Below are 143,714 nucleotides of genomic sequence, written 5' to 3'. Positions count from 1 at the left end.
TTGGCGTAAAAGCAACACAGCTCATCACCCTGAACACACCATCCCCACTGTCAAACATGGTGGTGGCAGCATCATGGTTTGGGCCTGCTTTTCTTCAGCAGGGACAGGGAAGATGGTTAAAATTGATGGGAAGATGGATGGAGCCAAATACAGGACCATTCTGGAAGAAAACCTGATGGAGTCTGCAAAAGACCTGAGACTGGGACGGAGATTTGTCTTCCAACAAGACAATGATCCAAAACATAAAGCAAAATCTACAATAGAATGGTTCAAAAATAAACATATCCAGGTGTTAGAATGGCCAAGTCAAAGTCCAGACCTGAATCCAAACGAGAATCTGTGGAAAGAACTGAAAACTGCTGTTCACAAATGCTCTCCATCCAACCTCACTGAGCTCGAGCTGTTTTGCAAGGAGGAATGGGAAAAGAATTCAGTCTCTCGATGTGCAAAACTGATAGAGACATACCCCAAGCGACTTACAGCTGTAATCGCAGCAAAATGTGGCACTACAAAGTATTAACTTAAGGGGGCTGAATAATTTTGCAGGCCCAATTTTTCCGTTTTTGATTTGTTAAAAAAGTTTGAAATATCCAATAAATGTCGTTCCACTTCATGATTGTGTCCCACTTGTTGATTCTTCACAAAAAATACAGTTTTATATCTTTATGTTTGAAGCCTGAAATGTGGCAAAAGGTCGCAAAGTTCAAGGGGGCCGAATACTTTCACAAGGCACTGTATTTGATGTTATTATAATGGACCAAAAATGTGCTTTTCTTTAAAAAACAAGGACATTTCTAAGTGACCCCAAACTTTTGAACGTTTGTGTACATACTTAGTGTAGGGTCTATGTATAGTTGTGTATGTCGGTGGCATGTTTAGCATATAGAGAATCTCCTCTATGTTCATCCGCCCTCCTCACATGATCCCTCCTTTATCTTCCTCTCCTGCTGCTGTGTGTGTGTGTGTGTGTGTGTGTGTGTGTGTGTGTGTGTGTGTGTGTGTGTGTGTGTGTGTGTGTGTGTGTGTGTGTGTGTGTGTGTGTGTGTGTGTGTGTGTGTGTGTGTGTGTGTGTGTGTGTGTGTGTGTGTGTGTGTGTGTGTGTGAGATTGACTGCTGCGTTCATGTGTATAAGCAGTATATTTGCATTTGCGTGGTTGGTGTGTGTGTGTGTGTGTGTGTGTGTGTGTGTGTGTGTGTGTGTGTGTGTGTGTGTGTGTGTGTGTGTGTGTGTGTGTGTGTGTGTGTGTGTGTGTGTGTGTGTGTGTGTGTGTGTGTGTGTGTGTGTGTGTGTGTGTGTGTGTGTGTGTGTGAGATTGACTGCTGCGTTCATGTGTATAAGCAGTATATTTGCATTTGCGTGGTTGTGTGTGTGTGTGTGTGTGTGTGTGTGTGTGTGTGTGTGTGTGTGTGTGTGTGTGTGTGTGTGTGTGTGTGTGTGTGTGTGTGTGTGTGTGTGTGTGTGTGTGTGTGTGTGTGTGTGTGTGTGTGTGTGTGTGTGTGTGCAGCACATATGGAAGGCATAAATCCTCCCAGCATTCCTTGGGCCCGGACCGTCAGAGCAGAAAGGGGATAACATGCACATGAGCTTGGGCTGAGGCTGATATGAAATTGACCTGTTGATTGATTGAAACAATTAATTATTTTTTGCACCTCTATGCTTTTATTGCCGGGCCTAACAATCATTATTTCTCCTCACAAGGCAAGTGAAGACAGGAGATTGTTTTATAATATATCTACTAAACCCAACGAAGCTTATGCTAAAGCTAAAGATTGCAAACACTTATGTTTCTCAATGTAGGACATTTTCAGCTGGCTCAAATTGGCTGTTTTGTAGTCAGTCAGTCACAACACTGTAAGGGGTCAATGTGCAGAATACAGCGGCTTGCTTAGGACGTCTTCCCAACAATGAAAAATATAAGTTAAATATTAACACGAGGAATGAAATACACAAGAATGGAACTATACAGGGAGTGCTTAGAAAGGACTTGCCAGTAGATTGTCGACTCGATTCATGATGATGACTGCTAGCTAAGATTTTGCAAGTATGATGTTAACATGATCAGTCCAATCAAAGCTACTGTACATATAACTTGATTTCACATCATTGTATCTGTCTGTGACCAATGACCTTCAGCCTTTTTGGATGGGCACTTCTAATGTAACTCTATTGCAGGACCCATGGGGCTAGAATTTTTTAAGTCTACCATTAGACTTGGTTGTGACGTAGCGTCCCCATGAGTGACAGAACACTGAGCCAATCACGGCGCAACACTCCGTATGTTCTTCTGGCTTTCCCCACCACAGAAAGCACTGAGCGAAGCTGAATAACCTGCATTTTGGAGCTGCCTTACTCAAGAAAACAAAAAAAGTCCATGTTTGTATGCAGCTTTATTAACTCAATGATATTTATATATTTTTTACATTGTTTGTAAACTGATATGTGACACGTATTAATGCCAAAATAACAGGCAAAAGAGGCAAGCCCCAACTTTTGGGCAAAAACTGTGGGGCCCAAAACAGGTGGAGCTGCCCTGAATGACGGGTGACCACTGCACGTGTTAATGGCAAAATAACATGCAAAACAGGCAAGAAATGTGGGGCTCTGCCCTGAATGACGGGTGACCACTGCACGTGTTAATGGCAAAATAACATGCAAAACAGGCAAGAAATGTGGGGCTCTGCCCTGAATGACGGGTGACCACTGCACGTGTTAATGGCAAAATAACATGCAAAACAGGCAAAACATGCAAGAAATGTGGGGCTCTGCCCTGAATGACGGGTGACCACTGCTCATTGATCTATGCAATCCCATTTGTCTTGTCCCTATTTGCACACAACAATATGCAGCCATCATGACAGATCAGCGTAAGAAGGCAGACAGAGCAGGTGTCTATAGGGCGATTATTTTCTCTCTTTAAACATGACAGATGGATCTAGGCTACTAGCCTCTATCAAATCCAAATGATTACCCATCATTAGCCTACAGCGAAGGCCTACTGCTATTTGCTGTTTGTTGGTGGGGAGGTGCTGGGTCTGACCATAAAAAATGTAGTTTCTACTGAAGATAAATGTATCTACTTCCTGTCAGTCCGTGAACTGCACAGCATTTCTACTGAGGAGTTTCATCATTCATATTTTGTAATCCATTATTTTGGTGCTGGTCTGTTTGTGACACGTTGTTTTGTTGATGGGGTATTCTCTGCTGCTTGGTTCCTAATGTACTGGACCAGAGTTCATTAGGTCTCTGCTGCTTGGTTCCTAATGTACTGGACCAGAGTTCATTAGGTCTCTGCTGCTTAGTTCCTAATGTACTGGACCAGATTTCAAAAGGGCTCTGCTGCTTGGTTCTTAATGTACTGGACCAGAGTTCATTAGGTCTCTGCTGCTTGGTTCCTAATGTACTGGACCAGAGTTCATTAGGTCTCTGCTGCTTGGTTCCTAATGTACTGGACCAGAGTTCATTAGGTCTCTGCTGCTTGGTTCCTAATGTACTGGACCAGAGTTCATTAGGTCTCTGCTGCTTAGTTCCTAATGTACTGGACCAGAGTTCATTAGGTCTCTGCTGCTTAGTTCCTAATGTACTGGACAAGATTTCAAAAGGGCTCTGCTGCTTGGTTCTTAATGTACTGGACCAGAGTTCATTAGGTCTCTGCTGCTTGGTTCCTAATGTACTGGACCAGAGTTCATTAGGTCTCTGCTGCTTGGTTCCTAATGTACTGGACCAGAGTTCATTAGGTCTCTGCTGCTTGGTTCCTAATGTACTGGACCAGAGTTCATTAGGTCTCTGCTGCTTGGTTCCTAATGTACTGGACCAGAGTTCATTAGGTCTCTGCTGCTTGGTTCCTAATGTACTGGACCAGAGTTCATTAGGTCTCTGCTGCTTGGTTCCTAATGTACTGGACCAGAGTTCATTAGGTCTCTGCTGCTTGGTTCCTAATGTACTGGACCAGAGTTCATTAGGTCTCTGCTGCTTGGTTCCTAATGTACTGTACCAGAGTTCATTAGGTCTATGCTGCTTGGTTCCTAATGTACTGGACTAGAGTTCTATTGTCGTTCTTTTAACGCAACGTAACGTAATCAACACTGCTAGCTAGCCAGCTAGCCCCCGAATAGCAGCACTGTAGAAACTATTACACTCAACGGAACAACTTGATTAGTGTAGTGTCAACAACGCAGCCACTGCCAGCTAGCCTACAAAGTCAACAACGCAGCCACTGCCAGCTAGCCTACTTCAGCAGTACTGTATCATTTTAATAATTTTAGTCAATAAGATTCTTGCTACGTAAGCTTAACTTTCTGAACATTCGAGATGTGTAGTCCACTTGTCATTCCAATCTCCTTTGCATTAGCGTAGCCTCTTCTGTAGCCTGTCAACTATGTGTCTGTCTATCCCTGTTCTCTCCTCTCTGCACAGACCATACAAACGCTCCACACCGCGTGGCCGCGGCCACACTAATCTGGTGGTCCCAGCACGCACGACCCACGTGGAGTTCCAGGTCTCCGGTAGCCTCTGGAACTGCCGATCTGCGGCCAAGAAGTCAGAGTTCATCTCAGCCTATGCCTCCCTCCAGTCCCTCGACTTCTTGGCACTGACGGAAACATGGATCACCACAGACAACACTGCTACTCCTACTGCTCTCTCTTCGTCCGCCCACGTGTTCTCGCACACCCCGAGAGCTTCTGGTCAGCGGGGTGGTGGCACCGGGATCCTCATCTCTCCCAAGTGGTCATTCTCTCTTTCTCCCCTTACCCATCTGTCTATCGCCTCCTTTGAATTCCATGCTGTCACAGTTACCAGCCCTTTCAAGCTTTACATCCTTATCATTTATCGCCCTCCAGGTTCCCTCGGAGAGTTCATCAATGAGCTTGATGCCTTGATAAGCTCCTTTCCTGAGGACGGCTCACCTCTCACAGTTCTGGGCGACTTTAACCTCCCCACGTCTATCTTTGACTCATTCCTCTCTGCCTCCTTCTTTCCACTCCTCTCCTCTTTTGACCTCACCCTCTCACCTTCCCCCCCTACTCACAAGGCAGGCAATATGCTCGACCTCATCTTTACTAGATGCTGTTCTTCCACTAACCTCATTGCAACTCCCCTCCAAGTCTCCGACCACTACCTTGTATCCTTTTCCCTCTCGCTCTCATCCAACACTTCCCACACTGCCCCTACTCGGATGGTATCGCGCCGTCCCAACCTTCGCTCTCTCTCCCCCGCTACTCTCTCCTCTTCCATCCTATCATCTCTTCCCTCTGCTCAAACCTTCTCCAACCTATCTCCTGATTCTGCCTCCTCAACCCTCCTCTCCTCCCTTTCTGCATCCTTTGACTCTCTATGTCCCCTATCCTCCAGGCCGGCTCGGTCCTCCCCTCCCGCTCCGTGGCTCGTCGACTCATTGCGAGCTCACAGAACAAGGCTCCGGGCAGCCGAGCGGAAATGGAGGAAAACTCGCCTCCCTGCGGACCTGGCATCCTTTCACTCCCTCCTCTCTACATTTTCCTCCTCTGTCTCTGCTGCTAAAGCCACTTTCTACCACTCTATATTCCAAGCATCTGCCTCTAACCCTAGGAAGCTCTTTGCAACATTCTCCTCCCTCCTGAATCCTCCTCCCCCCCTCCTCCCTCTCTGCAGATGACTTCGTCAACCATTTTGAAAAGAAGGTCGACGACATCCGATCCTCGTTTGCTAAGTCAAACGACACTGCTGGTTCTGCTCACACTGCCCTACCCTGTGCTCTGACCTCTTTCTCCCCTCTCTCTCCAGATGAAATCTCGCGTCTTGTGACGGCCGGCCGCCCAACAACCTGCCCGCTTGACCCTATCCCCTACTCTCTTCTCCAGACCATTTCCGGAGACCTTCTCCCTTACCTCACCTCGCTCATCAACTCATCCCTGACCACTGGCTACGTCCCTTCCGTCTTCAAGAGAGCGAGAGTTGCACCCCTTCTGAAAAAACCTACACTCGATCCCTCCGATGTCAACAACTACAGACCAGTATCCCTTCTTTCTTTTCTCTCCAAAACTCTTGAACGTGCCGTCCTTGGCCAGCTCTCCCGCTATCTCTCTCAGAATGACCTTCTTGATCCAAATCAGTCAGGTTTCAAGACTAGTCATTCAACTGAGACTGCTCTTCTCTGTATCACGGAGGCGCTCCGCACTGCTAAAGCTAACTCTCTCTCCTCTGCTCTCATCCTTCTAGACCTATCGGCTGCCTTCGATACTGTGAACCATCAGATCCTCCTCTCCACCCTCTCCGAGTTGGGCATCTCCGGCGCGGCCCACGCTTGGATTGCGTCCTACCTGACAGGTCGCTCCTACCAGGTGGCGTGGCGAGAATCTGTCTCCTCACCACGCGCTCTCACCACTGGTGTCCCCCAGGGCTCTGTTCTAGGCCCTCTCCTATTTTCGCTATACACCAAGTCACTTGGCTCTGTCATAACCTCACATAGTCTCTCCTATCATTGCTATGCAGACGACACACAATTAATCTTCTCCTTTCCCCCTTCTGATGACCAGGTGGCGAATCGCATCTCTGCATGTCTGGCAGACATATCAGTGTGGATGACGGATCATCACCTCAAGCTGAACCTCGGCAAGACGGAGCTGCTCTTCCTCCCAGGGAAGGACTGCCCGTTCCATGATCTCGCCATCACGGTTGACAACTCCATTGTGTCCTCCTCCCAGAGCGCTAAGAACCTTGGCGTGATCCTGGACAACACCCTGTCGTTCTCAACTAACATCAAGGCGGTGGCCCGTTCCTGTAGGTTCATGCTCTACAACATTCGCAGAGTACGACCCTGTCTCACACAGGAAGCGGCGCAGGTCCTAATCCAGGCACTTGTCATCTCCCGTCTGGATTACTGCAACTCGCTGTTGGCTGGGCTCCCTGCCTGTGCCATTAAACCCTACAACTCATCCAGAACGCCGCAGCCCGTCTGGTGTTCAACCTTCCCAAGTTCTCTCACGTCACCCCGCTCCTCCGCTCTCTCCACTGGCTTCCAGTTGAAGCTCGCATCCGCTACAAGACCATGGTGCTTGCCTACGGAGCTGTGAGGGGAACGGCACCTCAGTACCTCCAGGCTCTGATCAGGCCCTACACCCAAACAAGGGCACTGTGTTCATCCACCTCTGGCCTGCTCGCCTCCCTACCACTGAGGAAGTACAGTTCCCGCTCAGCCCAGTCAAAACTGTTCGCTGCTCTGGCCCCCCAATGGTGGAACAAACTCCCTCACGACGCCAGGACAGCGGAGTCAATCACCACCTTCCGGAGACACCTGAAACCCCACCTCTTTAAGGAATACCTAGGATAGGATAAAGTAATCCTTCTCACCCCCCCCTTAAAAGATTTAGATGCACTATTGTAAAGTGGCTGTTCCACTGGATGTCATAAGGTGAATGCACCAATTTGTAAGTCGCTCTGGATAAGAGCGTCTGCTAAATGACTTAAATGTAAATGTAAATGTAATGTAGAGTTCATTAGGTCTATGCTGCTTGGTTCCTAATGTACTGGACTAGAGTTCATTAGGTCTATGCTGCCTCCAGCGAAAACATTCATGTCCTGTCTTCATTTTCTCTCATTTCATTTGGCCTGTGTTACAAGGCTCCCGAGTGGTGAAGCGGTCTAAGGTACAGCATCTCAGTGGAAGAGGCGTCACTGCAGTACCTGGTTCGAATCCGGGCTGCATAACACCTGGCCGTGATTGGGATTCCCAAAGGGCGGTTCACATTTGGCTGGCCCTCATTGTCAATAACAATTTTTTCTTGCCTAGGTAAATATCCTTTTCTTTTTAAAAGGACATCATTGTCACCATGTATAAAATAAAGCCAAGTGCTTTCTCTCCTCATGGTGAGTGAGCCCTGAGGCGACACCTTGTGGGAAAAACAGGGAACTACCACAACACTGACTTATAAGCATTTCCAGTGGAAGATCCAATAAAGACTGAAACGTATTGAAACAAACTCTACCAGAGACAGTCTCCACCATGAAAGATCAACCACCCAGAACAGAGTTAGATGAAGATGCACTGCTAAGGCTCCACTGAAGGAGTATAAAGGAAAATTGAAAAAGTGATCACGTTATGACAAGTTATTACATTATGACAAGGTATTACATTATGACAAATTATTACGTTATGACAAGTTATTACATTATGACAAATTATTACGTTATGACAAGTTATAACATTATGACAAATTATAACATTATGACAAATGATTACGTTATGACAAATTATTACATTATGACAAGTTATTACATTATGACAAGTTATTACATTATGACAAATTATTACATTATGACAAGTTATTACATTATGACAAATGATTACGTTATGACAAATTATTACATTATGACAAGTTATTACATTATAACAAGTTATTACATTATGACAAATTATTACATTATGAGAAGTTATTACATTATGACAAATGATTACGTTATGACAAATTATTACATTATGACAAGTTATTACAAGTTATTACATGAACTTTGTTACTTTGTAACATTGTTACTGTAGTCAAGTCAAGAACCATTAGATTCAGTGTAACCGAGACAGGATGGCATGACCACAAACTGACTAACCCTAAAAGACACCTGCAACAAGTATTTTTGGTATCTAGGTGGTAGGAGAAGGAGTGTCCAGGTGATGATTCTTCAAATTCTTTTGAGAGTGACTTAATCGGAGGGTGTGTGTTTGTGTATGTCTCCGTGAATGCGTTCTGTGTGTGTGTGTCCCCATGTGCCAACTTGCTTGTGTGTGATCTGTCTGTGTGTTTTGTGAGAGTGAAATGAAATGCAATGTGGACATTGACAGATCACAGGGGATTGTACAATTGCAGGTTGCTGCATCCTGCTGTCACTGGGCTCATCTGTCACTGAGGTAGGACTAGCTGGGAGGCAGGAGGCTTCTCCTCCTCCTGCTCCTTGTGTGTGTGCGTGTGTGTGTGTGTGTGTGTGTGTGTGTGTGTGTGTGTGTGTGTGTGTGTGTGTGTGTGTGTGTGTGTGTGTGTGTGTGTGTGTGTGTGTGTGTGTGTGTGTGTGTGTGTGTGTGTGTGTGTGTGTGTGTGTGTGTGTGTGTGTGTGTGTGTGTGTGTGTGTGTGTGTGTGTGTGTGTGTGTGTTCTTGCTCCTGTGGCCCTTTGGAATTCTTATCTTTCTCAGTCATGTCCTCAGTGGAATAATACTGTATCAGATGTGCCAGGTAAAGTACACACCATATACATTGTATTGGCTTGGCCAATGTGTTGTTGTGACTGGGGGATTTATCAGGAGCTGAACTTGGCAACAACATGAAACTGTGACAGACAGACTGTTGGATCATCTTCAGACTACTGCTGTACCACAAAGTTTATCCTGCTGCACCTCCATCTATCAATACAGACACTCCCTAGAAACACCACCAGCACCTCCATCTATCAATACAGACACTCCCTAGAAACACCACCAGCACCTCCATCTATCAATACAGACACTCCCTAGAAACACCACCTGCACCTCCATCTATCAATACAGACACTCCCTAGAAACACCACCAGCACCTCCATCTATCAATACAGACACTCCCTAGAAACACCACCTGCACCTCCATCTATCAATACAGACACTCCCTAGAAACACCACCTGCACCTCCATCTATCAATACAGACACTCCCTAGAAACACCACCTGCACCTCCATCTATCAATACAGACACTCCCTAGAAACACCACCTGCACCTCCATCTATCAATACAGACACTCCCTAGAAACACCACCTGCACCTCCATCTATCAATACAGACACTCCCTAGAAACACCACCAGCACCTCCATCTATCAATACAGACACTCCCTAGAAACACCACCTGCATCTATCAATACAGACACTCCCTAGAAACACCACCTGCACCTCCATATATCAATACAGACACTCCCTAGAAACACCACAAACTAATTAGTGAAATAATTAGCAATGTAATAAAAAAAGAAATCCCTCACTCCCTATGCCTCCCCCCTTCTCTTTTATTCACGCCCTGGCTTGTCGACTTCTGCAGTTAGCGCCAAGAATTGTTGATCAGATGTGGATACAAAACAGGAAAAGTCAATTAAACCAGACGCAGTAATTCATCTGTCACAGTCTGACAGGAACACAGCACTGTTAAATACAAGACACAACATCATCAATCAAAGCAAGTCACTATAGCCTGTCACTTGTTATGAGTAATTACAAGTGTCAAAGAAAAGCATTTGAGCATCTGGAAAGCACAAGATAACTTCAATTGAATTGTTTTTATCACTTTGACTAATTTAAAGCTCAGAAATATATATGACAAAACTTGAAACATGAAAAATGATATTTTTAATAATTTGCCTTTTGTCACACAAGATTCAACTACATCATTGTATGTTTGAAGAAAGAACTCAATTTATTCTTATGAAAGGTTTTTATAAAAAGTCAACTGTACAAAAAGACTGTATTCTCTCTAGACTAGCAGCAGCACCACAGAGCTCCAATGCTGATGTTTTATGACAGGCAATTCAGCCTCGGCTGTTATCTGAGCTGTTATCTGAGCCATCTCAGGAATGGACACTAGAATCAAGTGCAATAAACAAGATTGTCTGGACAGCCATTCACAAAGGGAAGAGTGTGGGGGGGGGGAGTTCCCCTATGGACCTTCACACAGAAACTCTCTATCTCACACACACACACACTACAAACACATCAAAGAGAGAGACAAACTAAACACAATCTACCCACACAGGCAAACATGAGCAGAGAGCGAGAGATAACTTTGCTCCCAGGCTCCAGGCTAGACAGAGATAACTTTGCTCCCAGGCTCCAGGCTAGACAGAGAGAACTTTGCTCCCAGGCTCCAGGCTAGACAGAGCAGCCTGTTCCTCCTGTTTGTTTTCACAGCAGTCTCTAAACAAGGTTCAGGTCTGCTCTTTCTGGGATCTCCCTGTGTGTGTGTGTGTGTGTGTGTGTGTGTGTGTGTGTGTGTGTGTGTGTGTGTGTGTGTGTGTGTGTGTGTGTGTGTGTGTGTGTGTGTGTGTGTGTGTGTGTGTGTGTGTGTGCGTGCGTGTGTGCGTGTGTGTGTGTGTGTGTGTGTGTGTGTGTGTGCGTGCGTGCGTGCGTGTGTGTGTGCTTGCTGAGCATTTGGCCTTCTCCTCTGCCCTGGCTGCTTTGTTGAGTCTGCTGAGCTCTGAGCTGGGCCCCAGGATATCTCCAGAGACAGGGGGTCGTAATTTACACCCTTCTCCCCTGAGAGAGCCTGGGAGAGAGGACAGGGAGGGGGACAGCGAGAGAAAGGAGGACAGAGAGGGAGAGAGAGGCGCAGAGGATAAGAAGGAGATAGAGAGCGAGAGAAAGGAGGACAGAGAGGGAGAGAGAGAGGAGATGGAGGGTCCAAGTGAACAGAGAAAATAACAGGAGGATGAGACACAGAGAGGGGAGATATAAGGAGGGATAAATGAGAGATATGGCCAAGATTTACGGATATAGAACAGAATAGGTGATATTGGTGGGATGTGGAATCCAACATGGCTGCTGTATTGTTCAAAATATTAAAATATTACAAAAGGTACACACTCTCTCTTTCCCTTTCTGACCTCCTTTCTCCCATCTCTCTCTTTCTCTCTCTGTCCCCCCCCCCCTCTCTCTCCACAAAGACATGTCATAAATGTGCCAGTGGAAGCTGCTGGGACAGAGACACCTCAGCCCCCAGACAGACAGCCCAGCGCTCTGCTGTGTTTGGGGGCTGATGTGCCACCATTACCAGCCTCCAGCCCAACAGACCAGGACCAAGGGCCCCCTCTCACTCTCGTTCTCTCGCTCTGTCCTTTCTTTTCTTCTCCCATCACATCTCATCTATCTCTTTCCCTCACTAAGGGCCCACCACTCACCCACTTAAAGGAACAAAACAATACACCAGAGTCCCACTCATTGTTAAGCAGAGACAGGACAGAGACAGGACAGAGACAGGACAGAGACAGGACTGAGACAGGACCGAGACAGGACCGAGACAGGACAGAGACAGGACCGAGACAGGACAGAGACAGGACCGAGACAGGACCGAGACAGGACCGAGACAGGACAGAGACAGGACCGAGACAGGACAGAGACAGGACCGAGACAGGACCGAGACAGGACCGAGACAGGACAGCGACAAGACCGAGACAGGACCGAGACAGGACCGAGACAGGACCGAGACAGGACCGAGACAGGACAGCGACAGGACAGAGACAGGACAGAGACAGGACCGAGACAGGACAGAGACAGGACCGAGACAGGACAGAGACAGGACCGAGACAGGACAGAGACAGGACCGAGACAGGACAGAGACAGGACCGAGACAGGACAGCGACAGGACCGAGACAGGACAGCGACAGGACCGAGACAGGACCGAGACAGGACCGAGACAGGACAGCGACAGGACCGAGACAGGACAGCGACAGGACCGAGACAGGACAGCGACAGGACCGAGACAGGACAGCGACAGGACCGAGACAGGACAGCGACAGGACCGAGACAGGACAGCGACAGGACAGCGACAGGACCGAGACAGGACAGCGACAGGACCGAGACAGGACAGCGACAGGACTGAGACAGGACAGCGACAGGACCGAGACAGGACAGAGACAGGACCGAGACAGGACCGAGACAGAACAGAGACAGGACCGAGACAGGACAGCGACAGGACCGAGACAGGACAGCGACAGGACCGAAACAGGACAGTGACAGGACAGAGACAGGACAGAGACAGGACCGAGACAGGACAACGACAGGACCGAAACAGGACAGTGACAGGACAGAGACAGGACAGAGACAGGACCGAGACAGGACAGCGACAGGACAGAGACAGGACCGAGACAGGACAGCGACAGGACAGAGACAGAACAGAGACAGGACCGAGACAGGACAGAGACAGGACCGGGACAGGACAGAGACAGGACAGCGACAGGACCGAGACAGAACAGAGACAGGACCGGGACAGGACAGCGACAGGACCGAGACAGGACAGCGACAGGACCGAGACAGGACAGAGACAGGACCGGGACAGGACAGCGACAGGACCGAGACAGGACAGCGACAGGACCGGGACAGGACAGCGACAGGACCGAGACAGGACAGCGACAGGACCGGGACAGGGCAGCGACAGGACAGAGACAGGACAGAGACAGAACAGAGACAGGACCGAGACAGGACCGAAACAGGACAGCGACAGGACAGAAACAGGACAGAGACAGGACCGAGACAGGACAGCGACAGGGCCGGGACAGGGCAGCGACAGGACAGAGACAGGACAGAGACAGAACAGAGACAGGACCGAGACAGGACCGAGACAGCTGCACATCTCACTCCAACACCTAAACACCTGACAGGTTACCCATAAATAAAGCTTATCCAGAGCCTGCTGCATGGGTCATTTACACCAGCGCTATCTCTTAAACTAACATGTTACAGATCTCCTCTCCATATGTTATCACCCAGGAGAGAGCACTTGGAGGAGGGAAGATGAACAAGTGCAAAGTTGGAGACATGAGGGTGGGGTGAGGGGTTGGAGGGGAACTTCAAAGTTTCACGGCCCAGAGAGCAGGCTGAGGCTTTGGGGTGTGGGGGTGTTGGCTCCTCCCAGGGGGGCGGGCAGGGTGGTTCTCTTCAGGAAGCTGGGAGCCAGTGGTATGGTCCAGGCCCGGGCTCGTGCCTAGCCTTTGGCCACAGCCATGTACAGACAAACACTCCTGGCCACAGAAGCAGGAAGCAGCACAACACGTGGCAGGAGAGGATCTAGGGAGGACCACGGCCTGAAGCTGCTCTCCTCTTCTCCCTTCATCTTCTCTCTTTCACTGGGTGAAAACGTATCCTCTTCGTTAACCCCTTACACTCGTGGAAACTGGCCTTTCTGGACAGGGCCAAACATAAATGTTTCTAATGGAAACACTATAAAAAGCATATGCATAAGCATGGTAGCATTTGAAAGGGAACAGTTTGGAGATTTTGGGGAAATGATCAGACCAAAGTTGAGGACACAACAGTTCACCTGACAGGAGACTGAATCCAAACATTACACTGTTGATTTTATTTCACATTTACTGTACTTTCACCTCATTTGTCAATGAGGAAATCTGAACAGACTCTGGATACATTCAGTACATAATAAGAATATTCATTTAAATTTGAGTAGGCGCAAGATAAGAATAAACAATTACAATTGTTTGAGTGGGAGCTCTGACTCCTCCAAGCAGCTACACACCTCTCCAAACTGGACACGGGTTCCTAAGTCATTTCAATGTACTTTTATAACTCAGGGAAAGAGCCTTGAAATATCATCTGCTCCAATGAGGAACTGAAGCAAGCACACTTGTTCTTTTTTGTTTGGAACCTTTCAGTTACTAGTCCAAAGCTCTAACCACTAGGTTACCTGCACCCCAACACAACATGACAAATATAGGGTCATTGTGTTCATGAAAACCCAAGGTATAACGCATGTAATCATTGTAACTGTGGATGTAACATAGCTATCATAAACGTTGACACTGTAAATGACATGGGTTTTCAAACGAGGAAATGTTAAATGCACATTTGGTATCACGGATTTGTGGTTTGCTTGTATGACGTCAAAGCAATATACATTATAATCCTCAATGCCTCATCTTTCAGAACACATCGACTCTCTTTACATTATTCCCTCACCCAGACAACAAATGTGAAAAAGTTGCCTAATTCGTGAGAGGGATGGGGGCATCTTGTCTCGCACGGTGCTCGAGTATATAACCAATGTCAGTCAAAACCTACCTGCGCTGTGAAGTGGAGAACCTGAGCTCTGACATGTATAGCATTACAGTCATTGCGTTCCAATTTAGGAGTTTATCAATTTCAAAATCTGCTGTTTTCAACCCGGGATGACAGGGTCTGTGAGAGGAAAGGGCTACTAGGGATGGATCTGAGGAGCTCGGCATTGTAAGAGTCTCTGGGGTTACAGGTCCCTCAGATACTAAAGGGAAACAACCTCCAAGAATATTGAGTATAAAATCCTAAAAATAGCACCGGTACCTATTTCAGTTCACTTCAAGCACTGCCTCCACAGAGAGCAGGAGCTATAAATAGCCTACACGTTTGTCTTCTCTGCCTCAAATCAGCTGTCATTCTAATCAAAATAGAAAACAAATGTCAAATTCAAATGATTTGGCTTTGACTACTTGTAACATTTACATAGCTTGTGGCTTCATAATCATTTACATAACCTTGGCTTTATGTTTCCAACTGTAAATATAGTATCACAAGAAGGAGATTTAATATCCCAGTCTAATAATGGATTTGACAGCATCTTGCTCCCTCTGGTGGGCATTTCTGGAACATTCTACCTGAATGAAAATAGTTTCAGATGGGATCATGTTTCCCAATAACTAACTGCTTCCATGCAGCTACAGAATATCTCATTTGATCATAACATATTTCTGATTTCGAGTCTTGTGGTAAATTCTGGTAACAGTTTGTAAATGTGATTTAGTAGCTCGCTAAGGGGCAAATTCAGTAACCTACAGTAACTACACTTGTCCTGCCTGGAAAATGCATTTTGAAGACACACTATAAAACAAACACATAATCAACATTATGTCAGACAATTCCTTTATTGGAGAAGAATTGTAAATGCTAAGTGTGCAGTACTGTAGAAAGCTGATATGTTAGAACTGAAGGGGAGAACGTAGTCTGGCAGAAGGAGTGACAGTTCCTTTGTACATGTTACAACATATACCTGAGTAGGCTACAACATCTGGAGTAGGAGTGTGTGTGTGTGTGTGTGCGTGTGTGTGTGCTTGAGCGCGCACATGTGTGTGTGCTTGTGTGTGCATGTGCATGCGAGCGTGTTGTAATGGGCTGGTGCAGCTGATCAAGGTGCTGTGAGTGAAGGAGATTAATGGCTCCGCTTGTAGCATGACACTCAAACGAGAACACCAGTGCGTTGTGGTCTGGTGCTCACAGTAATCAATCATGACTGAGGATTGTCGAGGAATGTGCTCCAACACAGTCCACTGAGGGCTGATGCCCTCTGGTGGTGATATCATGATATGACAATGACCAGAGACATCATTCATTGCAGGCAGAGCTAATTCTTTGTATTCTTTGGACAGTTGAAAGGTGAACCATCAGCATTGAGTCAATACCCACTTCAGCCTGAACCAAAACAACTTGCATAAATGATAAATGTGTATCTGCGTCAGTGGACACATGATCACGTACGTACATTACATGTATGGCCTCAAATATGGAAGGGAGGCGAGATCAGGTGGGACCATTCTAGCCAATGAGAGGGCAGATAAGCGTGCGAACAACAGGCCATAATGATATATTTCTTTGTATCGCCATTATAGCGTCTGTGACCAAATGGCAGCACCATTGAGGCCATCTCCATTTTAAAGTAGTACATTTTCTTGTTCCTCATTGGCTGATTTGCTCCCAATACATAGGAACACCCAACCAAACTGCAGCAGCCATGCTGCTGCTCCAGTTTCAACTGTTCTGCCTGCAGCTATGGAACCCTGACCTGTTCACCGGACGTGCTACCTGTCCCAGACCTGCTGTTTTCAACTCTCTAGACAGCAGGAGCGGTAGAGGTACTCTGAATGATCGGCTATGAAAATCCAACTGACATTTACTCCTGAGGTGCTGACCTGTTGCACACTCGACAACCACTGTGATTATTATTATTTGACCCTGCTGGTCATCTATGAACATTTGAACATCTTGGCCATGTTCTGTTATAAAAAACCACCTGGCACAGCCAGAAGAGGACTGGCCACCCCTCGTAGTCTGGTTCCTCTCTAGGTTTCTTCCAAGGTTCGGGCCTTTCAAGGGAGTTTTTCCTAGCCACTGGGCTTCTACACCTGCATTGCTTGCTGTTTGGGGTTTTAGGCTGGGTTTTTATACAGCACTTTGAGATATCAGCTGATGTAAGAAGGGCTTTATACATAAATTTGATTTGATTTGAACCAGTTGACTACTTTAAAATGGTGGAAGACGTCAATGGCAAGGTCCATGCTAAAACCGGATATATCCATGAGTCCTCTATCTCTATGAAAACAGGCATATTGCTGATATAAAGTCGTTGCCGAAATGCCACGAGTCCACTTATATCAGTGCATTCATAACAATCTAACCATTACGAAACTTCTATCCAATAAAATAAGCCTCATGTAGCAAATTAGCAATTACATTTTTTAGTTGACAAAATTAGACACTCATTGACCTACAAACAAAAATGTCTCACTTGGTGGGCTTATTTTCATGGACCGATTTTGGGTGGAGTAAAACCTCTCGCTTCACCTCTTCCTGTCTGGTTCATTCACACATGCATGTGTCCAGTTCACCTATGGCTTCATTGCACCCGTTCTGTGCTCCACCCACAGGTCAGTAAAAGCACATAAAGCCTGGTAAATTGTAGGAGGGTCATTTGGATGATGGAAACACAAGAAACATCAGAGGATAATAAAACAGCCTTAAATGCCAACAGTACATTCATCCATCAACAGAGAGGACCATAGGAGAGGTTAGATGGTAGAGCAGAGAGGGCCGGAGGAGAGGGTAGAGGGTAGTGCAGAGAGGGCCGTAGGAGAGGGTAGAGGGTAGTGCAGAGAGGGCCGTAGGAGAGGGTAGTGCAGAGAGGGCCGTAGGAGAGGGTAGAGGGTAGAGCAGAGAGGGCCGTAGGAGAGGGTAGATGGTAGTGCAGAGAGGGCCGTAGGAGAGGGTAGATGGTAGTGCAGAGAGGGCCCGGAGGAGAGGGTAGAGGGTAGAGCAGAGAGGGCTGTAGGAGAGGGTAGAGGGTAGTGCAGAGAGGGCCGTAGGAGAGGGTAGATGGTAGTGCAGAGAGGGCTGGAGGAGAGGGTAGAGGGTAGTGCAGAGAGGGACGAGAGGAGAGGGTAGATGGTAGTGCAGAGAGGGCCGTAGGAGAGGGTAGATGGTAGTGCAGAGAGGGCCGGAGGAGAGGGTAGAGGGTAGAGCAGAGAGGCCCGTAGGAGAGGGTAGAGGTTAGAGCAGAGAGGGCCGTAGGAGAGGGTAGATGGTAGTGCAGAGAGGGCCGGAGGAGAGGGTAGAGGGTAGTGCAGAGAGGGCCGAGGAGAGGGTAGAGGGTAGAGCAGAGAGGGCCGGAGGAGAGGGTAGAGGGTAGAGGGTAGTGCAGAGAGGGCCGTAGGAGAGGGTAGAGGGTAGTGCAGAGAGGGCCGGAGGAGAGGGTAGATAGTAGTGCAGAGGTGGCCGTAGGAGAGGGTAGGAGAGGGTAGAGGGTAGTGCAGAGAGGGCCGGAGGAGAGGGTAGAGGGTAGTGCAGAGAGAGCCGTAGGAGAGGGTAGATGGTAGTGCAGAGAGGGCCGGAGGAGAGGGTAGAGGGTAGTGCAGAGAGGGCCGTAGGAGAGGGTAGATGGTAGTGCAGAGAGGGCCGTAGGAGAGGGTAGATGGTAGTGCAGAGAGGGCCGTAGGAGAGGGTAGAGGGTAGTGCAGAGAGGGCCGTAGGAGAGGGTAGTGCAGAGAGGGCTGTAGGAGAAGGTAGAGGGTAGTGCAGAGAGGGCCGTAGGACAGGGTAGATGGGAGTGCAGAGAGGGCCGTAGGAGAGGGTAGAGGGTAGTGCAGAGAGGGCCGTAGGAGAGGGTAGTGCAGAGAGGGCCGTAGGAGAGGGTAGAGGGTAGTGTAGAGAGGGCCGTAGGAGAGGGTAGATGGTAGTGCAGAGAGGGCCGTAGGAGAGGGTAGATGGTAGTGCAGAGAGGGCCGTAGGAGAGGGTAGTGCAGAGAGGGCTGTAGGAGAGGGTAGAGGGTAGTGCAGAGAGGGCCGTAGGACAGGGTAGATGGACAGGGTAGATGGTAGTGCAGAGAGGGCCGGAGGAGAGGGTAGTGCAGAGAGGGCCGTAGGAGAGGGTAGAGGGTAGTGCAGAGAGGGCCGGAGGAGAGGGTAGTGCAGAGAGGGCCGTAGGAGAGGGTAGTGCAGAGACGGCCGGAGGAGAGGGTAGAGGGTAGTGCAGAGAGGGCCGTAGTAGAGGGTAGATGGTATTGCAGAGAGGGCCGTAGGAGAGAGTAGAGGGTAGTGCAGAGAGGGCCGTAGGAGAGGGTAGTGCAGAGACGGCCGTAGGAGAGGGTAGTGCAGAGAGGGCCGTAGGAGAGGGTAGAGGGTAATGCAGAGAGGGCCGTAGGAGAGGGTAGTGCAGATAGGGCCGTAGGAGAGGGTAGAGGGTAGTGCAGAGAAGGCCGTAGGAGAGGGTAGAGGGTAGTGCAGAGAGGGCCGCAGGAGAGGGTAGAGGGTAGTGCAGAGAGGGCCGTAGGAGAGGGTAGAGGGTAGTGCAGAGAGGGCCGTAGGAGAGGGTAGTGCAGAGAGGGCCGTAGGAGAGGGTAGAGGGTAGAGCAGAGAGGGCCGTAGGAGAGGGTAGATGGTAGTGCAGAGAGGGCCGTAGGAGAGGGTAGATGGTAGTGCAGAGAGGGCCGGAGGAGAGGGTAGAGGGTAGAGCAGAGAGGGCTGTAGGAGAGGGTAGAGGGTAGTGCAGAGAGGGCCGTAGGAGAGGGTAGATGGTAGTGCAGAGAGGGCTGGAGGAGAGGGTAGAGGGTAGTGCAGAGAGGGACGTAGGAGAGGGTAGATGGTAGTGCAGAGAGGGCCGTAGGAGAGGGTAGATGGTAGTGCAGAGAGGGCCGGAGGAGAGGGTAGAGGGTAGAGCAGAGAGGCCCGTAGGAGAGGGTAGAGGTTAGAGCAGAGAGGGCCGTAGGAGAGGGTAGATGGTAGTGCAGAGAGGGCCGGAGGAGAGGGTAGAGGGTAGTGCAGAGAGGGCCGTAGGAGAGGGTAGAGGGTAGAGCAGAGAGGGCCGGAGGAGAGGGTAGAGGGTAGAGGGTAGTGCAGAGAGGGCCGTAGGAGAGGGTAGAGGGTAGTGCAGAGAGGGCCGGAGGAGAGGGTAGATAGTAGTGCAGAGGTGGCCGTAGGAGAGGGTAGAGGGTAGTGCAGAGAGGGCCGGAGGAGAGGGTAGAGGGTAGTGCAGAGAGAGCCGTAGGAGAGGGTAGATGGTAGTGCAGAGAGGGCCGGAGGAGAGGGTAGAGGGTAGTGCAGAGAGGGCCGTAGGAGAGGGTAGATGGTAGTGCAGAGAGGGCCGTAGGAGAGGGTAGATGGTAGTGCAGAGAGGGCCGTAGGAGAGGGTAGAGGGTAGTGCAGAGAGGGCCGTAGGAGAGGGTAGTGCAGAGAGGGCTGTAGGAGAAGGTAGAGGGTAGTGCAGAGAGGGCCGTAGGACAGGGTAGATGGTAGTGCAGAGAGGGCCGTAGGAGAGGGTAGAGGGTAGTGCAGAGAGGGCCGTAGGAGAGGGTAGTGCAGAGAGGGCCGTAGGAGAGGGTAGAGGGTAGTGCAGAGAGGGCCGTAGGAGAGGGTAGATGGTAGTGCAGAGAGGGCCGTAGGAGAGGGTAGATGGTAGTGCAGAGAGGGCCGTAGGAGAGGGTAGTGCAGAGAGGGCTGTAGGAGAGGGTAGAGGGTAGTGCAGAGAGGGCCGTAGGACAGGGTAGATGGTAGTGCAGAGAGGGCCGGAGGAGAGGGTAGTGCAGAGAGGGCCGTAGGAGAGGGTAGAGGGTAGTGCAGAGAGGGCCGGAGGAGAGGGTAGAGGGTAGTGCAGAGAGGGCCGTAGGAGAGGGTAGAGGGTAGTGCAGAGAGGGCCGGAGGAGAGGGTAGAGGGTAGTGCAGAGAGGGCCGTAGGAGAGGGTAGAGGGTAGTGCAGAGAGGGCCAGAGAGGGGAGGAGAGGGTAGATGGTAGTGCAGAGAGGGCCGGAGGAGAGGGTAGATGGTAGTAGATGGTAGAGGGTGCAGAGAGGGCCGGAGGAGAGGGTAGATGGTAGTGCAGAGAGGGCCGGAGGAGAGGGTAGATGGTAGTGCAGAGAGGGCCGGAGGAGAGGGTAGATGGTAGTGCAGAGAGGGCCGTAGGAGAGGGTAGATGGTAGTGCAGAGAGGGCCGGAGGAGAGGGTAGAGGGTAGTGCAGAGAGGGCCGTAGGAGAGGGTAGAGGGTAGAGCAGAGAGGGCCGGAGGAGAGGGTAGAGGGTAGAGGGTAGTGCAGAGAGGGCCGTAGGAGAGGGTAGAGGGTAGTGCAGAGAGGGCCGGAGGAGAGGGTAGATAGTAGTGCAGAGGTGGCCGTAGGAGAGGGTAGAGGGTAGTGCAGAGAGGGCCGGAGGAGAGGGTAGAGGGTAGTGCAGAGAGAGCCGTAGGAGAGGGTAGATGGTAGTGCAGAGAGGGCCGGAGGAGAGGGTAGAGGGTAGTGCAGAGAGGGCCGGAGGAGAGGGTAGAGGGTAGTGCAGAGAGGGCCGTAGGAGAGGGTAGATGGTAGTGCAGAGAGGGCCGTAGGAGAGGGTAGAGGGTAGTGCAGAGAGGGCCGTAGGAGAGGGTAGTGCAGAGAGGGCTGTAGGAGAGGGTAGAGGGTAGTGCAGAGAGGGCCGTAGGACAGGGTAGATGGTAGTGCAGAGAGGGCCGTAGGAGAGGGTAGAGGGTAGTGCAGAGAGGGCCGTAGGAGAGGGTAGTGCAGAGAGGGCCGTAGGAGAGGGTAGAGGGTAGTGCAGAGAGGGCCGTAGGAGAGGGTAGATGGTAGTGCAGAGAGGGCCGTAGGAGAGGGTAGATGGTAGTGCAGAGAGGGCCGTAGGAGAGGGTAGTGCAGAGAGGGCTGTAGGAGAGGGTAGAGGGTAGTGCAGAGAGGGCCGTAGGACAGGGTAGATGGTAGTGCAGAGAGGGCCGGAGGAGAGGGTAGTGCAGAGAGGGCCGTAGGAGAGGGTAGAGGGTAGTGCAGAGAGGGCCGGAGGAGAGGGTAGAGGGTAGTGCAGAGAGGGCCGTAGGAGAGGGTAGAGGGTAGTGCAGAGAGGGCCGGAGGAGAGGGTAGAGGGTAGTGCAGAGAGGGCCGTAGGAGAGGGTAGAGGGTAGTGCAGAGAGGGCCGGAGGAGAGGGTAGATGGTAGTGCAGAGAGGGCCGGAGGAGAGGGTAGATGGTAGTGCAGAGAGGGCCGGAGGAGAGGGTAGATGGTAGTGCAGAGAGGGCCGGAGGAGAGGGTAGATGGTAGTGCAGAGAGGGCCGGAGGAGATGGTAGATGGTAGTGCAGAGAGGGCCGTAGGAGAGGGTAGATGGTAGTGCAGAGAGGGCCGGAGGAGAGGGTAGAGGGTAGTGCAGAGAGGGCCGTAGGAGAGGGTAGATGGTAGTGTAGAGAGGGCCGGAGGAGAGGGTAAATGGTAGTGCAGAGAGGGCCGGAGGAGAGGGTAGAGGGTAGAGCAGAGAGGCCCGCAGGAGAGGGTAGAGGGTAGAGCAGAGAGGGCCGTAGGAGAGGGTAGAGGGTAGAGCAGAGAGGGCCGGAGGAGAGGGTAAATGGTAGTGCAGAGAGGGCCGGAGGAGAGGGTAGAGGGTAGAGCAGAGAGGCCCGCAGGAGAGGGTAGAGGGTAGAGCAGAGAGGGCCGTAGGAGAGGGTAGAGGGTAGAGCAGAGAGGGCCGTAGGAGAGGGTAGAGGGTAGTGCAGAGAGGGCCGGAGGAGAGGGTAGAGGGTAGAGGGTAGAGCAGAGAGGGCCGTAGGAGAGGGTAGAGGGTAGTGCAGAGAGGGCCGTAGGAGAGGGTAGAGGGTAGTGCAGGGAGGGCCGGAGGAGAGGGTAGAGGGTAGTGCAGAGAGGGCCGGAGGAGAGGGTAGAGGGTAGAGCAGAGAGGGCCGTAGGAGAGGGTAGAGGGTAGTGCAGAGAGGGCCGGAGGAGAGGGTAGATGGTAGTGCAGAGAGGGCCGGAGGAGAGGGTAGAGGGTAGTGCAGAGAGGGCCGGAGGAGAGGGTAGAGGGTAGAGCAGAGAGGGCCGTAGGAGAGGGTAGAGGGTAGTGCAGAGAGGGCCGTAGGAGAGGGTAGATGGTAGTGCAGAGAGGGCCGTAGGAAAGGGTAGAGGGTAGAGCAGAGAGGGCCGGAGGAGAGGGTAGAGGGTAGAGCAGAGAGGGCCGGAGGAGAAGGTAGATGGTAGTGCAGAGAGGGCCGTAGTAGAGGGTAGATGGTATTGCAGAGAGGGCCATAGGAGAGGGTAGAGGGTAGTGCAGAGAGGGCCGTAGGAGAGGGTAGAGGGTAGTGCAGAGAGGGCCGGAGGAGAGGCTAGAGGGTAGTGCAGAGAGGGCCGGAGGAGAGGGTAGTGCAGAGAGGGCCGTAGGAGAGGGTAGTGCAGAGACGGCCGGAGGAGAGGGTAGAGGGTAGTGCAGAGAGGGCCGTAGTAGAGGGTAGATGGTATTGCAGAGAGGGCCGTAGGAGAGAGTAGAGGGTAGTGCAGAGAGGGCCGTAGGAGAGGGTAGTGCAGAGACGGCCGTAGGAGAGGGTAGTGCAGAGAGGGCCGTAGGAGAGGGTAGAGGGTAATGCAGAGAGGGCCGTAGGAGAGGGTAGTGCAGATAGGGCCGTAGGAGAGGGTAGAGGGTAGTGCAGAGAAGGCCGTAGGAGAGGGTAGAGGGTAGTGCAGAGAGGGCCGCAGGAGAGGGTAGTGCAGAGACGGCCGAAGGAGAGGGTAGTGCAGAGAGGGCCGGAGGAGAGGGTAGTGCAGAGAGGGACGGAGGAGAGGGTAAAGGGTAGTGCAGAGAGGGCCGTAGGAGAGGGTAGAGGGTAGTGCACATATCCTATAGACTACACCTCTAGCCTACACCTATTATATAGCCTACACATATCCAATAGTCTGCACCTGTAACCTACACCTATCCTATAGCCTACACCTATCCTATAGACTAGACATATCCTATAGTCTACACCTATCCTATAGCCTACACCTATCCTATAGACTACACATATCCTATAGACTAGACATATCCTATAGTCTAATATAATAATAATAATAATAATATATGCCATTTAGCAGACGCTTTTATCCAAAGCGACTTACAGTCATGTGTGCATACATTCTACGTATGGGTGGTCCCGGGGATCGAACCCACTACCCTGGCGTTACAAGCGCCATGCTCTACCAACTGAGCTACAGAAGAACCACCTATCCTATAGCCTACACCTACCCTATAGACTACACATATCCTATAGACTACACCTATCCTATAGCTTACACCTATCCTATAGACTACACCTATCCTATAGCCTACACCTAGCTTATGAACTACACCTCGAGCCTACACCTATCCTATAGCCTACAACTATCCTATAGCCTACACCTATCCTATAGCCTATACCTATCCTATAGCCTACACCTATCCTATAGCCTACACCTATCCTATAGCCTACACCTAACCTAAAGCCTACACCTACCCTATAGACTACACATATCCTATAGCCTACACCTACCCTATAGACTACACATATCCTATAGCCTACACCTATCCTATAGCCTACACCTAACCTAAAGCCTACACCTACCCTATAGACTACACATATCCTATAGCCTACACCTACCCTATAGACTACACATATCCTATAGCCTACACCTATCCTACACCTATCCTATAGCCTACACCTAACCTAAAGCCTACACCTACCCTATAGACTACACCTATCCTATAGCCTACACCTAACCTAAAGCCTACACCTACCCTATAGACTACACATATCCTATAGCCTACACCTATCCTATAGCCTATACCTATCCTATAGCCTACACCTATCCTATAGCCTACACCTATCCTATAGCCTACACATATCCTATAGCCTACACATATCCTATAGCCTACACCTATCCTATAGCCTACACCTATCCTATAGCCTACACCTATCCTATAGCCTACACCTACCCTATAGACTACACATATCCTATAGCCTACACCTATCCTATAGCCTACACCTACCCTATAGACTACACATATCCTATAGACTACACCTACCCTATAGACTACACCTATCCTATAGCTTACACCTATCCTATAGACTACACATATCCTATAGCCTACACCTATCCTATATTCTACACATATCCTATAGCCTACACCTATCCTATAGCCTACACCTATCCTGTTGGATAGATGTAGGCTAGACTACACCTCTAGCCTACATTTTACATCTAGAATGAGGCTGAGCTCCAGGATCCGGTCTCCTGTCTCCCTCCTCCAGCCTCCCTCTAGCCAGCCTCCAGCCTTTCTCCTTCTGTATCCCTCCTCCAGCCTTCCTTCAATCAGCCTCCTTCCCTCTTCCCACCTCCCTCCTAATCCAGCCTGTCAGCTGTCTCCCTCTCCCTCCCTCCTGTCTCCCTCCCTCTCTCTTTGTCTTTCTCCCTCTTTCCTAGCCAATAGGAAACAGATGAGCTATTTATTCCGCGATAGCCCTCCATTGCCCTTCCTGTCGTCATGGCAACACATCTGACATACATTTTCACGTAGTTTGGAAGTCTCCTTTTTAGAGCTGATCGTTTTGAAGTAACACATTCCTGGGGAGGAAGTCTTCAAGTCAAAAATGACATGTTTATTTATTACAATCGGATTAGGATTACGTTCTTGAAACTAGATATACTGTTCAGTAGCAAACTTTATTCACTCAATATGGATTGAAGAGCTTTTGGATGTGAACATGGTGTAAATTTCCCACCTTTTCACCTGGATCAATACTTAAAAGCCTAAGACATCCATGATGTATTACTGACCAGATTAAAGACGAAACCCTAGGCTGGTGCCATCTTGGATGAACGATAGTCCCGATCATTATGAGATGATGATAACACGTTAGAAGGGGTAATAGGCCTAAATGCTATGACAAGTCTTACATAATGCATCATACATGCAAGCTTTAAGTTTCACAGATAAATGAAATGTTTCTTATTCTACTCTAATTTTAAAATATCTCTTCCTAAATTGTATGCAATACGCCATCAGTCTTTTTACAACAAACCAGGTGGGGACATGCCATAGTGGAGAGTTCAGAAACACAAACATTGTCATGTATTGTCCCTGTGCTTTCTCTTCTCTTCGTTTCCCCCTGCTGGTCGTATTAGGTTTCTTTCTCTCTCTCTATCTCTCTCTCTCTCTATCGTTCCGTTCCTGCTCCCAGCTGTTCCTCATTCTCCTAACGACCTCGTTTACTCTCTCACACCTGTCCCCTCTTTTGCCTCTGATTAAGTCTCTATTTCTCTCTCTGTTTCTGCTTCTGTCCTTGTCGGATTCTTGTTTGCTTTGCCCTTGTTCCGTCCTGTCGTGTTCTGCCTCTTCATCAGATGCTGCGTGTGAGCAGGTGTCTCTGTCCTCTACGGCCCGCGCCTACCCGAAGGGACAGCAGTCTGTTGCCGCTAGTCCTGCAATTCTCCTCTACAACTAGAGGATTTATGTTTTCCCTGTTTGGACATCTCCTGTAAAGATTGAGGATTTATGTTTTCCCTGTTTGGACATTAATAAACTCTGTTTCTGTTAAGTCGCTTTTGGGTCCTCACTCACCTGCATAACAAACATGATGCTGTCTCTCCTCTCTTGGCTCTTATCATGTCTTGTAGTTGGTCAAATGCTACGTGGTAAAACAGAACATCAACCTCACAGTATCACTTATGTAATATATGTCAGGCTGTATCAGCTCACAGACTTGAAACCAGGTTCACAGTACTAGATACAGAGGGTAGAGAGACAGAGAGAGTGAGACAGACAGACAGACAGACAGACAGACAGACAGACAGACAGACAGACAGACAGACAGACAGACAGACAGACAGACAGACGAGAGAGAGCGATAGAGAGAGACAGAAAGAGAGAGAGAGTGGGTGGTGAGAGATCGCGAGAGACACGGAGAGAAAGAGAGAGAGTGTGTGGTGAGAGATAGCAAGAGAGAGACAGACAGAGAGAGAAAGAGAGAGAGTGTGTGGTGAGAGAGAGAGAGACAAAGAGAGAGAGTGTGTGGTGAGAGATAGCGAGAGAGACAGAGAGAGAGAAAGAGAGAGTGTGTGGTGAGAGATAGAGAGAGAGACAGAGAGAGAGACAAAGAGAGAGAGAGTGTGGTGAGAGATAGTGAGAGAGAGACAGACAGAGAGAGAAAGAGAGAGAGAGTGTGAGGTGAGAGATAGCGAGAGAGAGACAGACAGAGAGAGAAAGAGAGAGAGTGTGGTGAGAGATAGCGAGAGAGAGAGACGGAGAGAGAAAGAGAGAGAGTGTGTGGTGAGAGATAGCGAGAGAGAGACAGACAGAGAGAAAGAGAGAGAGAGAGTGTGTGGTGAGAGATAGCGAGAGAGAGACAGACAGAGAGAGAAAGAGAGAGAGTGTGTGGTGAGAGATAGCGAGAGAGAGACAGACAGAGAGAGAAAGAGAGAGAGAGTGTGTGGTGAGAGATAGCGAGAGAGAGACAGACAGAGAGAGAAAGAGAGAGAGTGTGTGGTGAGAGATAGCGAGAGAGAGAGAAAGAGAGTGTGTGGTGAGAGATAGCAAGAGAGAGAGACAGAGAGAGAAAGAGAGAGAGTGTGTGGTGAGAGATAGTGAGAGAGACAGACAGAGAGAGAAAGAGAGAGAATGTGTGGTGAGAGATAGCGAGAGAGAGACAAACAGAGAGAGAAAGAGAGAGTGTGTGGTGAGAGATAGCGAGAGAGAGAGAAAGAGAGAGAGTGTGGTGAGATAGCGAGAGAGAGAGACGGAGAGAGAAAGAGAGAGAGTGTGTGGTGAGAGATAGCGAGAGAGAGACAGAGAGAGAAAGAGAGTGTGTGTGGTGAGAGATAGTGAGAGAGACAGACAGAGAGAGAAAGAGAGAGAATATGTGGTGAGAGATAGCGAGAGAGAGACAGACAGAGAGAGAAAGAGAGAGTGTGTGGTGAGAGCTAGCGAGAGAGAGACAGACAGACAGAGAGAGAAAGAGAGAGAGAGTGTGTGGTGAGAGATAGCGAGAGAGAGACAGACAGAGAGAAAGAGAGAGAGAGAGAGAGAGAGAGAGAGAGAGAGAGAGAGAGTGTGTGGTGAGAGATAGCGAGAGAGAGAGACAGAGAGAGAAAGAGAGAGAGTGTGTGGTGAGAGATAGCGAGAGAGAGAGAAAGAGAGTGTGTGGTGAGAGATAGCGAGAGAGACAGACAGAGAGAGAAAGAGAGAGAATGTGTGGTGAGAGATAGCGAGAGAGAGACAAACAGAGAGAGAAAGAGAGAGTGTGTGGTGAGAGCTAGCGAGAGAGAGACAGACAGAGAGAGAAAGAGAGAGTGTGTGGTGAGAGATAGCGAGAGAGAGACAGACAGAGAGAGAAAGAGAGAGAGTGTGTGGTGAGAGATAGCGAGAGAGAGACAGACAGAGAGAGAGAAAGAGAGTGTGTGGTGAGAGATAGCGAGAGAGAGACAGACAGAGAGAGAAAGAGAGAAAGTGTGTGGTGAGAGATAGCGAGAGAGAGACAGAGAGAGAAATAGTTTTTCTTTTTTATTATATTATCTAATTGTTTGATGTATTGTATTGCTTTGGCAACATCTGATAGGGTGTACTGGCATGGCAGGAAGTATTTGAATTAGAGAGAGACAGAAGGTAAAGTTAGAGTGAGGAAAGAGGATAAGAAGGGACTGAAGTGGGAGGTATCTGGTGGTGGATAGACCCTCTGTTCGGTCTGCACCCCAAATTATCTCACGTTTCCTGGATTTCTGCCATGGTACTCAGGGAAAAATGGGTTTATTTCTGGCAGAAGAGAGGAGAGGAGATGGAGTCCATGGTCAGACATGAAATGTTTGAATGAGGGTCACATCACTTGTGACCCGTCTTCTCAATCACTAGAAATTATCTGACATACTGTCTATGAGCAATGGCACGCTGTCTATGAGCAATGATATGATGACACGCTGTCTATGAGCAATGACACGCTGTCTATGAGCAATGACACGCTGTCTATGAGCAATGATATGATGACACGCTGTCTATGATCGATGACACGCTGTCTATGATCGATGACACACTGTCTATGATCGATGATCTGATGAGACACTGTCTATGAGCAATGATATGATGACACGCTGTCTATGATCGATGATCTGATGACACGCTGTCTATGATCGATGACACACTGTCTATGATCTGATGACACGCTGTCTATGATCGATGACACACCGGCTATGATCTGATGACACGCTGTCTATGATCGATGACATGCTGTCTATGATCGATGACACACTGTCTATGATCGATGATCTGATGACACGCTGTCTATGATCGATGAGCTGATGACACGCTGTCTATGATATGATGACACACTGTCTATGATCGATGATCTGAGGTCACACTGTCTGTAAGCAATGATCTGATGACACGCTGTCTATGAGCAATGATATGATGACACGCTGTCTATGATCGATGACACGCTGTCTGTGATCGATGAGCTGATGACACATTGTCTATGAGCAATGATATTATGACATGCTGTCTATGAGCAATGATCTGATGACACGCTGTCTATGAGCAATGATATGATGACACGCTGTCTATGATCGATGATCTGATGACACACTGCCTATGACCAATGAGCTGATGACACACTGTCTATGAGCAATGATATTATGACACGCTGTCTATGACCAATGATCTGATGACACGCTGTCTATGACCAATGATCTGATGACATGCTGTCTGTTTATGACCAATGATCTGATGACACGCTGCCTATGATCGATGAGCTGATGACACACTGTCTATGATCGATGATCTGATGACACGCTGTCTATGATCGATGATCTGATGACACGCTGTCTGTTTATGATCAATGATCTGATGACACGCTGTCTATGACCAATGATCTGATGACACTCTGTCTGTTTATCATCAATGATCTGATGACACGCTGTCTATGACCAATGATCTGATGACACGCTGTCTGTGACCAATGATCTGATGACACGCTGTCTATGACCAATGATCTGATGACATGCTGTCTGTTTATGACCAATGATCTGATGACACGCTGTCTATGACCAATGATCTGATGACACGCTGTCTATGACCAATGATCTGATGACATGCTGTCTGTTTATGACCAATGATCTGATGACACGCTGCCTATGATCGATGAGCTGATGACACACTGTCTATGATCGATGATCTGATGACACGCTGTCTATGATCGATGATCTGATGACACGCTGTCTGTTTATGATCAATGATCTGATGACACGCTGTCTATGACCAATGATCTGATGACACTCTGTCTGTTTATCATCAATGAGCTGATGACACGCTGTCTATGATCAATGATCTGATGACACGCTGTCTATGATCGATGATCTGATGACACTCTGTCTGTCTATGACCAATGATCTGATGACACGCTGTCTATGATCAATGATCTGATGACACGCTGTCTATGATCAAATACTGTACATTCTCAAAGTAATCAAATATACTTCCTACTTCTGATCTGTGTAAAGGCTTGGGACTGTTGTGAATGCATGCACTGCCGTGGCGGCAGCGTAGCCTAGTGGTTAGAGCGTTGGACTAGTAACCGGAAGGTTGCGAGTTCAAACCCCCGAGCTGACAAGGTACAAATCTGTCGTACTGCCCCTGAACAGGCAGTTAACCCACTGTTCCCAGGCCGTCATTGAAAATAAGAATATGTTCTTAACTGACTTGCCTGGTTAAATAAAGGTCAAAAATTTTTTTTTAAATCTGGTGAATGCAGATATCCAGAGGAAGAGAGATTGGTAATCTACACCACACTAATCCTATGACCATCAGAAATCCACTGTGCTTTTTAAACCTGTTTCCTCTTGTGGAAAGCAATCTATTGAGTCAAAGGCACTGAAAGTAATGCACTTGAACTTTTGGCTGGATCCAAATCCTTGCGGATCAATTAATATGGGCTCCACATTTCCTGATGAAATAAATATCTCAGTTGGAAGTCCAGAGGATTTCACGGGCTCTCAGAACCTTAAACCCTCCTAGAAAAAGCATGGCCATTTCAGTTATGTCCTGACCATTTCCAATTGAAATGTATGATGTGGAGACAGAGCCAACCTGGTTCAACGTCTGTATGATGTGGAGACAGAGCCAACCTGGTTCAAAGCCTGTATGATGTGGAGACAGAGCCAACCTGGTTCAACGTCTGTATGATGTGGAGACAGAGCCAACCTGGTTCAACGTCTGTATGATGTGGAGACAGAGCCAACCTGGTTCAACGTCTGTATGATGTGGAGACAGAGCCAACCTGGTTCAACGTCTGTATGATGTGGAGACAGAGCCAACCTGGTTCAAAGCCTGTATGATGTGGAGACAGAGCCAACCTGGTTCAACGTCTGTATGATGTGGAGACAGAGCCAACCTGGTTCAACGTCTGTATGATGTGGAGACAGAGCCAACCTGGTTCAAAGCCTGTATGATGTGGAGACAGAGCCAACCTGGTTCAACGTCTGTATGATGTGGAGACAGAGCCAACCTGGTTCAAAGCCTGTATGATGTGGAGACAGAGCCAACCTGGTTCAAAGCCTGTATGATGTGGAGACAGAGCCAACCTGGTTCAACGTCTGTATGATGTGGAGACAGAGCCAACCTGGTTCAACGTCTGTATGATGTGGAGACAGAGCCAACCTGGTTCAACGTCTGTATGATGTGGAGACAGTGCCAACCTGGTTCAACGTCTGTATGATGTGGAGACAGAGCCAACCTGGTTCTTCAAAGTCTGTATGATGTGGAGACAGAGCCAACCTGTTTCAAAGCCTGTATGATGTGGAGACAGAGCCAGCCTGGTTCAACGTCTGTATGATGTGGAGACAGAGCCAACCTGGTTCAACGTCTGTATGATGTGGAGACAGAGCCAGCCTGGTTCAACGTCTGTATGATGTGGAGACAGAGCCAACCTGGTTCAAGCTGTATGATGTGGAGACAGAGCCAACCTGGTTCAAAGCCTGTATGATGTGGAGACAGAGCCAACCTGGTTCAACGTCTGTATGATGTGGAGACAGAGCCAACCTGGTTCAAAGCCTGTATGATGTGGAGACAGAGCCAACCTGGTTCAACGTCTGTATGATGTGGAGACAGAGCCAACCTGGTTCAACGTCTGTATGATGTGGAGACAGAGCCAACCTGGTTCAACGTCTGTATGATGTGGAGACAGAGCCAACCTGGTTCAACGTCTGTATGATGTGGAGACAGAGCCAACCTGGTTCAAAGCCTGTATGATGTGGAGACAGAGCCAACCTGGTTCTGTATGATTGGAGACAGAGCCAACCTGGTTCAACGTCTGTATGATGTGGAGACAGAGCCAACCTGGTTCAAAGCCTGTATGATGTGGAGACAGAGCCAACCTGGTTCAACGTCTGTATGATGTGGAGACAGAGCCAACCTGGTTCAAAGCCTGTATGATGTGGAGACAGAGCCAACCTGGTTCAAAGCCTGTATGATGTGGAGACAGAGCCAACCTGGTTCAACGTCTGTATGATGTGGAGACAGAGCCAACCTGGTTCAACGTCTGTATGATGTGGAGACAGAGCCAACCTGGTTCAACGTCTGTATGATGTGGAGACAGTGCCAACCTGGTTCAACGTCTGTATGATGTGGAGACAGAGCCAACCTGGTTCTTCAAAGTCTGTATGATGTGGAGACAGAGCCAACCTGTTTCAAAGCCTGTATGATGTGGAGACAGAGCCAGCCTGGTTCAACGTCTGTATGATGTGGAGACAGAGCCAACCTGGTTCAACGTCTGTATGATGTGGAGACAGAGCCAGCCTGGTTCAACGTCTGTATGATGTGGAGACAGAGCCAACCTGGTTCAACGTCTGTATGATGTGGAGACAGAGCCAACCTGGTTCAAAGCCTGTATGATGTGGAGACAGAGCCAACCTGGTTCAACGTCTGTATGATGTGGAGACAGAGCCAACCTGGTTCAAAGCCTGTATGATGTGGAGACAGAGCCAACCTGGTTCAACGTCTGTATGATGTGGAGACAGAGCCAACCTGGTTCAAAGCCTGTATGATGTGGAGACAGAGCCAACCTGGTTCAAAGCCTGTAGGATGTGGAGACAAAGCCAACCTGGTTCAAAGCCTGTAGGATGTGGAGACAAAGCCAACCTGGTTCAAAGCCTGTATGATGTGCAGCCTGAGCCAACCTGGTTCAAAGCGTGTTTGAATTTTTTTTCAAATATGTGAGCGTTTGATTGAGCCTGCCTTGGGATCCAGCTGGGCGGGGTTTTCATTCCATTGGTTCCATTGCACCAGGTAAGCTCAATCAAGCATAGCTAAAGTATTTGAAAGACATCGAATCCTATTTGAACCGAGGTCCGGTGCATAGTTTAACATTCGACAGATGTTGCTTCTCACGTCTACAGTCACAGCTGAGTCGTCATCTAAAATCTCAACAGTATAATACCACACATTCACTAACAGCGTAACATTAGATACTTTATGGTACAACCTTATACTCGGGTAAACAGATATAGCGATACGTTCTCTTGCTCTAGAATGCCTTGGTCAGTGATCGGTGGTGGACATGCAGCACCTGGCCAGGGCTTTGGGCAGGGCTGACAACCAGATATCCAGCGGCAGAACGTGTCTGGGCTGAATGTGAGCGGATTAACGCTCACCACACATGTCCCCTCTAGGAAACTCAAGCCGACTTTTCAACGTAAAAGGGCGCCAATAAGTCTCTGTGGTAAAATGCAGGGACACATGCTATCTGAAACGACCCAATAGTCATGCAGCCGTGATTCCTCTGGGTCAAGGGAGGGCAGGGAAGGAGGGGCTGATGGAGGACAGGATAGGGCCAGGGAGCAAGTGACTACCTTTGGCTGACCTTCCCCTTTTCTTTCCAGCCTCAGAATATCTATTCTAACTACACTGCCTGCCTGCCTGCCCGCCCCCACCCGTGAGTGAGTGAGTGAGTGAGTGAGTGAGTGAGTGAGTGAGTGAGTGAGTGAGTGAGTGAGTGAGTGAGTGAGTGAGTGAGTGAGTGCTCACCAGTGAGGATATCATGTGAAGCAGGTGTCTGTTCTGTTTCCCACCTAGATCTACTGGTCACTGACTGCATGTCTATCTTCACTCTGGCTGACGCTCTGTTCCAATATCCACACTAGCATCCTACGTAGAATGAAGCTATGCATTAAGCATCTATTCTAAAGTGCTATGCTAGGGTAGATTTTGGACAATTCAACCTCGTAAAGGATCACGTTTAAATGGCTGATGTACAGTACCAGTCAAATGTTTGGACACACCTACTCATTCCAGGGTTTTTCTTTATTTTTACTATTTTCTACATTGTAGAATAATAGTGAAGACATCAAAACTATGAAATAACACATATTGAAGAATCGCAAATACAAAATATATTTTGTTTTGTTTAATACTTTTTTGGTTACTGCATGATTCCATATGTGTTATTTCATAGTTTTGATGTCTTCACTATTATTCTACAATGTAGAAAATCGTAAAAATATCCCTTGAATGATTAGGTGTGTTCAAACTGTAACTGGTACTGTACATTATAGCCTATGTCTGTGGTGCTTCAAAGTCAGTCCCTGCTGAGAGTGCATTTTCTACCACAAGAGAAGATCCTTCTCTTCTTTAATCAGAATCTGAATCACATTGTGCAGTCGCAGGGTAACTTAGGTTATCTAATGGGAATTTACACATGGCAAAGAGAGCGTCATCCCAAATTAATGTCTAATACAGCATTAACTGTTGTTATAATGTTAACACTGTCCACAGTCCCAATCTCCACGTGTAATTTACCAACAGGGACGACCACTGGGATAATCTTGGTAGTAGTCACATGAATAGATTTATTTGAACATAGTGCATATAGACTTGAATGGCAATTCCCGTTGTAGTAATTGTCTATCTATGGTGGTAGTCCCACTCTGAAATCAATTAGAATGAATGTGTTTTAAAGCTCTCCACTTAACTGCTGTGCTGTAAATAAGGAGGACCTGGATCGTATTCATTAGGTTACAACAGAATACAAAAAATGAATATTTCTTATTGGACAAGTTCATGTAACGTTAGTCCCTCCCGGTTTGTGTCTATTTTCTTCTGTTTTAGAGCCTGATAAACACAACCCATGGTTCAGTCATTGTACTGAGGTCAAGAAGAATGCACTAGAAAACAAATTGGTCAATCCATAGTATGTTAGTCTAAAGAGTCACACTGTTTAATATTGTATATCCCATACTTTGTCTTCTAACATTGCAAAATGTTCTTACAATGTACTTTTTTATATAACAATGTAATACCAATTGTTGTAACAATGAGCTAACTTCAATAATTTGTGCCTCTTATTAGCTACTCACGAAATGACACGTATCATCTTTAAAACATGCAGGAATAGACACTGGTTGTATTGGAATCAAAGGATTCTGTTCTGAAATTGATTACAACATTGTGTGTGTAGGACTGTTGGTTCATCATGCATTGGCCGTACTAATGCTATCAATATTTTCTCTCTCTCCCTTTCGTTTCTGCAAATGAATGAATGATGTAATTACAGGACACGCCGGTGTTACGAAGGAACACAAATCATCGTCCTTACCAGTCGGCAGAGAAACGAGAGGGATCATTAAAAGTGAGAAGTGGATCAACATTTAGAAAACCAAGGTTACACAGACTATGACGTGGAATCATCATGCATTATACCCACGCGGAGACAAGGAGTCTTTGATTCTTTGCTGGTGAATGGAGGAGAACTATTATTGTTCCACCACATGTGGGTCACTCAACAACATACTGTGACATAACAAAACTAATGGGTGTAGCCTATGTTTAGGAATCTGGTGATGCTATTATTTCCATGAATTGAATTTCCTTCCTCTCCTCCCTTTTCCCTCTCCTCTATTCTCTGCTGGATGCCCCCTTTCAGGCGTGGCCTAAACGTCACCCCCACCCCGTCCCCAGGCGCCACCCTCCTCTAGCATGTAAGTCCAGCTAGCCTGTTTAAGCATTTGCATTTACATTTTATTGGAAGCATTGAGATTTAGAGCGAGGGATCTATCAGCTCTGAGCAGACAGGATGAGTTAACAATGCATTACCTGCCTTTTATGCAAGCTATAACTCTCTGCCCTGGTCACTACAAGATATTAATGGAGGGAGGAACGGAAGGATCGAGGAGGGAAGTGAAGGTTGGTCGCATTCCCGCCAAGGGAGAGGCAGGGGGGACTATAGGCCCTGGTGAAAAGTAATGCACGTAATAGGGAAGAGGGTGCCATTTGGGACGCAGGTTAGATATGGAGATGCTGGGTCTCTCTGTTGCCTTCTTTACTGCACATTAAACATGATAGTGAGTCAAAATGAAAGAATCACTTCGCAATCACCTTCATACGGATCAGTGATCTACGCGCCGTTGTGCTGTGAGACGCTAATGCCAGAGCTGGATTAAAATACCATTTAAAATATTTCACACTTTTTGAACGCTTGCTCTAAACTGCCTGGCGTGACATATTCGCCAGGTGTGCCTTTTGGACTATTCAGTTGGTCCATTAAGCCAGGAAAGATCAGTCAAGCACAGTCTGCACAGATAAGGTATTTTACATTATTTCAAATAGTAATTGAACCCAGCTCTGGGTCTGCGCTGTGAGAGGCTGAGGCAGAAGCCATCACTGCAGTCAAGGTATTTCCATAATGTCTGTGCAGCAATAACACAGAACAGCTGGAGGACAGCTGTGCAGAGCTGATCAGAACACCAGTGAGACCACCAGCAATTGCATTGGTCTCAGAGATACTCAGACACACAGCCCCATAACTTCTGAACATTTAACAAAATAATATAATGTATTCTGTATACATTCAGTGGCAGCGTGTGTATAATAAGTCTGTGTTGTTGAACAGACCATGCAACACTGACCAAGCCCACCTCAGCCATCCTTCCCTTCCCCCAAATCTAGCAACCCCTACTGCACAGTAGCCAACTCGACACTCATTTGTGATGATGTGCAGCAAGACAACCAACCTGTCACAGGCAATGTCCTCAAACTCATTTACACTGAAAGTTACTGATACTCTTACCACACCGGCTGTTTGTGGAGGCTGGCGCGAGCACACAAACCCATTATAGTACCTCCAATTGTTAGGTCTGCTCCATGACATCACTGCAACAAAAATCACTGGAAAGCCATGTATTGTATTTTTACAGTACACAAATAACTCAGACGCACAATACTGATCTGAAATATTGATTTAGCTAGACAGCAAATTCTCATCTGTAGTCCCTTGCTTATTTGACCTCAACTGGTTCTTTAAGCCTGATCATATTTTCCCAGATGCCTGTGTTTATACACCACACACAAACACACCATGGTCCTAAGGCTGCGTTCTGATCATCTATCCTCCTCCAGAAGTGTTCACTTGTTCACTCCAACTCATGCAGTTAATAATATTAGATTGGTGGAAGCATGGCTGTAGGGACTCCAGTCAATTCCTTTTAAAGGGTAGAAGGGTTATTTTCTTATCGCTCTTATCCAGAGCGTCTGCTAAATGACTTAAATGTAAATGTAAGGGTAGAGAATAGGAACATAGCCTCTTCCCAGTTCTTCAGCAGAGAACAGACAGACCAGGCTCCATAAAATCCCGTTCACTCCCTCTACTGGGCTTAATGGTCCCACAAGCTGGACAATTTACTGGTGACCTTAGCATTCCATTTGTGGAAGAACTAAAAAAGAAAATCTCTGAAAATTCCACTATCCAGATATAGTTTTGCAGCAAAAAGACTGAACAAGTGAAAGGAAGGGAGACCTAGTGGCAGAGATCTGATTGTTCCATGATTAGGGTCAGGAGTTTTACTGACCACCATGTAATCGAAGCAGGAATAACTAGTCTAGGCCCGAGTTGTAGCCTTCACTATGCAAGACATCTGCACGTTCCATGAGACTGACCAGGTGATAGCCATGATCCCTTTTGATGTAACTTGTAAAATCCACTTCAAAATCGGTGATGTAGGAGAAGACAGGAAGGATTTTTAAGCCTCAAGACATGGATTGTGTGTGTCTGCGTGCCATTGAGGATGAATGGGCCAGATTTAAGTGGCTTTCAACAGGGTACAGTAGGTGCCAAGCACATCAGTGTCAAGAACCACAACACTGCTGGGTTTTTCCATGCTCAACAGTTTCCCATGTGTATCAAAAATGGTCCATCACCCAAAGGACATCCAGCCAATTTGACACAACTGTAGGAAGCATTGGAGTCGACATGACCAGCATTCCTGTGGAAAAATTTCAATACCTTGTAAAGTACATACCAAAGCTTTGCAGCTGTTCTGAGGGCAAAAAGGGGGATGTAACTCAATTACAAAGGTGTTCCTAATGTTTGAACATTGTGTAAATCTGCCTCATACAGCCCAGGTGGAAGAGAATAGCCCATTTAATTAATTCATGTAAAGAGCATATAGTTGCATGAAAGGAATACTTCCTCCCATCTGTCACCCACATGGTACTGTTCAATTAAAATGTGTTTTTGAAAAGTCAGACTACACATTCATCAACCAACTATTCACAGCATATCAATTATTGCATTCTTATAAATGAAGATCCAGTAAGTGCTCTCGAATGTGAGCTATAAGATTTATGGGCAAAACAGTATACATCCATTTCTGGTTAAAAATCTCCTGACATGGCCATAGTAACATGCCAAGTGGCTCCATCTGCTGGTATAATATGATTAGTGCAGTTTACTCAGCTAGTAGAAACATCACCAGGCCTTTAAAATGTTGGAAACAGTTTACTACAATTTAATACAAGACAAAACAAATTTGCAGAGCATTAAAAATGGTAATACAAATGCTGCACATTTAAAAACATGATAAAAAAATTGTATGCCTTCAAATGAAATCTTTGAAAGTAAAGGAGTGGTGTGAGAAAATAAAAAGTTAACAGGTTTTTATTCAGGACACAAAAAAAAAAATCTAATGACATGAAACATGTACAACCCTGTTACACGTGTCCAGAATAGGGATGTTTCTCAACGGAAGGATGTCATTTACAAAAAAACAGTTGTTTCTATGACTACAGTGGCTAGACAACTCAGAATTCACAAAAAACTAAGAATTCACTGCAAGAGGGGAACAAATCGAGTACGAGTAAATCTAGAGAACAGCCGATGAACAGGACTCTGTCCATCAACTCAGCAATATATTGGCTACACCAAATGAACTGGGATATTTGCCTCTTACGGGACTACATGACCTTACATATGTGGATGTTGATATGGGAAACAAGGTCTAGGGGGTAAAATCTTTCTACAACTCATTTAAAATCAACTTAATGATGGAAGAGGGAAAAAAATACACTTAACATTTAATCCAAAGTACTGACATGATCTTAAATTGTTAGAAACAAGCATCCCATGAAATAACACTGTCTGCCTTGTTCCAGTCTCCCATACAGCGCACTGACAAGAGCACTTTGGCTGAGACATTTAGTCACAGGGTGGCGTACCTTGATCAAATCCATGCTAGTTTTGTTTCACATTACTGCAGAGCACATGGATTGTCCAACCTCTCATCATAAGAATTGGTTACAGTTCAGCATTTCTGTGATAATGTTGTGTATATACTCAACAATCAAGTGGTCATTCACATTTGCAAACAACAATGGCTTGAAACACCGGGCACAACTTTTGAAGTGACCCTTCTGTTCATCTGTAGCAGGCATAAAATAATTGCCTGAAACTAGAGCCCCGACATACTGGTCTTGACCAGAGGAAGAAACTGACAGGGGGAGGTTTTCTGCACGGTTCAACCAATCCAATAAATGTGGAGGTGGAGTTAAGATTGAGTGTCACCAGTCAGATCACAGGACCTTTCCATGAAAACATCTGATTGTTAGGGCACTCAGCAGAGGCTAGTTCATCTATAATATTTTCTTACTTGTGCTTGATGTGAGGACACTGATTAAAAGGTCATCAAAATTATCAAATTCCAAGTTAGGAATAAGCGGCTACTCTAAAATATATTCATGATCTCAGCAATGGAATCAAAGCTACATAGTTGACAGGGCAAAGCTACAGAAAAGAAAACATTGGGACAAAAGAGCTAAAATATTTACATGACGGTGATTAAAACAAAAACGTACAATCCAGCCACACTACTAGCAAATTTGAGAGAAAAACCATGGAAGGAGTTTTACATAAAGGGGCCATATTTACCTTAGAACATCAAAGTTGAACTAAAACTACAGAAGAAAAAGTCTAGAAGATGTTTTTTTGACCAAGGTGGCCCAATAGGGGGAAATCGGATAATTACAATTCTATTGTTTCTACTGCATAACTAACTAAGGTTTAAGACTTGCTAGGCTGTCGGCTTCCCAGTGTCAAACATGGCCTTTGCCCACATTCAACGTTTCCACAGATTGTCTGATCGAGGATCAGTTGCCCTGTTAGATCAATTAATATATAGACCAGACACTGGATCAGCAGTCAGACACTGAATACAGGTCCCTGGACCATGCTATGATAGACTGCCCATTTTAACATCTCAGTGAAGACAACTACCTTCAAGTCACCTTAATATGGCTGCCTGTACCTAGACAGGGTACCACAGAAACTACGGCCTTCCCGACACAATTATATGCCGTAAAAAAAAAATACTGCACAAAAAGTACAAAGTGAGAGAATGAAGCATGAGGTTGAAAAAAACAAGCCCTTCCCAGTAGCGAGCGCACCCGTTTCACCACATCCAAAACCACAATCTCCCTGCATCCTTCTCAGTTTCTATGTAAAATGGCATGGTTGAACTGTTAGTTATTCAGGGATATTAGCCTGTACATTGGGGCATGGAGGGAGGTAATCATGAGAAAGTGGGCAGTGTTCTCCATCGTTGGTTTGTGTGGTTTTTGTTATGTCATTACCAATGGGGTGGGGGTTGTCAGTCGGTACCAAATCCCTCCCCAACCCTCTATTTTGCCCTAATCCTTTAATGTTTGCAGATCAATACGGTGGAATATTTACCACCACTGATTATACCTATGCAGACTATTCAAACAAGTTAACATCAAAGGGTTAAGGCCAAGGGGGAGGAATAGGGTGTGATTTGGTGCTGGCTATACGAGTCTCCAGGATGTCCCTGCAGAGTCGGGGGCAAGAGGTCAGTGACCGTTCCCGTGGCAAGACATCCCGCTCACATGCTTACAGCGCCCTTCTCTTTCTTGTCCCCATCTTCGTGCCAGGTGAGGCGCTCCTCATAGAAGGCTATCACGATCTGCGGGCACTTGTGATTGGCCTCCTTGGCTAGCACCAGATCTGCCTCGTCAGAGTCCTTCCTGTAGAGTAAGGAAATAATAAATATAACATCCTTATTTACAAACCTGTTGCCACGGTGACAACTCAATTTGTCATAAAATTCAATCAGGACAAAAAGTTGGTAGACCTAAACTATTATCTCCAGGACAGTAGAGCAACCACTATAGTTAAGCACTACAGTTAAGCAGTTTGTCACCAGTTTGAAAACAAATTCTTATGGTATTGTAACCTAACAAAAGATAACAAGGTCAACAATGTCTAAGTACTCAACACTCACCACTTCATGAGGAACATGAGATCTCCACAGGAGTCTGTGGCTCCAATAATCTTTTCCGGTACCAGACCCCTCTCAAAGCCTCTCGCAATCAGGACATCATCCTGGAGAAAAGATGAGTAATACCTTTATGTTGTACAACAAAGTGTAACTTTGGCACTGCTGGGGGGGGGGGGTAACAAATTGCAATGAAAGTCACCCCCTTTCAGTAATCGAGGATTGGTTTCGTATACTTGCACCTGGCAGTCAATTCACCTAGATCTTGTCTAGTGTAAACAACCTAGCCTGGTATATAAACCAATTTTGGGGTAAAAGGGTTTTCTACACCAATTAACGAGGTAGGTTACACACCTCTTTTTTCCGCTTGGGCTTGTTGCTGCTCCCCTCCTCATCGTCATCATCATCAGAGTTCCTCCTCTTGCTGCTGCCTTCCTTGCTACGGCCTGATGATCCCGCGCTGGACTTGGATCCTCCACTGCTGGGGGTTGCACCACCACTGCTAGGCTTCTTGTAGGTCTTCATGAACCCAGCAATGAGCTCGGGGCAGCCAAGATTCTTCTCTGGCTCCCATGTGTTGTGCTTTCTGCAATGAACCATGCATTGTAAAAGCAAGCTTGACATTTGACAGGAGGTATACACACTAGTGTCCCAACAGTTTCAACAATTCAGTGTGAACTAAAAAAAACTAAAGCATGTTGAAAATAATGTCTTTATTTAAAAAAAAACAGCAATCAGGGAGAATCTAAAAAGTATGCATTCGGGAGTATTTTTGTCATGGCATGGGGTCACTCAGCATAAGCCATGGCAAAATGTATAGAATTGCAGTAAATATATATTTTTTAACTACATAGTCTCTGCAGGCATAAGGAGGGCCTAAAATATTAGGTCGGCAGCTGAGCTAATGGCCACGAAGCCCACTACCTTAACCACATTATGGAAGGAAGAGGGGGAAAAAACTGCATTGGTCATTTTACGAGTCTCCAAAGAATGTTTACCCTCCATGTGTAGGAGTCAGAGTTGAACATTAGACACAGTAGCTCACTAAACTCACCTGTGACGTGTCTGATTAACGCCACCAACGAGTTAAACAGACCAGGCGTTGAGGAATTCAGCTCAGAATAACTTAATTTGACCAAGGTCATTTAAAAAAAATGTATCATGAAACGTGTATCTTGTACCAATGTTTGTCTTCTGAAGTCCACAATTTTTCATTAAACGTTCATCAAATACAACCACTGTTTACTCATTGCTGTTGCTCTAGGATAGTAGCGCTATGAAAATGTGCATGTGCCAATTGAATTTCAACAAGGAAACGGTCTGTTTGTATTTGATTACATATGATTTTAAAAGTATGGTTTTCAGCTAACAAAGGCGCACAACTACAGAGAACAAACGTAGGTACATGGTAGGCATTTCATAATAAAAAATGGTTGGAAGTCTTGACCTTGGGTGAATTGATGTAGTCCGAGCTAAATTCCAGAGCCTGGTCTCTGCTCAACTCTGTTGGTGGAGTTGATCAGAATATTCCTTCACCATGGAGTTTAGTCAGCAAAACACGGAGGTAACATTTTAGACTCTCGTTTTGAAACATACTTTAAGGCATGACATATTTTTCTTTTATTTGGATGGCTAAAGGTAGAAATGAGCTAGCTACTGCTACAGGAAGCATATTCATATTGAAAACATGTCAAAGTAACACTGCATCACAATCATACGAGGAACAGACTTACTCTGAATAACCTTTCCACTTCAGGAAGAATTCAACTCGGCCCTTCACCGTCCTCCTGTCCAGCACCTTCTCCACAATGAATTCTTCCTCTTCTGAAGATGAGCCTGAGGCACCATCATCATTTTCAGTCTTCTTTCCCATGGCTAGCTAGGTTACAGTACCTAGGTTGAGTGAAGTGGCACGTCTCAACTTTTGAGACCCTAGCAAACGTCGAAACAAGTTTAGAAATGTGTGCAATAAAGTTACACTGGTCTGCTGTCCATAGCTAGCTAACTACGCACACTATGAAGTCATCAAAATTATACAGCCGATAAACTAGTGAACTTGTCGAGGGTCATCTAGGTTAAACCCTGGCTGAAATTCATTATTCCTCAACCATGTCCCGACAGCTGATTGTCCGTTTAAAAGGAATCAATTGAATTATAAAGTACGCTAGGTTAACGTTTGCTCAGTCAGCCAATACTGTTAAATTAGCCGGCATGCGTATATTTGACTTATTTGATACACATAACAATTTCCTCTCAATAGGGGTAAAATAAGTACTTAGTTAGCAAATTGCGTTTAATTCATTGCAGTGTGTTCGAAAACGATACACAGGGACATTCAAATCTAAATAGTCTAAAGCGTGTAGCTACACAAACGTTAGCTAACATGTTTGTCCCAACCAGCTAGCTAGATGATGTTAGCTAACTAAGCAATTTTGCAAACGTTATCCTCAAGACTTTCTGCTTTTTTTTTAACTAGCTAAGAAATAGCTTCATGTTTTTACTCACTTTTGTAATTCGGATGAATTTATTGGAAACCAAAATTGCTTTCTTCCACCACACGGTTAGCTTCAGCGGTTGGCTGGATGCTTTTTCTGGGCTTTTTGTTCCCCCTCCCCACACGACTTGCTTGCGCGCCAAAAGCACAATAGCAGACCGTGCACGCCCACGACAAGGACGGCGTCACACTAAATAACTGTGATTTAATAAGTAAATGTTATGGCTAGCGATGTCCACTAAAGAAATATGCAGACATTTCAGGATCATTTGGCAAGCTTTATCAAATACTATATTACGTTTATTTATACAGACTTGCCAGAACATGAAAATCAATTCCATTGAAATGACGTATTTTGACGTACACATTAAAACAATATAAAACGTAAACTCACGCCCACCCCCGGCTGGTGTCGTTTTATTATTGGATATTGCTGATAACTGACTGTGAAGTACCCAATCGGAGTAGCAGCGGAAGGGGAACAATATAATTCAGCGGGAACAGCTAACCAATTGCTGAATCCAAGAGGCGTATCCGTCCCTATTTATTATACTATTTTCTTTCCAGGCACGGTCGTCTCTCTGTCGCAGAATTTCTGTCCTCGATTAAGGAAGAAGGGATCGGAAACTACCAGCAACAATGTCGAAGGAGGTAAGTTTTTCTAATTAATATCTACCTGCAATTTTGTGATATATACGTTTAGTGTATTAATATATCGTGCACGTTGACCAATCTAGCCAAAATGGCTTTCCCTTCACGAGCGTCTATTGCAGCTATAATTGTGGGGATGCCGCCATCTTAGCTACAGGCCTCATGGCGTTGCTTGTTCTTGCGTTTTGTTCAGCCATTTGAAGCGGGCGTTTTTGTTTAGCCATTTGAAGCGGACGTTAAATGTATCCTTTGTGTTTTACCCTACACTTTTGCTATAATATTAATCGATAGTTTGTTCACATTTCCCGGTTTAAAAAAAATATTTTGTTTGGTGTACAATATGGAGTCGCAGTCGACCCCCACCACCCGTGGTCAAGGCCTTTCTTTTACTACACCGTGCTGACGGCATCATGTTATTGTTCGATCTCCACAACTTGTTTCGAGTAACTTCAGGAATATGTAAAAAAGATTGGCCTAGTTCGCTACAATGTAGCGCTCGCTCTCATTTGCTTTCGCTCTAAATGCATTCTCCCTTTATGTCCAGGCCCCACGTGAACCCGAACAGCTCCGCAAGCTGTTCATCGGAGGTCTGAGCTTCGAAACCACGGATGAGAGTTTGCGAGCACACTTCGAACAATGGGGCTCTCTTACAGATTGTGTGGTGAGTGTTTGTGTACACCGTTGAAACCTTTATACCTAGTTGGCTGCAGTATTACGGAATGGGTTTCTATTGTCAGTCAGGGTTTGATTGGTTAACTTACATTGAACATCAGTGCAAGTTAAATATTTTTTGCATTACTCTCTATATTACCAACAGGTAATGAGAGATCCAGCCAACAAGCGCTCCAGGGGGTTTGGATTTGTCACCTATGCTGGTGTGAATGAGGTTGACGCTGCCATGGAAGCACGTCCCCACAAGGTTGATGGTAGGCTCGTAGAGCCGAAGAGGGCGGTGTCCAGAGAGGATTCCAGCCGACCAGGTGCTCATGTCACAGTGAAAAAAATATTTGTTGGGGGTATCAAGGAAGACACAGAAGACTCCCACCTGCGAGACTACTTTGAGCAATTTGGCAAGATTGAAGTAATTGACATTATGACTGACCGCAACAGTGGCAAGAAGAGGGGATTTGCCTTTGTCACGTTTGATGACCATGATGCAGTGGACAGGATTGTTAGTAAGTAGTGGTCTGAATGTCTTTCTTTATAATTAAATTCACTGGCCTTTTGTGTCCTGCTGTAATTTTAAGTCTATCTTCTATCCCCAGTTCAGAAGTACCACACACTGAACGGTCACAATTGCGAAGTGAGGAAAGCCTTGTCCAGACAGGAGATGCAGACTACAGGAATGGGTATGAGGGGTGGTAAGTCCATGACTTCTTCATGGCAAGTGGTTTAATCTTTAATTATTTCTGAGGTTGGTCTGGTACTAATGTTTTATAATTTTTTTTTCCCAGGCCGTGGTGGTGGTGGTGGCGGTGGTGGCGGCGGTGGCAACTATGGCAGAGGTGGGGGATACGGAGGTAATGACTTTGGCTGTGATGGATACTTCAGTGGCCAGGGTATGTGGTGGTCCTGAACCACTCAATATCTCTGCTTGAACCTGTGTACTTAACCACTTGTGATTGTTTCAATATACTTTAGGTGATGCTGACTCGTCTGTTTCAGGAGGCAGAGGGGGGTGGATATGGAGGTGGAGATGGTGGTTACAACAATGGTTATGGGGGAGGAGATGGTAAGATTGGATTGCTCTGTAGGACAAATGACAACAGGAAGAGCTATAACATGACTCTCAGCAACAGACTGGTCCATTTACATTTTAGTAATTTAGCAGATGTTCTTATCCACAGGGACTTACAGTAAAGTGCGTACATTTCGCTTACATTGCCCCCCCCCCCCCCCCCCAGTGAAATCAAACCCACGGAGTTCCATGTATATCTGTAGTGTGTACGCTTGTTGCTGGGAATGTATTTAGACCAGAACCTTGCTTTCTATAGGTGGCTATGGAGGAGGACCCGGTGGTTATGGTGGTGGTAACCGTGGCTACGGTGGAGGACAAGGAGGTTATGGCGGAGGACAGGGTGGGGGCTACGGTGGCGGAAATGGTTATAACGACTACAACAATGGCAATGGCAACGGCGGGAACTTTGGCGGCGGTAAGTCCATGGCTTCACCACAAGAGGCAGCACCAGTTGCTGGTAAGTGGATGGCTTCATAGGCTGTGATCAAATTCTCACACTACATTCTGTTTGGTTAAAGTATTGATCTACCTATACTTCCCTTCTAAATGGCATGTAGTAAGCATAAAATGTTACCATATTAAACCTGAGATTTCACATACAAAACCTTAGAGGTGTAGGCAGGTAGCCTAGCGGTTAAGAGCGTTGGGCCAGAAACTGAAATGGTCTACTAAATAAGAAGTAGTATGAGAACTCGGTCATAGCTGACTTGATGAAAGTGATGCATGAAATACACTATCCGAGCTGTACACAAATGATTGGGAATATCCTTGAGCCTGTGTAAAATGGCCAGACTAATCTTCACTAATGTGACTTTTTAAATTGTGTGCAGGTAACTTTGGCGGTGGTGGTGGTGGCGGCGGAAATGGTGGCGGAAATGGCTACAATGACTTTGGCAGCTACAACAACCAGGCTTCCAACTACGGCCCGATGAAGGGTAACAACTTTGGTGGTGGCAGCGGTGGTGGTGGTGGTGGCAGCGGCGGCGGTGGTGGCAGTGGCGGGGGTAGCGGCGGTGGCAGGAACAGTGGCCCATATGGTGGTAGGTGGCACACGTCAGGCTATCAACTGCTCAGCCAGTGCTAAGCAACAAGTAAACATGTGTTGGTTTGGTACTTCGTCAGAGAATCTAGTATGTGACGACCGGTTAGTTTGTCAACGCATTTGACAGTAAATTAACACCTTAATTTGTACTTTATGAGTTTCTGGAGGCTCTTTCTGATTCAATCTTTGTTTCTTTTCAGGTGGTTATGGAGGTAGCTCAGGTGGGGGTGGCGGCGGTGGTGGATATGGTGGGGGCTCCGGTGGACGACGGTTCTAAATGTTCAGAAGGTATGTTTTTAAATGGGACTGTTTGAAACATAATGTGTGTAGATGAGACTTACGCATATTCTAGAATTTGTTAAATATGTAGTGTTCTGAAACTAGGGGATCCATTCTTTTACACTTTGATACATACATAGAGTCCTTGTAGTTGTGTTTTTAGCTCTTGAGCCAAGTGTTAAGAATGCTGGCTCTGGATCTCATGTAGTAGGTTCTGGTCATTCTATCAGTCAGTACACAGTTTAACTTGATGTTGTTCCATATTGTTCAACAGGACTCAGTACTTAGGAGAGGAGAGCGAGACAAGTGACAGGGCAGCTGCATGTTTACAACCTAGATCTGCTCAGCCAAACAGATGTGGCAGGTTACATCTGCTACAAGAAGAGATGTGTACAATAGAGAAATCATGGAGGGGCTTCATTCGTTTTTCTGTGTTGTCAAACAGGATTATTTGATGTTTCTGGAAAGCAAGCATTCCAATGAGGTTTTATGTAGTTTTTCTTTGAGTCGTTTTTATTTTTGTGTAACTGCAACCAATCAAGTTGAAATAAACCACCTTTCAGTTTTTTTTAAACTGGCGTTCAGTCTTGTTAGTGTCTTTTAGGGGAATGAGGGGGAGGGTGTTTTCTGGTTTGGGTATTAATGCATTAGAACAAATACAGGTCCACACGACTGGATTAGGTCAATGACTCTTGAAGAAAAGTACCACTTGTCAATGGAGACTTGCCATGCCCCATGTTTTATTTATTTCTTGCGTGGGACGTCCTTAGTCTCTTCCAATGCACATACTACAGAATGTAGAAAATAACATGTATCCAGCACATCACTCAAAGGAAGGTTTGACAAAGTGATACCATAGCTTTGAAGTCTTTGCTGAACACGGCCCCAATGGATTAAGTTATGCTAGTATAATACTCAGTCAACAGTTCATGATCTCTTTGAGAACTGCACCGGAGATTTTGAGTTGGCTGGCTAGATCACTCGCCTGTCATACAGCACACCTGCCAGCAAAGGCTAGCTTACATGATGCAGTCTTGAGGCTAGCCAGCCATGGAAGCCAGCTGAGCTGAGGGCGAGTCATAGTAAACAGCCCATCGCCTGACAGGAGCAGTGTGAAGCAGGGGAGAGTGAGTAGCAAGAAGGCATGAGACTAGCAGGCAGCCGCTACCAAATGGCTTAAATGCTGTCTGTGGGTAAGGAGACTTTTCCAACTACTGTTAGTTTAAATAACATGTTCTGTAGTTAGTACGCGCAAAACTCTTGTAGTTAATGTAGACATGAATAGTATAGCATTCATGACCATGTACAGTTTATTTGGATGTGCAGAGATGTTTTAATACAAATCACCGCCCCCTGTTCATCTGGTAATACAAGGGGCATCGACCTTTGGCACTACTCGTAAAGATATGCTACAATCCTTGTAATGCATGCTTATGTTGGCAGTCAAACTTCTGAAATGGTAACAGACTAACGCCTTTCAATGTTGTATCGTCTCAGTCTCCTTTTCTTCTGATATTTCCTAGGAAACTAACTGCTCTGAAGGACTGCTACTGAAAGCATGATGACGTTGCACACCGTAACATTGTACAAGGTAAGTGACTGTTTAACGGTTGGAAATATTCACAATTTTTATTGTGGGAGAATATCTGAAGCCTCATCTCTAAGGCTGTGATTTTGTCTTCTGTTTTAGGGTGCCTGGAGAAATGCAATGGTCGTATTTTTGTTACTGCTGTGCAGGATTTAACTTGTTTTTTTACCCACATCTGTTTATCAATAAAATATTTTTACATAAATCTTCTATTTTTGTCTGTCATTTGCTCAATACTACGCTTAAACGGCTGCATAGATGGTAAACCATTCTCATCCTCTAATACAATTCATGCAGGGACATAATATAATTTCCCCAAATGTATGTCTTGATTGGATGACATGGCACTTTCAGGAAGTTTGCACATCATTTGAGTTTTTCAACCTTGTGTTACAGCCTGAACTTTCATGGAATGAATTGCAACTTCGTCACTGTCCTACACCAATACCCCATGTCAGTGGAATTGTTTCTTGACATGTGTAAAGATGTCGACCACTAATGTGGGAGTGACTATTTTGCAGAGTAAATTTGCTTAGGTAGTTGCATGGACTTGTGTGCAGTAAGTATGACTTGAATGGCTACCTCATCTCTGTACCCCACACATAAAATTATCTTTGAGATTGAGCAGTGCATTTCTAACATCAAGACCAGGGAGTTATTGAATCTCACTTTGCACATGGTGACATTACTAATTACACAAAGATACAGGTGTCCTTCAAAACTCTGTTGCTGGAGATGGTGGCCAATGACTTAAACTGTAATGGCTGATGGGAGGACACTGAGGCTGGATCAACATTGATACTCCACAATGCTAACCTAAATGAGTGAAAAGGAAGCCTGTATAGAACAAATATTCCAACCATGCATCCGGTTGGCAAGATATTACTATGCCCTGAATAGTGTTATGCTTGGCAATTTGGACACTTAAGTACAGTTGTGGCGGCATCATGTTATGGGTGTTCTTATCCGCAAGGACTACTTTTTTTTTCTCTCTCTAGTTCAATGGAATTGAGCACTGGCAAAACCTAAAGGAAATCTGGTTGTCTGCTTTCCGTCAGACCCTGAGGCAAAATCACCTTTAAGCAGGACAATGACAAACGCAGCCATACAACATACACGAGTTGCTTACCAAGACTACATTGAATGTGGGTGGCCTAGTTTTGACTTGGATCAGCTTTTGATTTGGGTGTGAATACTTGTGTGAAATTTCATTTTTCAATAAATATGGATTACGTCAAGGGGTATAAATAATTTCTGAAGGCACTGGTCTTAACCATTGAATAACATGTATCCAGAACAAGCATAGCCATATGACTTCACTTGTAACTAACTATTGACTCGCTTGTACATGAGCACAGTATCTGAAAGAATAACTTTTAGCTGCCATACACTTTAAACATTAACATGTTGGTCCCATGTTTCATGAGCTGAAATAAGATGCACAAAAATGTTTGAGCATTACTGTTTGCCAAGATAATCCTTCCAACTCAGGTGTGGCATTTCAAGAAGCTGATTAAACAGCTCGGCAGTACGCGCAACCTGCCTCACAACCGCAGACAACGTGTGTGGGCGAGTGGTTTGCTGATGTCAGAGTGAACCATAGTGGGGTTATGGTATGGGCAGGCAAGCTACGGACAATGAACACAATTGCATTTGGCAATGGCAGTTTGAATGCACAGTGATACTGTGGTGAGATCCTGAGGCCCATTCAAAAAAAATGTTTATAAAGGTATGTGCCCTACAGATGCATATCTCTATTCCCAGTCATGAAATCCATAGATTAGGGCCTAATTGATCTATTTTAAATTAACTTCTATGAACTGTAACTTAGTGAAACTCTTTGAAATTGTTGCGTTTTATATTTTTGTTCAGTATACTTAATGGCTCTTACTGTACTGTAGATGTATCAACATTTCATAATGGTATATAAACAGTGAGGCAGTATACAATAGCTGTCCAATAGATTTCATCTTTACATTATTCTCCATCCAACACGTCAGTACGTGGCACCAGGTATACGTTCCCATCAGGGGTCTGCTGTAGAGAGTAGTCCTCTATAGAGTAGGGATGTCCATCCTCATCCCGGAGCTGAGAGAACACTTCCGCATACAAGTCTGTGAGGCGGTGTTTAACAATAGCCAGATTGCGTTGGAACTCCATTCTCTCTCTGGCCAGGTGATCCCTCTGAGCCTGCAGTTGACCCAACTCTCCCTCCAGGTAAACTATATTCTCCAGCTTCCTCTTCCTGCAGTTCTGAGCCGCCACCTTGTTCTTCCCCCGCCGGCGGATGTCTCTGACAAGGGCGAGTTGGGAGTCTGTGAGCGTGTACTTGGTCAGGAGCTCGTTGAAGTCATCCACAGGTAGGTTGATGATCTTCCCCAGAGGGAAAGGGATCTTGAGGGCGTGAGCTCTGCGTTCGTCCCGGCTCAGAGGGACAGGAGGGTTGCCTCTGGGTTTTACATAAAACGCTTGAGAAGAGCTCCCTATGCTGACAGAGCTGTTAAGGTGCAAGTCATTCAATGCACTCTGTAAACCCTGTTGATGTTTCATTGACATGGGAGGCAGGAAGTGAGGCTGTGGTTGCATTTGGGATGGTTGTGTTACAGGGAAGTAAGAGGGGTGCGGCCCTGCGTAGGGGTAGGACTGGGTAGGATGCTGCTGATAATCCAAGGAGTAAAGGAGGCTAGCTCTCCTACCTTGCTCACCCATACTCTCCATCCCCCTGTGACTATAGTTCAGACCAACCTCTGTGCTTGAACAAGCAGGTACGCCGGTCATGACATCATCCGGTGAGGCCAGCGGTGGGCTAGACCCCAGCGATAGGCCCGAGTCAGACTCCAGATCATCCACAGTGCATGGTTGGTGTTTGCCCTGCCTGTGATCAGTCCCTAGCATGTGTCGACTCGAACCTTGAGAGAGGCCAGCATTGTCTTTTCCAGCAGACCCCTCACCACTGACACTCATCAGACTCATTTGTTCTAGAAAATTCATCTGCGGTGGTGGCAGAGGGTTCAGAACTCTGGGATTCAGCTGGGCTCCAGAATGAGTTCCAGAATGTCTGTACAATGCCTCAGTTAATTCACTGGTATCCTGATGCTGGCAGGCTGGCATTACATCAGAGTAGGTTCCCTCATATGCAACATCACGGTTTGTCTCACCACAACAGGGGAGAGACTGTGTATGAGAGTGAGACTGAGCTATGCTATAACTTCCCAGAGATCTAGGTGGCTCTGTGGGATGGTACTGAATACTTTCATATGGGCCATCATGGGGGACCTCAAAATCCTAAAATGGAAAACAAAGTAAGAATCATTAGTTGATGCTTTCTCTTTTCATTAGTTTATCATTACTATATTACTTTATGTATAAGACAAAATAATTATACATGTTTATCCCTGAGGTTTAAATTGCTATGTGTATTTGTGAACATGCAAAATATAATTTCATAGGAGAATGAATAAATCATCTACGGGAATGAGTATAAGAAATAACTCTAAAGCTGTGGGGGGGGGGGGGGGGCTGGCTGGCTGGCTATCTTACCTATAAGTCACCTGCTGCCCATAGCACACAGTTCACCCCCACCTTGGTATGCACACAGTTCACCCCCAACTTGGTATGCACACAGGTCACCCCCACCTTGGTATACACCCATAGCACAGTTCACTCCCATCTTGGTATACACCCATAGCACACAGTTCACCCCCACCTTGGTATGCACCCATAGCACACAGGTCACCCCCACCTTGGTATACACCCATAGCACACAGTTCACCCCAACCTTGGTATACACACAGGTCACCCCCACCTTGGTATACACCCATAGCACACAGTTCACCCCCACCTTGGTATGCACCCATAGCACAAAGTTCACCCCCACCTTGGTATACACCCATAGTACACAGTTCACCCCCACCTTGGTATACACCCATAGTACACAGTTCACCCCCACCTTGGTATACACCCATAGTACACAGTTCACCCCCACCTTGGTATACACCCATAGTACACAGTTCACTCCCACCTTGGTATACACCCATAGTACACAGTTCACCCCCACCTTGGTATACACCCATAGTACACAGTTCACCCCCAACTTGGTATACACCCATAGCACAAAGTTCACCCCCACCTTGGTATACACCCATAGCACACAGTTCACCCCCACCTTGGTATGCACCCATAGCACAAAGTTTACCCCCACCTTGGTATACACCCATAGCACACAGTTCACCCCCAACTTGGTATACACCCATAGCACACAGTTCACCCCCACCTTGGTATGCACCCATAGCACACAGGTCACCCCCACCTTGGTATACACCCATAGCACACAGTTCACCCCAACCTTGGTATGCACACAGGTCACCCCCACCATAGCACACAGTTCACCCCCACCTTGGTATACACCCATAGTACACAGTTCACCCCCACCTTGGTAAGCACCCATAGCACCAGGTCACCCCCACCTTGGTATGCACCCATAGCACACAGTTCACCCCCACCTTGGTATGCACACAGTTCACCCCCACCTTGGTATACACCCATAGCACACAGTTCACCCCCACCTTGGTATGCACCCATAGCACACAGGTCACCCCCACCTTGGTATACACCCATAGCACACAGGTCACCCCCACCTTGGTATACACCCATAGCACACAGGTCACCCCCACCTTGGTATACACCCATAGCACACAGGTCACCCCCACCTTGGTATACACCCATAGTACACAGTTCACCCCCACCTTGGTATACACCCATAGCACACAGGTCACCCCCACCTTGGTATACACCCATAGCACACAGGTCACCCCCACCTTGGTATACACCCATAGCACACAGGTCACCCCCACCTTGGTATACACACATAGCACACAGGTCACCCCCACCTTGGTATACACCCATAGCTCATGCTGCCCATGCAAGTCTCTCTTAGGTGTGTTATCAAGTTTCATGTGGAAACAGGTGGTCATTGTGCTGTGCAAGGGGCTGCTTGCGATGTACAGTGCAGTGCTGTGCTTGCCCCCACTCCCTGTCTCTTCATCTTGTCATAACTCAAGTGGCCCATTGTCAAGTGTGTGTTACTTTTTAAGTGGGAATACAGAGCCTTTCCTTAGATTAAATGTGTATACATAAACTTGACACTACTGTGGTTGGTTTGCAAGATTGTGTCATTTTCTCTTTTCTGTCTGTCTGTTTGTGGTTGCCTAATTCACTGCCATGGGAGTGTTTTGCTAAGAGAGGCCAATAGTATGAAATTGCATCTCACACAGTAAGGATATCATTAAAAACAATAGCTATAGTTTTCCATATCGCTATGGCTACATAACCAGCTGATGTAGGCAGAAGAGAGAGGCTTTCAATCAAACGCAAATCACATTTCAGCTATATGGTTACATAATTATCAGGCTATTGAATACTCATCCTCCTACCTGAAGATCTGTGATGGCCATCAGTTCCTGCCAGGCCAGGTCCATCTCTGGGTCGTGGGGGGCTCCACGTGACCGGGCTCCAGGGGCATGGGTGGGCATCGACACCCCCCCACACAGCCTGCCCGGATTCGCCAAGCCCTGGAGAATGAATTGGTAAATGCTGTAAATCTTAGATATCCTTGAGTTATGGCATTTTTATGCTTTATTTTACAACCCTATTTTGACAGTATTTATACTTACAACATGAAAAATGTAATGATTACTTGCTTCTTTAAATAGTTGAACACAAAACTAAACCCTTTTTCACAAGAAAGAATCCGATGCCCAGCAAATACACAACCACCACACAACGTTGTCTCAACGGTCTATTTCATTACATGATTTCACCCACCTCACTTTGTCTGCTCAGTGGGAGTATATAGTTGGCTGCTGCACACATTCAGGACTGGCTGTGGTTGCAGGGAATCCTCCTGGAACAGACCGACAGAAACAACGATTATTATCAGTTTTTTTCATTTTTATTTAGCCATCAGAATACACTGATTACATGCTGAACTCGTCTCTATTGATTCAATACATAGATGCTAACACACAAAGGAAAAACACTAGAAGTCTCACCTTATCTAAGAAAAACACTACATGTTACAATCCTTGAAGATAACCTGGTGTATTCATCACCTCCGTAAACTGAACACACACCTCATTTCATACTGCAGAAAGATGCACATACCATAAAGGTAGACCCACTAGAGATGGCTACATGTACTAGATGTGTGTTTGGGTGATGTTCTGTGTTGAACTGTTTGGGACATGCGACGACCAGGCACACAGAGTTCCGTTGGGCTGGATCCCTCCTATCAGCTGAGCTGTGGTGCTACTATGTCAGTCACTGATAAGACAATCTGCTGGGAGACAGCACAGCGCTCCCTCTGCAGCAGTAAACAGGGGCTGGGGCCTATTCAGTCAGGCCTATGCTTCTTAGTGTAAATTGAAAGTCAGGGAGGGCTTGATAACCTTAATAAATGTTTTAACCTTTTAAATGCTTTATAAGATGTAATGTATTTTATCCCTCTGTAGGCGCTCTGGATCAGTAATGATGATAGTGGACATACATCTGGGACATTCCCATTAATAAGTGCTCATTTGAGAGTAGCAGACAGTACATTGTCCTGGTTTTTATAGTCATTGTACCACACATGAATTTCATATTTAGTTTTATGTATTGTTGTTGGCACTATAGATACTGACTAAGATACTTTGGATGATGAGAGGCAACAGGCAAAAACTAAGTTATGCATCTTCCAGCATTTACTGGCATTCCTCACTGGCTTTGTTTGGAACTCAACGTCATTCAAGCGACTTATTTATACTCAGGAACAGAGCAGGAATCCTCTGCAACAGCACAATGATGACCATTCCATCTTCCATTACCACAATTGTTTATTTACTTTATTTAAAAATAAAAATAAATCTCATCTCCCCGGCAACACAAAATATTTTCAAGCAATCTGTATATTCCAAGTTTTCCTGATTTAAAGATCTTAGTGATAAAGTATGTAATTTACAACATAGGATACATTGCTGCTTCAGAGAAGAAAACTTGATTCATTACTTTGGCTCACACATTCGCATGTCACTCTCACACAGCTCGGAGGTGATGGCTCTCACCTGAACATTATTGCAAAAATGTGACATTATCCCAGTAAATACCGTCACCTAATTCATCAAACCACTACATGGTCATCCATCTTTGTATTTGTACTCTGTGATCTGTAGCTACAGGTTCCCATGCATAGCATAAACAACGTAGATGGGCTTGTAACTCATATCCTGCCATAACCACTGTTATGTTTGTGGTGAAGGCTGTTTCCTGTAGTACTGAGGGGCAGATAAAGTCGCCTGGCCTGGCTATCAACCAGGTCTTACAGATCTTACATCAGGTGTTGCATTAAGACAAAAACAGCTCAGAGTGGTGGGCTATACATGAATATCACAATCCTACTACTCAGCATACATTTTTTACTCACGATACTAGGCGCAAGGGCAGCAATGCTAACCCAGAGTATTGTGGACAAGAGAAAAGGATGCATTATGTAGTTCTGAAGAGTAATATTTTAGAAATGGTCAGTAGGTAACCATGACACTAATTCCTGAAGAGTACAAATAAGACTTGAATAGTAACAGTTAATAGGTCATTTACTAACTGGAGATAAATTAATGGCTAAATAAGTTATCTGGCCTAAATACTGTCTACTCAATATATAGGCTACTAGGATGACAGTTTGATTATAAATATATGCTTGTTCTTCATATTGGGCATTTGCATAATGTTTTTATTATATGCTTGTGACTATTTTTGAATTTAGTGGCAATTGATTGTCAGTTGTATGTTGTCAAGGGGATTATGTTTGTTGAATAACCAGCTATCAATTGCTTCTAATATCTTTGAGAACCTGTTTTGCACAGTGATGACAAGGTAATAATGAATGTATGAAAAAGGAAAAACAGGGTATATTTAAAACATGACAGAAGTAGCATTATCAGGCAATGAAAAAAAGCTGGAGAAAGAACATACCTGAGCAACATGTCTCTGAGTCTTCAACACGTGTTCGGGAGACAAAACTCTTCAGAATGACACATAATAATCCAGGTAGAGATGAATAAAATGACTTTATATTCAATTTTGTGAGGACGAAGGTGAACGTGTCCACTTTTAACCGACCATTATAGGGAGTGCATGTGCTTTCACTCTTTCTCTCTCTCTCTCTCTCTCTCTCTCTCTCTCTCTCTCTCTCTCTCTCTCTCTCTCTCTCTCTCTCTCTCTCTTTCTGTGTTTCTCTCTCTGCCAATCTCTAGCTCTCTGCTCTGCTACATAGACAGTCCCCAGCAGAAAAGGGGTGTCTCTGCCTCCGATGTAAGCAACTTTCCTGTAAAGCAACCACACCACAGTTTTTAGCTTCTATCATTAATAAAACACTTGCACTCTGACAACAACAAAAAATCCCTTTTTCCCCACAAGAGAAAACCACAGACCAAGGACACGGCATACCCCCAAACAACCCCTTGTTACCTTTTAAAACAAAGACAAATTAGTCTTAGCTAGGATGAATAGATGTTTAATCTACATGTTGCCTATATTCACGGACTAATTAACCGGTATTACTCGTAGACATGATACAACATGATGCACAAATCCTTATACAAATCTAGCTGATCGCGAGTCAGCGAGTCCGCTGCGTATGAAAGGCCTATAAGAAAGCTTCCCTCAGAAGTCCTCTGAAAGGAGAGGTTTGTGGAGTGTGTTCTGGAGCACCTGGAGTTAAACCACCCTGGTATTGATTGCTGTTAGAGAGGGCCCTGTGCAAGTGGGGGACGGGGGTGAGTTGCAGACAGGCTGGATTGAGACTTAGTTTAGTAGGGATGGAATGTACACCTCCACCAGGTAAGAAAGGCTACATTGTTCTTATATCTGGCAGAGCAACCACTGAGGGGGAGAGAGGAGCAGGGGGAGAATGGAGAGGAGCGTGACTTACAAAACTCTCCCCAACACTGCCCCAATCTAACACACTATTTATAAAGACAAGCCTAGCCTGTCTAATGAGTAACACTAGCATGGTGGATATTTTACTAGACTTATCTATACACATACAGGAATTGTTAATAGGTAATAAGCCAAATTAACTCTTCTCGATTATTTGATGAGCTTGGTGGAGTAGTTTTACTTCTGTGCAGTAATGTTCATATAGCGGTCGTCCAAAGTGCTGGAGTGGTATTCTCATGTTCCAAATCTGGATGCATAGTAACGACATGCAACATGAATGTTTTTCCAAAAAACAACATGACAGGGGAATTGTACTAAATCGATTTATAAAGGTGGGGTTCATATTTCCAAAACGTTGAATAAAGAAACAAGAAACCAGTCATATTTGTAAATCACAAGGAACATACACTGAGAGTACAACATATTAGGAACACCTAGCTATGATTCCTTATTGATGTCACTTCTTAAATCGACTTCAATTAGTGTGTAGATGAAGGGGAGAAGACAAGTTAAAGAAGGATGTTTAAGGCTTGAGACAATTGAGACATGGATTGTGCATGTGTGCCATTCATAGGGTGAATGGGCAAGACAAAAGATTGAAGTGCCTTTGAACGAGGGTATGGTAGTAGGGGCCAGGCACACCGATTTGAATTAGTTAAGAACTGCAACCCTGCTGGGTTTTTCACACTCAACAGTTTTCCATGTGTATCAAGAATGGTCCACCACCCAAAGGACATCCAGCAACATTGACACAACTGTGGGAAGCATTGATGTCAACATGGGCCTTGTGGAATGCTTTCGATGCCTTGTAGAGTCCATGCCCCAACGAAGTGAGACTGTTCTGAGGGCAACTCAAAATTATGAAGGTGTCCTAATGTTTTGTACACTCAGTGTAATTCTAATAGTACACATAAAAGAACATGGCAGAAGTTTTAAAAAGTCATATTATCAAGTCAGATCCCAGCTCCAAGCCACAGATTATGATGATGTTTTTGTGTCATTGTTCTAAAAAAAATTAACAAGTAGGTGGCTGACAGAGTCAAGAGAGGTGGGTGTCTACCAGGAATCAGAGAGAGAAGGGACTTCCCAACTTCTCGGCTTCCTAGCACCCAGCCCCCTACTCACCCACCTCCTAAGGATGCCAAAGACTAGGCTGTTATTACCCAAACCACAATGGTTTTCACCCTAATTGCAGTTCCTAGCTCAACGCCCTCTCTTTGTGGTGGTGTTTGTTTGCAGCAATTGGTCTTTGACATCTTGGGTAAGTACTTTTCAATTTGTTCTGCTTTAAAGTGTCTCTTGATTTTGCTAAGATTTCTTGTCCATTCCCATTATTTGCATAACATCTGAGTATAATCCCCCAAACTCACTATTTATTTATTCCTTTGTCCCTGTCCCCTTGGCCCCAGAGGCACGGCTTGTTCACCCCGCTATCATCCAGAAGTCGAGGTCCGTACAGGTGCATCAAAGCTGGGACAGAGCCTGAAAAACAGATTATATCTCAAGGCCATCAGACTGTTAAATAGTCACCACTAACTGACCACCACCCAGTAGCCTGCCCTGAACTTGGCCACTGTCACTAGTCGGCTACCGCCCGGTTACACTACCATGCAACTTAGAGGCTGCTGCCATATGTACATAGTCATAGAACACTGGTCACTTTAATAGTGTTTACATACTGTTTAACTGACTTCATATTTATATACTGTATTCTAGTCAAGGCCAACCTATTCAACTATTGCTGTACATATACTATTCTTCAGATATACTACATATTCTATCCATATACTGTCCATAATGTCCATACATCCCATCATATACATATATACTGTACATATATACACTACCGTTCAAAAGTTTGGGTTCACTTAGAAAGGTCAGTGTTTTTGAAAGAAAAGCACATTTTTGTCAATTTAAAATAACATCAAATTGATCCGAAATACAGTGTAGACATTGTTAATGTTGTAAATGACTATTGTAGCTGGAAATTGCCGATCTACATAGGCGTACAGAGGCCCATTATCAGCAACCATCACACCTGTGTTTCAATGGCATGTTGTGTTAGCTAATCCAAGTTTAACTTTTAAAAGGCTAATTGATCATTAGAAAACCCTTTTGCAATTATGTTAGTACAGCTGAAAACTGTCGTGCTGATTAAGGAAGCAATAAAACTTGCCTTCTTTAGACGAATTGAGTATCTGGAGCATCAGCATTTGTGGGTTCGATTACCGGCTCAAAATGGTCAGAAACAAAGACCTTTCTTCTGAAACTTGTCAGTCTATTCTTGTTCTGAGAAATGAAGGCTATTCCATGCGAGAAATTGCCAAGGAACTGAAGATCTCGTACAACGCTGTGTACTACTCCCTTCACAGAACAGTGCAGATTGGCTCTAACCTGATAAGAAAGAGAAGTGGGAGGCCCCGGTGCACAACTGAGCAAGAGTACAGGTACATTAAAGTGTCTAGTGTGAGAAACAGACGCCTCACAAGTCCTCAACTGGCAGCTTCATTAAATATTACCCTTCTCATTCAAGGTTTTTATTTATTTTTACTATTTTCTACATTGTATTATAATAGTGAAAACATAAAAACCATGAAATAACACATGGAATCATAACCAAAAAAGTGTTAAACAAATCCAAATATATTTTATATTTGAGATTCAAAATCCCACCCTTTGCCTTAATGACAGCTTTGCACACTCTTGGCATTCTCTAAACCAGCTTCATGAGGTAGTCACCTGGAATGCATTTCAATTAACAAGTGTGCCTTTCTAAAAGTTAATTTGTGGAATTTCTTTCCTTCTTAATGCGTCTGAGCCAATCAGTTGTGTTGTGACAAGGTAGGGGGAGGTATACAGAAGATAGCTCTATTTGGTAAAAGACCAAGTCCATAGTATGGCAAGAACAGCTCACATAAGCAAAGAGAAACAACAGTCCATCATTACTCTAAGACATGAATTTCAGTCAATGTGGAAAATTCTAAGAACTTTGAAAGTTTCTTCAAGTACAGTCGCAAAAACCACCAAGAGCTATGATGAAACTGGCTCTCATGAGGACCGCCACAGGAAAAGAAGACCCAGAGTTACCTCTGGTGCAGAGGATAAGTTCATTAGAGTTAACTGCACCTCAGATTGCAGCCCACATAAATGTTTCACAGAATTCAAGTAACAGACACATCTCAACATCAACTGTTTAGAGGAGACTGCGTGAATCCGGCCTTCATGGTCGAATTGCTGCAAAGAAACCCCTACTAAAGGACACCAATATGAAGAAGAGGTGCATGTCCTACTCATTCTACTCCATGATTAATAATGTGTTTTCCCCTTATTCCTCTAAATAGGTATTTTTTAAATTATTGTCACCATTGTGTCATTAGAGAGGAAGAGGTGCGGTATTGGATGTCATGCTTTAACAATCCCAAAATATGCTGTATATGATTCGAGCGGAAAAAATACCTCAGCACTGAACAACATGATTCTGTTTGTTTCTCCTGGTTGTGGTCTGAAGAAGGGAACAATGAGCCAGTAACTGCTTGGAAGAGAAAGGAATAGAGAGATGACATGGAAAGTAGAAATAGTCGCAGTAGTAGTACTTTATTGATACCATGGAGGGGAATGTCATGCATCACCACAAGTATATCAACAATACATCATGTTCAGAGACAGGACATGGACCAATAGCAATGATGATACTATTCAACATAAACCCCAGCCCAATTCCTAAGTAAATATCAATGTGTGTTCACAGTTAGTGGACAGTAGACATCGCCCAGCATTGTGCAACGGACGGTACAAGGCAGGGAGGTTTAAGGGACAATGTGATAGCATGGGCTGCTCCCCTCTCCCCATCTCAGGCTTAAAACCACAGCAGTTAGCAGCTCCCTTCATAAGCACCCAACGCTGCTTTTATCAGCACCGAGCAGAGCTTCCGCCACCCAGCATCCTCCCTTTCCTCCTCTGTCTCCCTCTCTCACTCTGTTTCTGCATCCATGAATGGACACACACACACACACACACACACACACACACACACACACACACACACACACACACACACACACACACACACACACACACACACACACACACACACACACACACACACACACACACACACACACACACACACACACACACACACACACACACTTCCAATTACTTCGCACCCCACTATGACCATACACATTCCTGTTATACTTCCTGCTAATAAATAATATCATCTCATTATTGTTTGAAGTACAAAGTCATAAAATAATAGCTTTTCAAAATGTGAGGTTTGAAAAGGTGATGCTGTATTGTGAAATATCACAAGTCGCCTAATCTGTAAATCTTATCATTGGTCATATTGAGACATTACCAATGAATGCAATGATACTGCAGGTTAATGTTCCTCATTTGTTGTTTGTCAGGTGTAATGATTGGTCAATGGCAAACATTTTACTCAACCGCAACAGACCGCCATCAGGTTTACTGTAATGATGACTGTGATAGAACTACAAGAGAAAGTGGATATTTGTTATACCAGTACATGCTTTTTGGAGATCCTGTTGTTTAATGTAGTCATCATATTGATTAAGGTGTTCATTTGAAGTGGCTTGAGTACTTTAGAAGGAGGCATAATGCAAAAGTGTCACCTTTAGACTTTATACTGTCAACGTCTTACGATTTTCCATCAGTTACATGAAAACATGTTCTCCTCTAGCTCTCACTACAACAGTGTTTTATTTGAAAAGCTAGTAGCTATGGTTATGGAGGCCTCTCCCCTCTCTGTGACCTGTCTTTCAGATTCAATACTATTGAATTGAAAGGAAAACCCATTTGCCCATCTTGTAGAGGTAAATCCCAGATACAACAAGGAGACAGATATTTCACTGGATGTTTAAATGTGAAGCATCCACTTGGCGTTTCCACTCACTACAAAATATGGTAGTGAGAGCAAGCCCACTGTCAGGCAGTGGGAGAAGATGGAACGAGATGGATTTTGGCCGACATTCTGCAAATTTTCTCATTGATGAAACATTTGATTTCAATACAGTTTTCTGTTCCCAAAACTTATAATTTGTTATGAACAGAGTTGACTAAGGTTTGTAGACTTTACCCTTTGCAAAAGTTTTTTTTAAATTGAGTTGTTTAGAAGGAGTGCAAAGGCAACCCTTCTAAAGGCACTCCTTGAGTTATTGAACATGTGCACTTCACATAGTAGGCGTTCCCTAACGGAAATATGCAGGTCATGCTAAAATGCGCCAATAGGATCTTGCTAGCTGGTGCTTGGCTCTGCCCCCTGCCTTGCTTGTTCTACACACTATGACTCATTTGTTCCCATTGGAAATGACAGGCTGTGGTCTATCTTGGTTTAGTTATACAAATCTTTGGGTAAATTCTTAATACATTTTTGGATTAGGCATGTAAAGTAGCAACAGTCACTGTTGTCATGGTTATATCGCCAATAGTCTATACAGTAAAAACACAGGCAATTCAAGTACAAGATCAGAGGATTCGGTTAAAACCAAAATGTTCTTATACTTCTAAACTACAAACAATATGGCATGCCAACATTCCTCTGAGAAGCATCAACCTTTTAACTGAACAGTTCAAGGCTGCATATTGTGTTTCTTCTCAGACATCAAGGGTCATTTCCAAATCTTTAGTGGTAAAATTGTGAAAAACCATTGCAACATTGCAAAATGTGTCGGTTAACCACAGGACTGTTGCAAGTGTATTCTTTTGGAATCATATGCTATCATTTAATGCAGCCTATATAATCTATAATATGAATGTACCTTTATGTTTGGAAGCATACATTCTAGGACCTAAATAATAACTTTAATGGCAATGTGCCTTTCCCCTGAAAACAATATTACAATCACAATACTGCCTGCAATAACAGACATAATTGATGTCTTAACCAAAATAGAGGTTGACACGTAAACACTGATGTCATGCTGAATGGATTGGGAATAAAAAAGGGGAAAATCCCATCAACATCCATGAGTTTCCAGATTGATACTTCCCAGAAGAAACAACCAGGATAATTAGGTTGGTTTAATGTGGGAGGATCTTTAAAAAAACGTTTCATACGACATGTCCGAATATACACAGACAGACATTGGAATCAAAGAGGAAATCAGAGGATCTACGGCCAGAGTGGAACACAGTTGGCCTACCTCCATCACCGTAGGCCTTTATATCATGGTTATATAAAAGTTACATAATGCTGCAATGTTTAATCTAATGTTTGCAGTGGTGTAGTTGAAGAACATGCCCTCAAAGAGCATGTCCTTTGGTCAAAGAAAACTAACTGACTTGAGACTTTTATAATACCCCTATTGTGGCTATGTGGTATACCACCACCACTCTGCTTGCTGGAAATGTTACTACCCAACTGCACAGTCCCTCCATGACTTTGTCTTGATTTGATACAGTCAGCTCCTCCAACCACAAACTTTGACCTCTGAACCTGATACCTAAACACAATTAAAGCCTGCATAATTAATTATATGACCAATTGTTTAATTTGCAGTAACAGAAACATTACATTCAAAGTATATTCTCTCAAGTATCACACCTAATTAGAATGACTTGGACCAGTGATTGACTTGATTGAAATAGGTGCCTGTACTCATTTTGGGTGCCGGTACTGTTTATATTTAGGTGCAGGAGCTTCACAATGCTTATTAGCTAATATTCTACAAGCGGTTACAGGAGCTCTAGCAGTAGCACATTTGAGGTTCTGGTACTCAGCTCCGGTGAGCTCCTGCCCAAGTCAAACAATAGTCTGGATCAATTATGTACAGTGCATTTGGAAAGTATTCAGACCCTTTGACTTTTTCCACATTTTGTTACGTTACAGCCTCATTCTAAAATGTATTAAAAAAACATTTTCATCAATCTACACATAATACCCCATAATGACAAAACAAAAACAGGTTTTTATCATTTTTTGCAAATGTATTAAAAGTAAAACACAGAGATACTTTAACCCGTTGATATGAGCCTCGAAATTGAGCTCAGGTGCATCCTGTTTTCAATGATCATCCGTGAGATGTTTCTACAACTTGATTGGAGTCCACCTGTGGTAAAATCAATTGATTGCACATGATTTGGAAAGGAACACATCTTTCTATATAAGGTCCCATCGTTCAAATCAAATCAAATCAAATGTTATTTGTCACATGTGCCGAATACAACAGGTGTATGTAGACCTTACATGGAAATGCTTACTTACAAGCCCTTAACCAAAAATGATTTAAGAATTTAAGAAAAAAATAGAAAATAAAAGTAGCAAATAATTAAACAGCAGCAGTAAAATAACAAGCGAGGCTATATACAGCAGGTACCGGTTAGTTGAGATAATATGTACATGTGGTTAGTGTTATAGTGACTATACATAGATTATAAACAGAGAGTAGCAGCAGCGTAAAAGAGGAGTCTGGGGAGCCCTTTGATGAGCTGTTTAGAAGTCGTATGACATGGGGGTAGAAGCTGTAAAGAAGCCTTTTGGACCTCAACTTGGCACTCTGGTACCACTTGCAGTGTGGTAGAAGAGAGAACAGTCTATAACTAGGGTGGCTGGAGTCTTTGACAATTTTTTGGGCCTTTCTCTGATCATGTTTGGACCATGATAGTGTGTTGGTGATGTGGACACCAAGGAACTTGAAGCTCTCAAACTGTTCCACGACAGCCCCGTCGATGAAAATGGAGGCGTGCTCGGTCCTACTTTTCCCGTGGTCCACAATCATCTCCTTTGTCTTGATCACATTGAGGGAGGGGTTGTTGTCCTGGCACCACACTACCAGGTCTCTGACCTTCTCTATAGGCAGTCTCATCGTTTTCGGTGATCAGGCCTACCACTGTTGTGTCATCTGCAAACTTGATGATGGTGTTGGAGTCTTGTCTGGCTGTGCAGTCATGTCTGGCCGTGCAGTCATGAGTGAACAGGGAGTACAGGAGGGGACTGACTACGCACCCCTGAGGGGCCCCCGTGTTGAGGATCATCGTGGCGGATGTGTTGTTCCCTACCCTTACCACCTGGGGGCGGCCCGTCAGGAAGTCCAGGTTCCAGTTGCAGAGGGAGGTGTTTAGTCCCAGGGTCCTTAGCTAGGTGATGAGCTTTGAGGGCACTATGGTGTTGAACACTGAGCTGTAGTCAATGAACAGCATTCTCACATAGGTGTTCCTTTTGTCCAGGTGGGAAAGGGCAGTGTTGAGTGCAATAGAGGTTGCATCATCTGTGGATCTGTTGGGTTGGTATGCAAATTGGAGTGGGTCTAGGGTTTCTGTGATTTTGTTGATGTGACCCATAACCAGACTTTCAAAGCACTTCATGGCTACAGACGTGAGTGCTACGTGTCGGTAGTCATTTAGGCAGGTTACCTTAGTGTTATTGGCCACAGGGACTATGGTGGTCTGCTTGAAAAATGTTGGTATTACAGACTCAGTCAGGGACAGGTTGAACATGTCAGTGAAGACACTTGCCAGTTGGTCAGCGCATGCTCAGAGTATACGTCCTGGTAATCCATCTGGCCCTGCGTCCTTGTGAATGTTGACCTGTTTAAAGGTCTTACTCACATTGGCTACGGAGAGTGTGATCATGCAGTCATCTGGAACAGCTGGTGCTCTGTTTCAGTGTTATTTGCTTCGAATCGAGCATAGAAGTAATTGAGCTTGTCTGGTAGGTTCGTGTCACTGGGCAGCTTGTGGCATTGCTTCCCTTTGTTGACAGTGCAGGTCATAGTAAAAACCGAGCCATGAGGTCGAAGGAATTGTTCGTAGAGCCCCAAGACAGGATTGTGTCGAGGCACAGATCTGGGGAAGGGTAACAAAAAAAATCTGCAGCATTGAAGGTCCACAAGAACACAGTGGCCTCCATCTTTCTTAAATGGAAGAAGTTTGGAACCACCAAGACTTTTTATTTATTTATTTATTTATTTATTTCACCTTTATATAACCAGGTAGGCAAGTTGAGAACAAGTTCTCAATTACAATTGCGACCTGGCCAAGATAAAGCAAAGCAGTTCGAAACGTACAACAACACAGAGTTACACATGGAGTAAAACAAACATACAGTCAGTAATACAGTAGAAAAATTAGTCTATATACAATGTGAGCAAATGAGGTGAGATAAGGGAGGTAAAGGCAAAAAAGGTCATGGTGGTGAAGTAAATACAATATAGCAAGTAAAAAATAAATAATAATAATAAAAAATAATTTAAAAGAAAAATAAATAAAAAATAAACACTGGAATGGTAGATTTGCATGGAAGAATGTGCAAAGTAGAGATAGAAATAATGGGGGTGCAAAGGAGCAAAATAAATAAATACAGTAGGGGGAGAGGTAGTAGTTTGGGCTAAATTATAGATGGGCTATGTACAGGTGCAGTAATCTGTGAGCTGCTCTGACAGCTGGTGCTTAAAGCTAGTGAGGGGGATAAGTGTTTCCAGTTTCAGAGATTTTTGCAGTTCGTTCCAGTCATTGGCAGCAGAGAACTGGAAGGCGAGGCCAAAGTAAGAATTGGTTTTGGGGGTGACCAGAGAGATATAAATGCTGGAGCGCATGCTACAGGTGGGTGGTGCTATGGTGACCAGCGAGGTGAGATAAGGGGGGACTTTACCTAGCAGGGTCTTGTAGATGACCTGGAGCCAGTGGGTTTGGCAACGAGTATGAAGCGAGGGCCAGACAATGAGAGCGTACAGGCCGCAGTGGTGGGTAGTATTTGGGGCTTCGATGACAAAACGGATGGCACTGTGATAGACTGCATCCAATTTATTGAGTAGGGTATTGGAGGCTATTTTGTAAATGATGTCGCCGAAGTCGAGGATTGGTAGGATGGTCAGTTTTACAAGGGTATGTTTGGCAGCATGAGTGAAGGAGGCTTTGTTGCGAAATAGGAAGCCAATTCTAGATTAAACTTTGGATTGGAGATGTTTGATGTGAGTCTGGAAGGAGAGTTTACACTCTAACCAGGTACTTAGGTATTTGTAGTTGTTCACATATTCTAAGACAGAACCGTCCAGAGTAGTGACATTGGACGGGCGGGCAGGTGCAGGCAGCAATCGGTTGAAGAGCATGCATTTAGTTTTAATTGTATTTAAGAGCAATTGGAGGCCACGGAAGGAGAGTTGTATGGCATTGAAGCTCGTCTGGAGGGTTGTTAACACAGAGTCCAAAGAAGGGCCAGAAGTATACAGAATGGTGTTGTCTGCGTAGAGGTGGATCAGAGACTCACCAGCAGCAAGAGCAACTTGCTCTTGAGACCCTTCCTAGAGCATGCCGCCCGGCCAAACTGAGCAATCGGGGAGAAGGGCCTTGGTCAGGGAGGTGACCAACAACCCGATGGTCACTCTGATAGAGCTCCAGAGTTCCTCTGTGGAGATGGGAGAACCTTACAGGGAGACAACCATCTCTGCAGCACTCCACCAATCAGGCCTCTATGGTAGAGTGGCCAGACGGAAGCCATTCCTCAATAAAAGGCACATGACAGCCTGCTTGGAGTGTGCTAAAAGGCACCTAATGGACTGTCAGACTATGAGAAACAATATTCTGTGGTCTGATGGAACAAAGATTAAACTATTTGGCCTGAATGCCAAATGTCACGTCTGGAGGAAACCTGGCACCATCCCTATGGTGAAGCATGGTGGTGGCAGGATCATGCTGTGGTGATGTTTTTCAGCTGCAGGGAATGGGAGACTAGTCCGGATCAAGGGAAAGATGAACGAAGCAAAGAACAGAGAGATCCTTGATGAAAACCTCCTTCAGAGTGCTCAGGACCTCAGACTGGGGCGAAGGTTTACATTCCAACAGGACAACAACCCTAAGCACTGAGCCAAGACAATGCAGGATTGGCTTCGGGACAAGTCTCTGAATGTTCTTGAGAGCCCCAGCCAGAGCCCAGACATCTCTGGAGAGACCTGAAAATAGCTGTGCAGCAACGCTCCCCATACAACCTGACATATTTTGAGAGGATCTGCAGAGAAGAATGGGAGAAACTCCCCAAATACAGGGGTGCCAAGCTTGTAGCATCATACCCAAGAATACTCGAGGTTGTAATCACTGTCAAAGGTGCTTCAACAAAGTACTGAGTACTTATGTAAATGTGATATTTCAAAAAATAAATAAATATACATTTGCAACAATTTCTAAAAACCTGTTTTTACTTTGTCATTATGGGGTATTGTGTGTAGATTGATTATTTTTTTTTCTTTAACTAGGCAAGTCAGTTAAAAACAAATTCTTATTTTCAATGTCAGCCTAGGAACATTGGGTTAACTGCATGTTCAGGGGCAGAACAACAGATTTGTACCTTGTCAGCTCGGGGATTTGAACTTGCAACCTTTTGGTTGCTAGTCCACCACTCTAACCACTAGGCTACCCTGCCACCCCAATGAGGAAATAAACGATTTAATCAGTTTACAAAATGTGAAAAAAGTCAAAGGGTCTGAATACTTTCCGAATGCACTGTATATAAACCCTTGATTGCTGATGCTATGTATTGACCATTGAGAGGCTTTGAAGCCACCGGTCGGCCATATTGGCACTACCCAGTAGGCGCAGTCTTCCATAGGAATGAATGGAGATCTACAGATTTCAATTAAACGTTTCAAGGACAGAGTTACATGTATTTAAAGCTGCAATATCTGACATTGTGGGCTACCCAACCAAATTCACATAGAAATGTGAGTTATAGATCTGTCATTCTCATTAAAAGCAAGTCTAAAGGCTGGTTTACAGTCCATCTATTGGCATGTCTGTAGTTAATTCTTGTAGCGACATCATGAACATTCTATTGCCATCCGACATCAAACTTGGCGTTGTTGTTCTGAAAAGCTATAAACACAAAACAACAGCCTCTGCTTTGATATCAGCAGCCCGGTGCTCCAAATAGCATACGTTCTCTATTTTAACACCAATAGATCCATCTGTTAAAAAATGAATTCAGTAAATGTCAACCTATCAAGCCAGGCAACTAAAAGCAATTTTCTAAACAATGTTTTGGTTTGTTGTTAACTAGTTAGCAACAAACCAAATGTCCATTGTATATCTATAATGTCTTAACTTTAGCTTTCATTATTACAGGAAAATAAACCCACAACAAGATCATTATTTACAATGTAATGGCGACCTTAAAGAAAATAGCGAACTGCCACAGTGTGACGAAATAAAAGTAGGTCATTCTATCTTAGAATATTAGAACTCCTGCATCATCTTGTCACTGGAGGATTTGGTCTGGTTGCTGTGGCAGTCTGGCAACAGTCGCAGACATTTCAACTTTTTTCAAGTCTGTACAACAAGGAAACTGACAGTCGCCATGGCGGTCTACAGACATTCCACCGGAATATAAATGAAATGTTGTTTTGACCTACTACACTTGTAGCAATCTAATTGTCTACAGACATGTCAGAAGAGCAAGTATAAACTGGCCTTAAGAAGCAGTAGATTTGTTCTGTGTGGGCTATTTCTATGCTTCCCCCTTCAGTTTAGTTTTTGCATCTTTTATTTTCGGTTTTATACATGGGCTTCAAATAGCTGAAAATACAATATTTTTGTTTATGGAAAAATACATTTCACAGTGGGTTAGATGGTAAAGTCATTCTATACACCATACTTGCTTGTTTTATCACGTAAACTGAAATTCGGAAACTATTTAAAAATGTGCAACCTTTTTACGCAACTGTGGGGGAGTGCCAAAATGGAGGCACTGTGGCTTCAACACAGTACTCCTAATATGTCATCTAGTGTGTATATACATTTTTGTTATGGGCTTGTTGACTTGTACCAACGATTTGTATAATTAAAGCCATTGTTCTGTCTGTGCTTGAACTCTGTCTTCAGAACAGAATGAGCGGTGTCATAGCGGGGCGTTTTGATTGATGCGGTTTATCATCCAATGGAAGACGAGAAACGTTTAGGCAGCTAAACTAGGAAGTTTGCCAGCTAGCAACTTAGCAAATAAGATGGATACGGTAATGCTGGTAACGTTTATTATTTTTAAAAATAATTCTTTATGTTATATTTCCTGATTTGATTTTTGTTGGGAGTGTAGCAACCTTTGCAAAAGAGAGATTGTGCTTGCTGCCTGCTTAGAATTGGGAAGGAGCTGTTAGTTAGTTAGCTATAGACGGTAACGTTACCTGGCGAACTCACCTTCCGCTGTTTTAGAAAACTAACTTGCTAGTTAGTTACAGCAGCAAATATCTGGTTACAATGTGTAGTTACTAGGAATGGCTATCAGCGTAGTAATGACACATGTTTCCGCGAGTAAGTGTACTTTTCTTTAGTTAGGTAGCTTGTTAGTTTGCTAACGTTAGCTAGCTAGCTACTGTGTACTGATGATGTGTAACTTATCCCCAAGGCAGTCATGTCTGTGTATTTTCACAACAGGAACCGTCATTATACACCGTGAAAGCAGTCCTCATTCTGGATAATGATGGAGAACGACTCTATGCTAAAGTAAGACTTTGATAAGTGTATTACATAAAGGTGTGTTAGTACCTGGCTGGAACAAAAGCCCAGTACCTTAGGGCCAAAGTTGGTGATCCCTGCTATGTAACTCATTCTGTTATTATGTAATACACAGCTGCATTATTAGCATACCATATGAAATGTACAAACAACAATTAGTTGTGGTTTAACGCCTCTTTTATTAATGCTTTATTTACAGTATTATGATGACACCTACCCTTCAGTAAAGGAACAGAAAGCTTTTGAGAAGAACATCTTCAGCAAGACACACCGGACTGACAGTATGAAATGCATTTTAATACACACATGTACATATTCTCAGGTCAGTGAATAGTGTTCTGGTCTTTTGTCCACTAATTGGTCTTTTGAGCAATCAAATCTTTTCACATCAGATCATTTTCAGAGCTGATCTCATTGGCCAGAAGACCAATTCGTGAAAGAAATTATCACAATTGGCCTCCATGTATAAATGCAGCCATTGTCATGTTTCTGTGCATACTCAGGTGAGATTGCTTTGCTAGAGGGCCTCACAGTTGTCTACAAGAGCAACATTGATCTCTTCTTCTATGTCGTTGGAAGCTCGCATGAAAATGAGGTAATCATATTGGAAGGCCGTGATTGGAGACATATAATGAATAAATTGTATGATTAATTTCGGTGCAGTGCACTCTGCCATGCTCTAAATTACCTTTTTGTTGTTTCTGTGTTTTGTTCCCCTCCAACAGTTGATGCTAATGGCTGTTCTAAACTGTCTGTTTGACTCACTGAGCCAAATGTTGAGGTGAGACCTAAAGCTGTTCTAAACTGTCTGTTTGACTCACTGAGCCAAATGTTGAGGTGAGATCTCTGGCTGTTCTAAACTGTCTGTTTGACTCACTGAGCCAAATGTTGAGGTGAGACCTAAAGCTGTTCTGAACTGTTTGTTTGACTCACTGAGACGAATGTTGAGGTGAGAGCTAAATCTTACATCACATCTTTTGCCATCTTTCATCAAAAGGCAAACCTTGAATAATTATCTGTCTTTCTCTGTAGAAAGAATGTTGAGAGGAGAGCTCTACTTGAGAATATGGAAGGTCTCTTTCTCGCTGTGGATGAAATTGTGGATGGGGGGTGAGATCCATGTCTTAACATTTGAATATTGACTCAATGTATTACCACTGCTTATTTTCAACCGTCCAAACCAGTCATAAGACCGCGATAACAAGCTTCTCTCTCTGCTGTCTCCTAAAGAGTGATTCTGGAAAGTGATCCTCAGCAAGTGGTCCACCGCGTGGCACTAAGGGTAAGGGTCCCTTTCCTCTTCAGAAAACACTCTTCACTCAACCAAGTGGACTCTAATGTTCCGAGTGTGGTTGCCTAACCCCAGTATGTAATCTCTTCTACAGGGGGAAGATGTGCCCTACTCAGAGCAGACTGTCACCCAGGTGAGTACAACAGCCCTAGTTACCTCATTCATCTCAGCATACTACATTGTTCAGTGTGGATCATGCACCATTACATTATTCACTCTCTAGTCTCCTAAGACTTAGGATGTGTCCAAATAGCACCCTAGTCCCTATGTAGTGCACTACATTTGACTAGGACCCAGCCTTACAAGCTTAAGAGCTTTGCCCAACGCCCAAGCCTGGGAATCCAGACTGAATCAAACTATATTTTACCTCACTTGTTTCACTTAACTAATTTAGTGAAAACTTAACTGAAATGGAGCTGAATTAAGTCTGGGTTTCCAGGCTACCGACGTCCCTCTCTCATATACTCTCCAATCCCACTGCTTCCACTCTTCCTTATGCATGGAAAGCCCACGATTGCTAATTATAGGCAGGTTGTGTGTGTGTGGCCTATGAGCTGAGGTCCTCTCCAGTCTTGATTATGTTCTCATTTAAGAAGCTGCTGTCCTCCCATCCCTTCTCTCTCCCTCCCTGTCTAATGATTAATGGCTGGCCGTCTTCCTTGTGGTTCTTTTCCTTCAATTAGTCATGAATTAATAATTTTGCTTTACTTGCATTCCTCATCTTTCTCTATCTAGTCTTTGTCAAAGTTTGAGGTAAATGTGTAAATCATGTGGTGTCCCTTCATTTACTTAAAGACCCAGTGCAGTCAAAATGAGGGTTTCCTGTGTTTTGTCATATTTGTAGAACAGATAATGAAACTAACACTGTAAAATTGTAAAAAAAAAAAATAATGTTAGCAGTATTATTTCCTGAGTTTTTACAACCAGCAACTATCTACACTGGACCTTCTCATCAGCGGGTTTTGCATGGGTGGAATTATGGCCTGCCTGGTGACATCACCATACGGTAGAAATGAATAGACCAATAACCAACTCTCAAACATCTTACAATAATACGTATAGTTTCTGCTTACATATCCCTCTCATTAGGCCACTCCAATTAGGTCCCTCACTCTGACAACTCCAAGACAGTCCTATCAAAATTGTTTGAATTTTTTCAAATATATTTTTTTGTTTCCTTTTGACCATTTTAATCAAAAACTATTACAGTAAGGTGCTTAATTGTTAACCAGAAATGATTTGTTCTTGAGATAAAATCGTCTGCTTTGGGCAGTTGGTCTCAGTCTATCCATCTTCGTGGTATTAATTTACATTTGTTTCAAAAGGGAAAATCTCATTTTTGAAATGCAAAGAAAGTTCCAATGGATGTTCATAAACACAGACTGGAGGCTCAATATACAAACGTGTGTGTTTATGTTATTTGTATGATCTATTTTAGAAGGCCAGTTTTCTTCTACAGGTGCTACAGTCTGCCAAGGAACAGATCAAATGGTCTCTGCTACGATAGGACCTGTCAACTCCCCTCATCTAATACTGTACCACCATTACACATGCCTCCTCTCTGATGTCATCTCTTCCCCTCTACTCACTCCACACCATTCCTCCAATCAGGACTCAGGAGAGGCTGATCACTCATCCAATCAGACTCCCAGGGCCAGGGATATCTTTGAGTATTGTCTGTCTGAATGTATTATTTCGATCATGTGTCGTTACTGTAAAAGGGTATTCTTGTATCCGGCTATGTAGCTAGCTGTGAGAGGGATATTGGATGGTAGTGTGTCAATACATTCTTGCTGCCTGGTTTGCATTTTCTTACCAGTTAAGTTGACAGCTTTATGTCCCTCAACTCTGATAACATTCCATGTGTTAACTATAGTACAGACCATAGAAATAGGAAGGAATTATTTCTATGGTATAGACATATGGTCAGAACAACCTTGTTAGTCACTTTGTTCCTTCAGAATACTGGATAAATTCAAGCATTTAAATCTTTTGAATAAAAACATTTATAGACACTAAAGTTGTGACTATTATATTTTGATTGTTTGCCCTTTTTGTTCTTGTCACATTTTGAAATATGTTCATGTCAGGGTTTATTGAATGGAAGCTCAGGTATTTTTTTATTTCACCTTTATTTAACCAGGTAGGCTAGTTGAGAACACCTTTATTTAACCAGGTAGGCTAGTTGAGAACACCTTTATTTAACCAGGTAGGCTAGTTGAGAACACCTTTATTTAACCAGGTAGGCTAGTTGAGAACACCTTTATTTAACCAGGTAGGCTAGTTGAGAACAAGTTCTCATTTGCAACTGCGACCTGGCCAAGATAAAGCATAGCAGTGTGAACAGACAACAGAGTTACACATGGAATAAACAATTAACAAGTCAATAACACAGTAGAAAAAAATGGGCAGTCTATATACAATGTATGCAAAAGGCAGGAGGTAGGCGAATAATACAATTTTGCAGATTAACACTGGAGTGATAAGTGATCAGATGGTCATGTACAGGTAGAGATATTGTTGTGCAAAAGAGCAGAAAAATAAATAAAAACAGTATAAAAACAGTATGGGAGTGAGGTAGGTGAAAATGGGTGGGCTATTTTCCTATAGACTATGTACAGCTGCAGCGATCGGTTAGCTGCTCGGATAGCTGATGTTTGAAGTTGGTGAGGGAGATAAGTCTCCAACTTCAGGCAGCAGAGTACTGGAACGAAAGGCGGCCAAATGATGTTGGCTTTAGGGATGATCAGTGAGATACACCTGCTGGAGCGCGTGCTACGGATGGGTGTTGCCATTGTGACCAGTGAACTGAGATAAGGCAGAGCTTTACCTAGCATGGACTTGTAGATGACCTGGAGCCAGTGGGTCTGGCGACGAATATGTAGTGAGGGCCAGCCGACTAGAGCATACAAGTCGCAGTGGTGGGTGGTATAAGGTGCTTTAGTGACAAAACGGATGGCACTGTGATAGACTGCACCCAGTTTGCTGAGTAGAGTGTTGGAAGCCATTTTGTAGATGACATCGCCGAAGTCGAGGATCGGTAGGATAGTCAGTTTTACTAGGGTAAGCTTGGCAGCGTGAGTGGAGGCTTTGTTGCGGAATAGAAAGCCGACTCTTGATTTGATTTTCGATTGGAGATGTTTGATGTGGGTCTGGAAGGAGAGTTTGCAGTCTAGCCAGACACCTAGGTACTTATAGATGTCCACATATTCAAGGTCGGAACCATCCAGGGTGGTGATGCTAGTCGGGCATGCGGGTGCAGGCAGCGATCGGTTGAAAAGCATGCATTTGGTAGCCACTATAATATATAAATATGCTCTTTTATACTGTAGATTATGTAGAATTTCAGTCCACTTGAACCATGTACAGTTTCCTCAGTTGCAGAGTTCCCTTGTCACCATGGTACTTCGAGAACTCTGCTAGCCAGACAGGGAGTGACTCACAGCTAAAGCAAGGGCTCCATCTTCTGGTCAATGTACCAAAACACATTCCTGAGGTTTCCACTTTACATGGAAGTGTCATTATTGAGACATTTTCAGTTATGTGTTGTTTCAATGCTGTAAAATTGTGGTGTTTACAAAATGGTCACATCTAATTAGTCAAGTTTTTCCCCTTGATAATCATCCTGCACTTGTGATCCATTTCAAACTGAGCAATAGAGAGATGAAATGTGTGCTTCAGCTAACTGTTTTTTCTTCTTGATATTTCCCCCCCTGCCTCACAAAAACACACACAAGCTCATCTTAATGCAAATGAGACGCCCTCCAGAGAAGTGGATGTGAGATCAGACTATCATGTAGATATGTCTATTACAAAAATATTCCTGTTCTTGTTAATGTCTGCATTTCACTACCAATGGGTCATGTTCATTAGGGCACGCAACTGAGAAATTTACACAACATTTATCAACGAGAAACAGAATGTTAGCCCCTCTTCAGTCTATTTTTTTCTTGATTTGGTGCCTGATAAATTTTCCCTGGTGTAGCTACACACCATGTTAAGCTGACATCTTTAAGGTATTGTGTAACTGGTCCATCCATGACCATGCCTAATGTGGACCGTTTTGGAGTGAGCGGTCCTCCTTGTCCAGACCTTGGCTCTATTTTCAGCATTACTCATGTTTTCCTGAGGCAACACAAACAGATGGCGGTACATGTCTGCTTCAGACGTCTGGTTTGTATGAAGCATCAGTATATCATTCAGTGTCCATGATATGACAACGTCCGTGGTGGGAGGAGCTACAGGAAGACGGACTCATTGTACTGGCTGTATTGATGGAATGGAGTCAAATGTGGTTATCGTATGTTTGATGTGGTTGATACCGTTCCATTGATTTCATTCCAGCCGTTACAATGAGCCCGTCTTCCTATAGCTCCTCTCACCAGCCTCCTCTGAATCCAATAAAAGTCCTAACTCATTTATAGATTTTCCTTTAGTGTCTTGGCTGTAGTAGCTCACAAAGCCAGTTGTAAGTTGACAATCCCAGCTTGTCTCTAGGACCATGCAGTACTACTGCTACTATCAAACACAGTGAGTAAATGGGATTCCTCACCTAAAGCCCCCCTTCCTTTGGGCCTCTTTGATCCCTCTATCCTTCCTCTAATCTCTATCTTTAATGATGATTTGGCAGAGGGATGAAGGGAAGAGCAAGATCAAAGAGAAAGGGGGTGTCCAGTTATCGAGCTGCTTCTGTCCTGGAGCCTGATCACACACATCCGTGATGATAGTCAAAGGACAGGGAGCTAGACTCTAATCCCCTTCTCTTTGCATGGAGTAATTGTATCATTCTCCCTTGAGCCCCCAAATGTTAATTTGACCAATCGAGAAATGCACTCATGTCTGACGGGTGTGATTGCTTGAGAATAGCTGTATGTCCTGCAGCCTGTCTATAAGATGCAGTAACAGCAGAGTGGATGCTTGTATTGGTGTCTGCCAGGGACACAGAGCGAGAGGAAGAAGTTAAGTGAAGTTAATGAAACATTACTCATCTGGCAGATCCATTGTCTTGGCTGGCCTCCAGTCAGGTCCATTGTAAAAGCCTACAGTTTATGTTGCTAGGTGGACAAGTCAACCGCTCTTTACTCTCTTAAATGGATGTAGAGATGCCACTGAATTGCATTTGTGCGTTATCATTTTGTTTTAAGCATTATGAAATTATTAGGATATAGTGTTGGATCTATTCATTACATTTGAAAAATTCTGCCTATTCCCTATTCTATATGTCCCGACCCAAACACATGTGGGATTTTGGGGGAGGGGAGATGTGAAAGGATCCATTATTTCAATAGCGTTCAGTCTAGTTTATCCAGGCTAGAATGTGAAGGTTAAAGAGGACAAGGTTAGACAGCACAGCAGATCTAGACAACAGCAATGCAGTAAGTGATTAGATTAGATCCACCTCACTTTGTCCTCACCCAGCAGGGCAGAGAGGGACTGGAGAGGGTTCAAATGGATCACACACACACACACGTTGGTGCCTCCTGGGTCATCCCATCACTTAGTTTTCATCTAGATATTCAATATGTTTCAGTCATATTTTGTGTGTGTTTGTGCATGTGCTTGTGAGTGTGTGTCCTGTCCCCTCACTCATTTCCCATCTCGGTATTTCTTCAGCAGGGCAGGCGGTACCTTGGGGCAGTCAACGACCCCCTTTCATCTGCTAATTATAGTTACACCGTCGTAAAAAGACAGAGAGGTCATTTATATGAATTATACAGGAATGAGTATGATAGTCTGTAACGCCATGGCTTGACACGCTGTACATAACATGCTGTTCAACAGTCAGGAGCATGTAATGGGCTAGAGGCTTGTAATTGATCGATGCTGTGTACGATAAAAGAGAGTGTGTGTGTGAGTCAGTAAATGATAATTATTTACATGGTGTGTGACTGAGCTATATACTTCTCAATGGCCTGCCCTAGTCAAAGACTCAAGGCTGGGGAAAATGGCAATGGTCCAATACACTATACAGGGGTGTCAAACATACGCGGGTGGTTTGAGTAAAAAAAAATATATATATAGTTTTGAAGGCGAGGAAATACAATCAATATCCAATGTTGCGCTCCGGACCTCATTGAAGACTGAATGCGGCCCCCGGCGTAATATGAGTTTGACACCCCTGCTCTACCCTATCAAACATTTCATAAAAATAGGACATGAATTATGCCTGTGTTGAAGTCTTAGACTATAATGTGTAAGACGCAGATACATTACACACACCAGACCTTAGTACTATACCCCAATGTATCTGTTTTGCACCAGGAAAACATTTTCTATTCTATGTATTCCCATAGAATAGAAAATCATTGCTGCTCTGCTCCGTAGAGAAGCAAGCCAACAGCAGTGCCAGAGAACACACCACTGCACATTCTCTCTGTCCCGGTCTCCTCAGCCAGAACTCAACATACAATGTATGTTTTTGCAACAACAACAAAAAAGATGGTGATACTATCAATTACATAAGATGATGATCAATTGCTGATGTGAGTGTTTAATTCTGTGTTGATGTGTGTCACCAGAACCCGAGCTGGTCTGTTAGCTACTGTTCATCATTCCAGTGGGAAAGTTACATGTTTGTTAGGATACCGCTTTTTACCCCATCATTGAATAACAGTGCTTTTGCATGAACATATTTATCCACCTATCACATTTCATTTGCTTCTCAAACTATGTAAAATACATTTTCCAACACATTTCAAGTTTAATGACATGCGTTATCAAGGGTTAGTAAATTGACAAAATACTCGTTTTGCACTACTCTTCCCCTATGCCTTTTGCAGTAGTTCATATGGTTGTTTTTCCTCATTCTCTCTCTCTCTCTCCCTCTCCCTCTCCCTCTCCCCTACGTGTTTTCAAATTCTTTGTGGGTCTGTGTAATTTGAGGGAAATATCTGTCTCTACTAGGGTCACACATTTGGCAGGAGGTTAAGAAGTGCAGCTCAGTTTCCACCTCATTTTGTGGGCAGTGTGCACATAGCCTGTCTTCTCTCTCCTCTCTTCTTACTCTCTATCCTCTCTTCTCTCTGTTTGTGTGATTTAGAAGCACTTCTCTCTCCTCTCTCTTCTTACTCTCCTCTCCTCTCTTTTCTCTCTGTTTGTGTGATTTAGAAGCAGAATGAAATCCTTTCACATCCAGGTCTCTGCCCTGCTGTGTAGTACCCAGACAACAACTGCTCTTCATTTGGACCGGCTGTCTGCAGAGACCTGTAGGAGGGATCACACCTGGTCAGCCAGCTCACTCTCGGCACGCAGACACATACCCTGAGCTTCAGACCCGGGGAAGTGTCCGCCTCAGCCCAGCCTGCCTTCAGCCAGTTAGTCCCTTTGTCTGCCCCAATGTCTCCAGCTGGTCCCACTGTCAGCCAACTGGTATCAATACAGAGTTTGCCTGGAGTAGGCTAGTGATGCAGGAGTAGGCTAGTGATGCAGGACTAGGCTAGTGATGCAGGAGTAGGCTAGTAATACAGGAGTAGGCTAGTGATGCAGGAGTAGGCTAGTGATGCAGGAGTAGGCTTGTGATGCAGGAGTAGGCTAGTGATGCAGGACTAGGCTAGTGATGCAGGATTAGGCTAGTGATGCAGGACTAGGCTAGTGATGCAGGAGTAGGCTACTGATGCAGGAGTAGGCTAGTGATGCAGGAGTAGGCTTGTGATGCAGGACTAGGCTAGTGATGCAGGACTAGGCTAGTGATGCAGGATTAGGCTAGTGATGCAGGACTAGGCTAGTGATGCAGGAGTAGGCTACTGATGCAGGAGTAGGCTAGTGATGCAGGAGTAGGCTTGTGATGCAGGAGTAGGCTAGTGATGCAGTGAAACTGATTTTCAATGTAGGCATCAGGCTTTATGGATGTTTATCCTGGTTTATCCAAGTCCAGTAACATCCCTCAGGGGAACGTGTTTCTCCTCTTTTGGGGCTGTGTTTAGTCTTGTTTTACTCACTAATTCCTCAGCCTGCCCTCTTTAAGCTCCTTTAGTTTTTACCGTGGTATATTATGGATGTGGCTTTGAACATGGCGTGGCCTAAGAATTAGAGAGGGAGAAAACAAGCGTTTTATTCTGTGTCATACCTCTGTGCCTTCAGTTCACTCCCTTTCTCCCTCCCCTCCTCCCTCTGTCATCTATTCTTTCTCTCTCACTTTCTCCCCTCCCTCCTTCCCCACGGATTGCCCAACCACACCACAACACTGTTAACAGACGTACCCCTGACAGATTTACTGCCACTGTCTTTCCATTGGCCGCCAGAGTGACAGGTGTGATTTAGTGCCGCATCCTGATTGGCCCAGACGTGACAGGGGAATTTATGACTGTGCTGTGATTCGATGCCAGCTGCCTTTGAAGTGAGTTACAGCTCTGTCGCTTATAGGACACAGAAACGGTGTCAGGTTTCAGTCATAAAATCTTATCCCTGAAGGGAGGTGGTGCTGCCTGCTGGATAACACTGCTGGGCTGACTGGTGTCATTAGAGGAGAGGAGGAGAGACTCACTACTAGAGAGTCACACAGAGAAAGAGAGGAGGAGAGACCCACTACTAGAGAGTCACACAGAGAAAGAGGAGGAGAGACCCACTACTAGAGAGTCACACAGAGAAACCCACTATTAGAGAGTCACACAGAGAAAGAGGAGAGACCCATTACTAGAGAGTCACACTGAGAAAGAGAGGAGAGACCCACTACTAGAGTCACACAGAGCGAGAGGAGGAGAGACCCACTACTAGAGAGTCACACAGAGAGAGGAGAGACCCACTACTAGAGAGTCACACAGAAAGAGAGGAGGAGAGACCCACTACTAGAGAGTCACACAGAGAAAGAGTGGAGAGACCCACTACTAGAGAGTCACACAGAGAAAGAGAGGAGGAGAGACCCACTACTAGAGTCACACAGAGAAAGAGAGGAGGAGAGACCCACTACTAGAGAGTCACACAGAGAAAGAGAGGAGGAGAGACCCACTACTAGAGAGTCACACAGAGAGAGGAGAGACCCACTACTAGAGAGTCACACAGAAAGAGAGGAGGAGAGACCCACTACTAGAGAGTCACACAGAGAAAGAGTGGAGAGACCCACTACTAGAAAGTCACACAGAGAAAGAGAGGAGGAGAGACCCACTACTAGAGTCACACAGAGAAAGAGAGGAGGAGAGACCCACTACTAGAGAGTCACATAGAGAAAGAGAGGAGAGACCCACTACTAGAGAGTCACACAGAGAAAGAGAGGAGGAGAGACCCACTACTAGTCACACAGAGAAAGAGAGGAGGAGAGACCCACTACTAGAGAGTCACACAGAGAAAGAGTGGAGAGACCCACTACTAGAGAGTCACACAGAGAAAGAGAGGAGGAGAGACCCACTACTAGAGAGTCACACAGAGAAAGAGGAGGAGAGACCCACTACTAGAGAGTCACACAGAAAGAGAGGAGAGACCCACTACTAGAGAGTCACACAGAGAAAGAGTGGAGAGACCCACTACTAGAGAGTCACACAGAGAAAGAGAGGAGGAGAGACCCACTACTAGAGTCACACAGAGAAAGAGAGGAGGAGAGACCCACTACTAGAGTCACACAGAGAGAGGAGGAGAGACCCACTACTAGTCACACAGAGAAAGAGAGGAGGAGAGACCCACTACTAGAGTCACACAGAGAAAGAGAGGAGGAGAGACCCACTACTAGAGAGTCACACAGAGAAAGAGAGGAGGAGAGACCCACTACTAGAGAGTCACACAGAGAAAGAGGAGGAGAGACCCACTACTAGAGTCACACAGAAAGAGAGGAGGAGAGACCCACTACTAGAGAGTCACACAGAGAAAGAGTGAAGAGACCCACTACTAGAGTCACACAGAGAAAGAGAGGAGGAGAGACCCACTACTAGTCACACAGAGAAAGAGAGGAGGAGAGACCCACTACTAGAGAGTCACACAGAGAAAGAGACGAGGAGAGACCCACTACTAGAGAGTCACACAGAGAAAGAGAGGAGGAGAGACCCACTACTAGAGAGTCACACAGAGAAAGAGGAGCGACCCATTACTAGAGTGTCACACAGAGAGAGGAGAGACCCACTACTAGAGTCACACAGAGAAAGAGGAGGAGAGACCCACTACTAGAGAGTCACACAGAGAGAGGAGAGACCCACTACTAGAGTCACACAGAGAAAGAGTGGAGAGACCCACTACTAGAGAGTCACACAGAGAAATAGAGGAGGAGAGACCCACTACTAGAGTCACAGAGAAATAGAGGAGGAGAGACCCACTACTAGAGTCACACAGAGAAAGAGTGGAGAGACCCACTACTAGAGAGTCACACAGAGAAAGAGAGGAGGAGAGACCCACTACTAGAGTCACACAGAGAAAGAGAGGAGGAGAGACCCACTACTAGAGTCACACAGAGAGAGGAGGAGAGACCCACTACTAGTCACACAGAGAGAGAGAGGAGGAGAGACCCACTACTAGAGTCACACAGAGAAAGAGAGGAGGAGAGACCCACTACTAGAGAGTCACACAGAGAAAGAGAGGAGGAGAGACCCACTACTAGAGTCACACAGAGAAAGAGGAGGAGAGACCCACTACTAGAGTCACACAGAAAGAGAGGAGGAGAGACCCACTACTAGAGAGTCACACAGAGAAAGAGTGAAGAGACCCACTACTAGAGTCACACAGAGAAAGAGAGGAGGAGAGACCCACTACTAGTCACACAGAGAAAGAGAGGAGGAGAGACCCACTACTAGAGAGTCACACAGAGAAAGAGACGAGGAGAGACCCACTACTAGAGAGTCACACAGAGAAAGAGAGGAGGAGAGACCCACTACTAGAGAGTCACACAGAGAAAGAGGAGCGACCCATTACTAGAGTGTCACACAGAGAGAGGAGAGACCCACTACTAGAGTCACACAGAGAAAGAGGAGGAGAGACCCACTACTAGAGAGTCACACAGAGAGAGGAGAGACCCACTACTAGTCACACAGAGAAAGAGTGGAGAGACCCACTACTAGAGAGTCACACAGAGAAATAGAGGAGAGACCCACTACTAGAGTCACAGAGAAATAGAGGAGTAGAGACCCACTACTAGAGAGTCAAATAAAGGGAGAAGTACGGGTTGCCCCAGTCACACACAACTACTCCACTATCGTCGTTAAATTGGGAGTGTGTGTGTCTTTCTGTCCGTCTGCAGCACCTTCCTCAGATCTCTATTTTCCCGCAGTAAAGATAAGTATCATAAGGATAAGTGGACACTTTGAACTACCCCCTCAACCATCCACCTATCTTGCCCCGTCCATCCCCAGCCCATACATCCTGTAATCAACCAGTCAGAATTATATTACTGATAATATATCAACATCTAGAAGACTAATATGGCAGACTAAATCACTGTATCTATCGCATAGCTGATCAACAGCAGCAAGCCGCCAAAGTCACTTTGAATCCTTGTCTATCTACCCACTGGTACAATATCTCCTATGAGCCACAAATTCAGTTAGTAATCTATCTATTGCCTATCTATGTCTCCATCAGCCAGGCAGACAGTCTATCCCCTGCAGATCATGGCCTGTATTCATAAAGCATCAGAGTAGGAGTGGTGGTCTAAGATCAGGTAGGTTAGGTCTGTCTGCTCAAGTGGAAAATTGCTGGAAAATAGAGAGAGAGAGAAGGGGAGAGAGAGAGAGAAACCATGTACTACCCTAATGTAATTGCATAATTCCTTGATAGAGCGAAGAGCGAGACGGGCATATGAACTTGCTTAGCTCGAGGTTACATGGCAGACGCAGACTCACTGTCGTGCTTAGAGAGAAGACAGGTTCTACTCCCTGACGAAGACCATGCAGCCGAAACGTGTCGTTTAAAAACACTTTGTTTCTATTGAACATGCCACACTAATAAAGGCATTTTAATTTATTATATGAAGAGTGCCTTGGTCCTCCTTTCTTTTTGATGACCATGGCTGCTCACTTCTGTGAGCTTTTGACTGATATTATGACAAGAGATTAGCATAATCATATTAATATCTAATATTTATCAAGTGAGCATTAAAAATATTTGCTATTGTCGCTATGTGTAAGTTAAAGCGCTGGTTTTAACATACCATACTTGTATCACATGACCATGCATATCATATGACCATGCATATCACATGACCATGCATATCCATTTCAGAAATGACTCTAAGTATGTCATAGAGGTTGACTACAAACAGGGCTGAAATAGTGCTTTAATAAATCAGCCACAAGACTTCAGCATGTCATAGCAGACAGTCTCTCATACCAGGCTTGCATCCCAAATGGCACCCCATTCCCTATAAAGTGCAATACTTTTGACCAAAGCCCATTCCCTATAAAGTACACTACTTTTGACCAGATGGGTTCTGGTCCAAAGTAGTGCACTTTATAAGGAATAGAGTGTAATTTGGGATATACCCCCAGAAGTCACACTCCTACAGCTGAGCCTAGAAGTTGAGCCTAGAAAAAAACCTTGTTAAAATTCTCCTCTATTGATATGCGTGGTCAGTAGGTGAGAACACATTAAGGAGAATCATATTTCATATGTAGCAGATCTATTACTTCTACTATATCTTTCTTAATCTTTTTCTTACCTGCTTCTTGGTCCTGAATCCTACGGGTTCATGCCTTTATGCCTTTATGGCGTGTTGCTGTAACAGCTTTAGAGAGGCCCTTTTTAGTCCAGGAGAATATGTAAAGGGCCTTTTTAGACCAGTAAAATAATGTGTTGTCATAACTGCCTTTCCTCAACATCAGATTTGCAACGTTTCAGGGGTTTCAAAAGGCCTCTAGGTATACAGGTTTGTTTGCTGACTTCAGAGTGCTGGGGTGGCACCATAGCAGTGGCACGCTACTCACTGAGGGACCCACCCATTGTGCCTAGGCTCAACATTCCTTGGAGAAGCTCCAGCCCTGCCTTGCCAACCCGACAGGCCCCAACGAGCTGCAGATTAATGGGGTGGCGTTTGGCCATGGTGTGTTAATGTATCTGTCTGTCTCGCTAAATGCCTGTGACTCCCTCCGCCTCCTTCCGTTTGCAGAGAGAAGTGGTGGGAAGCCACCTGTGGTGCCTTGGTTTGGAAAGAAAGGTGGTCTGGGAAGGGCTGGGCTCCGGCCTCGTTGTCCATCTTATCCAGGGGAATGTGAATGACTATTGAGCCAAAACACCAACAGCCCTTCCCTTTTCTCAGCATGAGGTGGATAGGGGACAACATTAACATTTTGTTCTAGTATGCGTCTTATGGGTTAATGCATGAATATGCAGGATTTGGTAATTAGGCCATTAGTGTGACTGTTTCTCGTTCAAATCCTTTGTCATGCTCTGATTGTGACAACTTTTCTTCCCGACTTGATCAGATGGGACAGAAGTGTTGAAGAACATGAATAATATGCTTCAGCAAATTAATCTGGAGTGTTAATTGAGAGAGGAAAGTGTGTCAATAGCAGCTGAATGCGTAGTAAACTAACAGTGTAAACATGACGTGTCACACAGCTTTAGGGTCATTCCACCCATTCGGTACCTTTTGAGAAGTGTAACTTTGTCAATAAAAACTTTTAATTTCACCTCATTTGAACATTCTGTCATAACGGGCACATGTTCAACATAATAGAAAACAAGACTTCCTATCTCTAGAGGTAAACAATTTAATAATGACTATAGTAAGTACCTATTAAATGCCAAATAAAGTAACAGGGTTGATGATTTCATCTTAATTCATCCATAAATCCCCTTGTGACAGGGGGAATGGAAGCTTGTTGTGTGCAACAGGAAGTGGCAATTGAATGTAACCTTCAATGAATGCAACATTTTTATTTATTATTCTTAAAACATTTCTAGCCTGTCTATCTATCTATGGGTAATACGGTTGAAGTGCCAATCAACATTGTGTGAAAATAACTACCACAGGAGGCTGCTGAGGGGAGGACATCTCATAATAATGTCCAGAATGGAGTGAATTAAAGCGTATCAAACACATGTAAACCGTGTGTTTGTTGTGTTCGATACCATTCTATTGATACCGTTCCAGCCATTACTATGAGCCCGTCCTGGTTAAAATCTTCCTAGAAGTCAAACAGGGTGCACAGAGAGACTTCAAGTCTATTCATATAAAACAATCTGATTTATTGAATTGTAAATGTGGTCTATATTATAGGGCACTTTAACAGGATTTTAAAAAATCTAGATTGGTGCACAATTTCTACTTAAAAGGCCGTATTTTCGTGGATTGACCATTTCTTATCGGCCACATTTGGAAATCTTTTAGTATGCTTTTTTATCAAGTGATTACCTGTGCATCGTAGAGTTGATTTGCTATCTATTTTTAGTCATGGATTTACCAATGAATCCAACTATTTGGAGGCCATTTTGTTTGTCACTCTCAAGCAGCAGAAAATGCAGTCAGTCATGTAAAATGGCTGCCATTTAATAAGGGTCCATTCTTGCTTTGCTGTCCCAAGAGAGCACTTAATGCTCACTGACGTCTCAGGTCCTCTGAACAGTTCTTATATGGGTTTATTATGCTTCTGCATTATACTCCGTATTAGGATTCAGACCCTCATATATAATTTCAGAATAATTGCATTGAGTTTTTGAAAATATGTTATTTTGGCCTTCATGATGGGATTTCAGAATGTATAGAAAAGTTGTAATGGAAAAGTATTTGGTATCTGTTTACTAATAGGCTAGGGTTTACCTTAGAAACACGACTAAATACTCATGTATAAAACAACTGTTCTATCACACTTTTAATTGCTTAAAGCTGAAATCTAGGATTCAAGTGACAAGGCAATTTCTGTATTAATATTTCATAATTTTCAATACTGGGTGGCCAGTAATACCAGTGTGACCACCACCGGTAGTTAGTAATACCAGTGTGACCACCACCGGTAGTTAGTAATACCAGTGTGACCACCACCGGTAGTTAGTAATACCAGTGTGACCACCACCGGTAGTTAGTAATACCACTGTGGCCACCACAGGTAGTTAGTAATACCAGTGTGGCCACCACCGGTAGTTAGTAATACCAGTGTGACCACCACCGGTAGTTAGTAATACCAGTGTGACCACCACCGGTAGTTAGTAATACCAGTGTGACCACCACCGGTAGTTAGTAATACCAGTGTGACCACCACCGGTAGTTAGTAATACCAGTGTGACCACCACCGGTAGTTAGTAATACCAGTGTGGCCACCACCGGTAGTTAGTAATACCAGTGTGGCCACCACCGGTAGTTAGTAATACCAGTGTGACCACCACCGGTAGTTAGTAATACCAGTGTGACCACCACCTGTAGTTAGTAATACCAGTGTGGCCACCCTCGGTAGTTAGTAATACCAGTGTGGCCACCCTCGGTAGTTAGTAATACCAGTGTGGCCACCCTCGGTAGTTAGTAATACCAGTGTGGCCACCCTCGGTAGTTAGTAATACCAGTGTGGCCACCCTCGGTAGTTAGTAATACCAGTGTGACCACCACCGGTAGTTAGTAATACCAGTGTGACCACCACCGGTAGTTAGTAATACCAGTGTGACCACCACCGGTAGTTAGTAATACCAGTGTGACCACCACCGGTAGTTAGTAATACCAGTGTGGCCACCACCGGTAGTTAGTAATACCAGTGTGACCACCACCGGTAGTTAGTAATACCAGTGTGGCCACCACCGGTAGTTAGTAATACCAGTGTGACCACCACCGGTAGTTAGTAATACCAGTGTGACCACCACCTGTAGTTAGTAATACCAGTGTGGCCACCACCTGTAGTTAGTAATACCAGTGTGGCCACCACCGGTAGTTAGTAATACAAGTGTGGCCAGCACAGGTAGTTAGTAATACCAGTGTGGCCACCACAGGTAGTTAGTAATACCAGTGTGTCCACCACAGGTAGTTAGTAATACCAGTGTGGCCACCACAGGTAGTTAGTAATACCAGTGTGGCCACCACAGGTAGTTAGTAATACCAGTGTGGCCACCACAGGTAGTTAGTAATACCAGTGTGGCCACCACAGGTAGTTAGTAATACCAGTGTGGCCACCCACCGGTAGTTAGTAATACTAGTGTGGCCACCACCGGTAGTTAGTAATACCACTGTGGCCACATCTCCCATTCTACACCTGTGTAGAGGTCGTGTTGAATGGGAGATGGGGTGAGAAGGAACGAGGAAGTGAATCTTTAATGAACCGTGTGCAATAAAGATTCACTTTATAGGCCCTCTGGTCAAAAGTAGTGCACTATGTAGGGAAAAGGTTGTCATTTGGGACGCATTGGCAGTGTTGAAGAGACACCACATACAGTCTGTCTGCAGAATGATTTCAAACCTGGATGATTACAACACTCTCTGCAATGATGGAATGGTATCACCCTCTCTCCTCTTCCCTCACTTAAGGCAGCCCAGTGTAGTACTCCAGCCTGTGGGTGCTGTAAATCAGGGGTGGAGAGGAAGCGTCAGAGCACACACTCCCTGGTCTGCAACCTCCAGTTCAGCTAATCGTTCCTGGAGGTTTAATTACAAAGCCTGGTCAATAATAGGGGAGAGGTCAGGTATAGCCCCAATACAGGGGAAGAGAGGGGTTTGGACAGAATACCCACAAAAAGTGGTATGGGGGATGGATAGGTCACATATGAAGTGGAGAGGAATGGAAAGGAAGTGATGGCCCCAAAAAGAGAGGGGGAGAGGTAAAGAAGGGAAAGCCCCAATACAAGAGAGGGATGGACCCAGCTCAGGATTGGTTCAGACAGTTGGTAGGCTAATCCAACCTATTGTCTCAACACCACTCTCCCATAATGTACAATGTTATTCTCACTCAACCAGCTAGGCCATCTAAGGTCGCTTCACTCTCTTTCTTCCCAAACCATCTCTGAACAAATGTACTGCTCTAATGCTATCAGTACTAGATAATATTGAGAATAGTATCAACACCTGCCTGCTGCTGTTAGGTCACGATCATGGATGTAATGACCAGGGATATAGGCTCCTCTAGTGGTGTATAGCAGGTCTTGCAGCTATGCAATATAGTTGGCTTCCAATTCAGTTGAACCCATGTGCCATCTCCTGGAAAGATGGGTGAAACTACATCTCCATTAATCATTTTAGAAAGCCAGAACAGTACCACATGTTTAAAAACTTTAAAAAGAGAAACATCTTTATTTAAGCTTGATGCCCTAGTTTTCCATTCACTACAGTATGTCTTACCAGGTCAAAAAAGGACTTCCATTTGCCTGTGATGGGGACTAGAATCATGACAATAACAAAGTTATTATTTGAAAAACAAAACCTAATTTTACCCCAAAAACATTTTTACTGTCTTTACCAAAAACAAGATCACTTCATTTAACTTAGGGGATCACAAATGCATGCAAAACTACCAGTAATAAAAAAGTTAATGGACTAATCATAACAGCTACACTAGACAGGCACTAGTGGCAGTTCTGCCTCTACTCCTAATTTAAATGACATTTTAAAATATATATTAAAATAAATTTAGCAGTAGAAAACTGACTACCATGAAACTCCTTTGACACAACAGTCTGACAGTGATGCAATAGTAACTACTGGTCCTCTATAAAACCCCGGTGTCTATACAGATAACGGTTGTTTCTCCTATATTTCAGGCTTCCTCACTCCAGTGTTTATAGATACAGAATGTCATCATGATAGCCTTGTCCCAGATCTGTTGGTGCTGTATATCCCAGTCCCACGGTCGATGATATGACAATGACCGACTCAGTGGCCTTGTGATTAGTGTCCGCCCTGAGATTGGAAGGTCGATCCTCAGCCGAGTCATACCAAAGACTGTAAAAATGGGACCTGGTGCGTCCCCGCTTGGCACTCAGCATCAAGGAGATAGATTAGACTAGACTAGAGTCCTGTCCAGGAGGAGTACTTGTATATCAAGCTGCCTCACGCTACAGATGAGTAATGTACCCAGATGCACCTATGAGCTGTTCCAGCTTGCAGAAGTCAACGCTTGTGCAAGTCTACTTAGGAGTTGGCAAACCAGTACAAACTGATCTGGGACCAGGCTACCATAAGGGAGCTTGAGACACTCCAATAAAAATTTGAATGAAAAGTACCCCATGGAGTAGAGATATACTGAATTCCAAACCTACTGCCTAGCCATGCCTGTAGATCTGAACACAAGACAGGTGGAAGCAATAGCTATTACCATACTGGTTATATTTATCTAATGCTCTCAGGAGTGCCTAGGCTGTAGGTGTCCTTTTGGATCAGAAATGATCATCTTCACTGAAGATGCCAGAGGTGAATAAACACAACATGGTATGATATTATAGAGGAAGTATTCATTCACAAACATGTTGTCAGAGAAGGTCAATGTTGAGAGGTCAACCATCCTGCTTCATCTGCTGCCTACGATGACCCCTTCTTAAAAAAACAAAACACCAGACATATGAAATATGACAAGCTGGATCAACGCACTCAGGACATTTGATAACAAGGAATTAAAATAACACAAGAGTTAGGAAAGACAGACTCTCCAGAGTGAATGAATATAGAATAGGCCTACATACACAGTCCTGAACATTCACGGACAAGACTATAGGTCATTAACATAGAAATAGAGTAATAGAATGGACATGAGTAATTATATTTCTATGGTCACGATGCCCGAAACGGTAGCTATGAGAGGTTCTAGAGTTAAACAACATATGGACAGTGTAACAAATGACAAAGTGACATATATTTAGACAGCATTGAATCAAACCCATAACAAGGACTGGATGGATGTGTGGGGGACACACACAACAGAGAACAAGAAATGTGCCATGAACTCCCTAATGGTCTCTACATGAAGGTTGGATCAGCTATTAGTTGATGACCATTCCCTAACAAGGTAGTCCAGGAGCTAGCGAGCTACAAGCAGTAGCAACAGAACCAACTTTGAATGAATCTGAGTGGTTCAAGACCACAAGGATGCATGTTCACCGTTGTCCTTAAAATAACTTAAATGTCCATAGTATGACCTGGTTGGCCAATGAACACTGAGGCTGCTTGTGGAAGAAGAAGAGTGTCCTAGGTTACTGATCAGTATTCTGCCCTACCAAGCAAAAACGCAGTAACTGCTCATTTGGTCAAAAATGAGTTAATGTCATTTTTTGCTACATTAAATACATGCTTAATTGTGTGGACAAGTGTCCTGCCTCTATTGTATTGTATTTTGGAGAAAATGGGGGTTTTGCCCAATGGTGAGCTTCCACAAACACTCAATGGTAAAACATCTAAGCCAGAGGAACATATTGGTTTGACCAAGCCAACCTTACATTGAGTGTCCATGGATCATTCAGTCCAAAAAATACTAGTCCAATTGAGGCTACAACATATTAGTTTGTGAATCCATTATTGCCATAGTAATATGACAGCTTGACCAAACCCCTCCCACCCTAGGTCTTGTACCATGTACGTAACGATACAAAAATGAGAATAAAACGAGTAGAAAATGATTCACCATCCCATCAACAGGATATGAGCTCAGTGTTGAGAACAGCATAAGGTTTGGTGTCTTTGTCTTAGCCAGGTTTATCTGGGCTGAGGGACAACGCAGTACTGGTCTGCTCCAGTATGTGGCATCATTGAGCTGAGGACTGCTGACTGTGTTAGATGGGGGGGGGGGGGGGGGGGGGGGGGGGGGGGAGTTTCTCCGAGGGGTCAGAGGTTAGACAGCCAGACGGCTGTTTTGCTGCTGTAGGGGGCTCCAGGTGGCCGTGTGCCCAGGTGCATCCTGGGAGTAGGCTCCTCCTCTGCTCTCGCAGGAGAATGACTGGTTCTCCTCCTTGGGAAGGTTGGTCCTCGCTCCACACAGACGCCGGTGACGTAGCAGACGGTCCGTCCGTGAGAAGTTCTGAAACGAGGGTAGAGGGAGAGAAAACTCATAACCACAAATGACGGGGAGTCTAATGTACCTACCTATTGACTCCAACCCCGAATCATGTTCAACAGGAAAACACTGTGGAGTGCTGCAGATAGAAATGTGATGAATAGAGTCGACATGATTCCTTATTCTACAAATCAAAACTATTTCTGTGTGTCAAGTGCCGAATACAAGGGTGTAAACTTAACTGTGAAATGCTTGCTTACGAGCCCTTCCTAACAATGGAGAGTTGAAAATGTTTAATGAAAAGACAAATTGTAACAAAAGGAATGAAATACACAAGAATGCAGCTATTTACAGGGAGTACCAGATCAATGTGCAGGTGTACACGGTATCTGAGATACAGTAGATACAGTGCATTCGGAAAGTATTCAGACCCCTTGACCTTTTCCAAATTTTGTTACGTTAGACTTATTGTAAAAATAGGTTAAATACATTTTTCCTCATTAATCTACACACAATACCCCATAATAACAAAGTAGAAAAAGGTTTTTGCAAATTTATAAAATTAAATTTTTTTTTTACATAAGTATTCAGACTCTTTGCTACAAGACTCAAAATCGAGCTCAGGTGCATCCCGTTTCCATTGATCATCCATCCTTGAGATGTTTCTACAACTTGATTGGCGTCCACCTGTGGAAATTCAATTAATTGGACATGATTTGGAAAGGCACACACGTCTATATAAGGTCCCACAGTTGACAGTGCATGTCAGAGCAAAAACAAAGCCATGATGTCAAAGAAATTGTCCGTAGAGCTCGGAGACAGGATTGTGTCGAGGAACAGATCTGGGGAAGGGTACCAAAACACTTCTGCAGCATTGAAGGTCCCCAAGAACACAGTGGCCTCCATCACCCTTAAAAGGAAGAAGTTTGAAAGCACCAAGACTCTTCTTAGAGCTGGCTGCCCGGCCAAACTGGCCAGGGAGGTGACCAAGAACCCAATGATCACTCTGACAGAGCCCCAGAGTTCCTCTGTGAAGATGGGAGAACCTTCCAGAAGGACAACCATCTCTGCAGCACTCCACCAATCAGGCCTTTATGGTAGTGGCCAGACAGAAGCCACTCCTTAGTAAAAGGCACATAACAGCCTGCTTGATGTTTGCCAAAAGGCACCTAAAGGACTCTCAGACCATGAGAAACAAGAGAATCTGGTCTGGTGAAACCAAGATTGAACTCTTTGGCCTGAAAGCAAGGCATCATGTCTGGAGGCAACCTAGCACCAATCTTACGGTGAAGCATGGTGGTGGCAGCCTTCATGCATTGGGGATGTTTTTCAGCGACAGGGACTGGGAGACTATTCAGGATCAAGGCAAAGATGAACAGAGGAAAGTACAGAGAGATCCTTGATGAAAACCTGCTCCAGAGCGCTCAGATCCTCACTGGGGCGAAGGTTCAAGACAACGCAGGAGTGGCTTCGGGACAAGTCTCTGAATGTCCTTGAGTGTCCCAGCCAGAGCCCGGACTTGAACATCTCTGGAGTCCTGAAAATAGCTATGCAGCGACACTCCCCATCCAACCCGACAGCTTGAGAGAATCTGTAGAGAATGGAGAAATTTCCCAAATACAAGTGACTTGACGCTGTAATCACTGTCAAAGGTGCTTTACTGAGTAAAAGGTCTGAATACTTAAGTAAACGTGATATTTACGTTTTTTATTTCAAATAAATTAGCAACAATTTCTAAATACCTGGTTATTCTTTGTCATTATGGGGTATTGTGTGTAGATTGAGGGGAAAAAACAAATGAATCCATTTTAAATGCACATGAAGGCAGGGTAAGTGACTAGGTACCAGGATAGATAATATTAAGAGTAAAAACATAAATGAGTGGTAGCAGCAAAATAAAAGTATAAGTGTATGTGTGTGTATGTAGTGAATGTGTGTGGGTTTTATGTGAGTGTGGGTATAGTATTGAGTGTGTGTGTGTGTGTGTGTAGAGTCAGTGCAATATAGTCCGGGTAAACATTAATAAACTATTTAGCAGTCTTATGGCTTGAGGGTAGAAGTTGTCTCGGAGTCTGTTGGTCCGAGAGTCGATGCTCTGGTAGGGAGCTAGGCCCCACCTTCTGTAGCGCTTTGCGGTCGAGAGTGGTGCATTTGCCATACCAAGCGGTGATGCAGCCAGTCAAGATGCTCTTGATGGTGCAGCTGTAAAGCTTTGAGGATCCGAGGGCCCGTGCCAAATCTTTTCAGCCTCCTGAGGGGCAAGAGGCGCTGTCGTGTCCTCTTCACGATGGTGCGGGTGTGTGTGGACCATGTTAAGTCCTTAGTGATGTGGACACCAAAGAAAATAAAGTTCTTGACCCACTCCACTAGAGACCTGTCAATGGAGGCGTGCTCTCCCCTCTTTAGTCCACAATCAGCTCCTTGGTCTTACTGACATTGAGGTAGAGGTTGTTGTCATGGTGCCACACTGCCAACTCTCTGACCTCCTCCCTCTATGATCAGGCCTACCACCGTCAGCAAACTTGATGATGGTGTTGGAGTCATGAGCGGCCACGCAATCGTGGGTGAACAAGGAGTACAGGAGGGGACTAAGCACACACCCTAGAGGGGCCCCTATGTTGAGGGTCAGCATGGCAGATGTGTTGTTGCCTACCCTCACCATCTGGAGGCAGCCCGTCAGGAAGTCTAAGACCCAGTTACAGATGGAGATGTTCAATCCCAGCCGGGAGAGAGCAGTGTGAGGTGCAGTTGAGATTGCTTCATCAGATCTATTTAGCATCATCTGTGTTTCTGTTGGGGGAGGTAAGCAAATCGGAGTGGCTTCAGGGTGTCTGGAACAATGGCGCTTATGTGTCATGACCAGCCTTTCAAAGCACTTCATATTTACAGATGTGAGTGCTACGGGGAGGTACTCATTTAGACAGGTTACCTTGGAGTTTTTGTGAACATGGTCAATGGTGGTCAGCTTAAAACATGTTGGGATTATACTTCAGAAAGGTATGTTGGTTCTACATAACATATTTCTATTTGAACATTCCAAAACATTGTATCATGTCATTATATCCTGCTGATCCCAGGTATGTGTGTTAGGAATGGGGTAGTGTGTGTACCAGGTGTGTGTGTTAGGAATGGGGTAGTGTGTGCCCCAGATGTGTGTGTTAGGAATGGGGTAGTGTGTGTGTGTGCCCCAGGTGTGTGTGTGTGTGTTAGGAATGGGGTAGTGTGTGTACCAGGTATGTGTGTTAGGAATGGGGTAGTGTGTGTACCAGGTGTGTGTGTTAGGAATGGGGTAGTGTGTGTACCAGGTGTGTGTGTTAGGAATGGGGTAGTGTGTGCCCCAGATGTGTGTGTTAGGAATGGGGTAGTGTGTGTGTGTGTGTGTTAGGAATGGGGTGTGTGTGCCCCAGTGTGTGTGTTAGGAATGGGGTAGTGTGTGTGTGTACCAGGTATGTGTGTTAGGAATGGGGTAGTGTGTGTACCAGGTGTGTGTGTTAGGAATGGGGTAGTGTGTGTACCAGGTGTGTGTGTTAGGAATGGGGTAGTGTGTGTACCAGGTGTGTGTGTTAGGAATGGGGTAGTGTGTGCCCCAGATGTGTGTGTTAGGAATGGGGTAGTGTGTGTGTGTGCCCCAGTGTGTGTGTGTGTTAGGAATGGGGTAGTGTGTGTACCAGGTATGTGTGTTAGGAATGGGGTAGTGTGTGCCCCAGGTGTGTGTGTTAGGAATGGGGTAGTGTTTGCCCCAGGTGTGTGTGTTAGGAATGGGGTAGTGTGTGCCCCAGGTGTGTGTGTTAGGAATGGGGTAGTGTGTGCCCCAGGTGTGTGTGTTAGGAATGGGGTAGTGTGTGCCCCAGGTGTGTGTGTTAGGAATGGGGTAGTGTGTGCCCCAGGTGTGTGTGTTAGGAATGGGGTAGTGTGTGTGTGTGCCAGGTGTGTGTGTGCACAGTGTGCAGTGCAGATCTCTCTTACTTGATTGCAGCGATCACACTGGTAGGGCTTCTCTCCACTGTGAACTCTCTTGTGTCTGTCCAGATGATATCGCTGAATAAACCGCATGTCACATATGTCACATGCAAACGGCTTCTCTCCTAAACAACACAAAAACACTGTTCAAAACATAATGGTATGGATGACTGATGGAATTTTCTACCTAACAAAAATAAAACATTGGTTTTTGGTTGTGAGTGAGTCATGCATATTTCTCTACTATGTGATTGTTTTCTGATGAATGTTATAACTGTTGCCACATTTGCTGAGTATTGCTGAGCAAGAAAGTGGAAAGGGAAAGTGATTTCAACCTGTATGAGTGAGGATATGCCTCTTCAGGTGGTAGCTACTTCGGAATGCTCCATAGCAGTGCTCACAAATGAAGTTCTTCTGTACTAGTGAATCATGATCATCATCACCGTTAATATCCATCTCCACCTGCTGAGAAACCCAATGAGTGTTCAGAAGAGTACAACTTCTCATACTACACACACACTTCTCTCCTATAAGTGTATCCAACATTGTATATTCCATTTCCCCATTGCACACACTACTTACCTCCACTTTCTCTCTCAGTTTGTTGGGTGTTCCTGATTTTCTGTGCTTCTTCTTTGTCGATTGCATATTCTGGCTGGCCTGCATATCTTTCTCATCGAGCAGCCTGGGTGTGTGAAATGAGTGTCCATCTTTTCTGATTAACTATCGAGGAGAAAGAGGGGGGAAATAAATAAATGGGGGGAGGGGGTGTTGTTGGTAATTCAAGTTTATAACATACTCACCAAAATAGAGCTACGGCTTAGATATTAATTATATGTTTTAGATTGCTGATAGATTTACAATAATTACATAAACATAATTTCTGATTAATTGCCAAATGTAAACAACAGTGTTGTTCTCCATGCCAATGAACACAGAAGAACTTGTGTGTAGACTACGTCCTATGGGCCTATAACATTAGTGTGTCGCTGTTTCTCACCAGGGGTGGGCAGCTGACTCCCGAGGGCAGGACCATGTGGCTGTGGTGGGCCTGGTGGTTGTTGTGGTGGCCGTGGTGAGCCTCGTGAGACTGGTGCTGGTGGCTTTCAGGGTTGTTGTTGTCTCTCTGACCCTGGCCGTGCTGTGAGGTCAACTTCTTCTGACTGCCGGACATGTTGTTGGCCTGCATCAGGGCGATGCTGGACAGCACCGTCTCACAGCCCAGCAATCCAGCCTACAGGAACAACACAAACAGCAGGTCAGTTGGAGCGTAGTATGGTGGCCTAGAAGGGTCATCAACCCAGCCTGCAGGAACAACACAAACAGCAGGTCAGCTGGAGCGTAGTATGGTGGCCTAGGAGGGTCATCAACCCAGCATACAGGAACAACACAAACAGCAGTTCAGTTGGAGCGTAGAATGGTGGCCTAGGAGGGTCATCAACCCAGCCTACAGGAACAACACAAACAGCAGTTCAGTTGGAGCGTAGAATGGTGGCCTAGGAGGGTCATCAACCCAGCATACAGGAACAACACAAACAGCAGGTCAGTTGGAGCGTAGTATGGTGGCCTAGGAGGGTCATCAACCCAGCATACAGGAACAACACAAACAGCAGTTCAGTTGGAGCGTAGTATGGTGGCCTAGGAGGGTCATCAACCCAGTCTACAGGAACAACACAAACAGCAGTTCAGTTGGAGCGTAGAATGGTGGCCTAGGAGGGTCATCAACCCAGTCTACAGGAACAACACAAACAGCAGGTCAGTTGGAGCGTAGTATGGTGGCCTAGGAGGGTCATCAACCCAGCCTACAGGAACAACACAAACAGCAGGTCAGTTGGAGCGTAGTATGGTGGCCTAGGAGGGTCATCAACCCAGCCTGCAGGAACAACATAGGACAAAACACACAGAATCTCAGTCAGCAGCAAGGTCCATGCCAGGGCTAGGGCCGCAGTCCCACGCATAAAGGCCCAACACACAAGGCAAAAATCTTGAGGGGACTGTAGATGGTCATTCACTGACTGTTCTGTTCTTTTTTTGCCTGGTGTATCAGGCTTCTAAGGGAAAACTGTGAGGAAGAGGGAACAGAGACTAAATAAATAGAAACAAAATAATGATGAAAGGAGAATTCAACTGACCCATTTCATGTGGTCTCGAACGGAGTTGTTGGGATGGTGTGTCATCGCCGGTGCGTGGTTTGAATGCGTGTGTGTGTTTGGGGGTAAAGGGGTGCGTCAAGGGGGGTCACTCAGGATGAGGGGTGTGAGAAGAGACCACACTCACCCAAATAATCAGGGGCCAAGGCCTGGAAATAGAGGGTTATTGTGAGGCCAAAATGATTGTATTTTGTTTATTTTTATTTGGACTATGACTACAGGCCTATATATACTAGTTACAGTACAAGTTGGATTAATCATCAAGGGTGCTTTAATACATTTGGCTTTATCAACTCAACAAAGGAAGTTTATATCAGGCTTGGAGAAAGCAGCCACGATGGTTTGGTGTATGCCACCTCTTCCCATGGAAAACATAAAACATTGTTGCAATGGAGACAGAAATAAAGCTAGACAAGGACAAACACAGTTTTTTAAATGATCTTGTAGTTCATGAGGATGATCTGAGAAGGGGTGATGATTCATGTATGTGCAAGTTACTCAAGAGAACATTCAATATTGACCAAAGTATTATGCTAACGATATATCACATTTTTGGAGTCATGTACAAAAACAAACAAGAAAGCCTAATTTAGCCTTGCCACACAGTTGATCATCTTCTATGTAAGTACTCTGGTCTTCATGCAAAGGGCCAGCTAAAGCTGCCTGGAAGTGAGGGTCTACCTAGTCTAGCTTGTTAAAGCTGCCTGGAAGTGACGGTCTACCAAGCTAGCTAGCTTGTTAACGCTGCCTGGAAGTGAAGGTCTATCTAGCTAGCTTGTTAAAGCTGCCTGGAAGTGACGGTCTACCAAGCTAGTTAGCTTGTTAAAGCTGCCTGGAAGTGAGGGTCTACCTAGCTGGCTAGTTTGTTAAAGCTGCCTGGAAGTGAGGGTCTACCAAGCTAGTTAGCTTGTTAAAGCTCACACCCACAGCACAATGATATTGCAGTATGGGTCAAATGCATTGGATAGATAACCTGTTTTGATATTGCAATACATTAAGGCCTGTAAAAAAATCAGTAGTATTCCGTGCTCTAATTAGCAACAATAATGTCTGAATACTGGGGGAGAAAATATTTGCCAGCTCAACGTTAGCTAGTTACATAATAAGCTAGCTAGCCATCTATCTAGCTAGCGAACTAGACATCACAGTCTGCCTGAGTTTTCGAGGCCAAATACCAAGACATGGGTTAGATGAGTGAAAATATTGTTCCGCTAAATATTTTGTGAATAATCGACCATTTGAGTAAAGCAAGGGTCTGCTTAGGTGAAGCTAGTCAAGAAGAAGACTCACTGGTTGAGTCCCCACCCACACATATAACACAACAGCAGGCAGGGCGTGCGGGTTGAGAAAACTACACATTGTTAAAACTCTAATTTGCCTTACAATTCTGGGAAATAACTTAATCATATGCATTGTTAACTCTATGGTGGCTTTGTTGGGAAGTGCATTTTAGAATTGGTTTACCTTAAGATTTAGTTGAGTTTTGCAGATTAATATTTCTTGTCGGAGTTCCAATTTTTCTCAGTTTACAAACACAGGAAACGCTACCGGAAGTGTTCACCCGTAGAGCGCGTCCACGTGATTTGAGAACAACGACGCATAATGTCGGCCATGTTGGTAAGGGAAAGATAATGGGTAGTTTCACATATGGAACAATGACTCAGATATTTCCCCGGATGTATAAATATGAAGCATCCTTTTTTACACTCCACCAAATATGGTGATGGAAAGGAAGCCCAGTGGCCAGCAGTGGGAGAAGATAGAGCAAGATGGATTTTGGCCGACGTTCTGCTAATTTTCTCATCGATTAAGCATTTGATTTCAATACAGTTTTCTATTTCCAAACTAAAATATGTTACGAATAGAGTGGACTAAGTTTGGTAGACTTTACTCTTCGCCAAAGTGTAAAACAATGGTGTTCTTATGAAGGAGTGCAAAGACGAATTGAGATATTGCACAAGCGCACTTTACGGAATAGGCGTTCCCTAACATAAATATGCAAATAATGCTAGAACGCGCCAATAGGATCTCGCTAGCTTGTTCTGGGTTCTGCCCACCTCCTTGCTTGTTCTGCCCACTATGATTAATTGTCTTCCCATTGGCAACGATAGACTCTGGAGTTAGTTATAAAAAATCTTTGGTAATTCTCCCATGAGTTTGATGTGTTCATACCATTCCATTATTTTCAGTTCTAGACATTATTATGACCCAGTTCTCCCCAATTAAGGTGCCACATAAAAACATTACTGTCATCACAGTAAACTACTTCATACACCAACCTTTGACAATCATTTTGATAATCTGGACTGTTCTCCTTTCCCAGCAAGCTGAACCAGAAACACACAGTCACAAACTCAGGCTGTTCAATGGGAGAGCAGAAGACCTAGGTGAGATGAAAATGGGAAAATAAACATCTTCTGTAGTGTGTACATTACTATCAATAAAATCTCACCTTCTCTATAAATTGAAATCACTCATGTTTCTTCATCTCCTCTACCAGAAGCCTGTGGGACAGACAGGGACAAATGATTAATTCCATCCCATTTAAAAATGTTTTTCATTGACATAGGTTTTATCAAAATCTTCAAATTAGAGAGCTGAGATAAGGAGTCACCTTATTTAGAGTTACAGCCATGGGTTTGTACCAATTATTTACTGTATATTTACACTAGATAACAGACAGGTGGTGCTGTTTTAAAGCCCCATCTTGGCATTATTGTAAAAATATATATATTTTGGAAGCTATAGAAATGCATTTATTAACGTCTACATTGGTTTTGCCACATTTATTATATTACAGACACCTTAATGTATTATTTAAAATTGTATTATGTGAGCTAAACATAAAAATGTTTAAAAATATATATGAACATTTTACATTTTTTAGAATGTTACTGTCCCCATTGCAACAAAAAAATACTTAAATACATGAAATGTTGTATTTAATTGAAATACTAAATAATTTCATTCATTCCTATGGAGGACTGCTCCTTCTGGAGAGTGCCAAAATGGGACAGTGGCTTCAAAGCCTCTAATTGGCAAATACATAGCATCAGCAATCCAGGGTTTATATTCATCATTGGGTTGTACCCAATACCCATGAATACACCTATAGGCTCTCTGATTGTACCGTGTATGGGCGAAAGCCCAGTCTACACGCTCTGCCAAGCCATGTGAGCCCACAGCTTTCCACATCAACCACAGCTTCAGATAGTCGATCACTGTATTAACTTGTCCCATGTATCCAGACTCATGTCATATAACTTATTCTGCTGGAACAGGCATGTTGCGTTCGTGCTGTAGCAAGGCTTCAACAGGTTCTGTGGAAAAGGGGAAGACATGAAGAGATTCTGAGGTTTCGCTCAAGAATGACGACAAATAACTTTTGTTCGAAGAATGACCACAGGAGGGACTGTAGAAATATGTAAAAAGGATCAGTGGTGTGAAGTACTACTTAGGTCATTTTTTGGGGTTCCTGTACTTTGCTATTTATATTCTTGACAACTTATATGTTTACTTCACTACAGTCCTAAAGAAAGAAATGCACTTTTTACTCCGTACATTTCCCCTGACACCCAAAGGTTCTTGTTACATTTTGAATGATTAGCAGGACAGGAAAATGATCCAATTCACGCACAAGTATCAAGAGAATATCCCTGGTCATCCCTACTGCCTCTGGTCTGGTGGAGTCAGTAAGCATGCATGCATCATTTGTAAATTATGTCTGGATGTTGGAATATGCCCCCTGGCTTTCCAAAAGAGAAAAGAGAATGGTGCCATCTGGTTTGCTTAATATAAGGAATGTGAAATGATTTACAGTGCATTCAGAAAGTATTCAAACCCCTTGAATTTTTCCACATTTTGCTACGTTACAGACTCATTATAAATTTGATTAAATTGTTCCCCCCCTCAATCTATACACAATACCATGACGAAGCAAAAACAGGTTTTTATAAATGGTTGCAAATTGATAAAAACTGAAATATAATATTTACATAAGTATTCAGAACCTTTACTCAGTACTTTGTTGAAGCACCTTTGGCAGCAATTACAGCCTTGAGTCTTCTTGCGTATGATGCTACAAGCTTGGCACACCTGTATTTGTTTCAGGGGAGTATGGCTCAGAAGCCACAGAAGACTAAACGACTGGAGGTTCGGAGAAATTCCTCCGGCACTTGATTTCCCATCCTTTGCTGCAGATCCTCTCAAGCTCTGTCAGGTTGGATGGGGAGCGTCGCTGCACAACCATTTTCAGGTGTCTACAGAGATGTTTGATTGGGTTCAAGTCCGGGCTCTGGCTGGGCCACTCAAGGACATTCAGAGACCTGTCCTGAAGCCACTCCTGCATTGTCTTGGCTGTGTGCTTAGGGTCATTGTCCTGTTGGAAGGTGAACCTTTTCTGCAGTCTGAGATCCTGACATCTCTGGAGCAGGTTCTCAAGGATCTCTGTACTTTGCTTCATTCATATTTCCCTCGAACCTATCTAGTCTTCTAGTCCCTGCTGCTGAAAAACATCCCCACGGCATGATGCTGCCACCACTATGCTTCACCGTAGGGATGGTGCTAGGTTTCCTCCAGACTTGACTCTTGGCATTCAGGCCAAAGAGTTCAATCTTGGTTTCATCAGACCAGAGAATCTTGTTTCTCATGGTCTGAGAGTCTTTTAGGTGCATTTTGGCAAAAATCCAAGCAGGCTGTCATGTGCCGTGTACTGAGCAGTGGCTTCTATCTGGCCACTACCATAAAGGTCTGATTGATGGAGTGCTGCAGAGATGGTTGTCCTTCTGGAAGGTTCTCCTATCTTCACAGAGGAACTCTGGAGCTCTGTCAGAGTTACCATTGGGTTTTTGGTCACCTCCCTGACCAAGGCCCTTCTCCCCGATTACTCAGTTTGGCCAAATGGCCAGCTCCAGGAAGAGTCTTGGTTGTTCCAAACTTCTTCCATTTAGAAATTATGGAGGCCACTGTGTTCTTGGGGACCTTCAATGCTGCAGAAGTGTTTTGGTACCCTTCCCCAGATCTGTTCCTCGAAACAATCCCGTCTCTGAGCTCTACAGACAATTTCTTTGACATCATGGCTTGTTTTTTTCTCTGACATGCACTGTCACCTGTGGTACGTTATATAGACAGGAGTGTGCCTTTCCAAATCATGCCCAATAATTGAATTTACCCCAGGTGGACTCCAATTAAGTTGTAGAAACATCTCAAGGGTGATCAATGGAACCAGGTTCCACCTGAGCTCAATTTCGAGTCTCATAGCAAAGGGTCTCAAATCAAATCAAATCACATTTTATTTGTCACATACACATGGTTAGCAGATGTTAATGTGAGTGTAGTGAAATGCTTGTACTTCTAGTTCCGACCATGCAGTAATATCTAACAAGTAATCTAACAATTTCACAACAACTACCTTATACACACAAGTGAAAAGGAATGAATAAGAATATGTACATACAAATATATGAATGTGTGATGGCTGAAAGACATAGGCAAGATGCAGTAGATGGTATAGAGTACAGTTGATAGAGGAATTCTAAATTCCTTTATGTTTTATTGCCAAAACCAATTTTGCACTCGTTTCTAATTCATTATTGAGGTGTAAGTTCATTAATTATGCATGAAGTAGATCGAGACCAGTCTTAAAAGCCAGGTAAGAGCGTTTAATTCCAGAGAGTACTGAAGCATACACATTTTTCCACAGGTTATAAACTGAACATGACATCATCAGTTTCCCACCCTCTCTCCGATTCTCACAAGAGCCCATTGTTTATTAGGTCTGGAACATCTCCCAGACATTTCTTATCTGTCTGAAAAGCCATAGCATCGCTCTCCCTTTAACTATCCAAGAGACACAGACAATTCATTCATTCTGCTTATATTTTCAGTAACAGCTTAACCAATAACTTTTACTTTTCATACCATAACATAATAGTATTAGAATAAATGGTTCTAATCAATAATGTATACATAATTAATAATCTCAACCACAATTTCCTCTAACAATCCTCCCTTTGATCAAATATTATACACTAAAACCTACATCTAGTTTACATTATATCATAAAAATGAAGCTATCAACCTACTCATACTAACCTTATTATAACGGTTTATCAGATTATCATATGAATAGACACATAATCAACAAATCATCATTATTATAAATGTTTATCCAACTCTTCACATATCATTAATCAAATCTAACCTTAACTCCAACTGTTTTTAAATCTACATCAGAATCATAACTCTTCCTTCCGGATTTTCGCCACGACCTTCATTAAAATAACAGTTTAATCATGGAAACAAATTACAATCTAATTCCCCTTCATCTCAACACTAGCCTCATCAAACATAAATTCCCCACAAATGACAGATCCAGATCCGTCCACTTCCTCTGTAGACATGCCTTCAGTCCTCCACAGGTCAGAACCTGGAATTGGCCCATAACGCACCATCTGTAGTGTCATTGATCTCTCCAGAGTCCTGGAAACAAGGCCTCGCACACAGGGAATTAGACAACAGCCGCATAAATTTAAAACAGTCATGCATGGTGGATGCCGCCCATAACACAGTGATTATAACATTTTTCCATTTTCCAAACGTACTATCAAACCAATTAGTCAGGGAAGTATTCACCCCAGAGTTTTCTGCCAACCCGTGAGCCAGGGTGGTCAAACCAGCTAAGGCTTTGGTCACAGATCCGTCCGGAGATGCGTTATTCGGGATGAAAGTACAACACATGTTCCCGAAGATCACACATACTCCTCCCTTTTCAGCCAATAACATATCTAATGCAATTCTATTCTGCCAAGCCATCAGGCTGGTTGCTTCAGTCTGTTCTGCCAACCCTTTAATCGCATCTCTGGAATAATTGATAAAGCGCTGTTGATTATAATAAATATAATTAATCCAGTCTACATTCTTATTGAGAGTAGACCACCAGAAAATGCTTGACTCTAATCCTGCTAGTATCTGATTTCTTGCTTTGAACTCCTCCGGCACACCTCGTGGAACCCCAATGTTATCAATATATACTCTGTCGTCAAAAAAGACCCAGATGGAGCATCTCTTCTCTCTCGTTTGGCTAACTTCATGTCTTGGTGTTGTATGAGTGTAAAAGGCATTCCTAAATGTACTAAGGCACATAGTCCAGTCCAATCAGTCGGCAATACTGGCCACAAACTCATTCCCCCGCACAACCACCAGATGTCGCCCTGGCCCACTTCAACATATTGAAATCCCCAGAGTTCAACCAGCCTGTCAAATCAGACATGGTCTCGTCAGTGGTAATATTAAGGTCTTTGGTCTGAACCATTCATACTGGTCCTTTACCCTGGATGATTACACTAGGAATAGCCGTTGTGTTAGAGGGATTGGTTGAACTTCGGCCAATCATTTTCTCCTTATCGACTCTAACTTCTGTCACCTGGAACGGTACCATAGTATCAGTTGAAAACTAGTCGAAGCCCACATACCATAACCCGAGGTCCTGAGTATTGACCACCTTAATGTTAATTCGCACCTTTATACAATACTTCCTCTGCTCGGGAACACAGTCCAAAACGCAAACCCTTACTATACTCCACCTGGTCCCAAATTGAATGTATGGGTTTACGTAGCCATCCCTTTCAGTGTGAGTTATGACCTGCCTCCACGACTTACACGGTGATTTACACAAATATCTTCCCATAGAGTCCCATGGTTCTAGACTGCCAAGGAGTGAATGACTCCAATTGGTCTACACAAAATTCTACTGAGCGATCCTTGCCCAATTCCACCCTCACTTCCTTACTGTTTTGTTTCAGTGACCTTTTCCCTCATCTAGCACATGAGTCAAATTATCCTCTTTGGCACTCTCCGGGGGATCATGGTGAATCAGGAACATGGCCCCCACAATAAAACAGCTCAGGACGGTCAGCGCACACGTGAAGCCCCACCCTCTCCCCGAGAACATATCAACAGCCAGAGGCCAAGCCATCACTTCACTTCTATGAACGCTCACAGCTGGGGAAAGGTCGGGTATAGGGAATCTTCAGAAGGAGTTTGACCCCCGTTCCATATGGGTCACGGTTCCTCTCCTACTCCTGTGATTGTCCGACAGTGCTAGAGTATCTTACCCTCTTACAGTGTGTGATATGCACCCAGGTAGCTCTTTCGGCTAATCTCACAGCAAAGGCAGTCACCAGTAGTACTTGGAATGGTCCCTCCCACCGAGGCTGCTTCCAGGTTTTTTTCTTTAGTGATTGGACCCAGACCCAGTCTCCTGGTTGAATCTCGTGTGCCACCTCCTTCTGTAGTTCTCCTGCTGGGCATAAAACTTTTGACATACGGGTTTGGCTAATAAAACAGTTTCTTATTCGTTCTGTTTATTAGCCCAAAAAATTGTATTAGTTAATTATCCCGTAGGTCACATCCTATTCCAGAACACTATTTACCCTTCCCCCCTTTTGTTACCTGGCTCTGCCCAGGTAACAACCTTGCCTTATTCTTACACAATGACTTAGGTAAGATTTAGTGAATTATCCTTATGTCTGACATTGTCATTTAGGAGTGTCCCTTTCATTTTCCACATGTCCAATTCTCGCTTTTGTCTCCACTCAGTAACTTATCTACACACTATGTTATCTTTGCTCGTCCTGGCTCTCCTTCTAAAACTTCTCTGCTCTCCAACCTTCAAGGTCTCTGCAGTGCGGGGGAGGGCTCTTCTGCCTGCCTGTGGCTGTTTTTCACATTCCCAAATTTGAATTACATGCCTCACTGTTTGGCTTTCTAAACTCATGGATTTTCTTTTAGAAAGAACATGTCTATGAGCGGCTTTTCTCTAAAGTCCTTAATCAATCTATACTAATTCTAACAATAATCCTAAATCATCATAGATGTCCTATATTCCTGTTAAATATAATACTATTTAAAAACTTATAATCTAATAAATGCTAATCATATTAAAAATCCTTCCTACACTAACAAGCCCTCTCCTTGGGGACCCTCAGTATTCTATCTGACAATAACATGAATTTAATATGTGTTGCAAAGTGTGGAATAAAACTTTGGTCATGGAAAACAGAGTAAAGCAGAACAAAGCATTCTTATCACCCATCGGGTCCTCTCAGCTACTCCTATCCTGCACCAGGGGGGCACCATGCCACCCCTCACAACAGGGAGAACAAACATACATGGGTCATCCTCAGTCAGTCTCATCCTCCCCTGAAAGCATGCTTCACCTCAGCATCTCCAACTGGAGCATCAAGCAAAGGCATCATGCCTGAAGCCTTCACCACATCTGTAACAGACTTCTTAAAACACGGTATGATGCAAGTAGAATACAAGAATTAGGGTCAGAAATCCAGTAACCACCATACCAGTATACTTACCAAACCAGGCTCCCAACCAAGAGGACAGTCAGACTACTCCACCCCAGCAGATAGTGCATCAAGCCCATTAAGGCCCTTAGATATACTACCATCTGGACTGGTGTTATTAGGGATATACGTACAACATTGTTCACCGAACATCTTGCAGACGCCCCCCTGACTAGCAAGAAGCATATCCTAAGCAAATCTATTCTGTATAATACAGCCACAAATTGTCCCTACCATCAAAACCAGTCTCCGTGCCTAATTGATCAATAGCTGAATAGTCTAACATTAATTACCTGAATGGGATTTTTAACACAGTGGTGGCAGGTTCGGTCCAGGGGTGGTAGAGGAGTGTGTCTGGCCCTGGTTCGTCTGGGACCTCTGGTTTTGGCAGTACCTTAATAGAAAACACACCCATCGTGTCTGTCCCGGTCCTTTGTAGTCCGGGGGTGTAAGTGCCTGCATCAGAGAGCTTAATAGTTTTGATGGTTAGTAGGATTTCATCACCTTTACAAAGTTCAACAGTGCTCCCAGGTTTCCCCCATACCTTGTAAAACCTATCCACCTTTGTGGGATCCCCTATGCCATAAGGATATCCTCTTCTCCAATCCCAGAACTGTCCCAAGTTGGTTATCATGTAATCTTCCCCTATTTATTCTCAATGATAAATATGACTTTCTCTCTGTTACAATACCAAATCACTAATAGCCCATTCAAAAAACTTCACAGCTAATGTTATAAGACAGAATCCTGAACCACTTTCTCATTTGCGGTTCAAACAGTAATTCTAAGCCCTCAACCAAAACTGCTTCATTTCTAATGAATTTATCTTAAAACTAGTAACTCAATATGACCCCATTCATTATACAAATGACTCTCCCCTGAGGCTGATCAGACCTCAGAAGCCAGTCATGATAAGGTCAAAATGTTATGCAGGTGAATGAGGACCCAAAAGCGACTTAACGAAAACAGAGTCTTTATTCCAGTTTTAGACAAAAGCGATAATCCTGGATATTATCTAGGTGAAAGCAAAAACAGGAAAACTGAAATCCACTCGTCAGTAGAGAGGAATGACTGGAGACGCGACCACAGACTGCAGGTCGCTTCGGGAAGGCACCGGCCGTAGCTGACATTGACACCTGCTCACATGCAGCATCTGAAGAAGGTAAAACATGACAGGGCGGAACAAGGACACAGAACAGCGAACATCATACAAGGATCCGACAAGGACAGAAGCGGAAAACAGAGGGAGAAATAGGGACTCTAATCAGAGGGCAAAATAGGGGACAGGTGTGAAAAGAGTAAATGAGGTAGTTAGGAGAATGAGGAACAGCTGGGAGCAGGAACGGAACGATAGAGAGAGAGAGCGAGAGAGGGAGAGAGGGAGGGGGAGAGAGAGGGATAGAAAGAGGGAAAGAACCTAATAAGACCAGCAGAGGGAAACAAATAGAAGGGAAGCACAGAGACAAGACATGATAATCAATGACAAAACATGACAGTACCCCCCCACTCACCGAGCGCCTCCTGGCGCACTCGAGGAGGAACCCTGGCGGCAACGGAGGAAATCATCAATCAACGAACGGTCAAGCACGTCCCGAGATGGAACCCAACTCCTCTCCTCAGGACCGTAACCCTCCCAATCCACTAAGTACTGGTGACCACGTCCCCGAGAACGCATGTCCATGATCTTCCGTACCTTGTAAATAGGTGCGCCTCGACAAGGACGGGGGGAGGGAAGACGAACGGGGCGCGAAGAAAAGGCTTGACACAGGAGACATGGAAGACAGGGTGGACGCGACGAAGATGTCGCGGAAGAAGCAGTCGCACAGCGACAGGATTGACGACCTGAGAGACACGGAACTGACCAATGAACCGCGGAGTCAACTTGCGAGAAGCTGTCGTAAGGGGAAGGTTACGAGTGGAAAGCCACACTCTCTGACCGCGACAATACCTAGGACTCTTAATCCTACGTTTATTGGCGGCTCTCACAGTCTGCGCCCTGTAACGGCAAAGTGCAGACCTGACCCTCCTCCAGGTGCGCTCACAACGTTGGACAAAAGCCTGAGCGGAGGGAACGCTGGACTCGGCGAGCTGGGACGAGAACAGAGGAGGCTGGTACCCAAGACTACTCTGAAACGGAGATAGCCCGGTAGCAGACGAAGGAAGCGAGTTGTGAGCGTATTCTGCCCAGGGGAGCTGTTCTGCCCAAGACGCAGGGTTTCGAAAGGAAAGGCTGCGTAATATGCGACCAATCGTCTGATTGGCCCTTTCTGCTTGACCGTTAGACTGGGGATGAAAATCAGAAGAGAGACTGACGGAAGCACCAATCAAACGACAGAACTCCCTCCAAAACTGTGACGTGAATTGCGGGCCTCTGTCTGAAACGGCGTCTAACGGGAGGCCATGAATTCTGAACACATTCTCAATGATGATTTGTGCCGTCTCCTTAGCGGAAGGAAGCTTAGTGAGGGGAATGAAATGTGCCGCCTTAGAGAACCTATCGACAACCGTAAGAATCACAGTCTTCCCCGCAGACGAAGGCAGACCGGTAATAAAGTCTAAGGCGATGTGAGACCATGGTCGAGAAGGAATGGGAAGCGGTCTGAGACGACCGGCAGGAGGAGAGTTACCTGACTTAGTCTGCGCGCAGTCTGAACAAGCAGCCACGAAACGGCGCGTGTCACGCTCCTGAGTAGGCCACCAAAACCGCTGGCGAATAGAAGCAAGCGTACCCCGAACGCCGGGGTGGCCAGCTAACTTGGCAGAGTGAGCCCACTGAAGAACAGCCAGACGAGTAGAGACAGGAACGAAAAGAAGGTTACTAGGACAAGCGCGCGGCGATGCAGTGTGAGTGAGTGCTTGCTTTACCTGTCTCTCAATTCCCCAGACAGTCAACCCGACAACACGCCCTTCAGGGAGAATCCCCTCGGGGTCGGTAGAAGCCACAGAAGAACTAAAGAGACGGGATAAGGCATCAGGCTTGGTGTTCTTATTATCCGGGCGATAAGAAATCACGAACTCGAAACGAGCGAAAAACAACGCCCAACGAGCTTGACGTGCATTAAGTCGTTTGGCAGAACGGATGTACTCAAGGTTCTTATGGTCAGTCCAAACGACAAAGGAACGGTCGCCCTCCAACCACTGTCGCCATTCGCCTAGGGCTAAGCGGATGGCGAGCAGTTCGCGGTTACCCACATCATAGTTGCGTTCCGATGGCGACAGGCGATGAGAAAAATAAGCGCAAGGATGGACCTTATCGTCAGAATGGAAGCGCTGGGATAGAATGGCTCCCACGCCCACCTCTGAAGCGTCAACCTCGACAATGAATTGTTTAGTGACGTCAGGAGTAACAAGGATAGGAGCGGATGTAAAACGCTTCTTGAGGAGATCAAAAGCTCCCTGGGCGGAACCGGACCACTTAAAGCACGTCTTGACAGAAGTAAGAGCTGTGAGAGGGGCAGCAACTTGACCGAAATTACGAATGAAACGCCGATAGAAATTAGCGAAACCTAGAAAGCGCTGCAACTCGACACGTGACTTTGGAACGGGCCAATCACGGACAGCCTGGACCTTAGCGGGATCCATCTGAATGCCTTCAGCGGAAATAACAGAACCGAGAAATGTGACAGAGGAGACATGAAAGGCGCACTTCTCAGCCTTCACGTAGAGACAATTCTCTAAAAGGCGCTGGAGTACACGTCGAACGTGCTGAACATGAATCTCGAGTGACGGTGAAAAAATCAGGATATCGTCAAGGTAGACGAAAACAAAGATGTTCAGCATGTCTCTCAGTACATCATTAACTAATGCCTGAAAGACAGATGGAGCATTAGCGAGACCGAACGGCAGAACCCGGTATTCAAAATGCCCTAACGGAGTGTTAAACGCCGTTTTCCACTCGTCCCCCTCTCTGATGCGCACGAGATGGTAAGCGTTACGAAGGTCCAACTTAGTAAAGAACCTGGCTCCCTGCAGAATTTCGAAGGCTGACGACATAAGGGGAAGCGGATAACGATTCTTAACCGTTATGTCATTCAGCCCTCGATAATCCACGCAGGGGCGCAGAGTACCGTCCTTCTTCTTAACAAAAAAAACCCCCGCTCCGGCGGGAGAGGAAGAAGGCACCACGGGACCGGCGTCGAGAGAAACAGACAAATAATCCTCGAGAGCCTTACGTTCGGGAGCCGACAGAGAGTATAGTCTACCCCGAGGGGGAGTGGTCCCCGGAAGGAGATCAATACAACAATCATACGACCGGTGAGGAGGGAGGGAGTTGGCTCTGGACCGACTGAAGACCGTGCGCAGATCATGATATTCCTCCGGCACTCCTGTCAAATCACCAGGTTCCTCCTGAGAAGAGGGGGCAGAAGAAACAGGAGGGATAGCAGACATTAAACACTTCACATGACAAGAAACGTTCCAGGATAGGATAGAATTACTAGACCAATTAATAGAAGGATTATGACATACTAGCCAGGGATGACCCAAAACAACAGGTGTAAAAGGTGAACGAAAAATCAAAAAGGAAATGGTCTCACTGTGGTTACCAGATACTGTGAGGGTTAAAGGTAGTGTCTCACATCTGATACTGGAGAGAAGACTACCATCTAAGGCGAACATGGGCGTGGGCTTCCCTAACTGTCTGAGAGGAATGTCATGTTTCCGAGCCCATGCTTCGTCCATAAAACAACCCTCAGCCCCAGAGTCTATCAAGGCACTGCAGGAAGCAGCCGAACCGGCCCAGCGTAGATGGACCGACAAGGTAGTACAGGATCTTGATGGAGAGACCTGAGTAGTAGTGCTCACGGAAGGAAGATAGAGCGCACGTAAAACAGTAGCCCTCCGCTTACTGATGAGCTCTGGCTTTTACTGGACATGAAACGACAAAATGTCCAGCAGAACCGCAATAGAGGCAAAGGCGGTTGCTGATCCTCCGTTCCCTCTCCTTAGTCGAGATGCGAATACCTCCCAGCTGCATGGGCTCAGTCTCTGAGCCGGAGGGAGGAGATGGTTGAGATGCGGAGAGGGGGAACACCGTTAACGCGAGCTCTCTTCCACGAGCTCGGTGACGAAGATCTACCCGTCGTTCTATGCGGATGGCGAGTGCAATCAAAGAGTCCACGCTGGAAGGAACCTCCCGGGAGAGAATCTCATCTTTAACCTCAGCGTGGAGTCCCTCCAGAAAACGAGCGAGCAACGCCGGCTCGTTCCAGTCACTGGAGGCAGCAAGAGTGCGAAACTCTATAGAGTAATCCGTTATGGATCGATCACCTTGACATAGGGAAGCCAGGGCCCTGGAAGCCTCCTTACCAAAAACTGAACGATCAAAAACCCGTATCATCTCCTCTTTAAAGTTCAGATAATTGTTAGAACACTCAGCCCTTGCCTCCCAGATAGCTGTGCCCCACTCCCGAGCCCGACCAGTAAGGAGTGAAATGACGTAAGCGATCCGTGCTCTCTCTCTTGAGTATGTGTTGGGTTGGAGAGAGAACACAATATCACACTGGGTGAGAAAGGAGCGGCACTCAGTGGGCTGCCCAGAGTAACATGGTGGGTTATTAACCCTAGGTTCCGGAGACTCGGAAGACCAGGAAGTAGCTGGTGGCACGAGACGAAGACTCTGAAACTGTCCTGAGAGGTCGGAAACCTGAGCGGCCAGGGTCTCAACGGCATGGCGAGCAGCAGACAATTCCTGCTCGTGTCTGCCGAGCATTGCTCCCTGGATCTCGACGGCAGTGTTGCGAGAATCCGTAGTCGCTGGGTCCATTCTTGGTCGGATCCTTCTGTTATGCAGGTGAATGAGGACCCAAAAGCGACTTAACGAAAACAGAGTCTTTATTCCAGTTTTAGACAAAACCGATAATCCTGGATATTATCTAGGTGAAAGCAAAAACAGGAAAACTGAAATCCACTCGTCAGTAGAGAGGAATGACTGGAGACGCGACCACAGACTGCAGGTCGCTTTGGGAAGGCACCGGCCGTAGCTGACATTGACACCTGCTCACACGCAGCATCTGAAGAAGGTAAAACACGACAGGGCGGAACAAGGACACAGAACAGCGAACATCATACAAGGATCCGACAAGGACAGAAGCGGAAAACAGAGGGAGAAATAGGGACTCTAATCAGAGGGCAAAATAGGGGACAGGTGTGAAAAGAGTAAATGAGGTAGTTAGGAGAATGAGGAACAGCTGGGAGCAGGAACGGAACGATAGAGAGAGAGAGCGAGAGAGGGAGAGAGGGAGGGGGAGAGAGAGGGATAGAAAGAGGGAAAGAACCTAATAAGACCAGCAGAGGGAAACGAATAGAAGGGAAGCACAGAGACAAGACATGATAATCAATGACAAAACATGACACAAAAGGTCATACCATATTAGACATAACGAACCCTTTATCCTTACAATAGAAATAGCCACCTGTGTAATTAAAACCCATAAAATAACATCTCATAAGGTTCCATATGTGAGCGTGCCTCTTTAAAATCTCCTTGCACTAAAACAAATCGTTCTAACAGTTGTTTTATATATATATAATTTGCAGACCTTCAATTTGGTCGTTTAAAGCTGCTCTCTCCCCCACTCTCCCCAAAATTATAATCCCAGGAGGCCTCTAAAAGTGAGACACCACACCCCTAACTATCATTCACTAATGCTACCTCGAATCAGGAACTCAATAAGTGAACTATAACTAAAACCTAATGATAATTCCCCTTTGACTCAAATCATTAATCATAAGTTTTAAACATCGTCTACGGATATGTTTACTTAAATGACCATGCTACCTTTAGATACAATTAACCCGATAACATTATTATCCAATGCATTACTTTTTCTCTCTGCCGCAAATGTAGTACATTTCACAGTGTAAGGAATCCGTAATTTAATCCCCGATATTTAATAAATATGCATTCGCATTCTCTTATGGCTCCTTTAATGGACTTATTTTGGGTAACTCTCATCCGTTCCGGAACAAAGAGTTCTATCTAAAATCGCCAGAACACACTGTTCAAGTTTAATCAACCCCTAAAATTGACCATAACCAGTAAACAAATAAACAAAACCCTCTTATATCAACTTCTGGAAAGATACTCGAATCCTAGATACCCACACTAACAGCCATACGATTTGCTCCGTTATCCCCAGTGACAAAAGTGCCTCGCTAGTGACGTCATCATCAAGCACTCAACCTGCCAATTCGTAGCGACTTCAAATGAATTGTAAATTATTCTTGTTCGATTAACCAAACCTAATTTATCACATCTGTTCAAATCCTGAATTATAATTTACCACCCCAACCAACATCTTTAAATTCGCCAATTTTATAAAAGCTTTTCGATGGGCATAAATCATAATTGTCTCTTTGTTATCATTTAGAATCCATTTTGCTCTAAATACCTGTCTCGTCTTTGACTTTGTATTTTAATTACAACTCTATTCCCAACACGTTATTCACTTGTCTAATTACAAACTCAGACTAGCATTAGTGAGTGTACGCCTTTAAAATGCCTTGTCTCTGGGAACAGGGAAATCCCCTTAACCCACTTTTAGTCCTACAACGACAGAATTATTGATGATGATCCCTTCACGTCGTTCGTTTTAAATCTCTTGGTGTATCATGTAACTTATTTTTCTATCTTCTAATTGTCGTCCCACAATATTTTTTCCACTGTCATACACTCAAACCACTGTGATTACCGTGCACTGTCCCTTTAAGATAAGACTTTTCATTTGTTCCCCGCAATGAGAACGGAAAACAGATCGTTTTTAGAATACGTTACTTTTTGTTCAAATTCACTGGCGTTACCTTAACCAAAAATCAATAATCAGAAAAACAATCACAACTTCTTACGATTAAACTATTCTTACCTAATTTATAGTCCAAAGCGTTGCACTATATAGCCCCATTGAGTGTCTAGCAATTCCGTTGCTGGCTATAGCCACAAATCTGCCCGCCTTTGTAAAATATATATTCCCTATTCAGATTGACTTCAGTTTTAAATTCAAATCATCAGAGTAAACCCAACCGAACTTCTCAATTTACTATACCCTAACATTTAAACGCCCCATGCCATAACGTCCAGATAGCCCGAAATTGTATCGTATCTCTCCGTTATTCCCTACATTTAAATTACAACCTGTTGACGATTTTTTCATGGAGTGTTACACTCCTGGGCGAAATGTCCAATTTTGTTACAATTAAAACATCTTGTATTTTTCTTTTGACCCACCTTATTCATTTTTCTCAACTTTATTTCCTTCTCTAACTTCATTATACCTCTCTTAGTTTCCGCGGGATCCACATACTTGGGTGGTAATTTCACCGGTTGCTCCAGCACCCGTATTCTTATAATCACAAATTCGTCGACTGGATTATCTCTGCATTGTTGGTATAATCGAGGAAGATATAGTTTGTTACCCTCACGCCCACCCAATTGGTTAACTTCTCTATCTGCGGGAGCAGTGGATAGTGTCTCTCGAACCTTGTTAGATTTAATCTCTTTTTCGGCGCGTCCCATTCTCTTTTTTTGCTTCCGAAAGCCAAACTCCGGGTGTGTATAACCCCTGTTTATTCTGCTTTTTCACATTATTACCACATTCCTTATGTATCTGTTTTATAAGGGATTCCAGCTTTTCTACATTTAGACGGCCATCAAAATCATATTTTTTCCATCTTAGACAGAAATCGATGTTTCTCTTGTCTTTCTGTGCCATGTAACGCTCGTCTCCCGTTAGTTCTGGGGCTTCTTTCGAGGCATTTCTCCCCATTCTTAATCCTTACCGTTACTAGTAGCAATGTCTTTAAACACTTATCTATGCCTTTCGATATAATTTTAAATTCTATGTGCGTGCAGTTCTATACATTTGTAATTTACTGTTACTTAGTTTCTTCTAGTTACTATTCTGTCTGCCTATGTGTGTGTTCCTTTAAAAATAATCAGTATGTATTTTCCATCCTGTGAACCGCGTCCATAGAAGACTTTTGATTGGACATCACATTTCACCCATAGGATATTCCTTTTGGGACTTTCAATTGTTAATGTCTCGAATCTCACTATAGACTAATCACTTATCATTTGATATTAATTTCTTTCAGCATTGTACAGGTTCATTTATTCTGTTCGCCTAGAATTACCCTGCCTTCTCACCAAGCCTAATTTATCCTCACCTGTTTTAACATATCTATCTGCTACTTTCCACAGTCAGCTTCCCATATACAGATAGACTATTAGGTAAAAACTTTATTTAGGTATGTTTATTGAATTATTGGCCAACATATTTGTACGGAACAAGCGTCCTAATTCTCCAATGCGTACTATATCACTCCTTAATAATCCTTCTGGCTTGCAAGACCAGGCTTTATTAAACTCTAGTTTATTTGATGGTAGCGCACCTTACCTCAGGTCAATTTCGGACCTGCTTCCTTTTTATCGATATCCTGGTTAATACCCCCGGTAGAAACCCATTTTATTTGTTCGGAATATTCAAGCACCTATTATTGATAAAATTCAACTCCTTCATAACATTTTAATCAATAAATATCCTAAATAATCCCTCCCAAATTCGAGAATAAAAGCTACTTTACCTGCTGCCGACTGGGATAAGCATTGTTCATTTGAATCTAGTCACCCTCTCTGTCCTCTGTGATAATACGCAGGCCTGTTTCAATTTTAACCTCAATTCAGAGGTCAGGTCTTTAGTAAAACGAGTCAAAAACTCGTCCGTGCACGTTTTCCAGCGTACTACCTCCAGGCACAGTGAGAGATATTTAGATCCGGCACCTCGAAGGACCAAATTGATAGAGGAATTCTAAATTCCTTTATGTTTTATTGCCAAAACCAATTTCGCACTCGTTTCTAATTCATTAATGAGGTGTAAGTTCATTAATTATGCATGAAGTAGATCGAGACCAGTCTTAAAAGCCAGGTAAGAGCGTTTAATTCCAGAGAGTACTGAAGCATACACATTTTTCCACAGGTTATAAACTGAACATGACATCATCAGTTTCCCACCCTCTCTCCGATTCTCACAAGAGCCCATTGTTTATTAGGTCTGGAACATCTCCCAGACATTTCTTATCTGTCTGAAAAGCCATAGCATCGCTCTCCCTTTAACTATCCAAGAGACCCAGACAATTCATTCGTTCTGCTTATATTTAATGTATACATAATTAATCATCTCAACCACAATTTCCTCTAACAACAGTATATACACATGCGATGAGTAATGTAGGGTATGTAAGTGGCATTGTTTAAAGTGACTAGTGATACATCTATTATATCCTAGAGCTTTGAGTCAGTATGTTGGAAGCAGCCACTCAATGTTAGTGATGGCTGTTTAACAGTCTGATGGCCTTGAAATAGAAGCTGTTTTTCAGTCTCTCGGTCCCCGCTTTGATGCACCTGTACTGACCTCGCCTTCTGGATGATAGCGGGTGAACAGGCAGTGGCTCGGGTGGTTGTTATCCTTGATGATTTTCTTGGCCTTCCTGTGACATCGGATGGTGTAGGTGTCCTGGAGGGCAGGTAGTTTGCACCCGGTGATGCGTTGTGCAGACCTCACTACCCTCTGGAGAGCCTTATGGTTATGGGCAGAGCAGTTGCCGTACCAGGCGGTGATACAGCCCGACAGGATGCTCTTGATTGTGCATCTGTAAAAGTTTGTGAGTGTTTTAGATGACAAGCCAAATTTTTATTTCAAATAACTTATGGATATTCAATTGCGTGTCACTCACTAGAAATTCGTGCAGAAATTTTACTTCCTGGGCTGCACCCAAATGCAGAAACCAGAGAAAAGGAAGAGGAAGCAGGGCCCTAGTCATACTCAGGCAGCGAGCATGTCATCCACCGGAAAAAAAGTAGACATGCTTAAGGCGAGGATCTCCTTCCAGAGAGACATCAGGGACTCTAACATACTTGGTTTGACAGAGTCATGGCTCTCTCCGGATATATTGTCCCCTTCCATTCACAGGAAGAAAGAACTCTCCGGGAAGAAGAAAGGTTGAGGGGGTTGTTTCCTGATAACAACTCATGGTGTGATTGTGGTAATGTACATTAACTCAAATCCTTTTGTTCTTCCGATCTCACCATCAAATGCAAACCGCTTTTTTGCATTCCAGGTGACTACCTCATGGAGCTGGTTGAGAGAATGTCAAGAGTGTGCAAAGCTGTCATCAAGGCAAAGGGTGTCTATTTGAAGAATCTCAAATATGAAATAGATTTGCATTTGTTTTGTTACGCTCGTCGTCGGATGATAAATGACTGGACCAAGGTGTAGCGTGGTAGGCATACATTCTCTCTTTATTTGAAAACGTAACACCGGGAAAAAACAATGAACACAAACCGAACGTAAAGCTAGTCGTGACAACTTATATCTGATTCCCAAACAGAGATAACGATAGACAGCTGCCTCCGATTGGGAATCAAACACACCAACATAGAAACAGAAAACCTAGAATGCCCACCCTAATCACACCCTGACCTAACCAAATAGAGAAATAAAAAGGCTCTCTAAGGTCAGGGCGTGACAGTAACCCCCCCAAATGTGCGGATTCCGGACGCAAAACCTGACTCTATAGGGGAGGGTCCGGGTGGGCATCTATCCTTGGTGGGGGCTCTGGTTTGGGACGTAGTCCTCGCTCTGCACGCTGATCCCTCCGCTTCCATGGAACTTCGGACCGTGAATCGTTGCCGGAGGAACCAGACCGTGGATCATTGCCGGGGGCTCCGGACTGCCTACTGCTGCTGGAGACTCCGGACTGCGGACCGCCGCTGGAGACTCCGGACTGGAGACCGTCGCTGGAGGCTCCGGACAGGGGACCGTCACTGGAGGCTCCGGACAGGGAACCGACACTGGAGGCTCCGGACAGGGGGCAGTCGCTGGAGGCTCCGGACCAGAGACCGTCGATGCAGGCTCCGGACCGGGGACCGTCGCTGCAGGCTCCGGACCGGGGACCATCGCTGCAGGCTCCGTGCCATGGATCGTCGCTACAGGCTCCGGGCCATGTATCGTCACTACAGGCTCCGGGCCATGTATCGTCACTACAGGCTCCGGGCCATGGATCGTCAATGGAGGCTCCGTGCCATGGATCATCACTGGAGGCTCCGGGCCATGGATCATCACTGGAGGCTCCGGTCCATGGATCATCACTGGAGGCTCTGTGCCATGGATTATCCCTGGAGGCTCCGGGCCATGGATTATCACTGGAGGCTTCGTGCCATGGATCATCACTGGAGGCTTGGACCATGAATCATCACTGGAGGCTTTGTACGTGGAGCCGGAACAGGTCTCACCGGACTGAGGAGACTTACTGGAAGCCTGGTGCGTGGAGCTGCCACAACGTGTCCTGGCTGGATACCCACTTTAGCTCGGTGAGTGTGGAAAGCAGGCACAGGACGCACTGGGCTAAGAAGGCGCACTGGAGGCATAGTGCATATAGTCGGCGCAGGATATACTGGGCTGCGGAGGCGCACTGGATGTCTGGAGCATAGAGCTGGCACAACGCGTCCTGGCTGAATACCCCCTGTAGCACGGCAAGTGAGGGGAGCTGGCACAGGCCGCACTGGGTTGTGCTGGTGAACTGGGGATACCGTGCATAGAGATGGTGCAGGATATCTGGGCCGAAAAGATGCACCGGATATCAGGAGTGCTGAGCCGGCACAATCCATCCTGGCTGATTGATTGCCCACTCTAGCACGGCAACTGCGGGGAGCTTGCACAGAGTGCACAGGGCTGTGGATGCGCACTGAAGGCACGTTGCGCAGAACCGGAAAACGTGGCACTTGAACCAGTGACCAACTCCTCATTGTATTTACAGGGAGTTGGTTCTCGTTCACCCCTTAATTCCGTTCGTTCCGCTCGCTCTGCTCTCCAACCCGTGTGCCCCCCCAAATGTTTTTGAGGCTGCCTCTCTTGCTTCCTTCCTTGCCGTGACGGTATCGCCGCCGTTCCTCCCTCGCTGCTTCCGCTTGTTTCCACGGCAGGCTCTCATGCCCTGCCATTACCTCCTCCCAGGTCCATGATGTCCTCCACTCCGGGGCACGCTGCTTGGTGTAGCGTGGTAGGCGTACATTCTCTCTTTATTTGAAAACGTAACACCGGGAAAAAACAATGAACACAAACCGAACATAAAGCTAGTCGTGCACAAAGCAACAAACAAAGACAAGGTCCCACAAAACCCAAAAGGAAACTGACAACCTATACAGTGGGGCAAAAAAGTATTTAGTCAGCCACCAATTGTGCAAGTTCTCCCACTTAAAAAGATGAGAGAGGCCTGTAATGTTCATCATAGGTACACTTCAACTATGACAGACAAAATGAGAAAAAAAATCCAGAAAATCACATTGCAGGTGAAGCTGGTTGAGAGAATGCCAAGTGTGCGCAAAGCTGTCATCAAGGCAAAGGGTGGCTACTTTGACGCATCTAAAATATACAATATATTTTGATTTGTTTAACACTTTTTTGCTTACTACATGATTCCATGTGTTATTTCATAGTTTTGATATCTTCACTATTATTCTTCAATGTAGAAAATAGTATAGATAAAGAAAAACCCTTGAATGAGTAGGTGTGTTCAAACATTTGACTGGTACTGTATATATACTGTATATACACTACATGACCAAGAGTATGTGAACACCTGCTTGCCGAACATCTCATTCCAAAGTCATGAGCATTATTATGGAGATGGTCCCCCCTTTGCTGCCTGGCTTGTAGTTGGCTTTCCAATTAATCCCAAAGATGTTTGATGGGGTTGAAGTCAAGTTCTGCCACACCAATCTCAACAAACAATTTCTGTAAGAACCTCGCTTTGTGCACGGGTGCATTGTCATGCTGAAACAGGAAAGGGCCTTCCCCAAACTGTTGCCAAAAAGTTGGGAGCACAGAAACGTCTAGAATTTCATTGTATGCCGTAGCGTTAAGATTTTCCTTCTCTGGAATTAAGGGGCCTAGCCCGAACCACGAAAAACAGCCCCAGACCATTATTCTTCCTCCACCTAACTTTACAGTTGGTACTATGCATTTTGGCAGGTATCGTTCTCCTGGCACCCACCAAACCCAGATAGAGTCCGTCGGACTGCCAGATGGTGAACCGTGATTCATCACTCCAAAGCATGCGTTTCCAATGCTTTAGAGTCCAACGGTAGCGAGCTTAACACCACTCCAGCCGACGCTAGGCATTGCTCATAGTGATCTTAGGCCTGTGTGCGGCTGCTCAGCCATGGAACCCCATTTCATGAAGCTCCTGATGAACAGTTATTGTGCTGACAATGCTTTTATGAGCTACGTGCTTCAGCACTCGTCGGTCTCGTTCTGTGAGCTGTGTGGCTCTGAGGTACCTGAACACATTGTGAGAAAAAGTTACAAACACCACATAGCAACGCAGCAGCCAGAGTAAATGAATCAATGTCGTCTACAGCAGAACACACATATGAGAATATATAGACCTCCTGCCTATGTGACAATAGGAAGCACATATTGACTTCACAGTACAGAAGAAGTGTGTAAAGAAAAAAAAGTATACCTTAGTTTTCACAACCTCCCACAAGGACTAGTGGAGGTGCCAAGTGGTGATACTGAACTAGTGGGAAAACCAGCGCTGCTAGCTAAGGCATTGTCTCAGGAGCAGTTTGCCCTCACTCCTCTCCTCTGGTACTGACAGTTCTCTGGCTCGTTCTGGGTTCAATACACCAGCTTTCTCTGGATTTTGGTCATCAAACACGATTACCTTTTCTTATCCATTCTTTATTTTGGCTTTCCCACATTTCAAATTCAGTAGGGAGACGACTAACCTTGGCTGTGTGACATGATTACGTAGGGACCTCTTCACTAGCTGACCACCATTACCAAGACCTGTGTCAAGATTAGTTACTTACCCCGCCGGCCCTCCCCATAACCTCCATGTGCAAATAAGAGAGCAGGTCTGGAATCAGTGTGGCAGGAAAGGATGATTAAGCAGAAGGATGACCGCACTTTTACACAATTGTCTTCCTGGGGGGTGGGAGAAATAAGGAGGATGCAACAAAGCTCATCGCTTTTATTAAAATGTTTACAGTGCGAACAGTGAAAAATGGAATAAATCACGCCACGAGAGGTACTGGATCTGGGTAAATAGGTGCCGAAACAAACAAAGTCAAATCTGAGGTGCCAGATCCTGTTCCGGCAGGGAAACTAACTATTCTTGCTTGTCTGTTTAGCAGGAAGGGTTTCTTCTGACTCAATGGTTTGTCTTCTCTTTCTGGTAAATTCATTTCCCCCTAGATAAACAATAAAATATAAATGTTAAACTGTGCATCATTTTTCAGCCTCCCCAAGAATGGTTTATGCAGTACATATGGTCCAATAGAAGGGTGGCTACATCCCCCAGGTTAGACTTAAGAGTAGACCTGCAGCTCTTTGATGATTCATTGACAGTTTCTTGAGGAACGGAAGTTTTGGAAACGTCTCTTGCAGTTCATTGACTATCAGGAACTACAGTAACTCCTCTGCAGCAGCGGCTCCTTTGTGGATCACGTGGTCCAGAAGGTCCCGGGCCTTTTCTTTTGCCTCAGTGAGGGCTTTGACCTGCTGGTACCTGCCGGGACACTAGTCTGAGAGAGTCTGAATGCTGCTGCACAAAGTTAGGGTCTGCACTCAGAGCATCAATCAGCTTGGGCTTTAGACAACACAGTAACTGCTGGGTACCACCTTAGTGTTCCTCTTCGGCCATGATAGGTTAGCTATCCCTCATACTGTACCTCTTCTGGACCTGAGAAAATAATGCAATAATTTTTTTCTTTTATTACTCAATATGTGGATAAGAACAACTAAGGGGCAAATGTTTACTTTTATCCATGAGAAAAGCATCTCTATTTATAGGCCTACAACTCCCCTCTCATGAAAGTCCCAGCTAATACAAACAGGAACAGAGTTTAATTTCCAAATATATAATGCTGGGATAGACTAAACCGAGCCAAAAACGACATTTCCGCTCCACAATGTTTGTTTGTGTCTATTTGATCATAGTATCTTTATCTATGGGTTTCCAAATAGGCCCTTCTGTGTTGATTGAATCTCATGATTGAATTAATGTTACACAGAACACTGACTCATTGTGAGAAACAGTTCTCACATTCTGACTCCTGCTGCTGATGTCATCATGTTGTTTGAGATTTAGATGACTAGTTAAGGGACATGTCTACAGGCCTCTGCTTGCATTTAGGTACAGGTTACTGCCAAATAAAGGAAACAAGGGCGTTGGGCCACCACGAGCTGCCAGAACAGCTTCAATGTACCCTGTTATAGATTCTTCAAGTGTCTGGAACTTTATTGAAGGGATGCGACACAATTCTTCCACGAGAAATGGCATAATTTGGTGTTTTGTTCATGGTGAAGGAAAACGCTGTCTCAGGCACTGCTCCACAATCTCCCATAAGTGTTCAATTGGGTTGTTCTGGTGACTGAGACGGCCATTAAACCCACTATGCTCTTTTCCTAGCTAGCACATAACATTCTGAGAAACACATGTTTCTTAGAGCTTGGTGAGAACAATATTTTCTTGGCTCTCAGCACATTTAAGGAACTTGACAAAAAAAAAACTCACTAATTGGCCACACCTGATCTTAATGAGTGCTTTTTTCCTTCGAAATGGGGTCTGTTATAGATTTAAAAAGAACAGCTTTGTACGAGTTAAAAGAACATTGAATGCTAGCTACATCCTGGTGGTGCAATACAATCCAATGGATAGAGAACAGAATGTCATATTGTAGGTTCTAATCTCACTGGCACTGTGTGACAAAAAACAAGTGTTTACATGATTAATGCCTAAGCAAATTAATTTCCACGTGTCTGTGCTTGGAGTTTAAAACAGTTAAGCTAGCAGTGTCTATGTCTTATTTACCTTCAAATAACCTATAATTTCCATTCTCAGAACATTAATAAAACCTCCCAGGAAAACTTAGGGAACCAGAGTAAAACATTCTCAGAACCTCCCTGCTACCTAAAAATGTACGTTCCCGGAACAATGTTCATTTCCATTCTCAGAACTTTAAAAAAAACTTTAAGTTTTACTGGTTAAGTAACAACCATTTCCACAATTTCCAAAGAACCAAGTCTACTAACTGGATTGCAACCCTGCTTTCAAGGTCACTGAGATATCTTCTTCTAGCTAAGGTAACCAAACTACTGGGCATTTTTAAATTTACTTAATTAACTCAGGAACCACACCTGTTTGGAAGCACCTGCTTTCAATATACGTTGTATCCCTCAAATCAAGTGTTTCCTTTATTTTGGCAGTTACCTGTACACATACAGCTTGTTGTTGAGCGTAGAGCCAGCATGAAATACCTGGCAGATATGGAGTGGACTCATTGTAATAGATTAGTGAATGAATAGTCAGCCATTTTTTAGCATGGATGCCATGTAATGAGGACAAGCCAAAAGAAGGATTCACCTGTGGTTCCTCCAAAGACACACAGACTGTCCAAAGTAAAGCCAGAGAGAGTTTTATCCTGATCCACACAGGGTTTTGACTGTTACACAACTTTAAATGAAACCAAGTTTGTATTCTCTGAAATCCTGTCTGCAGTAGACATAGTTATCTGTCAGGTTACATTTATCTTTAGCGATACAGAGCCCTGCCCCACACACACAGTAGAATCATGTGGTTTGGATTAGACTGTAGTGATGTGACACTGATGAAGCCTAGACCCAGGTGCCAAGTTATCTGAAGCTTAGCAGTCCTGATAAACCACATGGTATTATGTCTTAAACATCTTAGAGGAACAACAAGGTACAGAGGATTTATTTTGGTATGGGTTTATTGACAGACAGACCTTTTAAGTTGAAGAGGGATGAGAACATGGGTTTGATTGCGATAAGACATCTCAAGTCTTTTGATCACAGACACTCAGTGGCGTTTTTCTTGATTGTGAACGACTCACAACCTCAGCCTTTGACCTCATGAGAAGGTGGGCGGAGTCTGTGCTACTTCCAGGAATTGAGTGGGATTCTTCCCTTTATGTCATACTGTGTTGGAGGTGTAGGCTGTACGGTATGTACTCACCTTGTTTGCGTTTAGATTCACCCTCATGAACACAGGGTTGTCACTAGTTAACACAGCCACAAAGTCGTAATTATGGCTAAACCATGCCCATTTCTACAATTTCTCTTCTTAAATTTTGATTTTTAACCTAACTCTAACTTTAACCACACTACCAAACTTATGCCTAACCCTAACCTTTAATTCATACCAAAGCAATTTTTCAATTTTTTTGGTGTGCTAATATAGACTTTGTGGCTGTGGAATCTGACTTTGTGGGTGTGCTATCTAGTGTACACCGGAACACAGTGTTTTGGATGGGAGGGACTCTGACTGTACCTGCCAGGTGGAGGTAAATTCTGCATCGTTATTGGTTGGAGTCTCATGTTCTTCATTTGCCCCCTCCCATCTCTCCAAGCATATTACAGACTTCTATGCAGCAGTGCAAGACAGCAAACTGTTACTGAGGCACGGAGGAGAAGGCTTGAAGACTGAGAGAGAAGGCAAAGAGACTGAGGAGAAGGCTTGACGACTGAGAGAGAAGGCAAAGAGACTGGGGAGAAGGCAAATAGACTGAGTGAAGTTGAAGTAGTAAGAGAGGACTCAAAGGTAAGTAAGGTGTATAAGATCTTTAGAATTCTTATGGGATGAGATTATTTTTAAGAGCCTGTTATGTTTGTTTTCATGAGATGTAATGCAAAACAGCTTTTCTGTAAATCACAAATGAGAAAAGAAACAGTAATCTTTATAAGCTTATGTAAAAAAATAAAGGCTTATCATGGTATTTATCAGTCTGGAAATAATGCTTTGAATGCTGGGAGTTAAGTTGGGACTAATCATTTTACCTGTTTGCTCTCTGTACTCAATTCATTTACTATTAGTTATATTTTTATTGTATAGCCAATCATATGCTGCTGGCAATTTCCAAAATTCATTGTCTGAGGTGATATTTTGACTTGGATCTATGCACAGTGTTCGATCAGTGGATAAAGCAGAAGAGAAAGTGTCACGGCTACCAGTTGACTCTTGGTAAGTGGGACTTTCCTGAATGCTCTTTAGTTTATAATATATATAATAATAATAATAATATATGCCATTTAGCAGACGCTTTTATCCAAAGTGACTTACAGTCATGTGTGCATACATTCTACGTATGGGTGGTCCCGGGGATCGAACCCACTACCCTGGCGTTACAAGCGCCATGCTCTACCAACTGAGCTACACAGGACCACAACCCTGCATATCTCTTTCTATACAGAACAAAAGTTTTTAGGCCCATGTTTTATGAGCTAGATACATGCCAACCTGCTAAACGGGGGCTTTTTTTCTGATTTCAATATTATTCATAATAACTGTGAGATCCTCACGGTGGTGTGTGGAAGGAAGGTGTCTCCTATTTCTTCTTATAAAGGAATGTATATAGCCTAGGTCTACCTGTCTCGCCATACCTCTGTTCAAAAATGACAGTTTAAACCAATAGTTTCAGACAGTACTATGTTCCCTAACTCGAATCCTCATCGTCCATATAAGCGTTGTTTTTGTCTGGTGGACCATGTGTAATCCTGAAATGAGAGTGTATGTAATGACAGTTAGGCTGAGAGTGAGTGTGTGTAATGACAGTTAGGCTGAGAGTGAGTGCGTGTAATGACAGTTAGGCTGAGAGTGAGTGCGTGTAATGACAGTTAGGCTGAGAGTGAGTGCGTGTAATGACAGTTAGGCTGAGAGTGAGTGTGTGTAATGACAGTTAGGCTGAGAGTGAGTGTGTGTAATGACAGTTAGGCTGAGAGTGAGTGAGTGCGTGTAATGACAGTTAGGCTGAGAGTGAGTGAGTGCGTGTAATGACAGTTAGGCTGAGAGTGAGTGAGTGCGTGTAATGACAGTTAGGCTGTGAGTGAGTGTGCGTAATGACAGTCAGGCTGAGAGTGAGTGCATGCATCTGCTTGCCCTGAATTCCAGTCAGTCTGTGACATCCCAGGAAACAGATGGGTAGTTCACAGAACTCTGACAGAGAGATGACTGGGGAAGGCCTGTGCCTGCTGGTAGTAGCTTGGGGGCTTTAACTTCATGATGTCTCAATGATGAGACAATAATGTCTCAATGATGGATTAGTAGCTGCTGTGTGCTGGCTACTGTCTTACTCACTGCTGATTCATCCATAGGAACTGCAAGAAATTAACACAATTGTAGCCTACTGTCATCATTCACTGCAGACATAGATGTATTGGTCATACAGTCTCCTCCCACATGCTGAGATACTGCTGTCATGAAGTAAACACATCTGAGTTTTTTATTTAGAAGGATTTCTAATTCCATGATTGTCTAGGGTGGAATAGTGAGGTTAATTTGACCTATTATTATTTTTTCACCCTCCAGCCAGCTAGAGCAGTTTTTCCCTGAGAACAACAGCGATGGCCATCGCTCCGTTCAGTCGCAGTCAGTGGGCCTCCCACTCCCTCAGAGTCACAGCTAAGGAGTTGTCCATAGTTGGCACCAGAGGCAGGAACAATGCCATTGCTGAGCGCTTCTCCAAGTAAGTTTCTCACTCTCTCCCATTTACCCTTACTGTTGACTGTTACTCACTTCCTAACATCTTCTCTTCTCAGTCAATGACTCTTCACATTTAAACTCACCCAGATGTATCTATTCTCTCTCTATTGTACATAACCCTGTATCAAGGTAGACACAAACATACTCCTGATCACTGATGGCTTTTCCATCCTAGTATGCACTGCTGCCTGAAACCTTAGTAACAGATCACCATTCACTGCCAGTCTGTCCTGTCCTGTCCTGTCCTGTCCCTTCCTGTCCTGTCCCTTCCTGTCCTGTCGTCTCCTGTCCTGTCCTCTCCTCTCCTGTCCCTTCCTGTCTTGTCCTGTCCTGTCCTCTCCTGTCCCTTCCTGTCTTGTCCTCTCCTGTCCTCTCCTCTCCTGTCCCTTCCTGTCTTGTCCTCTCCTGTCCTCTCCTCTCCTGTCCCTTCCTGTCTTGTCCTCTCCTGTCCTCTCCTCTCCTGTCCCTTCCTGTCTTGTCCCTTCCTGTCTTGTCCCTTCCTGTCTTGTCCCTCCCCCTTTTTGTCCTGTCCTGTCCCTTCCTGTCCTGTCTGTGCTTGTTGGATCAGTACAAAATCAGAACATTAAATGGCTTGAAACTGTATTTGATAACATTGCTGATTTTTACTAGCCTTAGTGCCAGTGTGCTTGTGCTATCATGCCAACTCATTGTCATTGAGAGGCAAGAGGACAAATGGATCATGGACCAGGCTAGAGTTTTACCAGTTTGTCTAGCCAATTGTAGAAACCGCACCGACTATTACATGTCTGAGATTGGATTTGTCCCCCCTTCATACTTCTACTTTTCAACAGTTTGACATTTGTCTTCCCTTCCAGCTGTTGCTATTTTGTGTGGAATGATGTTTATCCATAACATCGCCACAAACCTGTTATTCCAGTTTCACTGATGTCGACACTTCTCATTTTAAATGGTGAAAATAAGTCAAATGAGATGAACTTCCTGTGAAATGTCTCCTTTATTCCCCCAAATTACCATCCAGCGTCTTAGTAGGCCATTTTATTGACTGAAATGCCCTTTTGACTATCTTATAATTGGTAGATGGTCAGGGTCATTGACATGTGTAGTTTCATATTTTTGATATTTGGAGAAGGTTTCAGTGTCTGACCACTAGGAGACAGCGTTGATCCATGTTTGTGTATAATTGGAATTAGAAGATCCCCACAACCGCCCAAGTAGTTTTAGTTCTAGAGGCTCAGACAGGGCTGTAAACGGACTACCTATAAACTGACCTACCTCATGATGCAGGCCTATGCTCACAACCCCATCTATCCTCTTCCTAGATACCAACTGGCTGCAGAGGAGGGCAACTTGGAGAGGAAGAAAGCAGTAAGTATCCAGTCAGGGTTGGAAAGGGCAAATATCTAACAAAGCTATTTCTCTCTCTCACATGTACTTACTCATACTCACTCACTCTCTCTCTCTGAGACACACACACACACACACACACACACACACACACACACACACACACACACACACACACACACACACACACACACGGATGTTCACATGCTGCAGTTGGAGGCTAGACTAGAAAAGCCTTAATCCTTATATTGAGACTTTAATCTTAAGGTAGATAATACCTCCACTGTCGTTTCACATGGATGCTCTTGTTCCTGGGTGGTCACTCGCTTCACGGCCATGAAGGAAGACAATGTAATGCCTGATCCCACCTTGCCGATACATCCACTCTTCCCGGTGGTCAGTTGGCTCGGCCCGGGAATTGCACTTGAGGGGATATAAACAGACTGCAGGGATTTCTTTTCTTCATTAAGCGACTTGTTCAATCCCAGGTAGGTGTCTGGCATAGGTAGACCATCATTTGGTGTACTGTATTGAAAGCAGTGCTTGAAGTGGGTTGAAATAGGTGCTGGCACTCATTTTGGGTGACAGTACTGTTTACATGTATATTTAGGTGGGGAAGTGCTGCAATAAGCCTATATTCTATAAGAGGTGCGGGTGCTCAAGCAGTAGAACATTTTAAGTGCTGGTATTTATAACCAGTGGGGGGAGGGGACAATTGAACTGGCAAATGCAAAGACTCAGTTTGCGTCTGGGACTCCTCATTATGACGTTGGGGTTTACACCTGGGTTGTGGTGTAGAGCTAGCTATTGTCACTGTTAGCAGAGGCTCAAGGTATTTTCAAAGAATGTCAAATGAGGTAAATTCCTCATAGTTTGGGGAGGGGGCATGCGGCAGGTCTCCTGTTTTCTCTTTTCCTGGATTGTTCCCTTTCCTTCAACTGACCCTTTTCTGTTTGGCAATGGTGCCCTCTTGGTGAAATGTAAACAACATGTTAGCATAATACAGTTGGATTATCAGTCAACATGAGTCACATTTATCAGCATTCCTCACTGTCGAGGCTCCTTTTTTCTCTCACTCCCCCATGGAAAGAGCAGGTGAATCCAGGTGAACGATACGATCCCTTATTGATGTCTCTTGTTAAATGCACTTCAATCAGTGTAGATAAAGGGGAGGAGACAGGTTAAGGAAGGATTTTTTAAGCCTTGAGACAATTGAAACATGGATTGTGTATGTGTGCCATTCAGAGGGTTAATGGTCAAGACAAACTATTTAAGTCCCTTTGAACAGGGTCTGGTAGTTGGTGCCAGGCGCATTGGTTTGAGTGTGTCAAGAACTGCACAGCTGCCGGGTTTTTCACACTCAACAGTTTCCCCTGTGTATTAAGAATGTCCACCACCCAAAGGACATCCAGCCTATTTGACACAACTGTGGGAAGCATTGGAGTCAACAACCTGCGCAACTCAATATTAAGGTGTTCATAATGTTTGGTATACTCAGTATACATATTGCAGTTCTTATAATATGTTCTGAATTCCAATTCATACAAATTTGCTTAATTCCGTATTGCATATTTAAATGGCTGTAAATTGTTATTTCAGCTTCACTTATCTTATTTTCATGGTTGTTATGTCAACACAGGACAATGCTTCAGTTGGTTACTTGAAAGACAGCATTGAAATACTTTTCATGAGTAGGCCTATCTTGTGTTAAACATCCCTTAAATTGTTTTAGTCATAATCCTAGTCATTTGATGAGCATGAAAAACTGTAGTCAGCTGTTTGGGTTAGCTAGGGAGAGGTCTTGTTGTTGGAAAGATGCTAGTCCAGTTGAATGCTAACGGTAGCTTTATTAGAATGCGGTTGGAGACTCTTACTCTTGTGTCCTGAAACTATTGATGTGACTGGTATCTGTTTTCTGTCCAATTACCCATTGGTCTCTATCTTATCTCCTTCATATGCTGCTAATAGTATTACCCTCATTACCTTCTGGGTTGAATTCCAGTGTTTCTATTCTATTCTTGGATTCTATTAGGCACAGAAACTGTACACCCTTTTGATTTATGCCATTGCTATGCTTCTGCTAGTCAGACTGTATGAACAAGTTGAGGAGTAGCCCTGGTGAATATAATGGTTATCTTAATCAACTAAACTTTCTCTTTACGTCCTCCTCGAGGCTGCAGATCCGTTGCCCCCAACTCTCCGCAGTGGCAACCTGAGTGTGTTGAAGAAGTGGTGGGAGCAGCCTGTCCAGTCCTCAGCCACGTCCTGCGCCCCGTTACCCCACACCACCCAGACTCGCTGCTTACTCCCCTTAAACCCTAAAGCCAAGCATCAGATCCAGCCCCAGGCCACTCAGGCCCAGCCACCTCTCTCACCAGACCCCGACACCAGCCCCACAGCCGCTGAGGACCAGGCAGGACCTGGCATGGAGAGAAGACTGCAGCAGAGAGACCCAGAGAGGCAGGAGGCAGTAGCAGAAGTACCTTGTGTCCCCAGTGAGAAGCCCAACATCCCCCTCAACAACCTCAAGATGATGTTTGAGAAAGGAGAGAACCAGCAGAACAAAGTAAGTCCAAAGTCACTGATTACAAACTAGCATGTTTTCAACAAAAAAATAAATAGGAAATATTTTTTTTGTATAATATTTTCAGACACCTTTTTTATTCTTTACATGACTTGACGTTATATTTCAAATCTTCCGTCACATAAATAGTGGGAATGGCTATTGGCTGAATGGAAACACTGTTCTATTGTTTAGGTATTAGGAGAGTGTTGTGTGGATCCGGTGGTGTGATTACACATGCTGTTCTGATGGTGACTTATGCGATGGGTTTGCTAAAGAAAAGCCCCATGTGTTTTAATCTGAGGTCAGAGGACTGCCTGAAGCTGAAGTATGGTGGTTCATAAATGGTCTGTGTCCTCCATTGTTCCTGTTCTAGAAGGGAAGGTGTCGTGTTCTCCAGGGGTCCGAGCCCTCCTGGGGTTAGTCATGCTGCCTGTCACATGCACCGCTATGACTGTTCTCATCTCACTACAGAACACTCCTCGAGATAGGCTAGCCATAAACATGTCCTCAGGCAGATAAAAGGGGTTCTTCAAAACAACCACTGTCCTATCCTCCTCATGCTCCCTCTGGGGTTAACAGCCATGTTGATATAAAGGCAACATGTGACAATTTTCCAAATGCACTGGAAACCTTTGGTACTTTAGTATATTTTAGCAATTGTTCTGAACAAAAATATAAATTATTTTTTATATTTTACTGAGTTAGTTCATTTAAGGAAATCGGTCAATTTAAATAAATTCATTCGGCCACAATCTATGGATTTCACCTGACTGGGAATACAGATGCCTTAAAAAAAAGTTAATCAGGCTGTTGATTGTGGAATGTTGTCCCACTCCTCTTCAGAGGCTGTGCGAAGTTGCTGGATACACGTTGATCCAGAGCATCCCAAATATTGTCTGGTGAGTATTCAGGCCATGGAAGAACCGTGACATTTTCATCTTCCAGGAATTGTGTACAGATCATGCTGTAATGTGAGGTGATGGCGGCGGATGAATGGCACAACAATTGGTCTCAGGATCTCGCCACGGTGTCTCTGTGCATTCAAACTGACATGGATTAAAATTAAAATTGCGTTCATTGTCTATAGTTTATACCTGCCCGTACCATAACCCCACCGCCACCATGGGGCGCTCTGTTCACAATGTTGACATCAGCAACCGCTGTCCCACACAACGCCATACACGTGGGTCTGCGGTTGTGAGGCCAGTTGGACGTACTTCCAAATTCTTTAAAACAATGTTGGAGATGGCTTATTGTGGAACGTGTAATTCTCTGGCAAAAGCTCTGGTGGACATTCCTGCAGTCAGCATGCTAATTGCACGCTCCCTCAACTTGAGACATCTGTTGCATTGTGTTGTGGGATTAAACTTCACATTTTAGTGGCCCTTTATTGTCATGCTGTTTAATCAGCTTCTTGATATGCCACGCCTGTCAGGTGGATGGATCATCTTGGCAAAGGAGAAATGCTCACTAACAAGGACGTGCAGAAATTTGACAGAAATAAGCTTTTTGTGCGACTGGAACATTTCTGGGATCTTTTATTTCAGCTCATGAAATGTGGGATCAACACTTTTTTTAAATGTTGCATTTTCTTTTTGTTCAGTTTTGATGCGCTCATTTAAAAGCAAAGGATATTTTTCACCCTTTCTACTCTAGAGTCAAGACTAACAGTCTTTATTTTGTTTGTTTTTCCTGGCTCGTACAAATGTTAGGTATTGAATGTGAAAGGCCAGACTTTCAATGTAACATTCCAATGAGGTAGGGTTTTAGTTGACCATTGATTTTAAAGATTCATTTTTTTATTTTTTTTAAACCCACAGCACTGGCTCAGATAACTAGCTTACTATTCGGTCTTTGAACATGGACGCCCGCCTGGACATCAGGTCAGAGGAGTGTTTTTCTAGCGGCTTAACAAGTTGCCTCACCTGCCATGCCCCAGCTGGCTGAACCCTCCTTCACTTAAGCACATGAGCAGCTCTTTCTTCTTCTCTCAGCTGACAGCCAGGAAGTGACCTGGCTGCCCCTTCCCTCGACCCACACCCAGCCCTGTGCCTGACCTGCTCCCTGACCTGTAGCTCAGCCCCTGCCCCTCTCCTCGAGAGGTGGTGATGTCATGGGGCAGGCACATTACTGCAGTAGAGAAGAAACTGAGCCTCCTCTGATAAATCCCTCCCTGGCTTATCAAAGCAAGGCCTTCTCCTTCTGCCCCCCCCCCCCTCCCCCTTCTCTCTTCTCCTGCTCCTCTCGCTGGAGGAGACGACCATGAGGGAGAGGCACTGTGAAATTAATTGACCCAACTTCACCCCCCCCCCCCCCCCTGGTCACCCCCCTCTCTCCTTTCCAGCCCCACTCCCCTCCATATGCCCCCCTCTCTGCTTCTCTCTCTGTGAGACTATGACGAGGCAGAAAGGAAGGACGAAGGAGAGGCACCAGTCCAGTGGAGCCACAGTGTAATGAACAGAATCGACTTAGCTGCTGTTGATGTTCCAAGCTCCTCCAGGACAGATATGAGCGCTCCAGCTTAACTCCTTTCCTCTTCCTTGTGTTCCACTCTGCTTCTCCCTGTAGCTCCTAGCGTTGCTTTGCAAGAGGTAAATATGTTTTTTGTTCTTTGTTTGGTCTCAACCTTGGATCTCCATAAGCTCACTTGTAGCGCTGCGGCTCTGAAACAGTCTCCGCCTTATATTTGGTTTGCTTTCTTTGCTTGTTTAATGTTTTGACTAGATTCTAGCGCATTACGCTGTGAGTCCTTTGATGGGAGGGCTAGCCTATACACTGACTGCACTATGGTTGGTGAATTATGCTTACTGTCAGTGAATGGGCTTATCAAGGACTTTTTCATGTTTTTGTCAATGGTGGTTCTGGGCTATATGTAGCCTAAAACTTACTGATTTTTGAATGGACCTTTTTTGTTATTGCTCTGATGCCCAGCCAGCCAGCTGGCGGTAGGATTCAGGGAGGAGCCTCGATTTGTATCATCTGTCTCTGGGGATTTTAATTGTCAGTGGGATTAGTGTCAGGTCTTTGTCTGTCTGGCTTGCTGATCAGTTCCTCCCTCTCTGAGCTCAGCTGCCTCCTGGCCTATTGTTTGTTTACAGCCTCCCCCATATTGTTGAGGCACCGCCTGTGACCATGGTCTGGAGAGGGTATCGGCTGAGTCTTGGTTTGGTTTGGGAGGGGGCCCTCTGGCTGGGTTAGAGAGGGGTCTCTCCGCCTGTGGTCCGTCTGGGCCAGCTGGGGTCTGGCTCCCCCTAGAGCCTAGATGAATCCACTCTGGAGAATGGAGAAGCACGTTCAACCCCTTTCTGCCAATGCAGATCTAAAATCCAGACTGCCACAAACGCACAACCCTATAAAGACTTTTCCTTCGGAACAGCACTACTCTGTCTCCTCTTTGTATTTCAGTGTTTTATCCCCCACTGTCTGTATTAAGGCTGTGCCCATTGCAGTCCCAGCCTCACAGGGCTCTGTGACACCCTGTTGCTCCTCTAATCTCTGACACTGATCACACTCTGGCTACAAGGCTCTGCGTGGTCAATCCAACGTCTGCAGTGACCGTACAGCATTTACTGCGATGCAGCCTCTGCAGAAGTCAGAGCATTCATACTACTTGTGCTTCATGGAGCAGAGCTGTCATGAAGGAAGTTGTCAAGGACGTGTGTCTGCTTATACAGGACATCCCGCCCCCACCTAATGGCAACCAATCATGTCGGTGCGGAGATATATGAAGCTCTCTGTATTGTTACAAAATTTGGGAAGCGCACAGTGATGCGGTACAGCCTGAGGGAGGCAAGGCAGACACCCCTATCTGCCCCAGGCTCTATCTCACTGAGCTCATAAGGGGATTAGAGTATAGAGGGATTGGATGCAGAGGCAGACAGCCAAGAAGGGGGAGCTGGACAACAAGCCAGGCTGCCATACCACTTCTCCACTCCTGTTTTCCTCTTCTGTCAGAGCACAGGGCTCAGAACTGTCTGATGGATGGCCCTGGTTCTCTCCTACTGTGTGTTTATTCTAGATGAGACCTAATTATGTAAGCATCATAAGTTCTGTATGCAAACCACGATACAGGTGCTGCTGGCATTAGTCCGTATGTTCAGAGCCTGCTGAGTCTACAATGTAAAGGCTACCATAATGGAATATGCTGTCCTGATAGTGTGGCTTGGCTCTGTGTTTCCAGGCGTCCAGAGCTCCTGTGGGGATCGGAGGCATCACTGATAACATGGACCAGCTACTTGGAGGTACTGTTACACTGAGGGGACACACACGGAATGGGACACCAGAGTTAAAATCAAATGCATTCTTCTCCATGAGTATATTGTTTCACTAGGCCACACAGAACTACAAACAGACAAAAACATATGTAAGTTGTTTCCTTCCTAAAGCTGTTTCAGTGGTATAGACTGTATGGAGAGGGCTGGGGCTCACTCCTTGTGCTATGATCAGCAGGATGCCCCAGTGATTACAGGAAGACTGCTTTTTCTTTCCATTCCCCCATGAACCTATTCCCATCACAGCCTGACAAACACCATGGTTACATCCTAAATAGTATCTTATTCCTTAATAGTGCACTACTTCTGAACAAAGCCTATGGGGCTGTAGTCAAAAGTAGTGCACTATATAGGGGACATTTGGGATGCTCCCCATGACCCACAGTCTGCATTGTGCTGAATCTATAGCCTGTACTTTCCTTTCTATAGCTTATGCGCAATGTGTATGTGTAACCTGCGCTTCTCTCTGTCTGTCTCCTAGATGCAGGGAGTATGGAGTCTGTGCCCCTGAGGGACAGGATGGCCATGTACCAGGCTGCTGTGTCTAAAACCGAGGTGTTAACCTCCTCAGTCAGCGTGAGTTCCTGTCCTTTACACTGCCATGGAAGACTAACTACCATGTGCAACCATAGACTTCTCAAATCTGACTGAACTTGAGCCCAAAGTAATAACTTTTGGACCACAGGAAGAATGGCTTCTGCTTTGGCAAAAGCATCGTGTGGATCCGAAATAAACTAAACCAAACTTCAGGCCCATCCCGGCCAGAACCTGTCATGTGCAGGTTACTTATCCCAACTGTAAAACAGGTCCCTGTCTTTCTCTCTCTGACAGAGTGATCAGTTGGACTCAGGCCTCCTCTGCAGCAACAAACAGAAGGAGAATGTACCCCCAGTCAGTGGGGACCTGGTGAGGAACTGTGCTCTTTGTGTCTGTGTGTCTATGTCTGAAACATCCCTAAATCATGATCTCCTCTCCTCTCAGGGTTCGGACTCTGAGCCCACCAGTAGGAAAGCCTCTTCCACAGAGAGCAATGGTAACTATTTTGGTCCACCACTACATTTCACCAAATCTATATTCTTGTTCGTCATCATTCATGTCTCCTCCACTGAGTGTACGAAGCATTAAGGACACCGACTCTTTCCATGACATACACTGTCTAGGTGAATCCAGGTGAATGCTTTGATCCCTTTTTGATGTCCCTTGTTAAATCCACAAACAATTCTGAAAGTACATGCAATAGTCACCTGTTCCACCACAAACTGTCATAAATCTTTCAAGTATCAGACACCGCAAGCTCCCAGCTACTATCAAACGAATGCAACATTATCCCACCCCTGGTTTGCCACTATTGGCTTAAAACGCCAAACCTAACACGCTATCTGTTTCAATATTAAGTTTCAGCAATATTGCCCCTGTCTGTGTGGTGCTGGTGTTCATCACTCCATGTGTAGCCAGTAACTTTGGGTCGATCGCAAACGAATGGCTCTTGGTAATTGTCGGGAAGCGAGTCGCATATGTGAGAGGCGTTCATTTGGCTGCCTAATGTGCATCACTTTTACTGAAGATGGTAATTCGCAGTGCAGGAACAGTATAAGGAGAGCCTGATTCTGATCTACGTGCATTCAATTTGACCCCCCCCCCCAAATAAAATTATGTTCAGGCCATAATTTGTTCAGGTAAAAATATATCTGAACTCAGACTTCACGATCTGACTTAATGAACTGTTTTAAACCATTTAAAAAAAATAATAATAATTTAAGTCCATTCTAAGCATTACTGAACAGAGCCATTTGATCTGGCTCACAGAAAAGACTCGGAATGCCCATAACTAGTAGCCAGTTGATGTGATAACCGTCTTGTGGGTTAACCAAAGTACTATCTCCAAAACCTTGTCAATTATGTTAACTGGAAAGTAGGCTTACCTGGCAGAAGTATATCATTAGGATCTATTTGCAAACTTTGCCATGAAATGAGCAGCAGTAGTATAGAACCATCGCTATACCGGCACAGTAGATGCTGTGTAGGTAAAGCTGAGGAGACAGGTTAAAGAAGGATGTTAAGCCTTGAGACAATTGAGACATGGATTGTGTATGTGTGACATTGAGGGGGAATTGGAAAGACAAAAGTTAAGTGCCTTTGAACAGGGTATGGTCGGTGCCAGGCGCACCGGTTTGAGTATGTCAAGAACCGTAACTCTGATGGGTTTCTCACGCTCAAACAGTTTCCTGTGTTTCAAGAATGGTCCATCACCTAAAGGACATCCAGCCAACTTGACACAACTGTGGGAAGCATTGGAGTCAACGTGTGCAAGCTTCTACGTGGAATGCTTTCAACACCTTGTAGAGTCCATGTCCCGACAAATTAAAGCTGAGGGGGTGGGCAGATGCACGCAAGCAACTCAATATTAGGAATGTGTTTCTGTTTGGGGTACTCTGTGTATTAGGTCAGTATATTCACAACAGCTCCCTCTGTTGTTGCTGATATTAGTCTCATGTCACAGCAGGCTCCAGTATCGGCACCTCCTCTGTATCCTCGACCCAGAACGATCAAGCTCAGCCCAAGAACCCCAGGGTGAGTTCAACCGTACCTTTTTCTGCATTTTTCTCAGAGAAAACCATTCCCTCTCCTAACTAACCTGCCTTGAATGCCTCTCTTTTGTGTGTGCACAGAGCTTCTGCTTGCCTGCACAGGAGAGCTGTGTGTCGTGTCAGAAGACAGTCTACCCTCTGGAGAGACTGGTGGCCAACCAACAGGTCTACCACAACACCTGCTTCAGATGCTCCCACTGCAACACCAAACTCAGGTAAGTGGATTGGACAGATGCCATGCAGCAAGGAATTGTTTGTTTATTGTTTAAACATCTGTGAACCTCACTGTTAGTGGACCTTATATTGTTGTTAGGTTCACAGTCTTGTTCCTCTTGAGTTTTCAAGGATGAGTGTTTATGTTGCTTGATTATAAAAAGGATGGTCTTTCTCAATATGTTTTGTCTCCCTCTGCTGGACAGCCTGGGAACCTACGCCTCTCTGCACAGCCTTGTCTATTGCAAGCCTCACTTCTGTCAGCTGTTCAAGGCCAAGGGCAACTATGATGAGGGCTTCGGCCTGCGCCCTCACAAGGAGCTGTGGGAGACCAAAGGAGAGAGTGGGGCTGGGGAGGAACAGCAGACCGAACAGACCACAGAGGTCACCTCCTTCTCCAAAGACAAGCTGAAGAAGTGTGCCTCTACCGGCACACTGTTGATCAGCCCAGCAGTAGAGGAGTCTCCACTGGCCAAGGTCAATGTGGTAACAGCCTCCCTAGAGACCCGTACCCAGATCTCCACAGAGAAGGACAAGCCAGTGGAGACACGTCGGCTGAAGATTTCCTGGCCTCCCCGCACCGAAGGAGATGGAGAGGGGGGTAACATGGGGTCCAGCCCCACCTCAGAAGGGAGCTCCGGTGGCAGACCATCCCGTGCCAAGTGGCCCCCAGAGGGTGACTCGGCCTTCCCCGACCAGAGCCCAGAGTCCACCGAACGCTCCACCCTCTGCAGGAGCTCCTCCCTCAAAGCGCGCAGCCAGCCCTTCTCATTGGCCAGCCCCTCCCATGCTCCTGCCCCTGCTGCCAGTCAGACAGCCAATCCTGAGCCAGAACTGCTGGAGAGGATGAGCTCATTGGAGGACGGGGAGCCTGAGCTGGCCTCCAGTCCTGAGGAACAGATCATAGAGATCCGGGAACAATCTGACAGTCTGTCACCTGACGACCACACACCTTCTGACGACAGCTATGTTGATGTCCAAACCAGCACTAAGGAGAGTAGAGAAACAACTCTAAAAGAGCACCACCACGAATCACTAGAGTCAAAAGAAGAACAGGGAGCGAATGAGGACTGGGATGAAGAAGAGAAGATGGAGGGGGAAGATGGGGAAGGGTTACCTTCTCAAAACTGCCACACTGCCTCGTCAGAGATCGTCACGCCTCCCTCGTCTCCGGAGGTGGAGCCTAGACCCAAGACCAACCACACGTCTCAGGATGTGGGCTTCTGGGATGGCAAGGAGGCCGTGTCTGTAGAGGAGATGATTAAGAGGAACCGCTACTATGAGGAAGATGAGGACGAAGAGGACTGAAAGAGATTCTGGTTCATTAAGTCAGGAACATTATTAGACATAACAAGCTGTTGACTGAACTTCCGCCCCTCCTTTTTGTTTTTGTTTGAAATGTAGATTTTCTCTCTTCATTTCCCTTTAACCTAAAGAACTGTGTCTAGCTGTGTTTGGTGTGATGTCAGTTTCTTTCTTTTCTACTACTACTCATTGTAATAATTTATCTATGTACATTTTACCTTGGCTCTGGGTTTGTCCGGAAGATGGTACAAACCAAACAAATGCTGATAATATGAACTGAACCCAGTGAATGAGAGACCATTTTTGTCTGTATTTGAAAATACAGTAGTTTTATGAATGTTTTTAAGGTGGTATGTTTTATCAGAACAGCAGGATAGCTGGAAGGGTTTCCACCATATTACGTATTCTGCTGGTTATCATTGTTCAAATTTGAATAAAGAAATTGTTATACAAAATATTCAGTAACCTCTAGTCTCATTATACATATGTAGATCGAAAAATGGAAATGACCACCTTTTGATACATGTATTACAGTGCGTGGGGAAAGTATTCAGACCCTTTGACTTTTACCACGTTTTGTTACGTTAGAGCCTTATTCTAAACTGGATGAAATAGTCCCCCCAGCCTTGTCTTTGGTATGTGTTACAATACATCTCCCTCACTAACTTTAAGCATCAGCTATCTGAGCAGCTCACCAATTGCTGCTGCTGTAAACAGCCCATCCAACTACCTACCTCATCCCAATATTGTTTTTGACTTTTTTTGCTCTTTTGCACACCAGTATTTCTACTTGCACATCCACTTGCACCAGTATTTCTATCATCTGCACATCTCACTCCAGTGTTGATTTGCTAAATTGTAATTACTTCGCCACTATGGCCTATTTATTGCCTTACCTCTTTACTCCATTTGTACACACTATATACATTTTTCTATTGTTATTAACTACTTTTGTTTATTCCATGTGTAACTCTGTGGTGTTTTTTGTCGCACTGCTTTGCTTTATCTTGGCCAAGTTGCAGTTGTAAATGAGAACTTGTTCTCAACTGGCCTACCTGGTGAAATAACATTTTAAAAGCTTGGCACACCTGCATTTGGGGAGTTTCTCCCATTCTTCTCTGCAGATCCTCCCAAGCTCTGTCAGGTTGGATGGGGAGCGTCGCTGCAGAGCTATTTTCAGGTCTCTCCTGAGATGTTCGAACGGGTTCTGGCTGGGACACTCAAAGACATTGAGACTTGTCCCGACACCACTGCTGCATTGTCATGGCTGTTTGCTTAAGGTCATTGTCCTCTTGGAAGGTGAACCTTCACCTCAGTCTGATGTCCTGAGCACTCTGGGCCAGGTTTTCATCAAGGATCTCTGTACTTTGCTCCATTCATCTTTCCCTCGATCCTGACTAGTGTCCCAGTCCCTGCCACTGATAAACATCCTCACAGCATAATGCTGCCACCATACTTCGCTGTAGGGATGGTGCCAGGTTTCCTCCAGACGTGACGCTTGGCATTCAGGTCAAATAGTTCAAACTTGGTTTCATCAGACCAGAGAATCTTGTTTCTCATGGTCAAGAGTCTTTGGGTGTCTTTTGGAAAACTCCAACGGGCTCTCCAACGGGCTCTCTTTTACTGAAGAGTGACTTTCATCTGGCTTCTCTACTATAAAGGCCTGATTGGTGGAGTGCTGCAGAGATGGTTCTCCTTCTGGAAGGGTTTCCCATCTCCACAGAGGAACTCTGCAGCTCTGTCAGAGTGACCATTTGGTTCTTGGGTCACTTCCCCTCCCCACATTTCTCAGTTTGGCCAAGCGGCATGCTCTAGGAAGAGTCTTGGTTGTTCCAAACATTTTCAATATAAGAATGGAGGCCACTGTGTTCTTGGACCTTCAATGTTTAACAAAGCTGTCCTGACTACTTTGAAGAACCTCAAATATAAAATAGATCTTGATTTGTTAAACACTTTTGGTTACTACATGATTCCATGTGTCATTTCATAGTTTTGATGTCTCACTATTATTCTATAATGTAGAAAATAGTTAAAATAAAAACCCTTGAATGAGTGTCAACTTTTGACTGGTACTGTGTATGTATATATAGATTATTTACAACCCTTGATAAGGGGCCATCCATGTAATATGGAGAATATAATTTTTATTCTCACCAACCCAGCTCTAGCCTGGTCCCAGATCTGTGTGTACATGTCTTGCATGACGCTGACCATAGGAGTTGGCTATACTGCAAAAACAGATCTGGGACCAGGCTAGCTCAGCTCCAGTAGGCAGGTTAGTGAGTGCTCATAGAAGGGCACTACTCACTCACACACAGAATCTGTCGGCATCCCAAATGGCACCCTATTCTATATAGGGTATTAGTTTTGACCAGGGCACGTATAGCTAAAAAGTATGGTACCCAGGCTAGGGCACATGGCTCTGGTCAAAAGTAGTGCAGGTAGCCTAGTGGTTAGAGTGTTGGGCCAGTAACCGAAAGATTGGTAGATCAAATCCCCGAGCTGACAAGGTAAAAATCTGTCATTCTGCCCCTGAACAAGGCAGTTAACCCACCGTTTAATATAATATATGCCATTTAGCAGACACTTTTATCCAAAGCGACTTACAGTCATGTGTGCATACATTCTACGTATGAAATTATGAATATCAAAGAATGTTTTCTAATTTCAATAGCATACAACCCATTACTGAAATGCACTTTGGCACTTTTAAATAAAATACAATAGGCCTGTCTGTCTGTACAAGAACATCAGTCTCAAACATAATGCAATAAAACATGATATAATCATTTACAAATTTAGATGGGAATAA

General features: G+C 44.8%; 5 protein-coding genes and 1 pseudogene across 16 annotated transcripts; 3 read left to right on the top strand and 3 right to left on the bottom strand.

Annotated features, from left to right (window-relative positions):
- Positions 1 to 38,498: 38,498 nt before the first annotated feature.
- LOC124032248 (chromobox protein homolog 5-like) lies at positions 38,499 to 44,091 on the bottom strand. Its single transcript, XM_046344505.1, has 5 exons — positions 43,798 to 44,091; positions 43,026 to 43,224; positions 41,647 to 41,878; positions 41,299 to 41,399; positions 38,499 to 41,041 (listed from the first exon to the last, which is right to left on the bottom strand). Exons 2-5 carry the CDS (start codon positions 43,163 to 43,165, stop codon positions 40,900 to 40,902), a joined length of 615 nt encoding a protein of 204 aa, XP_046200461.1. The 5' UTR covers positions 43,166 to 43,224; positions 43,798 to 44,091; the 3' UTR covers positions 38,499 to 40,899.
- A 189-nt stretch (positions 44,092 to 44,280) lies between these two features.
- On the top strand, positions 44,281 to 48,070 carry LOC124032247 (annotated as a pseudogene). The gene is made up of 10 exons (XR_006838230.1): positions 44,281 to 44,437; positions 44,982 to 45,098; positions 45,255 to 45,612; positions 45,703 to 45,798; positions 45,892 to 45,957; positions 46,079 to 46,169; positions 46,432 to 46,590; positions 47,006 to 47,215; positions 47,418 to 47,505; positions 47,771 to 48,070. The product of XR_006838230.1 is annotated as a heterogeneous nuclear ribonucleoprotein A1-like (transcript).
- Positions 48,071 to 49,830: 1,760 nt separating this feature from the next.
- Positions 49,831 to 57,276, bottom strand: LOC124032245 (transcription factor NF-E2 45 kDa subunit-like). Of its 3 annotated transcripts, none has more exons than XM_046344501.1 (4): positions 57,092 to 57,276; positions 54,908 to 54,986; positions 54,517 to 54,654; positions 49,831 to 52,369 (listed from the first exon to the last, which is right to left on the bottom strand). In XM_046344501.1, the coding sequence occupies exons 2-4, from the start codon at positions 54,953 to 54,955 to the stop codon at positions 51,062 to 51,064; spliced, it is 1,494 nt and encodes a 497-aa protein (XP_046200457.1). In that variant the 5' UTR covers positions 54,956 to 54,986; positions 57,092 to 57,276; the 3' UTR covers positions 49,831 to 51,061. The 3 variants fall into 3 exon arrangements, with proteins under 3 accessions (XP_046200457.1, XP_046200459.1, XP_046200458.1); XM_046344503.1 differs by lacking the exon at positions 57,092 to 57,276 and adding an exon at positions 55,247 to 55,294; XM_046344502.1 differs by lacking the exon at positions 57,092 to 57,276 and adding an exon at positions 55,135 to 55,268.
- Positions 57,277 to 70,822: 13,546 nt separating this feature from the next.
- Positions 70,823 to 74,826, top strand: LOC124032244 (coatomer subunit zeta-1-like). Of its 3 annotated transcripts, none has more exons than XM_046344500.1 (9): positions 70,823 to 71,016; positions 71,435 to 71,503; positions 71,715 to 71,796; positions 72,019 to 72,110; positions 72,241 to 72,296; positions 72,548 to 72,625; positions 72,746 to 72,797; positions 72,901 to 72,939; positions 74,266 to 74,826. In XM_046344500.1, the coding sequence occupies exons 1-9, from the start codon at positions 71,008 to 71,010 to the stop codon at positions 74,311 to 74,313; spliced, it is 525 nt and encodes a 174-aa protein (XP_046200456.1). In that variant the 5' UTR covers positions 70,823 to 71,007; the 3' UTR covers positions 74,314 to 74,826. The 3 variants fall into 3 exon arrangements, with proteins under 3 accessions (XP_046200456.1, XP_046200454.1, XP_046200455.1); XM_046344498.1 differs by having other exon boundaries at positions 70,855 to 71,025; XM_046344499.1 differs by lacking the exon at positions 70,823 to 71,016 and adding an exon at positions 71,099 to 71,311.
- A 15,064-nt stretch (positions 74,827 to 89,890) lies between these two features.
- Positions 89,891 to 100,299, bottom strand: LOC124032243 (zinc finger protein 740-like). Of its 3 annotated transcripts, none has more exons than XM_046344495.1 (7): positions 100,183 to 100,265; positions 98,701 to 98,867; positions 97,569 to 97,802; positions 97,151 to 97,291; positions 96,904 to 97,033; positions 96,575 to 96,693; positions 89,891 to 92,632 (listed from the first exon to the last, which is right to left on the bottom strand). In XM_046344495.1, exons 2-7 carry the CDS (start codon positions 98,743 to 98,745, stop codon positions 92,447 to 92,449), a joined length of 855 nt encoding a protein of 284 aa, XP_046200451.1. In that variant the 5' UTR covers positions 98,746 to 98,867; positions 100,183 to 100,265; the 3' UTR covers positions 89,891 to 92,446. The 3 variants fall into 3 exon arrangements, with proteins under 3 accessions (XP_046200451.1, XP_046200452.1, XP_046200453.1); XM_046344496.1 differs by having other exon boundaries at positions 96,904 to 97,030; XM_046344497.1 differs by lacking the exon at positions 98,701 to 98,867 and having other exon boundaries at positions 100,183 to 100,299.
- Positions 100,300 to 125,959: 25,660 nt separating this feature from the next.
- On the top strand, positions 125,960 to 141,378 carry LOC124032241 (LIM domain and actin-binding protein 1-like). 5 transcript variants are annotated; one of them, XM_046344491.1, is made up of 13 exons: positions 125,960 to 126,098; positions 126,505 to 126,695; positions 127,059 to 127,115; positions 128,460 to 128,616; positions 129,935 to 129,980; positions 132,133 to 132,525; positions 136,706 to 136,766; positions 137,278 to 137,372; positions 137,628 to 137,702; positions 137,778 to 137,829; positions 139,300 to 139,367; positions 139,466 to 139,599; positions 139,804 to 141,378. In XM_046344491.1, exons 4-13 carry the CDS (start codon positions 128,495 to 128,497, stop codon positions 140,903 to 140,905), a joined length of 2,148 nt encoding a protein of 715 aa, XP_046200447.1. In that variant the 5' UTR covers positions 125,960 to 126,098; positions 126,505 to 126,695; positions 127,059 to 127,115; positions 128,460 to 128,494; the 3' UTR covers positions 140,906 to 141,378. The 5 variants fall into 5 exon arrangements, with proteins under 5 accessions (XP_046200447.1, XP_046200445.1, XP_046200446.1 ...); XM_046344489.1 differs by having other exon boundaries at positions 125,963 to 126,098; positions 139,297 to 139,367; XM_046344490.1 differs by lacking the exon at positions 125,960 to 126,098 and having other exon boundaries at positions 126,488 to 126,695; positions 139,297 to 139,367.
- The last annotated feature ends 2,336 nt before the right edge of the window (positions 141,379 to 143,714 follow it).

Source organism: Oncorhynchus gorbuscha, linkage group LG03 (genome assembly GCF_021184085.1).
Source record: "Oncorhynchus gorbuscha isolate QuinsamMale2020 ecotype Even-year linkage group LG03, OgorEven_v1.0, whole genome shotgun sequence".
Classification (NCBI taxonomy): Eukaryota; Metazoa; Chordata; class Actinopteri; order Salmoniformes; family Salmonidae; genus Oncorhynchus; species Oncorhynchus gorbuscha.
The sequence above is the reverse complement of the archived record's forward strand: the minus strand, read 5'-3'. Positions and strand labels throughout refer to the sequence as shown.

Excerpts from the sequence above, each read along its gene's own strand:
- LOC124032248 (XM_046344505.1), bottom strand. The coding sequence starts at position 43,165 with ATGGGAAAGAAGACTGAAAATGATGATGGTGCCTCAGGCTCATCTTCA. Across the intron at positions 41,879-43,025 it reads AAGTGGAAAGGTTATTCAGA|AAAGCACAACACATGGGAGC; the intron begins GTAAGTCTGTTC and ends GGTTCATTGCAG. Across the intron at positions 41,042-41,298 it reads CTCATGTTCCTCATGAAGTG|GAAGGACTCTGACGAGGCAG; the intron begins GTGAGTGTTGAG and ends CTTACTCTACAG.
- LOC124032245 (XM_046344501.1), bottom strand. The coding sequence starts at position 54,955 with ATGTGTGCAGCAGCCAACTATATACTCCCACTGAGCAGACAAAGTGAG. Across the intron at positions 54,655-54,907 it reads CACTGAGCAGACAAAGTGAG|GGCTTGGCGAATCCGGGCAG; the intron begins GTGGGTGAAATC and ends TTCATTCTCCAG. Across the intron at positions 52,370-54,516 it reads TGGCCATCACAGATCTTCAG|GATTTTGAGGTCCCCCATGA; the intron begins GTAGGAGGATGA and ends TTTCCATTTTAG.
- LOC124032244 (XM_046344498.1), top strand. Across the intron at positions 72,111-72,240 it reads GAAGCTCGCATGAAAATGAG|TTGATGCTAATGGCTGTTCT; the intron begins GTAATCATATTG and ends CCCCTCCAACAG. Across the intron at positions 72,626-72,745 it reads GATGAAATTGTGGATGGGGG|AGTGATTCTGGAAAGTGATC; the intron begins GTGAGATCCATG and ends TGTCTCCTAAAG.
- LOC124032243 (XM_046344495.1), bottom strand. The coding sequence starts at position 98,745 with ATGACACACCATCCCAACAACTCCGTTCGAGACCACATGAAATGG. Across the intron at positions 96,694-96,903 it reads GCATATCCTCACTCATACAG|GAGAGAAGCCGTTTGCATGT; the intron begins GTTGAAATCACT and ends TGTGTTGTTTAG. Across the intron at positions 92,633-96,574 it reads AGTGTGATCGCTGCAATCAA|AACTTCTCACGGACGGACCG; the intron begins GTAAGAGAGATC and ends CCCTCGTTTCAG.
- LOC124032241 (XM_046344489.1), top strand. The coding sequence starts at position 128,495 with ATGGCCATCGCTCCGTTCAGTCGCAGTCAGTGGGCCTCCCACTCCCTC. Across the intron at positions 139,368-139,465 it reads CTCAGCCCAAGAACCCCAGG|AGCTTCTGCTTGCCTGCACA; the intron begins GTGAGTTCAACC and ends GTGTGTGCACAG. Across the intron at positions 139,600-139,803 it reads CACTGCAACACCAAACTCAG|CCTGGGAACCTACGCCTCTC; the intron begins GTAAGTGGATTG and ends TCTGCTGGACAG.